The sequence below is a fragment of the Cygnus atratus genome, chromosome 3 (genome assembly GCF_013377495.2).
Source record: "Cygnus atratus isolate AKBS03 ecotype Queensland, Australia chromosome 3, CAtr_DNAZoo_HiC_assembly, whole genome shotgun sequence".
Lineage (NCBI taxonomy): Eukaryota > Metazoa > Chordata > Aves > Anseriformes > Anatidae > Cygnus > Cygnus atratus.
In genome coordinates, this window is record NC_066364.1 from 6,275,827 (window position 1) to 6,416,200 (window position 140,374).

The 140,374-nt window shown below is 44.8% G+C and overlaps 9 protein-coding genes across 12 annotated transcripts; 6 read left to right on the forward strand and 3 right to left on the reverse strand.

Moving 5' to 3' along the window:
* Positions 1-661: 661 nt before the first annotated feature.
* On the forward strand, positions 662-9,263 carry SLC25A27 (solute carrier family 25 member 27). The gene is made up of 9 exons (XM_035560144.2): positions 662-1,248; positions 2,639-2,830; positions 3,576-3,660; positions 4,194-4,316; positions 5,020-5,132; positions 6,150-6,234; positions 6,900-6,992; positions 7,326-7,428; positions 8,014-9,263. Exons 1-9 carry the CDS (start codon positions 1,146-1,148, stop codon positions 8,083-8,085), a joined length of 969 nt encoding a protein of 322 aa, XP_035416037.1. The 5' UTR covers positions 662-1,145; the 3' UTR covers positions 8,086-9,263.
* Positions 9,264-10,615: 1,352 nt separating this feature from the next.
* Positions 10,616-20,484, forward strand: TDRD6 (tudor domain containing 6). The gene is made up of 5 exons (XM_035560176.1): positions 10,616-17,319; positions 17,755-17,866; positions 19,016-19,105; positions 19,884-19,941; positions 20,471-20,484. Exons 1-5 carry the CDS (start codon positions 10,616-10,618, stop codon positions 20,482-20,484), a joined length of 6,978 nt encoding a protein of 2,325 aa, XP_035416069.1.
* Positions 20,485-22,182: 1,698 nt separating this feature from the next.
* PLA2G7 (phospholipase A2 group VII) lies at positions 22,183-36,624 on the reverse strand. Of its 3 annotated transcripts, XM_035560139.1 has the most exons (12): positions 36,265-36,624; positions 34,166-34,534; positions 30,491-30,615; positions 28,761-28,911; positions 28,100-28,193; positions 27,469-27,537; positions 26,931-27,078; positions 25,556-25,669; positions 25,277-25,368; positions 24,662-24,835; positions 23,874-24,022; positions 22,183-23,509 (listed from the first exon to the last, which is right to left on the reverse strand). In XM_035560139.1, exons 2-12 carry the CDS (start codon positions 34,218-34,220, stop codon positions 23,406-23,408), a joined length of 1,275 nt encoding a protein of 424 aa, XP_035416032.1. In that variant the 5' UTR covers positions 34,221-34,534; positions 36,265-36,624; the 3' UTR covers positions 22,183-23,405. The 3 variants fall into 3 exon arrangements, with proteins under 3 accessions (XP_035416032.1, XP_050566111.1, XP_050566110.1); XM_050710154.1 differs by lacking the exons at positions 34,166-34,534; positions 36,265-36,624 and adding an exon at positions 31,948-32,141 and having other exon boundaries at positions 22,183-23,133; XM_050710153.1 differs by lacking the exons at positions 34,166-34,534; positions 36,265-36,624 and adding an exon at positions 31,948-32,141.
* On the forward strand, positions 32,178-33,347 carry IMP3 (IMP U3 small nucleolar ribonucleoprotein 3). The gene has a single exon (XM_035560140.2). The coding sequence runs from the start codon at positions 32,234-32,236 to the stop codon at positions 32,786-32,788; it is 555 nt and encodes a 184-aa protein (XP_035416033.1). The 5' UTR covers positions 32,178-32,233; the 3' UTR covers positions 32,789-33,347.
* Positions 36,625-37,729: 1,105 nt separating the features above from the next.
* Positions 37,730-46,844, forward strand: ANKRD66 (ankyrin repeat domain 66). Of its 2 annotated transcripts, none has more exons than XM_035560138.2 (4): positions 37,730-38,509; positions 38,788-39,033; positions 40,625-40,853; positions 45,072-46,844. In XM_035560138.2, the coding sequence occupies exons 2-4, from the start codon at positions 38,895-38,897 to the stop codon at positions 45,250-45,252; spliced, it is 549 nt and encodes a 182-aa protein (XP_035416031.1). In that variant the 5' UTR covers positions 37,730-38,509; positions 38,788-38,894; the 3' UTR covers positions 45,253-46,844. The 2 variants fall into 2 exon arrangements, with proteins under 2 accessions (XP_035416031.1, XP_050566112.1); XM_050710155.1 differs by lacking the exon at positions 45,072-46,844 and adding an exon at positions 43,982-44,131.
* Positions 46,845-48,250: 1,406 nt separating this feature from the next.
* On the reverse strand, positions 48,251-49,147 carry LOC118254699 (taste receptor type 2 member 40-like). Its single transcript, XM_035560175.1, has one exon. The coding sequence runs from the start codon at positions 49,145-49,147 to the stop codon at positions 48,251-48,253; it is 897 nt and encodes a 298-aa protein (XP_035416068.1).
* Positions 49,148-50,974: 1,827 nt separating this feature from the next.
* Positions 50,975-63,566, forward strand: LOC118254698 (meprin A subunit alpha-like). The gene is made up of 13 exons (XM_050709452.1): positions 50,975-51,058; positions 51,114-51,138; positions 51,252-51,305; positions 53,008-53,054; positions 53,140-53,209; positions 54,076-54,193; positions 55,180-55,355; positions 55,562-55,783; positions 56,674-56,820; positions 60,154-60,369; positions 60,686-61,159; positions 61,323-61,496; positions 63,469-63,566. The coding sequence occupies exons 1-13, from the start codon at positions 50,975-50,977 to the stop codon at positions 63,510-63,512; spliced, it is 1,851 nt and encodes a 616-aa protein (XP_050565409.1). The 3' UTR covers positions 63,513-63,566.
* A 3,274-nt stretch (positions 63,567-66,840) lies between these two features.
* Positions 66,841-82,066, forward strand: LOC118254671 (meprin A subunit alpha). Its single transcript, XM_035560137.1, has 14 exons — positions 66,841-66,909; positions 66,995-67,019; positions 67,120-67,167; positions 68,213-68,253; positions 68,364-68,442; positions 68,777-68,894; positions 69,806-69,981; positions 73,677-73,898; positions 74,589-74,738; positions 77,610-77,825; positions 78,742-79,204; positions 80,621-80,787; positions 81,350-81,557; positions 81,919-82,066. Exons 1-14 carry the CDS (start codon positions 66,841-66,843, stop codon positions 82,064-82,066), a joined length of 2,130 nt encoding a protein of 709 aa, XP_035416030.1.
* A 5,256-nt stretch (positions 82,067-87,322) lies between these two features.
* Positions 87,323-110,572, reverse strand: ADGRF5 (adhesion G protein-coupled receptor F5). The gene is made up of 21 exons (XM_035560136.1): positions 110,485-110,572; positions 109,058-109,187; positions 107,226-107,286; positions 106,486-106,656; positions 105,062-105,229; positions 104,022-104,149; positions 103,489-103,547; positions 102,712-102,854; positions 102,002-102,214; positions 99,920-100,153; positions 99,015-99,179; positions 98,677-98,895; positions 98,162-98,380; positions 97,929-98,081; positions 96,179-96,366; positions 94,985-95,158; positions 92,776-94,140; positions 92,158-92,199; positions 91,997-92,056; positions 88,826-88,910; positions 87,323-87,692 (listed from the first exon to the last, which is right to left on the reverse strand). The coding sequence occupies exons 2-21, from the start codon at positions 109,160-109,162 to the stop codon at positions 87,616-87,618; spliced, it is 4,029 nt and encodes a 1,342-aa protein (XP_035416029.1). The 5' UTR covers positions 109,163-109,187; positions 110,485-110,572; the 3' UTR covers positions 87,323-87,615.
* Positions 110,573-140,374: the final 29,802 nt, after the last annotated feature.

Genomic DNA, 140,374 nt, shown 5'->3' on the forward strand with positions numbered 1-140,374 from the left:
AAGGACGAGGAGCCATGGTTGGAAGTTGGAACCTGGCAAATTCTGGTTGAATATAAGGACAAAATGTCCACAAAGTGGTTAAGCACTGGAGCAGGCTGTGGCTCTGAAATCCCCATGATATTGGATATTTTACCTGCAATGCTCCCTTCATTTGTCTGAGTTATTGTGACCTGGAATGTGTACTGAAATGTTAGTTAGGGCTGGGGGGTGGTTCTCGGATGATTTCTGTGTCCTAAAAACCCTCAAATCCTCAGTGTGAGGATTAGTGATCAACGGCTAATGATTAACTCAGTGATTCAGCTGTGCTTTAATGGTACATGAAGAGCTTCTCTTGAGCAGCCCATGCCTTATTTATTTACTAATTTTCAGGATGAGAACAAAATGTGCCTACGTTAATTTAAGAGAAATTCAGAATGGCACACAATCACCGGGGCTTCAGTGCTCATCCAGGAAAAGCTTGAAATTTCTGACATGCAGGGGTTTGGCAGAGACCAGCTCCTGCCCACCCAGGTTTGTGTGCCCCTTGCTCAAATTGTACAGCTCTGTGCCGAGCCCCCATGAACAATTTCCCCAGGGAACTGCTGACAGTGCTAGAGTAGAGAGCCCGTTCTTCAGCTCAGCGTGTATGTGGCTGCTGCTAATTTCACTTCCATTAAACCAGATCTGGATCAATTAAATCTGTCTGAAAGAAGGCGGCTACGGTGCCTGCGCAGCCATTTGGCACCGGGATGCTCTTTGGGGACGCTGTCGGTGACGAAGATGGTGCAAACTGAAACACCCCACAAAGCAAACAGCCCCACAGCTGCTCTCATAATCTCGACGCCTCGTTAATGATTTATTTATTTTTTAACACGAAGGCAAGTGTCAAAATTGAGCGCTCCCAGTCTGCTGGCAGGGGGCAGTGCCGCTGCCAGACTACATTTCCCAGGAGCCCGCTGTCTCCCGTGTCGCTCACCGAGGACCTTGCAGCTCTCCGGAGGAATTTGGGCTGCTGCAGTTGCGAGCGCTGGCACTGTAGAAACATGACCTTCAGAAATTTGTCTCCTAACCAACCCAGAGCACAGCTGAGCTAGCGTGGCCAGGGCCGCTCCTCTTTCAGAGCCGCGCAGGGTGGCTGCTTAGCCTTGCCGCATGTCACACGCTACATGGTACCTGCAGAAGACGAGAAGAGCTTACCTCTTCCAGAGAGATGGCCCCGGGCCAGCAAATTCGCTCTGTCAGCCTGTGCGGCCGCTGTGGCAGAACTAGGTACAAATCACCGTGGTTTTGCTGGAGGGAAGGGGATCAAAAATTGATTTTGGGGGGCAGGGAGAACTTCAGTCCCCGGATTCCTCACTGCTCGGCATTTGTTCTGCCATTTCCGCTCCAGCAAATCTGCTCCTTCCACTCTGCTCGCTCTCCCTTTCCCATAATTTAGGCTTTGCAAGTGTTTTACGCCGCCTGAGCTATCTGTGGGGTTGTTCGCATGGAAATCTTCGCCTCTGAGACCAAAGGGCTGCAGTCAATTAGCACAGCACAGTTGGGACTATCCTGACCTTTGCACTTGCTTGTTTTCTGGAGCAACACTAGAGGCAGTCTTTTGCCTAAGGTAGTAGCAAGGTGCTGGCTTCTGCAGGAATTTGCTTTTCTAGTTAATGTTGGTTAATCGAAGAAAAACTGAATTTCATGTTTCTGGCTACGGTAGAGTTGTCTGTAAAAACGGAGGGTCGCAAAACTGCTTGGTGAAAGGCAGGAAAGAAACACCCTGGCATCTGCAGGGCATCGCTCTGTCCTCAGTAACTTACTCGTAGTATTTCTCAGCGTATGGTATAGGACTGCTACAAACTCTTACGTGCAAACCTGTGGCAGTGTGCTAATGATTTGTGATGTCTGTCTTTGCTGGTCTTTAAGCGTGAGCGCCATGTTACCGTGCCCCATTGCCCAGAGAGCCACTGCTGGCCTGCATGCAGAGGGACACCTTCACACCAGCCATGTAACGACTGCTCAGGATTTTGAAATTAGGGGCAGCAAAAATGCACCCCCAGTGTTTCAGAAGCAGCGCTGGGTAGGTGAGATGGAGGTGGGCCGCCTTTCCTGGCCATCCCTTATTCCTGTGAGAGAACTAACAACCTAAACTCTCTGTGTCTGCACCAGCAAAGCAGCTCTGGTGTGCTTTAGGGCGGCTTGTAGGGATAGATGCTCACCTGCAAGGATGTCTGCGTTACACCACGGCCAGCGTTGTGCTGTTCCTGGTTCTGGGTCATGTGCTGCCACCATGCTGGGCAGAGCTGGAGAGGCCAGACACCCAGTAAGGGATCCGACTGATTTTTATTCAGGAGGAGTAACTGGAACAGAGCTTTTACTTTTACCCCAGAGTCTCTTGGAAAGTATGTGCATGGCATGACATCTTCAAAAAGAAGTAGGGGAGGAAGACTTGGGGCTTGATGCATGTTTGCGTCTCATGCCCAAAGCCACATTGAACAGAGCTGGGTGTGAATCACCTCCTGCTCCCCACAAGTACCCCCGCCCTGCTGCAGGTCGCTGCACTTTGCTCACACCTTGCTGCCTGCCTTGGGATTCGGGTGTAGATGTCACCGGTGCAGTATGTCCCTCCACAGCTGAACCCAAATTCATGTTTGTCCTCTCTCCTTCTCTTCAGTGACGTTCCCCCTGGATCTCACGAAAACTCGACTGCAAGTCCAAGGTGAAGCTGCCGCGCGTGGCAGCGGAGCTGCTGCCAGGCAGGCTGTCCCGTACCGCGGCATGCTGCGGACGGCGGCTGGCGTGGTGCAGGAGGAAGGCTTACTGAAGCTCTGGCAAGGAGCCACTCCGGCCGTCTACCGGCACATAGGTGATTATCGGCAAGTTCGGGTCCTGCTTTCAGTGGCCAGCGGCCTTGGGCCACGAGCTTCCCCTATCTTGTCGCACTTTAAATGTAGCTGCGAGGATTTCTTCAGCCTGCTTTGCAATCCCACTTTGAAATATATGGGATTCCAGCTCAGTCCCCACTCTTCCCTCTCTTCGTGGCCTTTTTCTGGCCTCTAGGAAAACAAAATATAATCTCCCTGACATTTTTGCAGGAAGGTCTTCAGTGCTCACAGGCACTCACGGTCCCCAGAACAATAAATATATTTTATCCAAGGGAAGTGGGGACAGACTGGGAAAAAAATATGAGGTTGCTAACGCCAGGATGAAGAAACATGGTAATGGTCTGGCCACAGGTAACAGTTTGACGTGTTTTACTTGCAAAGCCAGTGACAGCAACAAACCTCAAAAGCACTCATGGCAGTTTCCGTGCTTGGCAGCCAGCTGAGAGGGGAGCAGTGCAGTAGGGTCTGCTCGGTGTGCTGCCACGAGCCATGCTGCCTCTTGGGACATTTATGGCTCAACCAAAGAGTGTAAAAATTCCTGGCTATAGCATTTGTACCAGCCAACTCCCTTGCTTTCCCTGTTTTGACCATGAACGTGAGAGCAGTGACCATGTGGCCCAGGCAAGCTCCACAATGTTTTACAACAAAGCCCCTCAGCTTTCTCTCACGGGGTGACCTCCAGAAACGGCAGACCTAAGACTTACCTCCTGCTTTTGTATTCCACAGTGTATTCTGGTGTTCGGATGGTTGCATATGAACATCTGCGTGACTCTGTGCTTGGCAGGGCTGAGGACGAAAGCTTTCCTTTCTGGTAATGTCACGCATGTATGCTTGTGCCTGTTTGGGGATTGTCCTTTACTCTGGATGGCCCTAGAAAGCTGTCTTCTCTTTATGGCTCGCCCACCTAAAGAGGGTAAAGATAAAGTAGGAATTTAAGCATCTGCATGGACTGCCTGGTGCTACAGGAAAGGGTTTTATGTATTGGCAAGCAGTTCCGAGTTTCAGATCGACATTCAGTTGTTATAATATATACAGCAACCTCTCTTGTATCTTGCCATTCTGCCTTTAAACCTTAAGTGAGGAGCATGATGTAACCCGGAGAGGAAGCAGAGCATCTTGGTGGCAGACTCTCAATTTTTATATTAACTTGAAATTAACCGAACTATTCCTGACTACATTAACTACCTGCATTTGCCACAATTATCATCTTAACTTCGGCTGCCAGGATAAGAAAGAGCCATTCACATTTATCTCACTTGGGCCGTGCTGCCGAACTCTTTAGCACTGCGATTTGTGAAGCTCCTCAGCGTATTCTGCAGCGTGTTTGATTTCCCTGTGCGGCAGGAAAGCTGTTGTTGGAGGCATGTCTGCGGGTGCCATCGGACAGTTTTTTGCCAGCCCAACTGATCTGGTGAAGGTGCAGATGCAGATGGAAGGAAAAAGGAAGCTGGAAGGAAAGCCGTTACGGTCAGTTCTTCTCCAGACTGGCATTTATCCTGCCCGTGGTTACTCTTTGGCTGAGGGCATGGTTCTCTGCTTTCTGCCACCCCCTTCCCCAGCTGCTCTGGTCCCTGTTGGAGGAAGAGGCATGCGATGGCTCTGGGCAGAAGAGGGGGGCGGATCTGAGATTTCCCCCTTATACTTGCCTTCCCGATTTTAGTGTGTAAGTCCTGGAGACCACAAACCCTTGCCTATCGGAGGTGTGCAGCATTTCCACACCAGCACACCACCAGGGAGGGGGAAGGATGCTTTCTGAAGGGAAGCTGGAAGAAAGGACAGGGAAATGGCTCAGCTGGGATTCACTGGCGCAGGGAAAGGCTTGGCTACCTACAAACAGCAGGGCTTGAGACCCTCCTTGCAGATACCAGGACACGCTGCCCTTTAGGTCCAAAACGACTGGCATTGTTAGGTTTCTTACACATTTAGTATTGCAACGCACCTGTGGAATCAGAGGGTCGCCTATCATTAGTGACCAGACTGCTGCTTACCAGGGAAACTAACGATTGCTAAGATGTCGTGGTATGAAAGTCAAAGATTAAAGGGATCCAGAGACCAGATCCTCGCAGGTATAAACTGCCACTCTTAAGTGAGGACCTGGCTCAGCAAAGCTCTGGAATACGCGAAGATGTCTCTGTAGCTGGGTTCTCTCTCAATTAAACATTGATTTCAGATTTCGAGGAGTGCACCACGCATTTATGAAGATCCTGTCCGAAGGAGGAATTCGAGGACTTTGGGCTGGATGGGTGCCAAATGTCCAGAGAGCTGCTCTGGTAAACATGGGAGGTAAATTGAATTAGTTGATCTGCAGTGCTTAAGGCCGCATTTAAGCTTTAAATATTAAGTCTTTGGGACTGAAAGGCACCGCCTGTGGCTTCCAACCATAAACGCTGGCTCTGTTCTTGGCATATCCTGCTGCGCTACCTTGGCTATTTTTTTCATTTTGCATGTTTTAATCTTCTTTGGCATGCTGGGTACTACTTCCTAGGTCAGCCGGCACGGGATTACATTAGCAGCATGACCAAAAAATGTCTTTGGAGTTAGAAAACTGGAGGTGGTGTAAACTACGCCTTGCTAAGCAGCAGGACTGATAATCTGGATGGTTTGCAGGAAGAGTTATTAAATATATAATAAATATCATTAAGGTATACCTCTCCATACGTGATGCAACAAGTAGTCTCAGCACGTAAACTTTAACGAGCAAACTCTTTTACAAGTGAAAAATATTCACTGGGTCCCTTTGGGCTGTAAAGCACTGCTGAGAGCTGGGAGGGTCATCCTGGTGAGGGCACTGGAAACGCAACGCACATCTACCATCAACTTTCAGGTCACTGCCCTTCATTCACACACCCAGATGCTATAACTCTGATCTGTTTTCAGAAGATCGTGATATAAATTCTGTAGATTTAGTGGATTAGATCTAATATTTACTATCTTTGTACATTTTTAACATTTTTGTGGCACTCGCACAGAGGTGGCAGAGGAAGAACACTCCTTACCATGGCATTTTGGGCCTTGCTTAATGAATTATTCTGCACAATTTTCCATTTGGGATCCATGCTGCCATTTGTAGGGTAGAACAGGGAAGAAGGCAGTGGGAGGGAGCAGGTACTCACACGTCTAACGAAGGGAGCTACGTGCCACAACTCGCATCAGAAACTGGGGGCAGGGTGCTAGCTGTGCCAATGGGAGGAGCAGCACTGGAAATTTAGGTCTTGCCAAATCTCCATCCTTTGTCAGTAATAAACAGCACAAACACCATTTGCTTCTGATGCTTTTTTTTCCTCATTATTCTCTTTACAGATCTGACCACTTATGACTTGGTGAAGCACTTCTTGCTTCTGAACACGCCACTCACAGACAACAGTCTCACTCACAGCGTTGCCAGGTGCCCTGCTCCTTTTTTACCCCTTTTCCACTGTGGGGCTTTCCCAGCCTGGCCGTCTGGACCTGCATGACCCCCGTGTGCTAGCAGAAGCCCCTAGTCTTTAGCTGTGATATCGATGATAAAACTATCCTTATACTGGTAGTGGTTTGGGTTTTTTTCACCTGAGAGAACATCACTGCACAGAAGTCACAAAACAAAGGATGCAACCATTGCTAGGAAACTGCACTCACCAGAAGAGCCTTACCAGTACATCTGAACACCTGTGAGAGCACACAAATTTTCACCTTTCTGCAATTGCTACTATTTTATCTAATCTATTTTAACGTTAACAAACAGTAAGAACAAGTGATATAACCTCTGCAGAACAACCTCTTTTATTCCCTTGAATTCTGAAGAGATCTGCTTTACATAAGCTATAACATAAATCAATTATTATGGGTCCTTTACCCCTGCCTCAGGACTACATACAGAGGCGAGGGCAGCTGGCACTGAGAGGACATTTGAGATGAAGCAGTACTAGCAAGCCTTCTCCTAAACAAGTTTATGTTAATTTATGAGGTATTACTCATGATTTTATGAATACCTGTTTTCACTTATCTTTAGTATTGGAACTTAACTTGAGATAAATTGTAGGTTTTTTGCTAAGTACCTGTTGTTATTGATAGTGGCTGTTCTGGCTTGGTGGCCGCTGTCCTGGGAACTCCTGCTGATGTGGTCAAAACCCGGATAATGAACCAGCCGAGAGACAAGCAGGGAAGGTACGGACACTTCAGGGACTTCTCCGTAGGACAGTGAGACCCTGAGTCTCTCTGATTTCACTGGGAGTTGGTCCAGGTGCTAAGTCTTGCTCTTCATCTTGTTACCATTTTAGTATTTCAGTTTTGTGTGTCTCAGGGGTTTTCCTGGGATGACCACATAGCCATATCAAGTTACTTCAGTGGAATTCAGAGCAATTAAGACTCCAGTGAGCTTACAAAAGAATAATGGTACCAATTTAGCTGATACCGGTTATTTATCATTTGGGATGGGATTTATTTATTTTTGATTTGTGTATTTGTAATCCTAACTGTTCGTTTTCTGCACGTTGCTAGAGGTCTGCTGTATAAGTCTTCCACGGACTGCTTGATTCAAACGGTACAAGGTGAAGGGTTTATGTCTCTATACAAAGGCTTTATACCAACCTGGATGCGAATGGTAAATGCCTTTTAACTGTCTTTAGTAAAAGTTGAAAGATGTGGCGTTAAAATGAAGGGAGTGTTTTGCTCTATCAACATTTCAGAGTTATTTGGGTGTCTCTATTTAACTGCAGTTACATAGCTGCTAATGGATGAAACAACTGCATGCAGCGTCACTTCCTAGGCACAAAAGGCTTTTGCCCAACACCGGTATATTGCTCTAAAAAAGCAGACAGCAGAGAATCTCAGCTACATGGGTGCAAGTTTCCTATTTTATGCAAGGAGAACCATGTAATTATCTGATTAACGTTTTAGAACAAGAGAAGCCTTTACAAAAAATTAAGAAGCGTTCAGCCTCAAGTAGTTCCCAAGCATGAAACATTTCACGTTAAACATTTACAGGCTGGCAAGCTTGCAAAAAAGGGTTTTCGGTGTCTTGTGAAGGACTGTGTAGCCCTATCGATATGCAACATGAAAGTTTTTATGACAGACATGAGATTAAGCTTGGGAATAGCATTTCTAAGGAGACAAAAACAGTTTAATGTAATGGGATTATTTGATCAGTTCTGTTTCAAGCTTCTAACTTCTGTGCTTGCTTTCACAGGCTCCTTGGTCACTGGTATTCTGGCTTACATATGAACAAATCAGAAGGATCTGTGGAGTTAGTTCTTTTTAAAATCATAAACCACATTAATATCCACAAAACGAAGAATAGGAAAGCTGTATTTTCATTCCACAAGGCATTCCTACCCCACAAAGAACTAATTCATTTAGGAGAGTGGAGTAGGATCGCATGTATAGATTGCTGCCCTAAATCCAGTCCTTCCTGGCTAGGACTGGCCATGACTTAAGCATGCTAGCTGCTTGGCAGACCGCTGTATGAAGGTTAAGTTATCCGCAAGAAAAAAATGCCACAATAAGACTTCAACTGGCAGCCAGCATCAGCTTTTTGGACGAGTGAACAAAGGTTAAAAAAAAAATCTAACAAGTAGAATATTGTATGTTTTGTAATAGTGATGATTCCTGTAATTAAGGACAAAAGCAGATTGAACAATGCAGCACTGAACATGTGGCTTACCAGCCTATAAAATTACTTAGGAATTTTTGTTATTATTAATTTGTTTTCACATAGAAAAAGAACTACCTCTTTAGTATAATGCCTCAGCAAACCAAGTGCAGGGTGCTAGGTACTGAAACAGATTGAAACAGTTCACCTAACTTTCAATCTGCTTTGCACAAAAAGCAGACGGGGCTGTGCTCCTTGTGGTTTCCTGAATCTGTCTGACCTCTACACTCAACCACCTGAGTAACATCCACGAGTGAAATTCAGTCCCTGAAATCAAAAAGCCTAGGAAAGCCTAAGAAATCAAAAGCCTAGTTCACTCTGTCCTACTTGAGGGGCTCACAATAGGCGTGTTGTCCACAGGACAAGTTGCACTACTTGTCCTTTCAGAGTCCCAGCACTGACAGGGCAGACTGGGTCACTAAAGTACCACTTTTCCATGGAAATATACACTCTGCCCTTTTTAAATCTAGGCAGAAATATAATGTTCCCTTAAAAAAAACGGATATTTGAATATATATATTTTTTTTAATCTAAAGCTTTCCACATTTTATAGGAAAGAGGACTACTTCTGTTTGTCACTAGGCTTTGTCTATGAGGAGGCAAAAATGCACTCTAGTAGAAATCATAACATAGACAGAACAAAGCTGGCTTTGATTTAACAACACCAAACAATGAAACGACACTACAAAATTTGTTCTCCAAGTAAATACTCAAGATTTCTTCCAGACTAAACTTTGCAACCAGTACCTCCCAGGTGCCAATTTCTGATTAAAAACAATCTGAGTGTCTTCTTGGCTTCACTTGTACTTTTTGCTTATATTGTAGGTTTGTTGTGGCTGCATGTGGTTGGGTGTGTGACTCTAAGGTGGGAACAAATGCTGTGTAGATACTTATCTCACCACTATTAGGTGATCAGTTTTTTGTTCAGATATATTATCTTTTTTAGTTATCAGGCTTAGAAGGTAGCCTGAGTTCCTTCCTTCTTACACATCATCACCAGCAACTATAAACCAGCAGGCAAAGCTGCTTTTTCAGTCACATCCATACGGTCCTGCCTACAATCCTGTTACTCAGATAGACTTGATGCTGGATATGCAGAAGTGCCTCATCTATTGAGGTAAAAAAAGTAATTTTAGAAGTCTTTTAGTGAGGAGTTGTTTTAACTCTTAATAAAGCTATTTTGAGCAGGAAACACTAAAGAGATTCATAACGCTGCCAATGCCTAATGTTTTGTATTAAAATAACTAAATTTGAATAGCAAAAGCTGCTACTTACTGCATCACTTCTTAATGTGTGGCAATTCAAAATTTTTCAAGCAGAAGCTTCTACTGTGTGAAGCACACGGCCACGTTTATTGGACTTACCAGTTTCAGAAGCTGTCAGCCCGAGGAGGGCACCACGGCTTTCGGGCTTGGCTCTCCTGTGTTATAACAGACAAACACAGCACCTACATTTGCTGCTTCACGAAGCCCTTAGAGGCGGCTCGGCCCCTGTCAGAGGCGGCTCGGCCCCTGTCAGAGGCGGCTCGGCCCCTGTCAGAGGCGGCTCGGCCCCTGTCAGAGGCGGCTCGGCCCCTGTCAGAGGCGGCCCCGGCCGCGCTACAAAATGGCGGCCGCCGCTGAGGCGCTGAAGGCGCCCGAGAGCCCTCCCGAGCCCTCCCGCCCCGCCCTCACACCGCCGCCCCCTCGCCAGCCAATAGCCGCCGAGCATTGCACCTAGGTCCCGCCCCCGGCGCTCGCTCCACCCAATGGAGGCGAAGCTCCACCCGGCGCCGTGCCGCTGCCACACAGCCGGCATGGAGCGGTCCACTCTCAGCGAGGGTGGCAACAGGGGTCTCCGCGCTGAGTCCTGCTGACAACTTTCTCCCTCGTAGTGCCTCCAAGCATCCTCCATTTAACACAGACAGCCCTCTATATTGGCTTACTCCCTTTTATCTTGCTTTCATTATCCTACTCCCATCCCTCTTGCTTTCGTCGCCCCCCAGGATAACAAAAATGGACTCGACCACCCCGGCCGGGCAGCCGCACCTGGCCGTTTAACGCCTCGCGGGTCACGTGGGCGGCGCGCGCTGTATGAGGGGGCGAGGCAGGGGGGTGCGCCGCCATTTTGCGTCGTGTGGGGCCGGCGGCTGAGGGGCGCCATGGGGCTCGCGTCCGGGGCCCCCGAGCCCGGCACTGCTGTCACCCTGCGGGTCTGTGCCGTGGGTACGTGCCCCGACGTGCCCGTAGTGCAGCTCTGGGGGTTGCTGGGCCAGCGCGGTGCTGAATATATCCGCCTCCGCAGCGAGATCCAAGCAGCGGCCGGGCCACGCCTGGTGAATGCACCAGGCCCTGTGGGGCAGGTGGCTGGTGAGGCTGAGCTGCATGCTGGAGACCTGGGCCTGGTGGAGCTGGCCGGGCTCTGGTACCGCTGCTGTGTGGTGAGTCGCCGTGGCTGGGACTACCGTGTGTTCCTGCTCGATGAGGGCTGCACAGTGGTTGTGTCTCCCTACTACCTGGCACAGGGCTGTAAGGAGCATTTCTGCCTTCCGCCTGAGGTGCTGGGCTGTGTTGTGGCTGATCTGATGCCGGCTGGAGGCCCTGTGGCGGCCGCCTGTGGGGATGCGCCTGTCTCCACTTGGACAGCAGAAGCTATGGAGTTCCTCAGTCACCTGCATGGCAAGGAGGTGTCGGGTGTGGTGCGGGAGGTGATGGTGCCACAGCATCTCACCGTGCTGGAGCTGCCCCAGCTGGTGGCCCAGATGCATCACCTGGGCCTGGCCAGGCAGGTTACTCCTGGTTGGTTCTGCCAGGTGCTCAAGGACTGTCTAACTCATGAGCAGTTAACAGACCAGCTCAAACCGCAGTCTTCTGCGCGTTCCCTCACAACTTCCACCATGCCACAGCTTCTCCAAGTTTTCCACTTATATCAGCCAGCGTCACCTGCCTTGGACTACTTCTACCCACAGCTTCAGCTGGGTGTGACAGAGCCCGTCATAGTGACCCACGTCTCCGACCCTCACCACGTCTACTGCCAGTTGCAGAGCTTGTCGAAGGAGATCCATCGGCTTTCTGATACCATGCGCCACATTTATGACAGGTGGGAGCAAGATTTACAACCCAAAGTGGGCTCACCCTGTGCTGCGCGTGGTGTGGGGGGCTGCTGGTACCGAGCGCTCCTGCTGGAGGTCACCTCTGGGGAGCAGGACCAGCAAGTGGCTCACGTGTTCTTTGTGGACTATGGCAGGAAGGAGACTGTGATGGGAGCTAGCCTGCGCCACCTGCCCCTCGAGTGTTTTCGCATGCCTGTGGTGACTTACCCGTGTGCTCTTCAGGGTGTCTCGGATGGGGGTTGTGGCTGGTCCCTGTCGCAGATCAATGAGCTGAAAGCGTTGGTGCTGGGCAAAGGAGTGCGAGCTCGCATCGAAGCCTTTAACTCCTTTGAGCATCTCTATAATGTGAGCCTGTATGGGGAAGGTGGCATCAACTTGAACCACGTCTTTGGGGTGCAAGCTCGCTGCCTGGTCAGCAGCCACGTGCAGGTCAGCCAGACTGAGGCGGGGGAGCAGCTGGAGGTGGAAGAATCCGCAGCTGGAGAACTGGAACTGCCACCGGGAGCCCCTCCTGTTGCTTTAACGCCCAGAGATCTGGCCTCTGCTCCTTCAGTTGGCGTGCACCTGAAGCTGGGTGTGTTCCACGATGTGCAGGTCTCCCATCTCCGAGACCCGTCCGAGTTCTGGCTGCAGCTCCACGAGCATCACCAGCTCTTCAGGCAGCTGATGCAGAGCATGTGGAATTTTTACTCCAATGCCACGCAGCTGGGTGATGTCGTATGGGACCTACAGCCTGGATCCCTTTGTTGTGCCAGTGGAAAAGAGGGTGCCTTTTATCGAGCAGTAATCACCAGGGTTCTGGACAGTGGTGTAGAAATACACCTGATGGACAGAGGCAATACTGAAACTGTAGACCGGGATAAGGTAAAGGAGCTCCTTCCTCAGTTCAGGGAGCTGCCGGCTTTAGCTCTGAAGTGTTGTTTGGCAGATGTCTCCCCTCTGAGGGGGACTTGGAGTGAAGACTCTGTGTCTGCCTTCAGAGAGATTGTACTGAACAAGGGACTGAAGGTTCATTTTCGCAGTGCACGGGGTGACAAATACGTGGTTGAAATTCTTGACCAGTCCCAACTGGGAGAGAAAAATGTGGGTAAACTCATGGCTCAGGGGGGGTATGCTGAGCACCAGGGGTGTGAAATGCCTGAGACTCCTCAAAAATCATCTGATAAGGCTGCGAGGCAGGCCTCTCCTGCAGCGGGTGCTGGGGAAGAAAAACAAATGAATACAGCTAAAAAGCTCAGAGAAGAACCTGGTCTAAAGAAAAATGATATTGCACTTAGTCCTGCAGCTGTGATGGTCAAGGAGAGCCCTGTTGCAACCACTCACAGTTCTAAAAGTACTGAATCTCTTCCTGCTCAGGTGTATGAGGGCAAGGAAAACCTGCCCATCTCTCACAGGCAGAGTTACCTGGAAATGAGGCCGACTTTCTCTTACGGGGGTCAATTGGAAGTGGGAAGTACAGTTAGTGTGGTTGTATCGTGTGTTGAAAGTCCTGGTTATTTTTGGTGTCAGTTAAGTAGAAATTCTGATGACTTCACTGTATTAGTGGCTGAAATTCAGGAGTACTGTGAAAATTCATCCCACCCCGATACTTGGCCGAATTCTGTATGCTTAGCCCAGTACTCAGAGGATGAAAAATGGTACAGGGCTCTGATTGTCAGCGAAGTTACTTCTGCAGAAAAAGTAGAAGTCATATATGTTGACTATGGCAACAGAGAGTGGGTGTCTCTAACGAGTCTCCGCTCAATTCCTGAACACTTCCTCCAGTTAAAGGCTCAGGCTTTCAGGTGCAGCCTGTACAACTTAATCCAGCCTAATGGTCAGGACCCGTTTGTTTGGGATGAAGCAGCAGTTCTGGCCTTTCGGGAGTTTGTTGATGCCTCATCGTGTCACTTTGAGCTGAGGTGCACAATATTTGCCTTGGCTTCTGTTAATAATAAGGAGCTCTTTAATGTTGTAGATTTAATGACACCTTTCCAGAGTGCTTGCCAGTTTCTGACAGCCAGAGGTGTGGCCAGACCTCTGTCACCTCAAAAACCTCTGGCATCCTGTGTTCAGCTCCATTCATTCTATTTTTCCACGCACGATATCAAAATTGGGAGTGAGGAAGAGGTTTTTGTTACTCACGTTGATGATCCGTGGACGTTTTACTGCCAACTTGAACGATGTGCAGATGTCTTAGCACAGCTTACCGATAACATCGGGCACCTCAGTGAAACAATGACCAGCTTAGAAACTTTGCCAAAGTCTGGAGGCTTGTGTCTGGCAAGGTACACCGATGGTAGCTGGTACAGGGGGGTAGTTACAACCACGAAACCGAACAAGGAAGTCTTTTTTGTGGATTTTGGTAACACAGAGACAATGGAGAAAGATAATCTGCTTCCTATACCAAGTGATGCTTATGATATTTTGCTTTTGCCAATGCAGGCCATAAAGTGTTCCTTATCTGACATAGCCAACGTTCCCAAAGAAGCTACAGCGTGGTTTAAGCAAGCTGTCCTGGAAAGGCAATTAAAAGCAATAGTTGTAGCGAAGGAATCCGATGGTAAACTGCTGATTGAGTTGTTTGATGGTAATACTCAGATTAATGCAAAACTGAAGGAGGGGTTAAGATTAAGAAATAAGGCAGGACTGAGTAGACAAGTAGAAAATGAAACTTTGTGCTCTAAAGGTACAGATGTGGAAAAGAGGAATGGGCCTGCCGAGTCTTCTCTGAATACAGGTAGGCCTCTTGAAAGAAAAAAATGCAGATCTGAAGCCTGGGGAGGAGAGGAGAGTAGCAAAATGCACGTCAAGCCAGAAGGTGTAAGCCTTCGCCAGCCTTCTGCGAAGAGAAGACTGGCAGATGAATTACTGGAAGCTGATGAGAAGTTGAGCAGTAGTGAAGGTGCTTTGTTAGATAGAGTGGGGGAGGAAAAGCAGTCTGTGCCGTCTGTCGAGGTGGATGCCCAGTCGGATAATAAGTCTGGAACCGAAGGCAGATGTGTACGAGTTAGAAATGTATCTGACCTACCCCAGCAGAGCATAACGCCAGCTCATAAAGTGTTAACGTATGTTTCTCACGTAAATGATCCTTCAGATTTTTATGTTCAACTCGCAAGCGATGAGGCTCAGCTAAACAGCGTTTCAGAGCGCTTAAACAATGAAACGCCAGCAAAGCACCCTTGTGGGCGACCCTTGCAAACCGGAGACTTGATCAGTGCTGTTTATTCCGAGGACACCCTGTGGTATAGAGCTGTAGTAAAAGGGAAGACTTCCGACAATTCGATCAGCATACAGTATATTGATTATGGTAATACCGCAGTGATCAGCGGTGATCAAGCGCACAGGCTCCCTGAAGACTTAGCTTCGGTTCCAGCAATGGCCATTCACTGCTCTCTAGGTGGACTTAAATGCAACAAAAGTACAGGCTGGACAGAGAAGGCGATCGAGTACTTCACCAAGAGAACAAGTGAAGTGCTGCTCACGTGCAAATTTGTAGAGAAGGCTGAGGATAAATGGGCAGTTACTCTCAGTGATGATCAAGGTATAATAACAGTCCATTTAGTTGATGAAAACCTTGCAAGAAGGGAAGGGTCTTACTCAACTGGAATACTTGATGGAAGAGAGAATGGTGATGTGATAAATACGTGCCAGCCTTTGCCTTCTCAGGCACAGAATGAAATTTCCAGTGTAAGTGATAGTAAATCATTTATCTGGAAGTTTCCCGAGGCAGGTCAGACCGTACAAATTTATGTCACGGTGGTAAAAGGTCCAGAATATTTTTGGTGTTGCAGTGCTGATACAGAGAGCATAAACTACGTAGAGGAAAAAATAAAGGAAGCTGAAAACCTTGGGCTAAGCTCTCTGAACAATTGCATTAAAAGTGGTGATATTTGTCTAGCAAAGTACAGCCAGGATGGGAAGTTCTACAGGGCCAAAGTCACCGGTGTAACAGATGGCAACGTAGTTGTTAGACATGTGGATTATGGAAGTGAGGAGACTGTTGGCTTGGAGATGCTCAGGCAAATTCCATGTGAATTGCTCAAAGTACCCAATCAAGCGTTTGCTTGCTGCCTGTCAGGTTTCAATTCCTCAGAGGGCTCATGGCTTAGTGAAGCAAAAGAGAAGTTTTATGATATGACTGTAGAAGTGCTACTAGAAGCTGAAGTAGTAGAAACTCAGGAGGATAAAGCTTTTGAAGTCCCTCTGTCTGTTGTCAAGCTGGAAGCATCTGGGAAGAGTATTAATGAAGAGATGAAAGCTTTCTGGAAGGCTACTGTAGGAAGTGATCACAAAGCTGTCCCAAACCTGGAGAGCCCCTTACAGAGAAGCAGCTGTTCAAGCAGCGATACGGGTCCGTGCCTCAAAAGAGAAACTACTGTTGTTTGTGGACTAGCTCAGGAAGGAAGTGAAAGTGCTTCACTTCATTCTGAATGTTTCTTGGATGTCACTTCTGGGAGTTCAAACGCTGTAGGAGCAAACACGTCGGTGGGAGCTGTTGAGTATGTGCCTGGGAAGGCTGACAATGGACCTGAAACAGCTGAGACTCAAAGCAGCTTTGACAAAGAGGTCCCTCTGCTTGAAGAAGAGCCCGCTGTCGAAGCATTACCAGAAGCAGCGAGAAGCTGCAGTCTTCATGTTTTGGGGAGTGGGATGAAACCTGCGCTGCAGGAGCTGCCTGGAGCGCCACTCCTACAGGACGCTGAGCTGAAAGCAGAGCAGGCAGGTGGTGCTTCCCCAGGCAGCCTTTTCCTAGGGGGCAAACAAAAAGAGCTGCTGAGATGGCCACTGCTCCAGGTACAGCCTCCTGCAGGTGATGACACAGAGGCGTTGATGGAACTGGATCAGTTACAAATGCACTCTTACGATGATTTAAGAGAGTTCCTACTGGAACTGGATGCACTTTCAGTGTACTCCTCAGCTGATGAAGAAATGAAGGAAGCACTGGAAAGAGAGTCACCTGAAATGCAGACTGCTGCTGGCACTGAAGCAAGAGAGAAAGCGTTGGATCGGGACGCATTTGAGCTGCCACTCTTGCACGAGGAGATGGAGGAGTTGGCAGTTCTGAAATCACTTGAAATTTTACCCTCGCTTACCGAGAGGGACAACCTGGTGCCTTCGGTTAGCGATGGAGGGAAGGCAGAGCTGTTTCCATCTGACGTTCAGCTTGCTTTGGCAGAGAACGCAAAGGCACTGGAACTGGATTTGTCAGAGGTTCGTAAAGCAGAAGCTTTGCAAGAAGGTTGGATAGAAGTGGAGCCTCCCCTAATGCTGCCTCTGTCTGATGGTAGGCCTGAGAAACAGCTGGACCTAAAGACCCATGACATGCTGTCGATGCTAGGCGCCGAGATTGAGCAGCTGCTGGAGCTGGTGCTGCCTGATGTGCAGCCTTCTCAGGAGGATGGAGACGAGGACTCTTTAGAGCTGGAACACACTGCCCTGCAAAGTTCTGCAAATAGCGGGAGTCAATTTTCATTTCTCACAAAAGACTTAACAAGCCAGAGGCCTGTTTGCACCATAAAATCATGGGACTGCAAAGTTGAGAAACATAAGGAGTGGCAAAAGAAGAAAGATGACCGTTATGTGGAAGAATGGATGAGAAAGGACTTGGATGACCGTTACGTGGAAGAATGGATGAAAAAAGACTTGGCTGAATCGTTTAGAGAAAGTGGAAGGGCACTTACACACGTGCAGTCTTCAGGCTGTAAACATATGGATGAAGAAACGGGAAAAACGCAAAATGCTAACTTGGCTGGTTGCAGTGCAGGTAAAGTGTCTGATTTTTAACATGCTAAGTAATCAAAGTGTTCATTTAAACGTAATGTTAATGAATTAGATGAATGTTCATTCATTTAAATGTAAGAATAACTTGTAGAAAGCAATTTTTATTCCCTAATAAGCTTTTTAAGGCTTACTTCTGGTGTTAACCTGAGTATGCATTGATGGGTTATGGAAATTAGAATATGTGTAGTACTGTGGCAAACGTGACAGTAACAGCAAGTAATCTGAGAGGTTAATGGTTTTATGATTGGAAATCTCATTCTAAACGTGAATGCATTTTCAAGATTGTTTAGGATGACAGATTTTATTAATTAAAAGTAGTTTGGAGGAGTACAGGGGGATTTGGGAACGGAGTTGAGCCTTTTGGCTTTTTTGGTTTGTGTTTTCCTCCTCCTTCATTGATATGTCAACCTTTTTGTAGAATGCAGCGAATATATTTGTAACCTAAAAGGCTTTGCCGTTGGTTCAAAATGCGTGGTGTGGACGTCCCTCAAATGGTGTGAGGCTCGCATTTTGGAGGTATCTGAAAAAGGTACCAGGGTAAGTACGATTGAGTGCTCTTTCTCTATTTGTAAAACCTGGTCCTCTTTTTGTCTTCTCCCAAATTTAGAATATTTTGCGGAAAAAAAGACTTAGTATTGTGAGGTCTGATTCTGGACTTCTGGACTAGATGGAACTAGCTGTCTCATAGTGAGTGGATGCTAGATGTCAGTGCTTGATACTGCTTTTGCATCTCATTCTCCTGAATAGTCTGGGAGGACTGGTAGGTCTGGCTCCAGTTTGAGACAATACTTGTGGTGTTAAGCAAGTTACTGTTTTGCCATGGAGCTGTATTTACCATTAATGCCCACGAGCCTTGGCATCTTTTTGCTGATGTTTTAGGGAGTTACTGCTAAAAACAGTAGCAACTTGGAAAGGAACTTGACTTGTATATTATAGATAACGTACAGCTGTTCTTACATCAGTGAAACAAGTCTTTACTGAATTTGTGGCTGGTGGAAGTTAATTTAAACACTGGATTACAACACGTTGGGCTGCCTTGTGCTGCTGCTGTTCTTTTAAGATGGAATAAATGAGTATATGAGTAATGCTTCTTCCTCAGGTTTGGGGTGTGTGTGAAAGTGTGTGTGTATATATGTATATATATATACACACACACACATTATAAAGATAATAAAACGGGCCTTTAAGTTGTAATTTAAGATTGCAAATCCGGAAGATCATTTCATGAAAGTAAATCCTTAGAAGATCAAATGCCTGAGATTATGGAGGCCAGTCTTCTGTTTGCAGATTTCTTCTGTTATCTAAAGCTAGTTCAGCTGCATTCAGGAGATGAGTGTCAGGTATGGAGTGATACACCAATTCATCAGTTTCCTTCCCCTTCTAATTTAGTGGGTGTCTTCCAGCCTTTCCCTCTCGCAATACTTGGGTTAGAATCCCAGGAGAGGCTTAAGCTAGGGTGCTGTAGAAAGAACTACACGTGAAATACTTAAATGCAGCGATTCTTTGCCTTAGATTCAGTAGTGATGCTCAGGTTTACTAGCAGTCAATTTCTTCTTCCTTAGAAGATCCACGCTGAAAGCTTTCTCAGAGGTAGGGGTGAACCCTCAGCGTGGTTTTTTTTTTTCTGTTACTGTGTGTTCTTGGAGTATCGGCGGTGCTAGATAGGAGTTGGCTCTGTCCACACAGGTATTGAATCTCTCTACTGGCAGTGAGGAGATCGTGGATCCGGAGAACGTCTGGAACGTTATTCCTGACCGGGCTGGCAGATCACCCATGGTACAGTGCTCTGTGGGACTGGGGAAAACTGCACATTTCTAGAAGGGGCGTTCTGAGTTGTCGTTCTTGCTGTGTCACCACGAGGATAGAAAGGCAAAACAGCATTAACCTAAGTCTGCATTTGTGCTAACTGCTAGCAGCACAGTGTTTTTTAAGACATCATATTGTCCTTTCTTCTCTAATAGATGATTTAAATCTCTATGGAGACAATAGAAATTTAAATCTATTCTATGATTTATGCAGTCTGTTTATGTAAACTATTAGCCATTTGGCCTGAGGACAGTGAATTTGGTCTGGTGATAGCTTAATTAAAAAAAAAAAGCTTGAATGAAGAAATGTTACTAGAAGACTATTGTAAATCAGGAACATTAGAATAGTGCTGGTGACACGCAGCTTTGGCACATCATGCAGCTGGCAAATTGTGGAACATACTTGTATTACTAAGTAATTAGGCAATGATAGGAAGCTTTTCAACAGTATTCTTCATGAAGCACCAACCAGTGAGAAATTCATGTTTAGAACTCAGAATTAAGTCCGTCAGTCATGCTACTGATGATGGCTGGAGAATTAATTTCCAGTTCATTATTCATAACACAGTTTTTGTATCAAAAAAGGTGGAAGATATCTTGACTGATTCATGTGGGGCGGGGGGTAGAAGCAGTGCTGGAGAGTCCAGCAGTGCTGGTGTGAAAAGTTAGTCTAATATTTAAAGAAACACCGCAATGGAAAATATTTTGGCAATGGTGCCAGCTTCCGAACAGAATCCTCTTCTCTTCAGGCAATTAACCATGCAGCAGAAAACACGCTTCCCTCACCAGAGGAATCCTTACTTCAAGGTAAGATTACCTTAATTAAGCCTCCCAAAGAGGTTGTCTGATCAGGGTTTGGATGTATTCTAATTTCCTACTAAATGCTTTATTTTAGAAGATACAGCTGAAATACTTTTTTTTTTTAAATCCAGGCATTTCCTTTAACACTGTTGTAGAATTCCTCATAGTGCAAATGATGAAAGCTGCTGATGTCTCAATTAGAAATCAATTTAGTACTTATTCAACCTACTGGATTGAGCCTCTTGGGCAAACTGGGGTGGAATATCTACCTATGGTAAAGATTATGGTAGAATTTTAGGTGTTGGCCATCAGCATGTTGCTTTTTCTCACATTTCTGAGGCAAGCTGAGGGACTGTTGGTCAGACTACTAAGAACTGTAGTTTGGGACTTGAATGTTCCAATCCCTGAGTAGATCTTGGTCTCTGGTTAAGAGAACTTGATTAAACTGGTGAACCTACACATCCTTTCTCAGTTGCATCACCTAGATGCAGGCTTATTCTTCTCTTGCTGTTTCTGGTTTTGATATTGATTGCAGTTTTTGCAACTTGATTTAAATCGTTTTCCTCCCTGGCTGCTAATTACTGAAGTCCAAATTTGACCTCAGTGTTCTTGCATACTTTGGTCTCAAGTCTGTACACCCTCTTAGCAACAGCTGAGTGAACACGAGCAAAGGCCATGCAGATCTACAGGATGCAAAAACTCCCACTGAGGCTTATGATGAGCCCGCTGAGGGATGGAGTGGCTCTGAACTCACAAGTGAGATCTGGGAGCACTGCTTGCCTCATCTGCTTGGACAGTTCAGGTGTTTGAACTGTCTTGTCATTTCACAGTAACTTCTAAAGAGTAGCCTTTTAATAGGGTCCAGTATGTTGATAGTGTTTGTCTGAAGGCTTTTATAGAGCTGTGACTTCAGATATTAATGCATTTATGTGTTTATAGAAATATCTCGATGGGTCTGATCTGGTTTTTCCTTTATAGGAGAGCAAACCAGTTGCAGTTCAGCTAAATCTGAAAAATCTGGAGATCCTTATTTTCTCTAGCATTCCTGAAAGAATGACGTGTTCTCCACGTGAAGCTTCAAGCAAGTACCTGTGTACACACCATTGCCATGAAAATGGGTTTTCATGGGAACAAGACTACAAGCAGAACACTGAGTGTTTCTTCTGCCTAACTGAGTAAATGCCTTACTGCCATACTTCCCTGTCGAAGAATTAGTGGTTGCTGGCAGGCTGCTGTCTGCTTGGCATCTTAAAGCTGTGCTTTCTTTAATTAAACAAGAATGTGCCTCTTGACAGGCATTCATTACTGAATGCTTTTGTGTCCTAACTTATGCCTGGATGTCAGTGGGTGGTTCTTGAACAAAGGCTTCTTGTGAGTTACTGCTGTATAGGCTACTGTGGCGCACAACTCTGCTCTCTGGTGTTTTTTTTTCAAAAAGTTGCATTCTTGGTTTCTTTTGTTGTTTATTTTCTTTTAGAAAAGTTAAGGGTATTTACGGGGAGGGGGTTGGGGAAGTTTTTCTGCTCTAGAGAAACAGTTGCGTAGCATTGGAAGTCTTGTATTTGGTGCTGTTACAAAGCAATGGAAGAAGCTGGAATAAAGCTGACTGACACTGGGGCATGCTCTACAGGGTTTTGTTAAATTTTTTGGCTTTCTTTCCCTATGCATTTGCCCAAATGCAGTGTAACACGTACAGTGTACCACATACTGTCACAGGTGCTGTATGTCTGCAGCTGTACTGCAGGGGATGTGGCTATGCACACCCTGCAGTTACTGCTTTTCTGTTTTGATCCTGAGGAGTTCTCTAGAGCACTGTGAGCCATGCCGAATGCTTTGTAACACTAGAAACGCTACACAGTTGTGTACAAAACCGAACTTGGGTTTGAGATGTAGCCTTTAACAGCAGTAATGAAAGCTGAAGCCTTTCCTCTCAATATGAAGCAGACCTAGCAGTGTGGTTGTGCTGCTGCATGTGTGGTGTGCTCCCAGCTGCAGCTTACCACACAACTTATGCTCTTCATGTGTTGAAAAGGAGGCGCTCTTTTTCCTATTCCTGTTCCATGCTTCTGTACAGTGTAGGTTCTTTTGAGGCCGGGAGTTTTTCACAGTGCCATGGCAAATTACAAACACAAGGTCTCATGTTGTAACTGTCTTGCTGAGCATTACAATGGATCCTGCGCATTAGTGCTCACTCAGTAAGAGAAACACTTGCATATTGATCCCCTTAGCAGAGACAAGACACGGTGGTAGGCTGTAAAGAATTTAATTAAATTCTGAACAACAGGCCTTAGCTGTCATTGCAATCTCATGTTAAGATCACAGATTATATAAATACTTAATTACAGTTAAAACACAACTGGAGCAAGCAACACAGTTGTTTGTAACCTTATTTTGAAACAAATAGGCTACAGTTAGTAGTCCCCCTCTTGCAAGGCTTATTCACTTAGAAGTTGTTCTTCCTTGTGGCAACTTGAGAGTTCTGCTCTAAAAATCAGAGCTGCCTGCAGCCGCCCACACAGCCAGCTGTTTCTGCTAACACAGACAGCAATGCTAGAACCTGAACAAAGATGACTAGCTGGAGAGTATTACAACTGTACAGGACGACATGATCAAAAAATGCTTGCATGCCCCTCTTTAAAGGGAGCAGCTAGAACTGACACATCTATTCCACAGGTTCATCTACAGCGGTGGTACCGAGTGACAGTGGTAATAGAGATACTAGTGGTAACGTAGAGAATAACACGAGACCCTACTTAAAGCTTTGCCTAGGGGGGTTACACTTACTACAGTGAGTGACCATTTCAGCAGCTTTTTGAATGGAAACCTCCTCTGAGTGTGGCAGCATGAACAGATCTTAAAAATGTAAGTGGGATAAGTTCATATGAAAAATCGTGTGTCAGAACAAACTCCTTGCTTTGCTGTTACCTTAAACTATTTCCTGTTGCTTTTACTGTAGCTCTTCTTTTAAGTAGATAGTTCTGAAGAGCTTCTTCCTGGTACCTCTCTAACTAGAAGGAACAGAAATCTGCCCCAACTCCCAGCTGTTCCCAGAGCACAGCTGAAATAATTAAGTTTAATAAATTAGTTTCTTCTTACACTGGAAAAAAAAGGCTTGCTGGATGCAAACTGACTTAAAGCTTGGTAAGCAGAACTTTAGTTGAATTCCTGGTAGTTTAATTTATCTCTGCAAAGTTGATTCTAGGTCAGAAACAGAATATTTAAATTACTATCAAGTGATTTCCTGCCCCCCTCCCCCCCCACTGCCTATAAAGCAGAAATTACCCTGTTATGGTATTATTTCTGAGAATCCCACTAACTCATCTGAACTTAACTTTTCTACGTTTTGATATTTTTTTTTTGTTCTGCACCCCAAAAGCTGTGTCGGAGGCCAGTGCTATCACATCTGAGCACTATCTGGCCAACGTTAGTGTCCTGGTTCCTGTGGTATTTACAGTACTTCCTCGCATTCCTTATTCGCCTTGAGATGGAGATAGGTCAATGTTGGTACCAGAAATAACATTGGGTCCTATGCCATCCACGAGGGAATCCCACTTATCAAAATCTTTCTTAAGACCTATAAAACGGGGGAAAGAAAACCCAAATGGTAATGAGTTACATTGTCAGATTTCTGTAAAATGATACCAAATAATTCAATAGGATACATGAATCAACTTGGCAAAGTAGGGGATGCGGTTTTGCCCGCTCCTAGTTTTTACATACTAGCACAAGTGTACTGAAACTCAGATGTTCTTCCTCTGAGTTGCTTAAATTATAAAAGTAACTTTCTCTAGAGTTTTGTTACAGGCTGATGCATTTTTTTTCTGCTTAGATTTTTCTGAGACTTACTTTAGATCTTGTAGTAAACAGTGGTTATAAAAAAAAAGTTATAGGAGTTACATGTTGATTGATGTCATGCTTTGACATAAACAGATACTTACTCAAATGTTTCTGCAGGAAGGCTAGTGAAGCGTGGTTGCTTATATCAATAGCTTCATTTGGATCTATTTCTCCTTTTAATTTGAAAAACTTTCCAATGATTTCTCCGCTCACAAAGGTAAAGTCAGGAAAGCTCTGATGCACTGACCCTCTGCAAATATAGAATTGATCGACAGGCTCATAAGAACGTAGCTGACTGATTAGAAGATGACAAAGGCTTCTTGAATGCCAGACACATCTTACACTATTTTATCGAGCAACTGTTAGTCTCGTGAGCATGCAAGGTTAGTAGTAAATTCTGCCCTAACCACAGAAGGGAGGAAGTTTTGTTTGTGCTTAGTCTATATAACCACAACAGTGAGAAGGAGTAGGCCTGGCAAAACCTTGAGATCACCAGGTTGTCTCTCTGCTCTGAGCACAGGTGTGTTATACCGGTGTCTGCTCCCCTGTGCACGGTGCTTTTACTAGGGAAGTGTACAACTGCACCCAGAGGGCTACTTAAAATGTCCAAATGCAGATGTGTGAGGCCCAGAGCAAAACTTGTGCCTGGCAGAGGAACGCACGCCTTGCGGTGTCTTAATGTTACTGCCTGCGCTGAGAAAGGTCTCCATCTCCCCTGTAGCAGACATATTGTTATCTAATTTAAATGTGCAGTGAAAGCCTAGGCCCTGAGGAAGTAGTGACTGTCTGTCCTACAGCTACCTGTAACTGAACAGCTCTGACAGGAGAATAAGTTCTGTAAACAAAGATTCATCCTTGACCACAGAAATGGTGGATCCCTGGCACTTACTTGATGGTGATCATTTTCTTGTTTGAGTCATTGGAGCTAAGCTTCTTCATCTTTAAGATATTATCAGCCCACTGGAATTTTTCCGAATTGATAAAAAGCAGCGGTTGCTGGACACTGTTTTGGTAAGTGTCATCGCCCACTGGCAGCATCCACGCATCGAGGGCAATGCCACACCTGCCGAAAACAACATCTAGATATTGTCACAGGTAGAGAGCTTTGTGCGGACGTTTTTAGCATGCTTTGATTTGCAGCAGACATGAGGAAACTGATGATACTGAACAGGTAAACACATTAATGAATCACTTTGTAGCGATAATGCTTTCTACTCTGGGGGAAGAGGATTAATCCACTATTCCATTTGTTGGTCTCCTCTGCCAGGTGCAGCTGAGCACAGGAGCTTCTGCAAGGTGGTCCCACAGTGTCACGGTAAAATACAATACAACTATCGTGTTCCTCTGCATCCCCAAAGCTGAAAGAAGCATGAGTTCAAGAAGATGAGACATGCCAAACAGTTTTTCTTCAAGAGCTAATTTGTAGCTGAGGGATCTTAGGTAAGGCTCCCTGCTCCAGGCTTGTCCAGTGCCAAATGTTCCTTTCTTTGTTTGACATACATACCTGAATCTAATTTCTTTGCTGAGACTCTCAATAACTGTAGCACCACCAAAAGAGTGTCCCATCACAGCTATTCTGCTAGTATCAACAGAATCCTGTTAAAAAAAATCCAGGTGCTGTAAGAGACTTTCTTTCCCCATTTTTTTTTTCTTTTCAAATAATAGTTTTTGATCTACTGTGTGATCTTCAGAATAGTCTACAGGAAGCAGTTAAGTAATGGAAGAGGAAACCCGGAAGCTTTATTAGGTGTTTAACAGAATGAAGTCACCAACTTTCACTCACCTTTAGGTGATTCCAGTCAAAGTTTGAATTCAGTACGTTCATTACTTCCTCTCCTGAATTGATTTTTAGAATGAGGTTGAGGGCTTTGATGCACTCCTGTGCTCTCTGCTGCACCTGGGAGACAGAAAAGATGGGGCAGAAGTGGGATGAATTATCAGACAACTGCTAGGTTTGCTGGCTCTTTGTACACAAAATTTAGTCTTTTTTTTTTTTTTAGTATATGGGACTGGTACAAAAAGCACTATTCTGAACTGTAGAACGGATCCTGTAAAACAAAACCCTGAGAAGTTTTGATCAAATCTGAATTTTGGGGGCCCCAAAATGTTGCAGCTCTTGTGTAGATCCTCCACGTGCCCCATCTGCACAATAGCTCTGGAAGCATCTTTGTGCTGGATGTACCCAAAGCAAGAAACTGCCTAGAAGCCCTTCCTATTTTAAATGCATACACATTACTGAAAAATGTAACAAAGCTGTTGCAAATACAGGTTTTCAGTGTGAGAAGTGTTCTGGATTTTGATATTTTTAGTAAAAAAAAAAAAAAAATTCAAAAAAAAACCAGAGAGCAACAGCATCATTGGGAGCAATTGAGTGTAGCCAGCCAGCAAGATGTCTGTGCGTTATGAATTTCAAGTAAATCTCAATCTCCTGGCTTCTCTACTAGCGAAACGTACAGGCAACAGCTCCTGCAGCTTATTTGCAAGCTCAGACGTTGTGTAGTTGGACTCACAAGTAGGATGTCGTATGCACACAGGAAAGGACACTCATACTGCTGTCTGTGTGGCCCAGCAAGATAAACACTTCCATGTTTGAGTCTGCACAGGGTGGAAGAAAACACTCCCATGTTTTAAAGGTCAGGTCTGTGCTTGGAGGAGCTTATCGCCACGACCACACCACATCTAGGACGGATGCTGCTTGTAATCAGGAAGTCTGCACTGCTTACACTGCTGTAATCCATGTCAAAGTGTGTCAGAGGTGGTGGAGCAAACATCCCCCTTAGGGCAGTCACGATTCGTCTTGCTGGTAGCAGTAAACAAAAGCTACAGCAAGCCTAAGGCCACACAAACAAACAACGCTTAAAGACAGGGCTGGGCAGCAAAACTGGAGACAGAGGAGAAACAGAAAGTAGAGGAGAAACAGGTGAAAGAGCTGACTAAGAATGACAGCAACCTCATGGGAAAGCTGTGTTAAGGAAGTAGTTTATGCTATGAAGAAAGCTGCTGTTGGTGTTTCCATCTTCAGGAATATAGGACTTCAGGCTATTTTGTACACTGAGCCACGGCAGAAGACTGCAGGCGTGGCCAAAGTGAAAGTGTCTGCAAGTGTCAGTCCTAAACACACACAGTCTCATTCCTAGCATGCAGCCCCAGGAGGGTACCTGCTTGTGACGCAAACAACGTTCTTCCTCTCCTGATTTTAGTTTCCTGTAGTAAATCCACTCCTTCTCCATGTTTGATGTAGACTCTTCCTCTGTTTTAGAACCAGACTTTTTTTTACAGTAATACGTTGCTGAAGCTGATTCATCTCTGTAATATCAACAGAAGGTTATTTCTGAGGTTGTATTCCATTTCTTTAGGATGAAGTCAAAAGAAGTTGTAGTTTTCACTTGTTTCAAGAAACCCACGCTCCCAACCAGTGCTGCCCCACCAAAACTCCCTCCACCGTTATATTTGCCAGGTTCTAACAATAAATGAGAAAAACAGCATGCTTGGAGAATGACAAATGACACGTGCCACAGGACTTTTCATTAAAGGGCTTCAAATTTACCTCCCTTTGGTTAGCTAGGAAGCGAGCTAGGGAAGGGGTTGGGGCTGAATATGGGATATTAGTTACTCCTTTAAAAAAATCTTTACAAGTAACTATTTATTATGAGAAAGTTTCTTTCCATCAAACAGAAGAGCACACAATATACCCACCTGTGCTCCACAGCAGCCACTATAAAGCCTTGAGAAGCCATCTCTATGCAAATAGCAGAATAGATTGTCCTGCAATCAAGACCACACTGGTGATACACACGCACACATAATTTCAGTTGCATTGCTCCTTAAACACTGACTGCACCCCGTCTGTGCTAGCCCCCATTCTGTATTTCTCCTCCCTGCTTTAATTTGCTAACGAGCAGAGCAAGCTGTTGTGTGCCAGTCACCCGAGGGTGCTTTTTGTTGCACTACAGCCCGTTACTGTTTCGGTACCTATTCAGCAGAGAGAAAATGTTAATAATTTTTAAAAAGTAGCACATGGGACACTTTGCATCTTCAAAGAGCTGTCCAAAGATTAACTACCTAGTCCTCACAACATACTTATGCACGGGTAAATACCTGCACCCCTAAAATATAACTGGCAAACACAGGTAAAGAAACCAACCCTGCCTTTATTTACTGGCATTGATTTCAGTGGAAGCATGCTGATACCCAGCAGCCTGTTCCTCAAATCTTTTTTGACTCCACAGGGATCTCACCCCCTACTGAAAATCTGTTCAGAACCATTCTTAGAGACTGTTGTCTCCACGGATGACAAAAATAGTTTGTCAACAAACTGCAGAATTACCGAAAAGCTCCAAGTCCATGGGAAAAAACGAGGAGTGGGTATTTTTCTCCTGGCTTAAAATCAGCATTTGGTTTTGCAGGACAGGTCACTGAACCTACATAAAAATGGAAGCGTGTGTCATTATCACTTAAATGAGAGACGGCACTTGTTCCTGTGGGAGAGATCCCGAGAGCCTGGTGATTTCAGAGCGGTCATCTAAAGATTAAGGTACCAAATCTTAAAATGCAGAAGATAAATGAAGACATGATTCTGCAAACGCTTTCTACAAAAAGATGTTTTCCTTCTCCTGTCCGTAGCCTAGCACAAGGCCAACCCTTTACACCCTACAAGAACACATTTCTAGGAGCAGCCAGGCATCCAAGTTCTGTTCGTATTCAGAGTTTAGCATCTACCTGACCTTTGTATGTCTGCAAAGTTCCCCTTGTGATTTGAATCCTGACATAGAGGCAGCTTCCCCACACCAACCCAGACACACCCATGTACAGCGGTCACGGACTGCGGTCCTGTGAGAACCGGGTCGCGTCCAGCATTGAGCCTCGCCACCCAAACCCTTCCCAAACACACGCTCCTCTGTGGGAGAAGCTAATTTTCAATCAGGAACACGCTGCTCACATACAGAGCTCATGCCCTTGTCAAGAAAAAAAGCCCAAACCAGTCTCACCAACATAGTATTGGAAAAGCCTTTCTCCTACAACCCGGTACATGTTAAGGAAGTCAGAAAGTCCCTGGTAGTACTCTTTATCTGGAATCCACGGTGCCTCTTCGTTATCTGTGGCGTCGCATGAAGGATAATACAGGCGTAAGAAGCTTCCCTGCGATTAAAAAAAATGATATTTATTAATACGTGACAAAAAAGAAGGAAGATAAAAACAGTTATGTCAAGGGCTTCAGCTGCAAGAAAAACAGCTCGAGAATTTGGAGAATCTCATGAGAAAATTATTATTCAGTACAGGCTGAGCTTTGATGTCACTGTCCTGTGTCACTGTCATTTTGTCCCTGCAATGACTTGAAGCAGTATGACAGCTGGCATCCTGGCAGTGATGCTCCCACCAGTGTCTCGTGGAGCTGCTACCGAGCCCATTCACCTTGCTATGCTGGGGGAAAGGTAACCGACCCTCTTAGAAGTACAGTTTTCCACTGGGTCAGGTCAGATTTTCCCCCGAGACCGGTATCTGGAGGTGTGGCCCAGCAGATGAGGTTTGGGCACTCAGGGGCACGGCCTCAACGTGGCCATCGTGCTCCCGGCTAACCCAAGCAAACGGCTGCCTGCCATCAGCAAAGCACCCGGACAGCAGCGCAGCAAAGGAGTGCAGTAACTACTGTTCCTCCTCCAGTATCTCCTCACCAGGATGTTCACAGGCCTGTTAGGTCCATCTTTCTAACCAATTTTACTACTTCTGTTCCATCTGCCTCCATTTCTTACCACTGCCTTGGGTCTCCTCTTGCCATTTGTACACCAAGTCTGTGGGGGAGCCACACGGGCTCCCTGTCCTCCCCTTGCCAATATTTTTCCTACACAGCAGTCTACCAAAAATCTCTTAAAGATCTCCCAGCAGACGAAGTGTGTGCAACACACTGCTTGAACGCACCGCCCGGCTCCTGATGTGCCTTTATTTAAATACGTTCCGTCTAAAACTGCAGGCAAGGTGCATGAGCCAGGGAGAGCAGCGTGAACATGAGCTTTGGAATAAAGTCTGATAAATTCATGCTTAGAGGAGCAGTTTCATACACAGCGTGCACCAAAAGCTTGTTTAATGAATCTTGCTTCCATTTACTCATCAAGCTTAAATCAACCTTTGACACAACGAGCACTAAGGAGGACACCACCGAGCCTCCATCCAGGCTGGTAATTACATTAATTCAATCCCAGAATAGTCCCGCTGAATTTCTCCAGGTGACAGTTTACCAGGAAAGGAAAGAGGTTCATTACCTATCCCTGAGAGAACTGTCATTATGCAGATTGCTCATCCACGAAAAACACAGGGGCTGATTGCAAAGAGAAGCTAATCACTTTTTGGTGCTAATAGAGAGGACTCAGCAGAGCCGAGGAAAACCTACAAATAACCACTGCAAACGGATCACATATTCCACCTAGCTGCTCTGAAGAGCAAAACCACAGTGCAAATGCATGAGCAGTCCCACAAAAAAAAACTCAAAACCAAGAGGATTTGAAAGAGAAACTTGTAGGCGAGCCCACCAGGTGGCTGCTATTCACTGCTCCCTCCTTCCCATCGTGGTGTCTCTCTCCTCTAACATCCTGGAGGCACTCAAGTGTGCCCCGCACGCATCCTGCACCTCTGTGCACATCTTCGGTCTGGTCCCCCCATAAAACCAGAGTCGTGAGGCTGGCTCTGAGCCTTAAATCTGAAGGAGGGTGAACCCAGTGCTTACCTCAGCTGCGTTTTCTGTCATCAGGTCCGTGCAGCCCACGGAGTGCGGCCCCTTCCCTTCGGGGATCCTGTAAAACTTCTCAGCGCTGTTGCTGCCCATTTCCTTTGGCGCTTTGGCCGACAGGCCTGGGGAGAAAAAAAAGAAAAAAAACACAAATCAGAAGAATTTGGGGGCCTTTGTGGGGTCTGTGCTCATTGTGATGTTCGTGAGCAGATACACCCTGAGAGAGAAAACAAATACAGCGCGTTAAAGGTCCAGGACTGCTCAAACTGAGGATTAGGCCCATAAGAGCAGCTGCTATTGAGGATCTGAGCTCCGAAACCCCAAGACACTGATCTGACACCTTCGGTGTGGTGGTGGTGGTGCTGGTGGTGGCAGGCCCCAGGCAGGGTGACACCCAGCAGCGGAGAGGCCGCAGGGCACCCCGAGGAGGCGGCGCAGGGCCCAGGAGGGGGCCCAGGCCCTGGATCAGTGGGTTCCCTGCGCCGAGACCCGCTCCCGGTGCGGAAAGCAGGAGGGGAAGTTTGGGGTTTTTGCAGCTCCCTGTAAACAAGCCCGGTCTGCATGGCTGGGGCAGGGGGCTGAGGCCCTCCCTGCGCCCAGGTAGTGGGGAACGGGGCGGCTGTGGGGTGCGGGGGCTGCGGGGGGCAACGGGTGCGCTGCCCCTGCCCGGGGGGCCGGGCTGCATCCCACCTGCAGGTTAGGGAAATGACATAAAGCGTGCCTGTTGGAAAATTAAACAAGGTGAAAAATAAAATAAAAATGAATAGAAATATAAAATAAAATAAAATAAAATAAAATAAAATAAAATAAAATAAAATTAAGATCAGGAATAAACTTCAAAATAAAAATAAACTTTAAAACAAAACTTCAAAATAAAACTTCAAAATAAACCTAAAATAAAACTTCAAAATAAGCTCAAAGTAAATAAACCTCAAAATAAGCTTAAATTATTAGTATAATAATAATAACATTAATACTATACATACTGTTATATTAATATTACAGATGATAATATTATAATGTATTTTATTAATGTAAATAAAAATAAGCTTACAAACAAAACTTCAAAATAAAAATAAATTTTAAAAATGACCCTTCAAAATAAAATAAAACCTCAAAATATGCTTAAAAACAAGATATAAAAATAAGAACAAATTTAAAAATAAAACCTCAAAACAAGCTTAAAAACAAGACTTGAAAATAAGAATAAATTTTAAAATAAAAGCTCAGATTATGCTTACAAATAAGACTTAAAAATAAGAAAAAATTTTAAAATAAAACCTGAAAATAGGCTTAAGAATAAGACTTAAAAATAACAACAAATTTTAAAATAAAACTTCGAAATAAACTTAAAATTTGAACTTGAAGGTGGGACTTCAAAACAAAAATAAGAATGAACTTAGGAATAAAACCAAACTAAAAACCGAAGGTAAGGATGCAATTAAAGCACGCACAAACCACCGAATTCCCAACCATCAGCCCCGGGCCAACGCCGACGAGCCGAGAAGAGACGGATCGAGGCGAACCGGATCGGGCCGAACCGGATCGGGCCGAACCGGATCGAGGCGAGCCGGATCGGGCCCAGCCGAGCCGAGCCCAGGCGGGCCGGGCCCAGCCCCGCCGGTCCCCGTCCCGGTGCCCGCCCCCGTCCCCGCCCCTCCGCCCGCTCCTCCCCGGAAGGGGCCGCGGTGGCTCCGGCGCCCCGCTCCGTCCTCCCCTGTGCCCGCCCGCCCCGCGGCCATGGTGCGGCAGCTGCGCTACCCGGAGCGGAAGCTGCTGCGGCGGCTGTCGCTGGTGAGCTGGGAGGCGGCGGGCGGCCTGGCCGAGGTGCGGGCGCTGCGGCGCTACCGCCTGGGCCGCCGGGAGGACTGGGCTCGCTACAAGGCGCTGGCCCGGGCCGTGCGGGGCCTGGCCCGCCGCCTCCGCGACCTGGGGCCGCCCAGCGCCGCCTTCCGAGCCCGCTGCACCGCCGCCCTGCTGGGCAAGCTGTACGGCCTGGGGGTGCTGGGCTCCCGGCGCTCGCTGGCCCTCTGCGAGAAGGTGTCGGCCGCCTCCTTCTGCCGCCGCCGCCTGCCCTGCGTGCTGCTGAAGCTGCGCATGGCGCAGGACCTGCGGCACGCCGTCACCTTCGTGGAGCAGGGCCACGTGCGCGTGGGGCCCGACGTGGTGACCGACCCCGCGCTGCTGGTGCCGCGCGCCGTCGAGGACTTCGTCACCTGGGCCGACGGCTCGCGCCTGCGCCAGAAGGTCCTCGACTACAACCAGGAGCGGGACGACTTCGACCTGGCCGCGTAGGGACGCGTGGGTCGGGGAGCGTCCTCTGGCCTGCTGGCTTCAGGGGTGAACGCCGACTGCCACAGCGCCAAAATCAATGGCACCGGGGGCAGACGTTGACCACCAAAGGACCAAAATCTGCCAAAACATTCCCAGGAGGAGACGCACTCACTATCGGCACAGCTCCTGCTTTTACCATCGACGTCCCCTCCTCTTAACACCACACCACATGGGCAGACATCACCACAAAGTGATCAGACCGCTCCGAAAACACCTGGCCCTGTGCACCCCACAAGGGCAGATTTCTCCAAGCCTGGCACTGCCATTTCAAGGCCTCGGATGCCCAGCAGCAGCTGCCGGAGGACGCTTTCATTAAGCCTGGCCATTTGGGGACAGAGCGCCGATGCCACCCCACTTGGTGACCTGGCCACCACTTTCCCAAAGCAGCCTCGTCCTGGGAGGTTCTGCTTTCACCCAGCGCAACTCGGGGGTTCGCGGTCAGCAAAGAGGCCGAAGAGTGAATTTCTGGAACTGTAAAAGTTGTAGCCCCAAATGGAATAAATACATTAGTAAAAGCTAACGTTGGTTTGGTGTAAAGTTGGAAGAGGAAGCCTGACTCACAGGGCTGGGGGCTCTGGCTGGGGAGGGCTGGGGCAAAAGCAAACCTGAGCGGTTCTAGGGCCATCAGGAGCTTCATTCCCCTTTGAAAAAAAAGAGCAGAAAAGCAAAAATAAATCAGGTTGGTTTACGGCATTGAAGAAATTCATGTGCTATCTTGCACACTCTAGTTCCCTGAGTCTTCCTGCTGATTTTAAAATGTTCCAGTGAGCCCCACTTGTCATCTTGCAGAACTTTTTTTATGTAACTTTTATGTAACTTTCCTTTTTTTTTTTTTTCCCCCAGCTACGGGCTATTACAGAGTTATAAAGTGCTCTTTCTAGAAGTGCTTTCTTTGCTGTTACCCTGGGCGACCAAAGGATTTGGCAGCAGAACAGGAGCGGAGCTGTGGGAGCCGTGGCTGCTCTGGGTCTGGCCGCGCTGGTGTGGCTGCCCTGAGCAGGAGGGGCGTTGGGTGAGCGGTGTCTGGGGGCTGAGGCAGGACCAGAAACCCTCTTATGAGGGTTTATTAGAAAGCAAGCTAAATGTTAACATCTGTACCAGCGTCACAAGCCAAATGTATTTAATGGTGTTAGCTTTTAGAGCAATAATAGGTGCCAAGGAAGGGGCACATCTCCCTAAAAGAGATGGGATTTCCCCACTACACTTGATTATATGAACAACTCCAATTTATGCTTACATTTATTTTGGTAAAACCTTACCTGTAACACCTGAAGAAGTCTTTCTCAGGGCACACACTTTGCTCAGGTAAGAAATACAAATGGAGAAGACGTTCCTTACCTGAAGCACGACTTTTCGTGAACACCTTTCCAGCCCTCGTCCACAGCGAAGTCATCGTGTCTTGGGAAATTCAGGAGGTGCCCAAGCCGGGTGTGGGTAAAAACAGGGTTTGCTCCACTTTACTCTTCCAGGAGAGTTTCAGGAAGGGGGCAGTGATGTGTGCTGCCGTCCAGGAGCCTGAGCAGGGCGTTTTGCTGCTTGGATGCTGAGCTGCTTTGTCCGCCCCTCGAAGGAAGAGCAGTAAAGGAAATCTCGGGTCTCGAGCACAGAGGCGGTCGGGCTGGTAACCTCAGCAGCGTTTCCTCACCGCCCTGCTCCTTTGGCCCCAAAACAGCTTCACGCTGTTTGCTTGTGCACCTCCGGTGTCTTCTACAGCAGGAGAGAGACAACACACGGGAGCATAAGTTGATAAATGGTGGCTAATTGCTTTGGGGCTAATTGGCCCCTACAAAGCCATGCTGTGGGGCAGGAGCATCCAACGCTCCTGCTCTCTTCCCACGGCCTCGGAAACGAAATTTTTGTGGTCCTTTTAGGAAACGTCTCAGAGCAGGCAGTGGTCAGGGAGGTTTTACCAGTGCCGCTGGCTTCGGGCTTTTGTTTTCTGCCTTTTTTTTTTTTTCCCCCTGGCCTTGGCCCGTTCTCTATTTGGAGGCTGCCAAGGGGAGGAGGAACTGAGGCCGGGGAATGTGTGGGAGCGTGGAAGAAGGAGTCCTTCACACTGCTGCCTTTTGTGTCGCGGGGACTAAATGGCCGAGGCCGTCATTGAAAGGCAAATGTGCTGATCTCAGCTGCTTTTTCCAGTAAACAGGACATCTTGGTGTGGTTTATTTGGATGATGCCCCCCTCAGTAACCAGCAATATCCCATTGCCGTGAGCACAGAGAGCACCGCGGGCTGGGGAAGGACGGTGTAACCCCATGGCCAAGTGCCACACGAGCTATTCCCCACTGGCTGCAGGTGTCACTGATTTTTAGGTACGTCCTCTGCTAATTTGGCACTGAGAATGAACCAAAAGCAATGCTCGTCACTGAGGGATGGGATTACCTCTTAATCCATGCCCCCAAAACTAAACCAGAATGTGAATTTTCACTGGGGCTGGAGAAAAAACACCCCAAAGCAGTATGACAGTGTTAACCTGAGGACCCCAGTTCTGGCCCCTGCTCTTAAATGCCCTGCTTTAGTCATTGAAGTGATTTTTCTTTGCTTCAAATAGGGGGGGAAACACCAACAATGACACCAGAGATGGAGATTTGAGCGTCTCCAGCTCACTCCGAGAGCTGCGCATCGGAGGGTGATGCCGTGTGTCCCCAGCACGACGTCCCAACAGCTGCTGGCTGCTCTCACCCACATCCCCAGTTGGTCGGTGTAAACCCAGGCAGCATTTTACCCTTGGTTTCTGCCCCAAAATCCTTCCCCCAAGCTCAGCCCCATCACAGGCTGGAGGCGTTGTGCCGCCGGGTAAGGTCCAGGCTGGCTACGGGGCAGGTCCTGCTGTGACTAATGCCTGAGGCCACCACGTACTCACCTGCAGGGTCAAAGCCCACCGGGGGAAGCCATGTCCCAAAAACACCCTCTCCTCTCCCCGACAGCCCTGGTTGGAGCCAGGACGAGGGCTCGGCATGGCAGACAGGTGATGGGGTGAGGAGGGTGCTGGCACCGGGCTCCCCGAAGAACTCGGGTCAGGGAGGACCTCTGGAGGACATCTACCCCAAACCCTGCCCTGAGCAGGGTGGCTCAGTGCCTCGTCTCAGTTTTGCCTATCTTAATGCTGGATCACTCCCTGGAAGCCCGGAGCAGCGTTTAATCACTGCAATGTTTTTTTTTTTTTTTCCTTTTCCCTCCAGTCTGTGCTTCCCCTGCTGCAGCCCAGTGCTGCTACTCCCCACCCCGACACCCCTTAATGCCAGCAGGGCACGCACCCTCTCCCCTTCCAGTCACCCTGCAGGGACACGCAGGGATTTGGGGTCAGATAAGAGGAAGACCGCGAGCCCTCGTCCGGCGCAGAACTCCTTAAAATCCCCCTGGCAGCCCCGTCGCTCCTCCCTGCGCTCTTCCCAGGCTCTTTTTTCCCCCTTCCCCAGTGCCTGGCGCTCCCCGTACCTGGTGTGCGGTGTCCCGGCCACCCCCTGCTCCTGTCCCTGGCTCGGGAAGGAGCTCGATGTCTCCTTTGGCTGCCCGTGGCCCTGCAGAGCGAGGCTGCCGGCGGCTGATCCCACAGAAGGACGTCTCCCAGAGCGGCTGCCTGGCTCTTCCTGAAGGGGAGGGACCAAACTTTGCCTTAGTTTCCAGATGGGACAATCTTTCTGGGAGAGACCTTTCCCCAGGCCTTGCCGACGAGTCTCCTGCAATGAGCCATCCCACCTCCACCCCTCCCAAAAAAAATAAAATGCCACGCTGGCAAGAGGACCCCGCGGCTGTTTGGATGCTGGGCGTCCCCTCTGCGTGTCGGGGATGAGTTTTAGCAGGGGCTGGGCACAGCATCCGGACCCCCTGTGACATCCCCGGAAGGATGGGGAAGGTCGGAGCGGCTCCGTTTGGCTCAAGGGCCCTGCACTAAAATCTGAATCTGATCTTAAAATCACGTAAGAAGGGGGACAGCAACGCTCTGAGGAAGCGAGTCCCGCTTCTGGGTGCTGCTGCTGGAGTGGTTTAAGGTGGATTTTGAGCTCAGGTCCCTACTGATGGAGCAGATCTGCCCCCATCCCTCTTTACATAGTCCCAGTGTTTGCCCCCTCGATGGTGCCAGCTTGGCACAGGTGTATGAGCGTGGTCTGCAGGCTGGGAACTCAGCCTAACCCTAATCCTAAACTAACCCTAACCTTAAACCCAGCAGCGATAATAAAAGGTCAGCTTTCAGAGGGATCAACGGCCCCACGAGCCTTAAGGCTAGCAAAGGGAGAGATGGAGGGTAGGTAAAATTCAGATCGGCCTAAATTGCTTAGGAAACTGAACACACGGACTGTCTCTTTGGAGAGCTGCTGAGCTCGTGGGATGGGCTCATTGGGTTTAGTTCCTCACCCTTCGTGTGTGTTTGTGTGAGTGTGACCTGAAGTTAGCAGAGCAGAAGGGAGCTCGAAGTTTCAGTTATGTTTTGTTGAATTTTGTTGGCATTTCCTTGGAAAGGAACAAGAAAGGTATGTGAAAATATGCATTTTTTTTTAATCTGTATTTTTGTCCAATGTTAATTTCAGCGAAGAGCTGGATGCACACTTTAGTATCGTTTTCAGTGTAGGTTTAATGGCAATGAGAGGTGTCGGAGGACTGATCTGAAGACTTCTGATTAATCATGGAACAGGTTTTTCAAGGCAAGTGAGAGGCAAGGAGAAGGAGGTGAATGAGTGATTGAAGCTACAGATATGTTCGAGCCAACATTACTTCTGCAACCCACTGAGGAGCACCAAAACCCATAATATTTTTTATTGTGTTCACTTGTCCCCCTGTCATGTATGGGTCCTCCTCTTGGATCTCCTCTGACCTTCATATTTCTTCTTTTCCTTCCTTCTTTCCTTCCTTCCTTCCTTCCTTCCTTCCTTCCTTCCTTCCTTCCTTCCTTCCTTCTTTCTCTCCTTCTTTCTCTCTTTCTCTCTTTTTACTACTTACTTACTTACTTCTTTTCCTTTTTTAACAGGAAAGCTGGATAGAGACGGTGGTGTGTCTCTCCATCCCGGCATGTGTTTGGGATGTATATGGGAACCAGGAGCAGGGAAGCAGCCCCATCTACCTCTGGCTCCCAGGATGCAGCCCCTAGGATTGGGAACCTCCCTGGCATCAGCCTCTGCACACTCTGATGTTAGTCCTTTATAACGTGCTCAGCATGGAAATTACACTCTCCCAAGCTGCAAGCTGTGAATGTTGCTCCATGAAGTAAATGTCAGTGAAGCAGAAACTGGATAAAGTCCTAAAACTCTTCCAAGTTTCTGAAGGAGACTGGACTAATTGGCTCAAGACTAGCTGTTGATATGGGAATATAAAAGCTTTGCCCCTGTTGATTTGGCCAGACTGGAGAAAATATGGCAGCATTTCCATCACCAGGATGATGGGATCCTGTAGGGATCTTTGCAAGCTGCTTCAGTGCCCTGCCAGCAAAGCAGGTCTCCCCTTTTCATTGAAGCCCGTAGCCTTGTAGGAGCTGAAGATCTGCTTGCATGTCTTCATCCGGATCTGTTTTATGGGATTGGAAAGTGCAAATCACAGCTATGGAGACAAGCGTTTTAAGCAACATGGCACAGCTAGGCTATTTGCACAAAAGAGCACGGAAGATACTCACCAGACTTTTCCTTCCTTACACTAAAATGCTGCCAATAACGAATCTGCAGCACTGGCAAGGGAGGAGCCAGTTTCCAGGGTAAGTGCGTGACAACAGATCGATGGCAATGTTTGGCCTGAGCTGGCTGCTCTTTAGCAACACTCTTGAGAAGTGCAACGTGGTTTTGCCTACGAGTCCTTTACATGAAGGGCTGCACTTTGCTCCAGATTTCCACGACTGTAAACTAAACGTCACCATCAGTCTGTGATCGCTGGTTTGATAATAAATACTTTTTTCTTCCTCTCTCATTTCTCTCTGTTTTTTTTTTTTTTGAATAAGTCCTGGTTTCTCACGGTGCATGTCTCTTTTCAATCCAGACACTGCCCGACCTGGTAAAACTGCTTTAAATGAGAGGAGCTGATGCATCAATGAACATGCACTAAATGACGTTGCCCTTTACCAGTTTTTTTCTGACGCGTGCAGCATGACAGAGCTCCACGAAGCCGTGGCTGTGGGGGACTATGACCTGGTGAAAGAGCTTTTGAGGAAGGGGCGCTGCGACCCAAATCACAAGGACGTGGACTGGAACGACAGGACCCCACTGCACTGGGCTGCTGCGAAAGGTAAGGGCGCCCCTGCTCTGTCACCTCTGCAAACCGTGTCCTAAAAGGCATCACAATTGTAGTTGTCTTGCTATGACAGCAATTAATACAGCTGATTGTCACAGTTTGTATTGATCCCTTTGTCCTTAATGAGGAAAAAGAGAAAGGCAATATCATTTTAAATGGGAAATGTGCCCACAAGATAATATATGGGATTACCATCAAAGAGATCTTTGATTTTTTTTCTGTCACTTGTGAAAACTGTGGATTTGGTACATGTACAATTCCACAACATGTGTATAAATGTACATACAGGATGTCCGCTTGTCTCTCAGAATAATTTTCTAGGAGGTAGCCTCATACGGTGCAGAGATGTTGTGTCTCGTGCACATGCACAAATGAGCAGAAAGTGAAACCCACTGTGTTTATAACAGTTATTTATCAAAACAAATAGAACAAACTAATTACAGTTGCCCTCCCATTCTCCCATCCGTTTAATCAAATGGCCAACACAGGACCAGAGCTGTTAAAGTCAAATATCACTTCGCAGCCCTGCAAAGGAAAGATGAGAACGCAACAACACAGTTACTGTGTAATTGTACACAGCATAAAATGTGTGGTGCAGCATTTGCTATATGCTGGGATCTCAGATCATGACACCTGCCTTTGCTCAGAAATCAGTTTGCTGCTTTACAGCTGATACCAAGTTTTACACCTGATGGATTTCTCATTTGGGCAACAGAATAGGGAACCGAGCGATTTTCCCAAAGCTGTTTCATGTGTATATAAATTTACATAACCGTTATATATGAAACATTAATGTGACTGAAATGTAAACTGCCAAAGCATGAAATCAGGGAACGAGGACTTATAAATGGTGTGATGGCCTTTTGATAAATCCAATACAACAAGCAGTGAAATCTGTGGCCCCAAGGAAACCACATGTACACAGTGGTGGGTTACTGTGGAATGATGGTGAGATGCTGGCGTGGCCTGCATGCAACAGGGAACAGCCTCACTCAGCAAAGGCCATGCTTAGTCGGGTAGAAATAACTTTATTTTTGTTTCTTTAGGCAATTCCACAAGTTAGAAAAATGTGACGTTGAATGAAAACAGGTTATTTCTCTATCTCATATCAAACTTTTGTTTTATTAAAGCTGTTCACAACTTTTTGATGTTAAATATTATTTTGGATTGAGCTAAAAAAAATAAAATAAAAAAATGAAATAGTAAACTGACAGTTACTCAAGGATTACTTACAATTACAGAATCATCTAGGTTGGAAAAGACCTCTAAGACCATCGAGTCCAACCGTTAACCTAGCACCGCCAAGCCTACCATTTGAGATGTTCTACTCCAAAAGTAGCAGGAAGCTTTTTGATTTTATTGCTGTTCGTTTTGTAAAATACTTCTGGAAGCAGTCTACTTTGGGAAAAAAAAAAAATCAGCATTTTCCAATGAATATCATTTATTCGATAAATAAAATGGCCAGGCCACGGGTAAAACATGACTGGAAGGATTCATGACCAAGTGTGTGGTGACTGTCTCCTTCAGCCTGAAGGCATAAAGCCTCGTTTTGGAGTTTTTCTCCCCATTTTTCTCTCCATGCCAGGGCAATCAGAGATGGTTAAGCTCCTCGTGGCTCACGGCGCCCGGCCCTGCCTGAGGAGTGACGCGGGCTGGACCCCGGCTCACTTTGCGGCTGAGTCAGGCAGACTGGGCACGCTTCGCACACTTCACTCCCTGCACGCGGCCATGGACGTGACAGACCTCTTTGGCGACACTCCCAGGAGGCTCGCGGAAATCTATGGACACAAGGAGTGTGCCAAGTTCTTAGAAACGTGAGTAGTGGTAGCTGTTCCCAGCATGGTAGATGACGATGATCCTGAGTACCATATGTAGGGCCGGAATGAATATGAGTTCATTATTCATCTTTCTGCCTAAACCTGTCAAAGCTGTTGAGAATTAGGTTGAAAATGAGGAGACATTTCTTCTCAGAAAGAGCAGTCAGGCACTGGGACGGGTTGCCCAGGGAGGTGGTGGAGTCACCGTCCCTGGGGGTGTTCAAGGAAAGGTTGGACGTGGTGCTTAGGGACATGGTTCAGTGGGTGATGTTGGTGGTAGGGGGGTGGTTGGAGCAGATGATCTTGGAGGGCTTTTCCAACCCTAATGATTCTGTGATCCTATGGTTCTCTGAATGCATAGTAGATAAGCAAATACAGGTATTTGTCACGGGGAAGCCATTGTGAAGTCTTTTCTTATTGCACTGCCTTCTATGGTTTGCCTTGGTATGTTTTCAAAAACGTTACAATTTCATGACACCATTGTTTTTGTAAGGATATTACAAAGTGATTATTGAGCAATGGAAGTGAAAGGAAGAACTAACAATGCCACGAGTATTAACCTCTTAGAGTGGTGAATGCTGACTGCACAGGTTAAATTGTGTAAGAACAGCCCTTTACCAGGTAATGATAGTGTATATACAAGATTTGTGGTAAAAACTGACACACTTTTTTTTCTTTTTACGTAACTATTGAAAATTATACCATTTGATCTGTTAGTAGGGTGGCTGGATGTGTTACTTTCTAATTTTGGAAAAGTTTGATTGTCTTAACCCTTAAGTAAGATTGTCTTAACCCTTACAGTTATCATTGTGGCATCATATACAATTAGTATTAAGCTTTTAATAGTTCAAAACAACCAGTTGTGTTTTTCAGCTGACATATCCCCATTGATCTGGCTCAAAATTATTTCCATCTGTGTGAATCTGTATTGAAATAGATCTCAAGCCTCAGTCTTGGCATATGTAACTTCAGCTAATGGAACAAGTCTGTTTGTTTGTTTGCTTTGGTTTTGTTTTTCTGATGAGCTCGATTTCAGAGCCTTTTACAGGACTCCACAACATGCCCAGCAGGGGCCCCTGGGCAAGAAATACCATTTGTTTCCCTGAGAATGCCAAGGCTGAGAGCACCCAAAGGCTTTTTCCTCCCCTGAGGTTTTCTCTGATTTTGCAAAACTATCATGCAAACAACTTTCTAGGAGAGCCACGCGTTTATGTTTCCAAGCTCTGGTTACTCTGGAAGCGGATGCAACCTTTGCATGTTACCTGCCCACCCCACATCCATCCTAATGCTTTCATCTTAATGAGGATTTTCTCTTTATACTATTCTTGGGTCTTTGCTTGTGTAGTTTCTGTATCCGAACAGGTAAATACTTTCTTCCCTAGAGAGTGAAAGGTCTGCAGACTTGTTCCCCTCAATGAATCATTTATAGCAATTGACTCCCAATTCAGCTGCTGTCGTGTTTACACTAACCTCGCCACGAACTCCTGTTTATTGAGTTCTGCCAAGGGTGTAGAATTTGCTCCACACTTGGCTGTGCCCCAGAGCCACGGTGGTGAGGTGACAGCAAAGGGGGGTGTTGCCTGGATCACACCGATGGGCAATGCCCACAGCAGGCAGAGGTGTCCTCATGGCTGGGATGGGTGGTGGAGGCAGCTGGAAGAATGATTGACAGGATGATTGATGGGATGATTGACAGGATGATTGATGGGATGGTTGACAGGAAGGTTGATAGGATGATTGACATCCAGTCTGAGGCACCAGATGAGCAGAGAGGCGACAGCCTAAGGCGACTCACGTAGCTGGTGGATGGTTTTCTGAGATGAATGACTAATTTAGGGTGGAAAAAGTGAATAGTTGTCTTTCAGAGCCACGTGCTGGTCTGACTCGCCCTGTGGCCATGTACAGCTCAGCCAGGAGCGTGGCTAGCGGGAGGAAAGGGTGTGAGTGCTCATGGTGCTGAGCTACAGCAAAGCTGCAAAAGGTTTGGTGACCAGGGTGACAGGCTGTGGTCATGACACAGGGGAGGTGACAGTGCAGTGAAGCGAGATGGACCCAGTGTCTGTCCCTTGGGGGACTCAGGCAACCAGACCAAGCAGGGCTGCAAATCTCCCACCATGGAGACCTCAGAGAGGTGCAGGATTAAGGGCTGTGACAACTTACAAACCAGAAACACTCTTTGAATGCCCGTGCCTTGGACAGTTTGTAATGTACAGTCACCGCACAGCAAAAACGCAGCCTGCGGGCAGCCAGAGCAGCCAAAACTTTGTCAACGGAGTTTGGGAGCCATTTTTATAAGTCCAACCTCTATAATTTACAGCTGTTGTGGAAGTGTTCACCCTCATGCAACAGTTTCACCTCCTCACATCGGCAGATGGAGTTAACTAGCATGAATTACTGGTATTTGTAGTGTAATCACAATTACCTTCTGCTTCTGCAGATGTGCAGAAGATCCCAGTGGTTATGTCCATCTCCAGGCATTGCTAAGGCTCTGGCAGGAGCTGGGCAGTACTGGTCTGGCTGCAAACACAAAATAAAAGTTTTCAGCTAATGCTGTGCAGCACAGAGTAGATCTGTCCTCTGGTCACCCTGTTGGCTGCATTGTGATGTAAATGTGAGGAGTATTTTGTTACACAGCATCACTGTCAGCCTTGAATATTTGCCTGTCATGCAAAAAGGTACCAAGAAAGTAAAAGAGATTTTTAAAATAACAGCCTGAGGGGCTGTGCGAAATGCAGGGCTGGAGTGCATATCTAAACAGTGAGAGGAGCATCCAAATCCTTCCTAAATCCCTTTTCATCCTTCCCTGCCACCACCACCATGCACCTTGCACGCTGTGTGCCTGCCCATGGTGCTGCTGGCTGCATGAACACACACTTCTACATGTGGCCAGAATGACTGCTCCGTGCTGAGGGCTGTTTGCATCCACATGTAAATATTACATGTATCAACACGTTAATGTTATTAACACATAAATATTAGGAATATTCTGCTAGAGAGTATCTGCACCACTCGCTGAGGTTTGCATGGACATGCAAAGCACTGAAACCAGCCTTCAAATGCAGAGCTGCCTCTGAATAACAAACATGTAATTTGCATCAGGTTTATTAATTTTTTGTGCACCACAGCTTTACCTTGGATGCTTTCGGAGCTGCTGGGAGCAGCACCAGGGCAGCACGGAGACCTGTGGCCCACACCTGCTGCCATCCTGCCCACAAAGAGCCAAGAGTCCAAACTGCAGCAGAGGCTCCCTCTGGATGAACCCAGGGCACATATAGATACGTATATATATATATGTATGCACAAACCTATGTACTAAACCCACGCTGTGCAGCGCATCTCTGTGCAGAGCCGCTGGCTTTGCTCTGTGCTCTCAGCTGGGACACCCCTGCACAGATGTGAGGGTGCTGCTGTATGGCAGGAAAAGATTTTTTTTGCAGATATTTGGTGATATTTTTGTCAGGGCTCCATAAGCAGTTACAAAACCAGAACTCTGCAGGGAGACAAAATGGTTTGCCCTCTCCAAGACAGGCCTTACAGCTATATTTAGTGTTCTTTGTGGCCTCACCTCGACTATTGCGTGCAGTTCTGGGCTTCACAAGATAAAAAGGTTATTAATGTCCTTGAATGCATCCAGAGGAGGGCAATGAAGCTGGTAAAAGGGCTGGAAGGCATGTCCTGTGAGGAGAGGCTGAGGACACGTGGGTTGTCCAGTCTGGAGCAGAGGAGGCTGAGAGGCGGCCTCAGTGCTCTCTGCAGCCTCCTGAGGAGGGGAATGGAGAGGGAGGTGCTGTCCTATGCCCCCTGGCTGGGCATCAGGAAAAATTTCTTTCCTGTGAGGGAGGTCAAAGACTGGAACAGGCTTCCTAGAGAGGTGGTTGATGCCCCATGGCTGTCAGTGCTCAAAAGGCATTTGGACAATGCCCTCAGTAGTAGGCTTTAACTTTTGAGCAGCCCTGAAGTGGTCAGGCAGCTGGACTTGATGGTCTGTGTAGGCCCCTGCCACCAGAACTACTCTGTTCTTACACCTGGGTGAGGTGTCAGGGTGTGGGTGATGGTGGCGGGGCTGCAGGGGCTCTCTGAGGAGAGGCCGGGGCTGCCCCATGAGGACACAGATGGGTCCAGCCAGCCCCAGTGGCACACAGGGCCCAGCTGAGCCCCTCAGTGAGGCTGGTGGGGCCTCTGGGGAAACAGATAAACTCTTGCTTTCTTCCCCAGAGCAGAGGTGGAGAGCAGAAACTATCGCAGGACAGCTGCAACGAAAGGAATCCCCTTGGACCAGAGAGATGAAGACTGGGAACTCAAGAAAGAAGAGTTTGAGAGAAACTCATCATGTGCTCGGCAGAACTACACAACCTCTGCTCAAAAGAAGAATCGAAAGAAAATGGGGAAGCAGTAGTGTGCCCTGCCTACTTGGTGCCAGTGAGAACTTGCAGTGCAGAGCAAAGACACTGGCAGACCTCAGATGCTTCTGCAGGGTGAAATATGGATGAACAACAGAAGCAGTTGGCCACAAGAATGCATCTTTATGATGTACTGTAAATTTTGTCATTCTTAGGGAGTAGGTAGGAGTGCTTCTGTCCATCTCTGTGTCTATATATATCAGACCTCATATATCAGAAAACTGCAGAAGGTATTTAAGTATACTAATACTGTAATTCACTGAAATAGATATATACTTATAGAAATGACAGCAGCTACCCATATTGCTTGGGAGGGAAATCTTTTTGTTCCTATTTGACTGAGGAAATCACCTGAGACTGTACTTCTGCTCACAGTAGTGATGTCCATGCCCTTTGCTTGTTTGCTTCTGGTCCTGAGTCAGACGGGGGGTCTTTAGGGGCTTGTAGCCTCTGGTGGTGCCTCTCTCTTTTCTTTGGCAGTGGGACATAGTTGCGTCTTCTGGTTGCAGGGGACTCTGATGTTGACCTTTCACTGGACACGAGTCTAACAGCCTATATCTACCATTCTTAGTCCCGCAGAAGGGAATACATGCTCCCTCGTTACTGGTTTCAGACATTTGTGACTGCCAAGACAGTTAGAGCACTGCCTTATTTTTAGCAGTGCCCCCAGCAGTACCCCCAGCCATTTTTATATCTGTGTTCACAGGAATCCATGGAACCACTCCTGAGCTATCCCTCTTTCATCCCTTACCCTTATCAAAAAATGGTAAAAGCATTTTTTAACTATTTCACTTCTCGATTGCAAAAAAATACTTGGAATTTGATCCAAGGCAGTTTTTCATGCCAGCACTGGGCAGCCATTCATACCGACCTCTGACACCTATGTGTCTGCTTTCCCTCCCCTTATGGGACTTTCAGAGATGGAAAAAGGTATCTTCAGTGTGGTTTTGCATTTTTCTCTGTGTGAAAGATGTTATTTTTGCCTGTGGAGCCTTGTGGTATGCAAGCTTTTGAGGGGTGTTGTGACATGGGTTGTAGGGAGTAAGGACAATCTGTGGTCTTTTTGTGAAGGGACTTCATGGTAAAGGATCAACTTTGTGAGCAACATCAGGAAAAGAAGGGAGGTATGGTGATGCCTGTCCTTTAATGGCCTTTAGGTGGGGAGATGTGTCCAGATGGCATTTAAGATCCACCTCTCCTGGGGGATGTGGGTGTTGCAGTTTCTCCTGTTGTGGAACTGGACTCAGTGCTCAGTGGGGTTTGGCATCTGGTCTGAGAAGTGCAATTGCAGCTAAAGGCAAACAGCTAAAGGCAATGTGCTCTGACTGGCTAATTTTGATCAGATGTCTCAGGCCCTTTTTTTCTTTTTAGCAGAACAACATGAATGTATTTTTTTTGCCTTACTAGTACGGGAAAAGCCAGAAAAGAGTGAAAGGTAATGGTTGGTAAAAAACAAAAACGAAAACAAACAAAAAACTTTCTTATTAATCTCTTCCCCTTTCATTGTTGTGGGGATGGAGAGGAAGAGGGAAGGGAATGTTCTTTGCCCATGGAAGAGGCAACCCTTAAAATAAAGAGCTTACAAACCAAGTTTTTTGTCCTTCATTTCAGGTTTTCAAATTAGTGTCTTGAGACCACTCGTGTTCTCTGAGGAGAGCTATCCTTCTGGGCTGATTTCTAATAGAGAGCACATAGAAATCAGTGAGCCCTTCACACTGCTCTCCTACAGGATGAGCGCATCTCCTTTATCTGGGGGAAACGTTCAAGAAGCTTTCTGCTAGTAGGAATACATTAAAGGTTGTCCTAGAAATTACAGCAGAGAGAAAGCTTGATTACTTTTTATTAGGGTGAATCCGTGTCCAGCTGGGATGATGTTACACCTGAGGTATAACACCTGAGGTGTAACATCATGAAAAACGTTCTGCTTGTGCTGGACCTATTTCATGTTCAGCTAATCTGCTGTGGTGGGTTGGCCTGCACTGGCTAGCAGACCCCGTTCAGCTCCTCTCCCAGTCCCACTTCTCAGCAGGCTGGGGGAAGAAAATGAGATGGAAAAGCTCATGGATGGAGATAATGGCAGGGAGATCACTTACCAACTGCCATCAAGGACAAAAAAAAAACAACTTTGACCTTGGGAAAATTAACTTAATTTATTAAAAATAGAACAGGATAGTGAGAAACAGACAAAACCAAAACAACTTCCCCCACATCGCCCTTTTTCCCAGGCTCAACTTCACTCCTTCAGTCCCAACTCTTCAGCCCCCTCCCCTCCGAGTGGCACAGGGGATGGTGCCTGGAGGGTGTGCTTGGCCCATAACAGATTGTCTCTGCCACTTCTTCCTCCTCACAGCCCTCCAGGGGCTGCAGCGTGGAGATCTGCTCCGATGTGGTCCTTTACAGGCTGCAGGGGAACTTCTGCCCCATGCCTGGAGCACCTCCTGCCCTCCTGCTGCACTGACCTGGGGTCCCAGGGCTGCTCCTCTCTCATCGCTCCTCACCTCTCACTGCCACTGTTTTTCCCTCGCAGCTCTGATAAGTAAGAGTGATTTACATATTCACACACAGTGCATGATAGTAGTACAACTGATAATATGACAAAGTGCACAGCCACGGCAGAAATGATTTGTAAAACAAAATAGATATGAATATGTTTAGCTAAGTAGTTTCAGTCAGCAAATATGGAAGCATTTTTAGGTACACAGTACTCTTATACTGTTATCCCCCTTTCACAGCTAGCCCATAGACCAGATTTAAATTATTTTATTGACAGTAATTTAACTTGAAGAATTATTTAAATCAAATGATAATAATAATTTATTTAACTCATAATGATTTAATTCAAAGAATTGTAATTAAGTGTTCTTAATGTAGATAGAGAAGAGAACACATCTACATCACCTGCACTGGCTGGAGAACTGCATTAAAGACTGAGTGACTTGTTTTTAAGAAGAAAATGTCAGAATTTTTCATGGGCTTTGTCTCTTATTACACTTCCTACCTTATGCAAAGCTTGCACTTCACACAGGGCAGAATCCTCAGCACTGTCTTTTCCAGTTTGGGGCTGCTGAAAATCAGAATAAGGGAATGAAAAGCCGGAAAAGCATACTGGAGTACTAAAAAGAGATACGTCACAGGATTTCTCTCCCGACTAGTATAAATCATTGTCATGATCAAACATACAAAGTTGATGCCGTAGATGAAGAAGAAGGACAGAAGAGATTTCATGGCTTTGATGTGGGCATCCATGCTGAGATTCTTTGCTGAGCTTGTCTGCATATTGCGTTTGTGTCTCCAGAGAGAAAAGAGGAGGAGAAGGGCAGAGAAGATGACTATCATGAATGCTATGGAAAACCCAAAGCCGCAGATATAAAAAAGAGAGGAATATTGTTTGTTCGTTTTCTCATTCAGTTTCCTGGAATATCCTAGGGAGGTGGAATTGAGGTTGCAACAGCTCACTTCATTGGTAATGTCAAAGACAGGGCTACACATGACCAGGGACAAAATCATAGAACCCACCAGCAGCCACGGCACAATCCTGTCAATTTTTACTTTCAGGTAGATGAAAAAGACGTGTCTGAAATTCGCGATTTTTACACAATAAAAAACATACAGGCAGGTAGAAACCCACAAGCTGGAAGAATTTGAAAAGCACAGAAGAGGTGCAAATATTTGGGTTACCCCGCTGATATAAATTTGCCAGTGAAATATCGTTGAAGTAATGGTATATGCCCATGTCACACACAAAAACCAAAACCTGGAACATCCCAGAAAGAGCAAGATCTTCTCATTGGAGTTAAAGCTTTTCTTTTTAACCCAGGTAACACAAAACACAGCCACAATGAAAGCATTGATCCACATGCCAGAAAAGGTCTGAAGTGTGATGATGACCATAACGGCGGTATCGTATGAGGTGGCATTAAATTGCTGCTGAGAGTGGGAAGCTTCCATCCTGCACGACGGGTGGTGGACACGTAGGCTGCTGTGCCGATGCTCAGCACAGGATGGCAGATGCTGTTCCCTGAGCGTCACGTATGGGAACAGAAGTTTTATAGAGCTGGCGGCGGGGGCAGACCTTGGTGCTGCTCCCATTCAGAGCAGCGCAGGTGCAGGAATGTAAATGTGGCAGGTATTCCCTTACCTGGCATCAGTGCCAGTCTTCAATATTTGAATTTCAGCCCAGAGGAGCTGTGTTTGGTGACAAAAACAATGTAGGTGCAGTTCTGCAGTTTTACTCTCCGAGGGCACCGAAATCCATCTTCATTTTCCCAGTGGTAACGCTTTAATCATAAGTGAACAGACACGTGGTAGGGGGAAGGCAGTTCAGGATAAGCAGTAATTTCTTTTAAAGGCTTAAACTGAAGCATACGAAGGAAAGGAGCAAACATAAGCATGAGTCCTTGTGCCAGGGTTCAGAACCCATATGCCAAATACAGTCTCTGCTAGCAATGTGAGGAATTTAGGGGATGGGACCATGCTGTGCTCCCTCCACCCTGAACTTCTCTCAAGATTCCAAATGACTTTAGGTCCTGAAAACCTGTTTTGTTTTGTTTTGCTTTGTTTTGCTTTACTTTGTTTTCTAACAAGCAAGTTGTGGAAAGCTCTGTAGAGCACAGACTTCCTATAGACTTTGGGTGTGTAAAGAGTCTTCCCCATTGAGACCACAGTAACCAACCAGATCGTGGCTGATGCTGTGATGTAAGTAGAAAAAAGTTAATCTCAACAAATAGCTACAAGGAATAAACCACCAGCATCTTCTCTTTTCAGAGTGAAGCACCTGTCTTCTGGGGGATATAAATGCAAACACAGCTCACGGAGTGTCACTATCACATGTTCCTATTTGCATTTTTTTCACTAAGATCTAGCTACAGTATTAACCTGTTGAAATGTTTTTGCACAAGTAAATCCATATCCTGTCCTGCTTCACCCTGGCCTGTGAGACTTGTGTCCACAGGGAAAGCCCTGGGGGGGGATTCCCACGCAAAACACTCGGAGCACATGGCTTCATAGGCACGTCAATGGGACCATGCCAGGACCCCTCATTGCACCCCTGTCCTGAGGGACAAACCCTTTGAGGTCTCCTGAAGAAACCCAAACTAGCATGCTTTGTTTGAACCTTATGGCTGATGTTCTGTTGATTACAAAAATAACACAATTTTTTAAATTAAAGATGATGTTTTACCCCAAAAATCACATATATAAAAGCTAAGGGTTTATGTGTTTGCATCAAGATGTTTCCAGGAATAGAAAAAAAAAACCACCACCAACTAAACCTTTTTGTTAAGATGAATTATTCGTTCAAACTGCAAACCTTAAGCCTCTTTGTCTTGAAGAGGGTGTTGCTTCCGTTCTCAGCAGCTTTGTTGGCCTCGTGTAAGGATGGGGCCGGGACGGTTTGTAAAGCAGAAAAAAAAAAAAAAAAGTGAGATTGTCTCTGAAGAAGTCAGAAATACTAAAAAGTTTGATATCTCCTGAATGCCACAAGGGTTAATGTGCCAAGACTAATTATTATGGGTAGGCAGATTGCTTATCAGTTTTTGCTTATGGCTATATATAAGATTAAAATCTGCTCTTCCTTTCAAAGTTCAACTTTTCTGATGGCTTATGCTTATCATTTTTTGATGGCTTATCAGTTCTTCTGAAGGTTAATCCCCCACAGGACACTATATCTACATCAGCAGGTAGCACAAGATAGTCTTCCGAAATGGATCCCTGGAGGATATGTTGTTTCACAGCACTGGCTACCTGCTCCTTTGCCTTTATGGTATTCCCGTCTTCTCCTCCGTTTTCTGGCTCGTGATCAGGGTGAGATTTCACTGCATTTGTCTGTGATTTTGAAACTGTGCTTTCTGTGTTTCAGATCCAAAACTCTGTTGATGACAGAGGTAAGGACGCAATGTTTTTATGTTAGTGGAAGATTATCAGTCATCAAGTGGGGAATTGCACCAATTCATGTCATTTAGTGACTAATTTAGGGATTATTTTTTTTTTTTGACAGTGTATGCTGTTGATGGAAGGCAGCTTAGAAAGGACATCCCAGAAATAAACTCAGGTAAGTCAGGACAGTAAGTAAGCAGAATGCTGAGTTATTACAGAGATCTGAGCTAGCCTTTGGGCGACTGCAAGTCTGGCAGACGTCAGGGGTCTGAAAGATCCCTCCTATGTGAGCAAAGTCCCCAAGATGTAAGTACTGCAGGATGATTAAAAATGTGTGGGATGACCCCTAGCTGTTTCTAGGGGGAAAGAAGGAGACCTCCCTTGTGGAGTCTGGTAACAGCTGGAGAAGACGGCAAGGCAGGAGCAGGGCATGGGGCAGAGGACAGAAAGGTCCATAAGTTTCCTATTGGAAAGGGAAGATGGAAAGGCCAGGAAATTTCCATAAGGCTAATTTTGTAGGAAGCCCAATACCTTACTCTTAAATTTGGAAACATACTCAACGGCTCTTGGGCAAGGCTCAGTAACCTCTGTGCTGGACCAAACCTGCATCAACCCCTGCACTCTTCTGCCATACCACCACCAGAGAAACCTTGGCAGTGGCTCTAATTCGACTTCTGTTTTGTTGATGTGCATTCATCTTAAGTGAGCTGCTGGGTTTCACATCACCAGTGGCCAAGATACGAATCTTAAGTACCTTCAGCCCTGCCACAGGGCTTCAGCAGTGTTTCCTTGAGAGAGTTTTCATTTCCTGGCATGGACTCTTATCTGCTTTATGCTCTGGCATAGGTTTCCTCTGATTTTGCTGACAGAACAGAGCACATGGTGCTAGATTATTATTTTTCTTCTCTTTGTATATATGTGAGGAGAATAAGATATTTCTATAACAAAAGGTTATAGAAATAGGTTATAGATGAACTGTCTGTGCTGGGATTGTGCCTATACAAGGGCATTAAATAATTTTACATTAGTGGGACCATACAGTGGCTGGGGCTTGGACTCAGATTTGGACAGGGAATTTGGCACCTTAAAAAAATGAAAGTATGAAATAAGAGTCTCAAGTGCTGTGCTTTTAAAGCATGGTAGATGTGGATCAGCTGCTTAAATCACAGGTGTCTGTTGCCAGCTCAAATCCATCTCCTGTGGCACCTGTAGAAGGGGAAGAAGTCCCCCAGACTCCGTATCTACCAGCTTATGTGGATATCTTGGATACCCTGGTGTGTCTTAAATGGCACCAGACACCTATGGTTAGGCAACTGGGTGGCTGCAGGTGTATCTGAGACATACAGCACATACATAGGGTAGGCATTTAGATTGAATTGCTTGAATCTGAGCTTAGTTCAGGCTCAGGGGTTTGAAAAATAGGGATGAACCCCTTCCCTCTCCAGAATCCTTGTCTTTCTCCTTTGATCTTATGAGCATCCCAGATGATTAGTCTAGGTTAGCCATAGGGCTATCAGATGCCTAACTTCTGGACAAATCCCATTTTACCTAAATATCCACAATGCTCTGAAGCCCATGGTGGGTTCAGGATACAAGTCTAGGAAAAAGAGCAAAGTCTCCTCGGGGCAGGTATTATAAAATGGTTATGGAAATCTTCGTTCAACCCCAAATCCTCCTTTGTTGCAGGTGGCGGACTGGCATGCTGTAGGGTGTTGATGGCTATTTGTTGCCTGTTGCTGGGCGGTTGCTGTTTACGGAGAGATGGGTTGGTTGTTGAGGCAGCCTCATGATAAATTGTGTGGTCTTTGAAAAAAACCCACCGTACTGCAGTTCTTGATGTGTTGCTCTGACCTAAATGGTTGTTTATCTCCTTTCAGAAACAGGAAGGCAGCTTTTTGAGGGTGATATTATCTTACCGGTAAGTGTTGCTCGTCTAAACTAACACTACTAAGAGTGTGAGCTGGGCTAAAATGTTAACACCAGTATGTTAATATCATCCACAGCTGGAGAGGAACGCTCTAAGAAACAACTCCTACAGATGGAAATTTCCCATCCCCTACATCCTGGCTGACAGCCTGGGTAATAAGTCTTTTTATTGTAGTAGTGCTGTATGGCTTCCATTATATGTACTCTGGTTTTGTACAGCTCTCTGGGCTGCTTTTGTTTCATTTGCTATTGAGTTATGCCCTGTTAATGCTATGTTACTCTTGGCCAGACTGAGTGATGCAACTCTGCTCCAGCACATCTTGTTGTCAATGTGACAGTCCCAGTAATGAGCCTGATGCTAACTGAGCAGCTCATTTAACTAATGTCAGTGTATCTGGCTGGGGTCTCCAGATAACGGAGTCAGGAAATCCTAATCTCAAGAACATGTGTGTTGATCTACTGCACCCTTCATGGCTTATCTCTTTGTAGCAGTCTCAGCTCCAGTCACAGTCCAGGGAAATGCAGATATTTTATAAATGAAAACACTCAGAGCATTCTCCCTTCTTGTTTTCATCTAATTTTAGGTATTATTTAAAAGTTTGAGCAATTCAGGTATAAAACAAATAGTAAAACAGTATTAAAATCCTATGGATCTCTCCTGTGTTTACCAGTCCCAAGTTCAAAGTTTACAATACTCGACAGCTCAGATAATACAATGATGTGCACTAAAAGTACCTAGAAAAACCCAAGCAATGTCTCAGATGTCCAAAAGCCTGCTTGTTTTTTGTTTGTTTGTTTGTTTTTTGTTTGTTTGTTTTCAAGCTTGATCAGTTTATCTAATAAAGATAATAAAATTATTATCTTTCCCTATAGGATCTGACAAAATCTCTGATCCAAGTAGATATTTTTATACATGTTTAGATTTCTAATGCATGCTTGTTCATATTTAGAATTACAGCTACTTATTCTTTTATAAAATAAGTACAACCGCTACTGCTATCCTCTGTTGTATCTTTCAGATCTGAATGCTAAAGGTGTTGTCCTGCAGGCATTTGACATGTTCAGGCTGAAATCCTGCATTGATTTCAAGCCCTACGAAGGGGAGCAGACTTACCTGAAATTTGAGAAGCTGGATGGGTAATTTTGTATTAACAGCCTGGCTTGTACCACCTTGTTGGATCTGATTTTCTTCCAATAATGAGACTTTCCTTTCATTCTGGCTGTTACACAGGGCATAAATACCTGAGCCATATTTCAGGCCCAGAGCTTATTTGTGTTATGCTGGAGCCAATGCAGACAGACTAACCACGCAAAGGTGCTATCTGCATTTGATGTTCTCTTAATATAATATTTTATTATATATATATATATATATTATATAAATATGTATATTATAATATGTAGTAATATACTATAATATTATTGTATATATAGTATATATTATGATTATTATATAATATACATCATATAATACTATGTTATAAGTAATATATAAAGTATATATTAATTATATGTAATATAAATATAATATATATATTAATATAACATTTTATAATAATTTATTTCCATTCATATCCTGGCTACTGAATTGAACCCCTTTCTTGGCATTCTTTCAGGGAAAACAATCAACTTCCTCCTGGTGTTTGTTAGGGGCAGGGGATGTCACCAGTGTCTTAGCATCAGCACGGGACGTGCTCCTTGCTTTTAGGGGCTGAACTGGGGGGGTACCTGACCAAACGTTGAACCCAGCACCTCCCACACTCTGCAGCTCACCGCGGGCTGCCTTGGCACTTGGCGGGGAGGAGGCGACTCTTCCAAGCCATAAACCCTCTTGCCTAAAATAGAAGTCTAAAATAGGTCTGATGACTTATATCCCAAATGCCTGTAACCGTCCAGGGACTGTAAAGGTGCCAGGGAAGCTAACTCAGCAGCAGCTGCCAGCGCTGTGAGTGTCTGAAATTAGGTGGGGGACCTCCCTGCTCGCTGAGTAGGACCATCAGGAAGCTGGGGACAACAGCTACTGTTTAGAAATCCCATGCAGATTAACAGCTCTATTCAACATAAATACAAATCATAGAAGGTATTATGAAAATGGGTGCAATATCTCAGTCTTTGCCTTACAGGTGCTGGTCTTATGTGGGGGATCTTCAGAGGGGCCAGACGGTGTCTATAGGAGAGGGGTGTGACTATAAAGCTACAGTGGAACACGAGGTCCTGCATGCCTTGGGATTCTACCACGAGCAATCCCGGACGGATCGTGACGACTATGTGCAGATATGGTGGGATGAAATTATTGAAGGTACAAAGCAGGTCTGACACGCTCGAGAATTATCTGTAGAAGCATGCCCCTTTTTCACCATGCTAAAATGTCTCTGGTTGAGAATGACTGCCTAGTTGTTGACAACTGGACCATTATTTAGCCATGGGTAAAACATTTTGAAATGGTGTTATGTGGTAAGTTTTATTTCTGGTCTTGCCTAATCATGTGCATATGTTTTTGTCTAGGTTTTGCATATGCCTTTGACAAACACGATGATAGTTTCCTTGATGATCTCAATACCCCGTATGATTATGAGTCAGTCCTGCACTATGGACCATATTCTTTCAACATCAACAGCAATGTCCCTTCCATTACAACAAAAATTCCTGAATTTAATGAGATTATTGGGCAGAGGTTGGACTTGAGTAGGATTGACTTACTGAAGCTGAATCGCATGTACAACTGCAGTAAGTTCATCTTCTCACGCATATACTTGAAAACCCTTTCTCAAGCTTCATGATAACGTGGATGGAGTCACATGAGAGGAGCAAGAACACTTCACTCTTGGGATCCTTTTACAGTGCTAAAAGAAACTATAGCTCTTATGCAGCAGTGAGCTCCATGGTGGCTGGATTCCCATGTCATTACAGAACACCATTGGAGTGAATCAAGAGTCTTTTAATAGCTTTTGTTCACCCAGGCTTTTCCATAAGATTACCTGTAATAGTAACTGTTTCCGTCATGGATGACGATCTCATGTTGTTGATGATAAAATCTTCAAGCAATGAGAGTCCAAAACTAGGGCTTCTGAAGTCAGAGTACTTCAGTTTCCTTTTTCTGCCTATGTGATGTTCGATAAGACAACTGGGGTCAGGAGCATGAATTGGGATAATCACTTTTCCAGCTTCACTGGCAAAGCATGAAAGTAAACATTCCAGATTTTGTATGGTACTGACTTACTGTTAACATATACCTGAACATTTCCACTAGCTTCAGCAGAACTACTTCTGATTTACACCCTGAAGTGAGAAATGGGCCACAGAACCTAGTCCCAACAGGCTTAGAGAAAATGATGAATATCTGAAAGGGAGAACTGGCATGCAGAGGCCAAGGTGGTTCATGCACGGAAATATCCAGCTTAGAGTGGGAAAAAGAGATAATATGCTTCTTTTAGGGGAAAAAATAATTTATGTGTGGTAACAGAGTGGTAGATGTGAAAGTCTGTGTAGTTTTCAGTTGTATTAAGAACGTATTTCATGAATTTAAGTGCAGCACGTAAGCACACTGGAATGGGGCTAACAGGGCAAGGCTTTTTTGATATTAATGAACAAAACATATTTTACTCTGTTCTTGGCAGCTTCGAGCCTCACCTTCTTGGACCAGTGCTCCTTTGAATACATCAATATCTGTGGGATGGTGCAAAGTGGACAAGATGATGCTGATTGGGACCACACATTGGGCAAATCAGGAGAAGAAGACCATACTTTGGTGGGAAACTGTGCAGGTAACAGATGTATTTTTTAGACTGTCATTAGAATTCACCATGCTTTTATAAGATGTGAAAATGTAAGATGTGAAAATAAGATGTGAGATGGACAGAGGTAATTAAGTCTTTAGAAATACCCTACTATTAATGTTAACCAATATATTCATGATGCTAAACATGACTCTCGAATTTTCAAATGGAAAGACTAATCATTTTCATATGAAATCTTTAACCCTTCCTTAAATCTCTTCTCTATATCATAACTTCATGAAGAAATGACAGTTTGAGATTTATCTGCCGCAAGTTGGTAGCAGTTCCATTGAAATTCAGGGAGCTCCACCCATTTCCCACAGCTGACTTTGTTGAAACTCCACCCAATTAAGTCAGATGAGACTCTCCTCCTTTTATGCATACATTACAGTATTTTGAGTTGGTTTTTATTTTTTAACTGAAGCTAAGAAACACTTCCCCTTTGTACAGGAGTTCACTTCAGGCATCTTTGCAGAAGTCCATGCACAGGCAAATATCACAAAACACAGATCTTGTTTAAAAACAAATTCCAATATTGAAACCATCCATGGGACCATCAAAACAGGGAGATGAGTTTCAGCAGTGTGTCACGGTGCAGGAAAAAACACCCCCAGGAGAATTCTTCGAGGGAGGCGTGCTGCGTGATGCACAGCCACATCAGGAAGGTGGAGCTGCTGCTCGCTCCAAGCCTGTTCAAGCTGCACCATGTAGGGAGGCTGAAGAATTACCTGAGAAATAACCCAGCAGTGATTACCCCTCTTCCAAGGACAGTGTTGTACGGGGTCCTTTCGATCAGGGCTTTGGCTCTGATGCACCCATTTAAACATATATTGAACAAATACAAGTGTATTGAGCTCTGCAGTGTTTTGCTTGCTGTCAGGATACAGGAATTGTGCAGGGTTCTGTTGTTTTCAAAGGCAGTGGGGGAAAAATTAGACACTGCAGGGGTGTGCCGCACAGACAGTCACAGAATCACAGAATCACAGAATCGTCTAGGTTGGCAGAGTCCTCCAAGATCATCTAGTCCAACCTCTGTCCTAACGCTAACAAGACCTCCACTAAACCATATCACTAAGGGCTACATCTAAACGTCTTTTAAAGACCTCCAGGGATGGTGACTCAACCACCTCCCTGGGCAGCCCATTCCAATGCCTAACAACCCTTTCAGTAAAGAAGTTCTTCCTAATATCCAACCTAAACCTCCCCTGGCACAACTTTAGCCCCTTCCCCCTCATCCTGTCACCAGGCACGTGGGAGAACAGACCAACCCCCACCTCGCTACAGCCTCCTTTAAGGTACCTGTAGAGAGCGATGAGGTCTCCCCTGAGCCTCCTCTTCTCCAGGCTGAACAACCCCAGCTCCCTCAGCCGCTCCTCGTAAGACTTGTTCTCCAGACCCCTCACCAGCTTTTTTGCCCTTCTCTGGACTCTCTCGAGCACCTCCATGTCCTTCTTGTAGCGAGGGGCCCAAAACTGAACACAGTATTCGAGGTGCGGCCTCACCAGAGCCGAGTACAGCGGGACAATCACCTCCCTAGACCTGCTGGCCACACTGCTTCTCATATAAGCCAGGATGCTGTTGGCCTTCTTGGCCACCAGAGCACACTGCTGGGTCCCCAAATCCTCTAGCAAAAAAGCTTCTTATGAAAGTCACAGGCATGAGCCTAGCCTGTCTGGGTACAAGCGGTCAGTTAGGCACATCTTCTTCCCAAAATGCAAGTTGTGGTTGCTCACAAAAGTCCCTCATGGTGCAAGAGAGGAAAAAAAATACTGAAAAGAAGTGAAAGTCATTTCTGTGGGACTTGTTCCAAGGGAGGAGACAGCAAAAGATGGCTCTGGGAGGTCACGGATCATGTTTGTTGCCAAATGCTGTGTTTGGCTACAGCCTGTAGATTCTGTGGCTATAGGAAATTTGCTCAGTGAGAGGGAGAGCAGGCAGGTAGCAGGCTGGGCAAGGGGATGTGGCTGCTCTCGGCTCACATGTGGGTTTGTATCAGCCTGGGCAAGAGGGCAGATGTGCAGCCAGTGTAAGGCAGAATGCAAAAACCAGCACTTGGAAGACCCACCGTGCAAAATGAATCGGAGGCTGGCTTGCTGGCAAGGAAAGAGAAATTTCTTCTTTCTGGAGAAACGAGTCTGGCTGGCTGTTGCTCGCTGGGCTGCTGCTTGCGGTTTGCTGACAGCGTGTGGGCTCTGGCTGTGTGATGGTGCATGTGGCAGAGGAGCTGACAGCGGCTTCCTGCCGCTCGTGGCTGCTGACAGATAGCTAACTGCTCGGCTTCGAGCAGGGGGAGGGAAAAAGAAAGAAGGTTTAGAGCCAAAGCAGTCTGCCTCACAAGTTTCCCGAGAATAAACGGGTCAGTAGTTGGTTGGAAATGGGGAGCTTGCTTGGGAATTTGTAAGGGAACTGAGTGCAGAAGGCCAGCAGTGATGGTGGGAGCAGATCCAGGTGCGGGCACACAGCTGGGATCAGCACTGGAGCTCGCAGCAGCATCAGGCAGCAATTCCAGAGCCTTCTCCATGTGGTCCCTGCTGCTTGCATCGCTCGGCTCCTGAACAGAAAACTGCAAACCCATAGATGCAGCCCCAGTGTACTTGGAAATGCCCAGAGAGATGCAGCTGGAAAATGCATCCCCTGTAGGGAGGGGATGTGTTGAGGCTGTTAGGTGAAGCTGATGGCCAGCGTTGCTCAGGCATCTTCAAGAAGCTGATTAAAATTGGAATTTATAGATCAGGACTGATCCAGAGGCAGCCAAGCTTTGTAACCAGACAGATCAATGAGTTGGACAAGGTACCACAGATAGAACTGCAGACCAAATATGAAAGAAAGGAAATAAATATTATCAGTTCTTTACCCACAGAAGAAAGCAGATAAGGCTTTAGATGCTTTTATGGGGGAGTCTGATCTGTCAATAGAGGGCTAACCAGGCACGGTTTCCAGGAAAGCCTCAGACTGAAGCCCTTGTCCTGACAGGACCCTTCCAATGCATTCCTAGTTTGTCTTCCAAAAAATCCCTGGCCGAGTGCATTCACTTACATTTGCACGTTGACAGGAGTGGCGTGTGTATGCTTAGTACTTCATTTCTAAAGAACAGAACCAAACGTGCACCCTATCTAATCAACCGAACTAGTTTGCAAGTCATATTTCAATGCATTTTCATTTCAATACTGATTTGCAATGTAGGGAAAATTCTTTTCTATTGATTTTTTTTTCCTTTGAAAATAACTTGCGATTGGAAACTGCACTAAAGTTTATTTAACAGTCATTTAATTACTGAATGGATCAAAATGTTTCATCACAACACTTTTTTGTGCTTAACAGATAGAGGATATTTCATGCGCTTCGATACAAAACCGGGACATGCTGGTCAGGCAGCTCTTCTGGAATCTCGCATCCTTTATCCTAGGAGGAAAGAGAAATGCCTTCAGTTTTTCTACAGGTTAAACGGAAGTCCACAAGATAAACTAGTAATCTGGGTTAAGAAAGATGATGGAACTGGAAGTGTTAGGAGGATGGAAAAGCTGCACACTATTACAGGTAAGTGAAAATGTTTTTTCATATCTGAAGTGCTGGCAAACATTGAGGCAAGACAACACTGGCATGGCTTATCATATGAAAGTGCCCAGTGTAAATCCAACCTTTATTTGCTTCAATTGAGTAACTCCAGATTTAGTGCCCATGAGAACAAAATGTGGCCCAGAGGCAGAGTCCTTAAGACAATTCCTGCATTAGCGTGGGTGCCAGGCATCACTCACTATCCAAACAGATCATGGGGAGCTTGAGGAAGACACAGTTTGATTTAGGGCCATGTCCTGGACTTTCCTTTCTCACATATTTTTATTTTACCCTCCAGCCGATGGAGAACATCACTGGAAATTGGCCAACATTCCCTTCAGTGTCCAAACCAAATTCCGCTACGGTTTTCAGGGCATCAGAGGAGATCCAGCCACGTCTGCAGGCGGGATTGCCATCGATGACACCAGCCTGACGGAGACAAACTGCCCCACCAACATCTGGCACATCAGGAACTTCACATCCCTTTTCAACAGGACATCAAAAGGCGATTACATCGCGAGCCCCGTGTTTTACAGTTCGGAAGGCTATGCTTTTGCTTTGCAGCTGTATCCTCATGGGAGAAATTCATCGCCCTACGTGAACTACATGGGGATCACTTTCCACCTCTGCAGCAGTCAGAATGACGGCCTTCTGGAATGGCCGGCCGGCCACAGACAGGTCATCTTGTCTGTTCTGGATCAAGACCCTGATGTAATTCACAGGATGTCCCTCAGCCTTAGCTTTACTACAGACCCAAAGCAGCTAGTGTACGGTAAGTCAGAGTGCTTCAGGGAGAAACATGCAAATGCAGAGGTTTTGTCAAGCTGGAGGAAAGTGTTGAAAGCTGAGAGACTGAGATAGATTTGTCCTGCATGTGACACTACTGCTTTTACTGGAGATTGGTTTTTAATTACTTGTATATTTTTGCATAACAGGCAGAAATGACACCCTGCAGTGGGACAAACCATCTATCACGGGAAGTTTCTCTTCTGCCTGCAACTGTTACATGAGCCCAGGTGTTGGCTGGAATACATTCCTGACACACAGGGAGTTGCACTGGAAAAAATTCCTCAAAAATGATGATCTTTTCATTTTTGCTGATTTTGAAGGTACAGTATCATATTATTAGAATCCCGACTGGAACAGAGTAAGTAAATACTCTTCTGTTTATAAGGAAAGCATAAAAGATGAGGGTGATAGGCAAACCTCTAGAACCATCTATTTTAGGAACATGACTTTTAAATGCCTAGTGATTTGAGATGCCTGGATTTTTGAAAACCCAGTACAAACCCCTTTCGATAATTTTGATTCTCTTATCCCGGAAGATCAGATTTTCAGGTCAGATTATACTTCCATGTCTTGAAGATCGGCCTTCTTAATGGTGTTGCTATTTGCAACCACTCCCATATCACTTTCTACTTAAGAAAATCATGGTTTGAAAATGAAGTGGTTCTTTTTGGACCATGAAAAATTATCAGAAAGAGTTTTTGATCCAAAGCTTTTCTCCCAAGGATCTATTTTTTGCCACGAATGTGTGTAACTGCTCTGCTCTGCCAAAGGAGGTGGGAAGCCTCTGGTGCAGGCAGCAGCCTGGTGGGCAGGTACCCCCCTGAGAAGGCCAAAGGGACGGTGCATGCCCATCCTCTGTGACACAGCCACACCTCAGACAGCTGTGTTCATCTTGCCTCACTCTAGGTGTCTAAAATGAACTTTCTGGACTCTCTGGTGGGTCATTTGAGAGTAACGGGTACTTCTGGAGAGCAGTTAACCCATCCAAAGATAGTTGTGATTAACTACTCTCCTGATCCGTTGTTCTCCACTGGATACAAAGGGATCCATCACTGACATCACTCTTCTGATGTGAGTTTCCTTCAGAAAATATCAGTGTCTGGAAAGTGGGAACAGTGTATAAGTAAACAATCATTAAACCAGATCTGACCCTATTACACTGGTTGTAGCACTTGTCTTGGATAGGAGAAGACAGCTGGGAGTGTGCTGTGATGATCCAGAATCGCTCCAGGTGGCCAAAGGCTGTGAAAACCAGGCTTTGAACTTTTCTGGCAGGAGGATTTCTCCCTGGCTCTTCACAAAAAAAAAAAAAAAAACCCTATGCAAAGTTCTTGTTTTCATTCCAGCACAGAATGGAAACACTTTTGAAACTGCAAGAGCTTTGGCAGAATGGGAAAGCTGCTTTCCGTGAATCTTTAACCAGGAACATGTGTTGCCTAATAAAAACGCTGAGGGCAGGCTACAGAAGCAGCATACAGCAGCATGCAGGATGGTCCAGCCTTCCTGCAGGTTATGTAGGGCATTCAGCAACTCTTCCAAGTCCCTGTTAGCAACAACAACAAAAAAGCAGCCGAGGCCTCATTGTATTTTCCCTGACAGTGTTTTGTACCAGGAGCAAATCACTGAGGGTTGTTCAGTCCCACTGTGTGATAGGGGTGCCAGTGTGCCTGAAAGCATTTGCAGCTGCTAGGTGAAATTGTAGTTAAGAAATTGAAAGCTTTGTTAGAAGACTGTGTTTAGGCTCCAATTACAAACTTGTTCAGAATAATTTATAGACATTAAAACTATTATGCTCCGGTCTAAGCGTGCAGTCTCTGCTTTTCAACATTTGTTTTGACACCAGGGGGCCTAAAAGCTCAGGGGCAGTGTTACATTGCCCTCTGATGAAAGTTGGAGGTAGTCTCTGTATAACCATTGAGGGTCTACCCCATGCCTCCCAATTCACAGCAGGCCTTTCTCCCTCTCCTCAGCTCCCAGCCCTGTTTCACATCACCTCTGGCCCAAGCCCTTTACCCTATCACCCCAGTCTCCTCCAGGTCACCAGTCTCAGGATCCCCTTGAGAAGGGCATGGACTAGAGCTCCACGCACGCCTGCTGCTCTCTGCCACTCCAGTTTCCTCTCCCAGCTGCCTCGCTTGGTGCTGCTGTAGCCTCTGGAGCTATTTGGATGAATTATTGTTGCTTCTTTACTTGGCCCTCAAAGTAGCCTGGAAGTCAGCCCAACACAGCTGATAGAACTGTACTATATACACCATGCACTGAATTCATACCTTTCTTTGTCTTTTTCTGCAGATCTCACTCCTCTGATTACAACTGAAGTTCCAGTCCGTCCTTGAAGTGCTCTCAGCCTCTTCACTACAAGTACAAGCAGTCATTCATGACAGATAAAATATATTACTTCACCAAACACATATATTCTGTGGCTTCTGTATTTTAAGACTTTGAATTATTCATCCCTGCTAGTTTTAAGACCCACACACTCCCCGCAGATTAATTTGGCCCAAGCAGAAAATTGCTTCTCAATTATATCCAGTCTTTTTTCTTCCTAGGTTTCATTCTGTCTGTTTATCTTCACTGTTAGCAATGTTTCCGTCCCAGTTCTTGAGTCTGAAGTCTCTCTGTCCAGCCTTGCCTAGCCAAAACCACCAGTGCTTTACTTTCCAAGATCCTGTTCCAGGGTTTTCTTTCACTCCCCATGGCCATTATGACTTCCTCAGGTCCAGCTTTTGATAATGCTCACTCATAAGAATTAAGCTTGTTTGTTTACTGCTTAAAGAACAGCATGCTTCCCTACCTTCATCTGTGTCTGGACCCAATTCAACATTATTGAGAAGTTTTCATGAAAGCAGAATGGGAATTTGGTTGGATCTGGGGGTGCATTTGGGGATGCATATGTTGTGCATACAAGATTATATTGCATTAGTATAACCTCAGATGTCTGCATAACCATCGTCCTCTACAAACTGAAGAACATGCCTGTAGAATTGCTTATCTTTAGACATACTCCTTAGTTTCTTGGATGGAGTTGAAGTTAAGGAGACTCAAATCTGATTGTTCTTCAGCCTACTTTGATTTTGCTTCAGGTTTTTGTTCTTTTCTTATGCCTTGCCGCATATCTACAAATCACAGCCATTGTGCTCTCTTCTGACTCTCTTTGCTTGTCTGTGAAAAGTATTTACATGATATATCTTGGGACATGCTTCTCATTTACTAGCCACGTGCCCTGTTTTGCTTAGGTATCAGAGTTCTTTCAAATAAGAGTTCGTAAAAGCAAGTATTGAAGAAGAGCCATGTACCTTAGGTGAAAGGTCAGCCATATCCTGGGCTGAACCAAAAGCAGCGTGGCCAGCAGGGCGAGGGAGCAGATTCTCTCTGCTCTGCTCTCGTGAGATCCCACCTGGAGCCCTGCACTGAGCTTTGGGGCCCCCAGCACGAGAAGGACATGGACCTATTGGAGCGGGTCCAGAGGAAGGCCACAAGGATGATCAGAGGCTGGAGCACCTCCCTTGTGAAGACAGGCTGAGGGAGTTGGGGTTGTTCAGCCTGGGGAAGAGAAGGCTTTGGGGATATCTTACAGTGGCCTTCCAGTGCCTAAAGGGGGCTGCAGGAAAGCTGGGGAGGGACTCTGTCAGGGGGTGCAGTGATAGGACAAGGGGGAATGGCTTTAAACAGAAAGACGGTAGGTTTAGATTAGATATATAAAAGAAATTCTTTACCGTGAGGGTGGTGAGGCACTGGAACAGGTTGCCCACAGAAGCTGGGCAGCTGAGCTCCACCACAACTGCTCTCTTGCTCCCCTTCCTCAAAGGGAAAGGGGAGAAAATACAATGGAAAGGGCTCAAGGTTTGAGATAAGGACAGGGAGATTACTCACCAATTACCGACACAGGCAAAACAGACTCAGCACAGGGAGATTAATGAAATTTATGACCTATTACTAACAAGCTAGAGCAGTGAGAAACAACAACAAAAAACAAACCAAAAACACCTTCTTCCTATCCACCCTTTTCCACCTCCTCCCCCTGAGCAGCGCAGGAGAACAGGGAATGGGGGCTGCAGTCAGTCCCTGACGCTTCGTCTCCGCCGCTCCTTCAGGGTCCCTCTCTGCCCCTGCTCCCCGTGGGGTCCCTCCCACGGGATGCCGTCCTTCCCGAACTGAGCCTGCAGGGGCTGCCCACAGGCAGCAGCTCTTCAAGAACTGCTCCCACACGGCTCCGTACCATGGGGTCCATCCCCCAGGAGCAAACTGCTCCAGCACGGGTCCCCCACGGGCGGCAGCTCCCCCCAGACCCCCTGCTCCTGCATGGGCTCCTCTCCACAGGCTGCAGCTCCGGCCCGGGGCCTGCTCCTGCGGGGGCTTCTCCATGGGCCGCAGCCTCCTCCAGGCCACATCCACCTGCTCCAGCGGGGGCTCCTCCATGGGCTGCAGCATGGAGATCTGCTCCATGTGGGACCCCTGGGCTGCAGGGGGACAGCCTGCTCCACCAGGGGCCTCTGCACAGGCCACAGGGGAACTTGTGCTGCGTGCCTGGAGCACCTCCTGTCCTCCTTCTGCACTGACCTGGGGGCTGCAGGGCTGCTTCTCACTCCTCACTCTCACAGCTGCTGTGGTGCAGCAGTTTTGTTTTTCCCTTTCTTAAATCTGCTCTCACAGAGGCTCAAACAACATCGCTCCCTGGCTCGGCTCTGGCCAGCAGCGGGTCCCTTTGGATCCATCTGAAACTGTCCCTTATCTAATGTGGGGCAGCTTCTGGATTCTTCCCACAGAGGCCACTGCTGCAGCCCCCCTGCTACCAAAACCTTGCCATGTAAACCCAATACAAAGGGGAAATAATAATGCAGCGCCTATGTGAGGTCTGCAACTTTCTGGAGCCTTTCTCAGTTAGCCCGTAAGTCCTCCCTGACCTGTGTCCCCTCAGGAATACAGCAAAATGTGAGACAAAAGTTTTCCCTCTCTGAAACACCCTAGAAAAGAAAGGAGCGTCAAGCTTGAGTACCAGGAATCTACTGATTTACGTGAAGGTGTTGCATTTGAAATCTTGACCTTGTACATGCAGTTTCTAGTTTAGAAATCCACGCTCTGATATTTTGTTTTTAGTCTCAAATGTGATTTGAAGCTCTGGAGGGCAGGGTTAGCATGTTTTGCGCTGGGCCATCAGTCCTGGGATTGGATCAGCCATGGGAAAATGCTGTCAGGGTGTACATAATGATATCTCTTCTATCTCTAATCTTTACAATGTCATGTTAATTATTAATTTATTCTAATATCACCAGAGTGCAATAAACTCAATAATTCTCCTTAAGCACATGGCTTTGATTCCAGTGCTGCTGAGATCGTAATGCTGACAGATAACAAAACACAGTGGAAGGAGTCAGGGACTTGGGCCAGATCGAGGTCTTCTCATACAAAGTCTGTGTGAGGCTTTCACCACCTGCACTTAACACAAGAAGTTATCACATTCCTCTCTAACAGTCCTCCCAAGTGGACTTGGGTAAATGATAGCCACAATGTCATCACATGCCATTCGGAGGGAAATCTTGCTTTTATAACGTTACAAAGGTGGGAAGTTCAATGCTGGTTGGCTGATGTTCTGTGGGAAGCTCAGCAGCATGCCTTATATATTGCAAGAGATGAGGGGGACCAGCTTCTATTTCCGTTGCAAAAATGGGCTCCAGCAGCTTTGTGCTCTGCCTAGCACTTCTATTATCTTATGCATATGGTACTCCAGTCTCTGTAAGTAGAAACTTGATTTCTACAGGCTCCTGTCAGTCCAGAGACATCCCATACCTTATACTGGCTGTATTTTATTCTCTTTCAGGTCGGGCATCTCTCTGGTGAAGCTGGTAAGTGCTCTGTGAGTTGTTTTGAGTTTTGAAGCATTTTCTTTTGCCTGCTGTGTACCACCACATCTGAACACGTGTTTTGTCTGTCTTGCAGCTGAAGATGCTGATGCTGGTGAGATAATCAAAGACATTCCAGACATAAACTTAGGTAAGTTCATGTCTAAATTCTCCTCCAGTCCTGAACCTACCAGTACCTTCTCCTTGGTTACCAATGGTGTGGATGGGAATGGCACCAAGCTGCTCCAGGGGAGGGTCAGACTAGGTATTAGGAAAAAATTCTTTATTGTGAGGGTGGTCGAAGACTGGAACAGGCTTCCTAGAGAGGTGGTTGGTGCCCCGTGGCTGCCAGTGTTCAATAGGCATTTGGAAAATGCCCTTAATAACAGACTTTAAATTTTGGTTACCTGTGAGGTGGTCAGGTAGTTGGACTTGATGACCTTTGAAAGTCCCTTCCAACTGAACTACTCCTATTCTATTCTGTTCTGTTCTGTTCTGTTCTGTTCTATATTGTGAGCAAAATGCTGAAGTTTCAGGTCTCTCGTGGGTGAAATTATGGTTTAGACAGACCGCAACTCTATATAAGCAAACAATGTAGACGCCTTTTACTTCTGAAGTTTGGACAGACCCCTGGTGTTAAGAAAGTAACACATTTTATGAATTGAAAGGTTCCGGAGTTCCCCCCATCTATATATGTTTTTTGTAAAGATCTACAAACTAGACAATAGCTTTGATAATTTCTTGAGCATCTATATAAGAGGCAAGGAAATCAAAAGGAAAAGACCCAACACGTTGTACAATCTTCCTCTATTTTTTTAATGTCCTGTAGTGCAAATTTCCATATATCCTTCTTCGATGGTGCACTGTACAATGTTTTTCCTGATGCATTCCTCAATATTACTATATTATTTAGAGAATTGTCTCATTGTGTGACTGTTGCCACTGCCTAGCAGCAAGCAAGAGGTTATAAAACTAGACACAGATAATCAATGTCACCAGATTTCTGCCATCAAAAATGCAGATATTTCTGGGTAGTGAATATTGAGTAGAAGCTAAGGCTAGACCTTCTTTATTTTCTGTAAGTGTCTGAGGACATAACTTTGTACGAGTAGTCTCGCTATGGCTTTTGAGTTAAAATATTTATTTGATGTATTTTGTATCACATTTACATTACCTTTCTTTAAATTTCTTTTCAGCTGCTGGACTGGACCTCTTTCAGGGTGATATCTTGCTCCCTGTAAGTAATTAAAAACTTTATAGCTAGCATTTGCCCTAACTGTATTTTTGGGACAAATCAGCCCATCTCTCCACAGCAGCTGCATCACCAGCTGTTAATTCCCTTTTCAGAAAAATCAGCGAAATGCCCTAAGAAATGAGAGCTACAGATGGAAGTTCCCCATTCCCTATATTCTGGGTGATAACCTAGGTAATGCAGATATTTTATTCAAATTTTAATTCAACTCCAATCCTTGTTTGCGCTGGAGTCACCATGATAAAAATTTTCCTTTTTTTTTTTTTTTTTCAAACCTGGTTCTGTCACATTAAAATTCACTAATAACCAGATTGTTCCTTTACATCAAAACCATTTTTTTTTTCACCTACAGCTATCATAACAAAACATAATTTAATCAAATTCAATCACTTTTCTTTTTAATCATTTTTCTTTCTGGTCCCATGCACAAATCTGTGTGTATTACCTCTCCGGGGTGAATGATCTGCAGTATCTTAGAGGTGCTTTGTTGTTGACATCTGTTTTCCAGATCTGAATGCCAAAGGAGTTATTCTGCAGGCATTTGAGATGTTCCGTCTTAAGTCTTGCATTGATTTCAAGCCATATGAAGGAGAGAGAACCTACATATTCTTTAGGAAAGAAAGCGGGTAAGGTTATAGCAATTTCGGTGTAGTTCTGCTGTGTAGAATCAGCTGGAAATTCATTTAATCTGACTTCAGCAGTCTGAAAGTTTAGTCTAAGTTTGTTGTCAGTAGAGAAAAAGAGGCCACTACAAAAGCAACCCACCTTAGATTCATCTTGGAAGCAGCTGCCTCCCTCTGCTGACTGCAGAGGACATTCGTATGAGGAACTTGAAATGGACGTTTAATGTTTGGATGGCTACTCTTTGATTCTCATTATTGCTGGGCTTTCTTCAACTGCTCCCACTTTCCAACCTAGGGTTGTTTTATATTTCCATGATGGATGAAGTGACCCCAATGTACAGCCTCTTAATTTACCGAGAATGTGAATAGCCAGAATTTAGGTTTTGAAAAATTTGAAAGAAAGGTTAAAAAAAAAAAAAGTGTGGAAAGACAGTTTATTGTGCTATTGCTATTATTTCCCATACCTAAACGTACTTTTAAAGAGCATCTAGAAAAGGACAAAAATCTCATTATAGCAGCTGTGAATATTTCATGTTCTCCCAGAACTTCATAAAGCATGTAGACACTGATATTTCTGCCCTCAGCTCTACCTTAAGATTCAGATATATGTCCTAAAAAAATGTAAACCATGATTTTTGACAAGTTGTTGCTGAAGAGCCTGGTACCAGAAACTCCTCAGCAGCAGCTATTGAAGACACCACAGGCTCAAGCTCTTTGTTTTCAGTACCAACTGAGTATGGTTTTTAGAGCTTAGTTTGCCTTCAGGGTAGAGTACCTATAGATATTTAGATACTTGGTCAGTACTTAAAAAAAGTTTTTATAGCACTATAGTATAGTTTGTATTTAAAGTGAGCAGACTGAGGACTTAAATGCAAAGAAATAAACTCTATCTGACAGTAAGATCTCTCTCTTAGGTGTTGGTCCATGGTGGGGGACCTGCAGACTGGACAGAACCTCTCTATTGGGGCAGGGTGTGACTACAAAGCAATTGTAGAACATGAGATCCTGCACGCTTTGGGATTTTACCACGAGCAGTCAAGGATGGACCGAGATGACTACGTGACAATCTGGTGGGATGAAATTATTGCAGGTTGGTTTTGAACTTCAAGTTAGATTTTCTGAAGTGCAGACTTACCAGTATCTATATTCCCCTGACAGATTTTAAACCTTGCTTAAAGGTATGACTTAGAGACACTGGGCCACCCTGGAGGCCCCTGTAAATCAGTCTCTACCTAGATTTTGATACAGCTTCCCTGGTGAAAGACCAGAGACTATCTAAGGCTGTAGGAGAGAGAATCTGCTTGGAAATCAGAAACCTATTACCCCTTGGCTCCACAACTGGTCTGCTCCCTGATTTTGAGCACATCACTTCCCCTCCCTAAGAATCTATTTTCTCTTGCCACATAATTGCAAATTGTAAGCTTACTGGGGGGGTGTCTTGGGACCCCAACATGTTCCGAGTTTTGAGGTGGCTCTCTAATGAAGGGTTCTCCAAAATCTGAAAAGGTTTTATACTCGGAGATTCAGATTTTCCAGGGACTGGAAAGATCTACTTCGTACATAAAGAAGCCTCAAAGTGATCAGATCAGATAGGACACATAAAATAGGGCTCTACCTTGCTCTCCACTGTCCAGTGTCTCTTGCAGGTACTTGCTTTCAGGTTTAACTCCATCAGATTCAGTGGGTTTCTGAGTTTCAGCAAACACTCCATAGTCCCCCTAGGCAGTCTCTGCTTCTGTCTTCTGTGAGGGCTGGTTCTGTACTACTTTATGATCACCTATTTTTCTGAAGAAGAGTGAGTGGAAGTCTATAGCAAGTTCCAAAAGGCATGCTAGCAAAGACACCAAGTATAAGCTCTCCTCTTGTTCCCAGTGGTGATGCTTTGAGATGCCAGTGCAGCAAAGTTGCCCTGCCATCGCTCATGCTCTATGTGGAAGCCAGATCGCTTCAGTCTCCAGGGTAATACATTCAACATCTTTGCATATAAGTCAAAAATACATGCAAAAGACTTTTCAGAAAGTAACAGGATTCAGGGAACATCATGTTATCTTTTGGATAGATAAAAACTGCTGGTACAAGCAGTCTCTACTGACCTCTAAGTGCAGCGTCTGATATTTTAAATTGCTCCCAGCTGAATGGCCATGTGCATTCCTACTTGTCTCTGCCCTCTACGTGTTGTCTCTTGCAGTGGCTGAGCAGGAGATGAAATGTGTCTGTTGATCTTGCAGACCATGATTTTTATTGCTATCACCAGCCCTGAAAACAAATCACCTTATTAGTAATTAGGTCTCAGCTTGAGTCAAGGTGATGAAGTTGATGATGATAGTAATAGTATCTAGATTCTGACTTTTATGGAGTGCATCCTCAGCAAGTTTGCTGACAACACAAAGCTCGGGGGAGTGGCTGATACCCCAGAGGGCTGTGCTGCCATTCAGAGGGACCTCGACAGGCTGGAGGGATGGGCTGACCTCGTGAAGTTCAACAAGGGCAAGTGCAGGGTCCTGCACCTAGGGAGAAATAACCCCAAGCAACAGCGCAGGCTGGGGGCTGGCCTGCTGGAGAGCAGCTCTGCAGAGAGGGACCTAGGGGTCCTGGTGGACAGCAGGCTGAACATGAGCCAGCAGTGTGCCCTTGTGGCCAAGAAGGCCAATGGGATCCTGGGATTCATGCGGAGGAGTGTTGCCAGCAGGTCGAGGGAGGTGATCCTACCCCCTCTACTCAGCCCTCGTAAGCTGGAGTATTGTGTCCAGTTCTGGGCTCCCCAGTACAAGAGGGATATGGAGCTTCTGGAGCGAGTCCAGAGGAAGGCTACAAAGATGAATAGAGAGATTATCTGTGGTGTATTAAGTGGCCACAAATGTGGAACAACAGAAAAACAATACAGATTATGTTTTTTTATTCTGAATGGAGCTCTGGAGCTGGGCTGATAACATTACAGTCAGTTCCTATATATTGTGTACGTTTCTATCCGTACTCGAAGCTTTAATTTTCCAGTTAGGCAAATTTCTTAAGTAGAAAACTTCTACTGAAGCCATTTGAACGAACTAAAGGATTAGAGACAGAATAGAAAGGTTAATTTGCTGACCCTGTGTTGGATTTAGCCATGTTATATGTCAGAAACATGAACACTATGCTAGCTTGTAACTAGGACCATCACATATACCTTCCACCTTGGACAGGGACTGCCCTAAAAGTCAAACAGGCATTTTTTGCCAAAATATATATTTTGGGCCATACTCCATCTGACCGCTTGTAGGTGGCTGCATCAGTATGAGTTCGTATGAATTCCTCTGTGTTGTTGGGGTCAGCACAGACAGGATTTACCATGTTACAGAGGAAGGCATAAAATTCTACGACGTAAAAAAAAATTCTATCAAGTCCTGATTTGTGCAGTGCCCTTCAGTCTGGGGTTTTGGTTTAGTTCACCTCAACTTGCAGTACTATCTGCTTCTCTAAAGGGAAATAAGGCTGATATGATTGTGCCGTGTATATGTGTGTGTCCATCTATTCCTGCATTAGTGATCTGTAAACCCAAATTTAATAGCATGGTAACAGTTTTGGCCATAATGCATTTTCACAGACTTCAATGCAGATAGCTGTTGGCTAGAGAAGAGAGCCCCTGTTCAGGTTGCTATTGATAGAAAAGCTAAGAAACCTATAAGATTTCAGAGAAAACACACAGGAGAGCCTAAGAAATGAGATTGCCTCCTCACTGTATAGTTTATATCTTCTAAAAACAAATAGAAGTTACCCTTTGCCTGGTAATGATCTGAAAAACATTATTACACATGCCTGTGTACTGCCAAGGTTTTGTCTCTGGCTATAAAAAGCGATAACATGCAATTATCAAGATTCTCACTATTTTTGATTAAAGGTGCAGTTCAGATACATGCAAGAAAATAAATTCAAGCCCTTATACAATCTCAAGCCTTGGACTGAAGACCTTTGTGCCCAGAAAGCAGCTGCAGGGAAGGGCAGCCGTTACACAGAGAAGCTGTAATTATCCACTGAGTGCAGTCATGTGCTGTTTCTTCTTAGAGGCAGAATGCCAGATATTTTGAAAACATTATTTGTGATTGGAAATGCTGGGAATATCTCTTGATTTACTTCCGTGCCAAAGTATGTGAAATGGCTCCCTCTTCCTGTCCCATCTGACACCTTCATAATGAAAAACTTTCTCTAAGAACAAATGATTTCACCAAGAGACTTTGAGACACATGTTTCCAGAGCAATATAATACCAGAGCAATATAATCAATCTAGGGTAAATCAAACTATTTTTTTCACAGATTCCTAATGTGCCCTTTGCTACAAAGGAGACCAGAGTCTGGGGGCAATCCAGGACTTCCATACCTGGCTCCTTAGGAAGTGAAAATCTCCAGGACTTCTCCTTGTTCTTATGTGATCTAATATTCTGGGAAACTTTTGCATCAATATTCACAGGCTCTGGAATGAAGTACATTAATCCTTAAGTTTAGTTCTTCAGGATGCTTACCATTAGACCATCTAATCTGATCTCCTTTATATCATTCTTTACAGCTCATTGATATTTGACTTTGAAGCTACTGAAGTCATATGAGGGTGCAAAACCGCAATCTAAAGACAATGCTTTGTTGTCAAAATTACTTCATAAACCAGTCTTGCTACATTTGAGTATTTTATCCTAAAGTAATTGCTATCAGGTAGATCAATTCTGCCTCATAAAACTGCATTCAAGGGGCCATGCTAAAACCATTTCCTTTCCAATTGATCTGTGAGTTGAAAAACTTTTCTGTTCTTTTACCAGACAAAGAACACAACTTTCTGAAGTACGATGACAGCTTCATCACTGACCTGAACACCCCCTATGACTATGAATCAGTGATGCACTATGCACCATTTTCCTTTAACAAAAATGACAGTATCCCCACAATCACAGCGAAGATACCAGCATTTAATGACATAATTGGACAACGTCTAGATTTCAGTGCCATCGACCTGGAAAGACTTAATCGCATGTATAACTGCAGTAAGTCATAATTTAACCATGAAAAATTATTTGTTTATACTTCTCAGATGCTCTTGAAGCAGTACTGAAGAGGGCCTGTGGTGCAGAGACCCAAACTGTTTACTCCCTCTTCGTCCCTCTCTTTGGCTCTGCTAACTGCCCACTTTCATAAAGTCCAGTTACTCAACAAATGTCAGGCCATTCACATCTTTTCTTCCATGTTGCTCCTAGGGGCTCAGACGTGGTTATTTGCTGGTATGTGAGCAGTTTCGTTATGCCTCTGCTATGACATGAAGGCAACTGTACTTTGTCCTCTTTTACTGATGTTCAGTCTTAATTAGATTATTTTGCACCTGGGATTGGCTGATTCTAGAGTCTGACACTCCATCAGCTGGTTGCTGATCTGGTTGAAGATGTTATCACCAGGTGTGACTGTTAGCAACAAGTTATTGTCCCTGTGGATCTGCCATTAGAAGCATCCACGTGCAGGCAAACTCAGCTGAACCTGCCTAAGGTGGCTGGCTGGACTTTGCTTCAAGTGGATTCTCGTCAAGCAGATTGTGATTGCTGGGGTTTAGGCCTTCACTACATGATGTCTATTCTAGGATAAATAAACCAAAACAAACTCTAAAATTAGAGCAGAAATACTCCATTTTTGTTCTAAATGATATAATACTTTGGAGATAACCATGGGTGCATTTTTTTTTGCAGCTTCAACTCACACTCTTTTGGATCAGTGTTCTTTTGAGCTTGAAAATATCTGTGGCATGATTCAGGGCACCAGAGATGACCTAGACTGGGTCCATCAACAGAGCAGTGCTTCAGGGCAGGAAGACCACACACTTTCTGGGCGCTGTAGAGGTAAAGTAACAAACACTTTCCTATGGACAAACGCTTAGCTGTAGCAATGGTCTCTTGTGCATGTCTGTGCTGGGCTATGTGCTTTAAATACAGCATCTTTAACAACTTCTCTTCATTGTGGTCAACCCTTCAGAAAACTCAGCACTGGCTACTCTGAAAACATATTATTAAATGATCATATTTGTAGACTACACAGAAAATGTCCTACTTTTTATATTTCATGCTAAGCAAAGCACCCTCTTTCTTTGCACTTGTCTTGGCACTGTGGGTCTGAGCTAGGTTGCACTAGCGCACCCGTTCAGCTGTTAAAGCATAGTGGAGTGTTCTCCACACCAGCAGTATAAAAGGGGACAAAGAACAACCCTAACTGGAGGATTTTTGATATAACCTGGAAAAGGATTTACTGCAGCTTCCAAAGTCTGAGTAAGAGTTATGTTGCTCCAAGATAAGAATGGAATAGCACTCATAAGCTACTCATAAACATGTCTGGAAAGTGAATGATAAGTTAAGCTTGAGGAATGCTGGTTCTGAAGAAGGAAGAAAGTTACAAAGCTTTTTTATGATAGGAGTCTAGGGATAATTTTGTTTTTAACATGCTATTTTTGCCATTTTTCACAGGAAAAAATCCCAAGCAGAGTGGAGTGAGCCCCAGTGAGGGTTACAGGTTGCTAGCTTACAAATGAGAATAAAGATTAAGTCCCAACAGGCAGTTCTGAAAAGCAAGAGACTGATTTGTTATTATTTAGACATGGAAAACTACAACAGACTTTAAAAAAAAAAAAAAAGTGACTTTGGTAAATTTTGCCTAAGTTCAGGGTGAAGGAATCCTGGCCTAAAGCACATTCAGTTGTGCTTTTTTACTCTTCAAAAAAGGCAAAGCTTGACTTGCTGTAAACAGGAGCAGACTGTTCCCCTAAAGTGACCTTGCCACTGAAGAGAACAGATCCCTAACCACTTGTAATGCTGGTGGTTGTCAGTCAGGTCTGAGAATGCAATATAACTCAAGAAAACCATCAGACAGTGACTATAAGTACATGCTTCTAACCCTCATCTGTCTTTTTTCATTCTTTCTCTCCTTTATTTTTTTTCCCCATTGTGTAATTGAAAAAGAAGAATTTAGCTGCGTTATTGTTGGGTAAAACCAGTGTGTCCAAAGTAAGCACTTAACTTGCACTTATGCTTTAGCATCTTGTGACTTTGTGCAAAATAAGTACTGATGTTTCCTGACGAGTTAATGGAGAGTGTTAGGTGTCTCTAAGGATCTCCAGAGTGCCAAAATGAACTGCTTGAGTAGGGAGTGCCTCTCCTTTCAGAGGCCTTCAAAGGCTGTTTGACTCCATCAGGAATTTAGACGCTTTTGGAGAATTGCTTCTGCAGCCATCTCGAGTGGGACCTAATTTTGTTTTCCTAACACAGATGGATTGTATTTTGCCCAAACAGTTTGACTTCTTGCTTCTTTGACTTCTTGCTAAACCGAAGGAGGGAAACTACAGCCTAAAACGTAGGGAGGAACTGGCAGCCTGGCTCTGGATTTGATCCATGTATCCTGTTGCTGAAGTCTGCCGAGGCCATATCCTAACTGCCATAGATACTTTCTGTTGCTTTTATTTCACTTTCTTATCGAGAAGGAGGTAGAGTCTGGATCATCTGGGGCTTTGATACCACAATAAGCTCAACAACAAAGTCAGGCATCTGAATAAGGCTCACAGTCCTGTTTCCCACTTGGAGCAGCAGCGATCGTACTTCAATTTAACATAAATTTAACTTACAGCAAATTGTCATATGTGTGCATAAAGCAATTCAGTACCTTTGGCAAAGTTTCTGTGGGTATGATTTCAAAACACTGTTACCATGTCCTAACGGTAAAGGAAAATTTTGCCTTGACATGGTTAGAGCAAATGCAATAGACAGAACAGCTCTAGTAGCTCCACTGACCATGGAGGTGGCCGTACTGTGTTTATGCAGCTGCAAGGTTTGACCAATGATACCCCAATTGTTAGCTAAAACCACAAGAGTCCAAGGAACCTGCCCCCAGCAGAGGAGGCTTTCCCATAGCAGCTGAAAGAATTTCACTTGTTAATCTAATCGCAGACTGTAATGGGTAACTGAAGAGCAATGCAATACAGATAAGATGTGACAAGTTCATGTGATACCAAGATGTGCGTGCAGATGCTTACTTCCTGGTACACATAAGGAGAAAAGTAGATACTTCAAATCTAAAGATAACTTTAGAGAAACTTGCCAGGAAATTTAACTAGAGGGACAGAAATTCTTTCTTGTCCAATTTGCCCAATCTGAGAAGCTGAGTTTTCAAATGTCTTTGGACAAGTTACTTATAGACCTTATCTCTGCTCAAGGTCAAGAAAGTGCTAGTTCAGTGCCCAAACCTTTTTTGTTATCTTTGTCACTGATAAGAAATTATTTTACTCTTTGTAAGGTAATAAAGTATATGATCTCCAAGATCTCATCTTTGGATTATCTTTGATATAAATCAAGTAAAAGATGTCTGCTAGTTACTTGCTGTCAGCACTGAATCTTCTGTCTCGTCTCTGACATTCCTGAGGCATCCAACTTCCAGCTAGGCCAACTAATGCAAAACTGGCAGTAGCTTCTGGCAATGAGTTCCATGTATATGCTAAACTACTAGCCCTACTAGTCCTAAACTACTTTGTACCCCAGTCTACATGGTTATTATGCACTGTTTCCTCTATACACTGTCGTGAATGGTTATTATGCATTGTGTCCTCTACTATTTATGTTAGCTACTACACTTATGCCTACTGAAAGAGTGGAGTTGAAATGATAAATATATACCATGCGGCTAGCAGGAAAGGTGGAAAGAGATGATGACACTCTACACTTTTTTCACAGATGCTGGCTACTTCATGTACTTCGACACCAGCTCTGGAAATGCAGAGGAGGCGGCAGTCCTAGAGTCTCGAATCCTTTATCCCAAGAGAACTCAGCAGTGCCTCCAGTTCTTCTATAAGATCACAGGAAGCCCTTCTGACAAGCTGATCATCTGGCTTAAGGAAGATGATGGGACTGGAAATGTTCGCAAGATGAGGAAAATTGAAACCTTTCAGGGTAATTCTAGAAATATGAGGAATATATAGAACTTTTGGGAAAGAAAAGTTGGCTTAGAAATCAAAACATTTTTCCTAAGCTACCAGGAGAGTATGCTGCAGTCCAGATAAGGATTTTGGTATTATGCAGTATTTATTATTCACATTTAGCAGTGAAACCATGGGTTGTGATTATATAATTTAAGTGTTCCACAGCAGAAGTCATGATGTTCCTAATCTAACAATGTTATGTTAAGCTCAGTGAATGGGAAGGACCCCAAACTGCTGGAGATCATTGGCTAGATCTCCATTGGCTATAGTAAGATCTGACAGTGAGCTGCTCATCTTTAGACATTAGGAATACCTGTGCTCATCTTTAGATATAAGAAACCCCAGCCCGAATTTTTATACGTCTGTAAATAGAAAAATATGTGTAACTTTGGAAATGTGAACGAGTTCCCACTTTGGGTGATTTTGCAAAATAGAACAAACTCAGCCAATGCATCACTAAGCATTTATGCTGTCAAAACCCAAGACCTGTGATCAGCCGCCTTTATCAGGCTACTGCATTTTGCAGGGAAGGACAAGTCCATGAAAAAGTGACCCATAAGAGTTAATTTTAACATGTTGGTTCACTGACACCCATCCACTTCTTATGTCTCGGTATTTAGCATGCTGCTCATTATACTAAAGACTGTCATTCACTAATGTTTGAAGAGTTCCTAATACAATGTGTCCAAAGCAATTTGATGATAATGCGACGTAAGCATAATATAATCATAATACCCACTTAAGACTTCCATCCTTGATGGCTCTGTGAGAGGTCCAGTTGTCTAAAAATGCAGCTGGAATAGCTAACTAGGAATAAGCTGCTTCAGAATATCAGCTAATATCACTAATCATGCTGATGTCAATGTTTTGCTTTCCTTTCACAAAAGCGGATAATGACCATAACTGGAAAATTGCCCACGTAACCCTCAACACTCAGAAGAAGTTCCGATACCTCTTCCAAGGACTAAAGGGCAACCCCAGCTCTTCATCTGGTGGGATCATTATCGACGATGTCACACTGACAGAGACCCCCTGTCCCACAGCTGTGTGGGTCATTCGGAATTTCAGTCAAATCCTTGAAAACGCACCAAGTGATGTTATTCAAAGCCCCCGCTTTTACAGCCCTGAGGGTTATGCTTATGGCATAAGTTTGTACCCCCAATCCAAAACCAGTGGCTACTCTCGCATTGCCTTTCATTTGTGCAGTGGAGAGAATGATGCCGTTCTAGAGTGGCCAGCTCTGAACCGCCAAGCCATGCTCACAGTGCTGGACCAGGACCCTGACATCTTGAAAAGGATGTCTGCAAGCAGAAGTTTCACCACAAATAAAGACCAGGTTATGTCAGGTAAGTGTTATTTGCCTGGAGGAATAGTGGAAATGAAAGCTAAAGAATCTGAGTCACAGGACAGTGCAGGAGTCAGAGTTGGGCAACTTTGGCTTCATTTTCCAGTTTGGGGCATTTTCCTGTTTATGACTCAGAGTTCCTATCTGCAAAAGATCATCAGACGTAAAAAATTATGCATAGACGGTTGTTGTTGCTATGAACAATCACTGGGATATCAGAGTTTGACTCTAAATAAAATCATAGAATCATAGAACCATTTGAGTTGGAAGGGACCTTGAAGCCCATCCTGTCCCAACCCCTGCCACGGGCAGGGACACTTCCCACCAGCCCAGGCTGCCCAAATCCCATCCAGCCTGGCCTTGGGCACTGCCAGGGACGGGGCATCCACAGCTTCTCTGGGCAGCCTGCTTCAGTGCCTCATCATCTTCATTGTAAAGAATTCTTCCTAGTATTTAATCAAAATCCCCCTTTTTTAGTTTAAAACCATTACCCCTTGTAACAGACTTGTAGAGAGTTTTCCTGTGCCAAGGAGCTGGCAATTCCCATTCTACTTGTGATTTGTCACCACAGGACAACGTAATGCCAATAGAGGGCTTTATTCCATTGCATCCAACAATAATTTAAGCTACAACTACATTTTTGGGGCTTGATTAACTTGAACATACAAGTCTGAATACACAAGGTCCACACTGTAGCTGTATTTAAGGAACAAAATACCTGACAACACCTGTGAGATCAGTCTGCAGCATCTGAAACCAATTTTTCTTGGCTTGATGCAGACTGAAGACTCTGTCAGACATGGGCTACTTTTTAGCTCCAGGTTTATATAGCTTGTTGCATCATAGTTCTGTGTCTAGCCCTGGGACACCTCATGCATATGATCATTCAAAGAAATAAGAACGGGACAATATTGAATTTGCTACAATATGAAACACCAGAGATTAGTCTCCATCCCTCTTCACGTTTTTCAGTGGAAATTTGGTACATGTTTTTTCAGCAGGAGGTTTTAAATGTTGGGTATGAATATGTTTAACAGAACCACAGCAATGAACAAAATCTGACAGGCCCTAAACCATAGGTACTTAAAAGATGATGAGGGGGTGTCCTTATGCAGGAGGGAGCTCTTAGCTGGTGAGAGCAAGGAGGTAATTTGTGTTTGGTCAATCCTCAGTTAAAGGGGAGTTGTGAATTTAAATGCCCTCACATAGATTTAGAGACCTCACGCAGACTATTTCTAAGCATCTGCTGGCATCATTTGTCAGTCCCCTGTGATTTGTTTGAGAATCTGAGCCCTGAACTTGATTTTGCAGCATAAGTCCTGTTTAACATTGTAATGCAGAAAAAAAAAAGTTATCATAGCTCTAGGCTGCAGAACTTCGCAGTTCTTATTTGCTACTCATATTCTCTTTGCAGATGGTAGCGGAACCTTAATATGGGAGAAACCATCTATAACTGGAAAATTTGATGCCTCATGCAATTGTTATAGAACTGTAGACTGGGGGTGGACCAACTTCATCTCCCACAGCCAGATGAGGCGTAGAAGCTTTCTGAAAAATGATGACCTGATTATTTTTGCAGAATTTCATGGTAACGACCATTTTCCTGATTCTCCTTGCAAATGCAAATTGTTGATCCTTTCTATCCCTTTTCATTCATTCACATTACTATCGCCACCTGTCCCTGAGCCATCTTCTCTTCTAATGGGGATCAACTTTGAAAAGCATTTTTGTGTCTTAGTTTCAAGTGGGTGATGTTGGCTGAAGTGTTTGAGCTCAGAGGAATCTAAATGGCATGGATTTATTGAAGGTTCATTTCTCAGCACCCTAACCAGTAACTATGTTCTTTTCTAAGCTTTGAACCATACTAAAAGGCTGTTCCTGTTGTGTTTATTTTCAAACAGAACAGCCACACTTGGCAGAATTTTCCAAAGCACAGACTGTTACTGATTTACCTGACTAGTTGCCATAATTTTAGTATTATTTTCTACCTTGTGCTTTAAATATACAGAACTTACCATGGTATGGCAGGAGCTCAGTAAAGAACAAATGGACAAGCAGTACTCTCCAGTCTAGCCTCTCGGATGAAGAATGTTATGTATAATAATAGTCACTGTTATCTGATGTCTTTCACCTCTTTCCATTTTTTAAAGATCTAACTCACCTCAGTAATACTGAAGTCCCTGTTCAATCTGAACAATCTGCCATCATGGAAAGCTTCCCTTTTGAAAGGCAGAAGAGAGCTCTCCAGGATATGGAGCCCGTTCAAGACTGGCTGCCTTACCCGCAAGACCCGTGTGATCCAAACCCTTGCCAGAATGATGGAGTCTGTGTGAATGTGAAAGGGAGACCAAGCTGCAGGTATCACAGAACTCCTCCTTGGTTGCCCTGACTTACCTCTGAACCAAATGGTGCAGCTACTAAGTATTCAGAGCTACAGATCTCAAAGATCTGTGTCACTGTTTTCAAAGAACAGTGGGAACAAAACATTTGATTGCAGAGACTAGTTTCTGTTAGCAACCAAAGGGGAAACCCAAAGGAATCTCCTTCTGTGGTGCTTTTAGAGGATGTCCATAGCCGCCAAACAAGGTGGGGATGTTGTGATGCGAACCCATCTAATGGGAACTGCCAATCCAGAAGAGTGAGCGTGGAGATCTCAAGGGGGGCCTACAGGGCAGGACAAAACTCCTAATCCACATAAATCTGTGCTTTATTTTCCCAGGTGCCCATCAGGACAAACCTTCTTCTTTACAGGTGAGAGGTGTCAGTCAATGCAGGTCCATGGGAACATCCTGGGAATGACAGTTGGTGGAATTGCTGGAACCATTGTCTTAACTATCGTCCTCATTTCCATGATGGCTAGAAGATAAAGATCTGCAGAGAGATAAATCTAAGTCTGGTGTTTTTCCATAGTTCATCAAACATCAGTTTTCAATGAAAAATGATGAATACAACTTGAAGACCAGCCAGCATACAGATGTTGAAATGCTCTGTCAGCATTTTGTCAGCTGTTTACTTCATGAGACTTGGCAGTTAAAGATCATGTTGAACTGTTGTCTAATAAAATTTCACACACTGAATCTCTTGTGTATTCTTTGTTTGCTTTGTTTCTTCATTCAGTTGTGACTGGTAGTGCTGACAGTCCATGCCTTTACTCTTAACCTCAGTTCAAACTTAAATCATTGGAAGAACTTCCCTAAACACTAGGAACAGTCACATATAAGCAAATATATAAAGATTCTAGAAATGTTTCTTTAAAAGCTATCCAAGATATCTAAAGGGTAAAAAATTCATAGGTAAATCAGTACATCAACACTCATTTGCCATGAAGCTATGCTGATTTACAAAAGCTGAGTAGCTATTGTATAAAATTCATGGTAAATTGCTATTACACATTTTTGGCTAGTGCTCTACCAGGGAAATGATTTCATATTAAAGCTAGTTGTCTTTCTAGAAAATCTTGCCACATAAGGTTTTCAATTGTTCAAGTGTAAGTCTATTCTCTGGTCATAATCTTAAAGTTATTTTAAACATCTATCAAATTCCCATGCAGGCACTGGATGAAACTGGAGCACAGCAGCAATTATCATAGGACAGGATCTATTTTGGTTACCACTAAATTCACAACCCTCTAGAAATCATTGCCTCACAAGTCAAGGAGAAGGGTTGGGTGTATGAATATGAAGACTGGGTCTGTGACACTGGAGATTTCTGGATAACGTGTTAACACCTTACTGCAGATGGCAGGAAGCCAGTGATCCAGTATGTCCCAAGATCTCTGCTTTGCAGGACTCTTAACAGTTTCTGCACTTGAAACTTTATTACCCAGGTTTCCTCAAAAAACAGAACAAAAGGTGTTCAGAGTAGAAATGGTAAATAATCACAGAGGATGAAGCCACCCTTTTATTTATCAGATACCTATCATAAGGGATGGCAGCTAATGGAAAAATACACTCTTGTGGCAGTAGGTTGTAAGCAGGGAGCTGGTTGCTGCTTGTATTTACACTTGGCTTTGTCCTGATGCTCACACCAGTCCTGTGGGGAAGGACAAACCATCCAAATCATTGTGTATTTAATTAAGGCATTATTATATATAAGGCGTAAGATTATCAATCTGGGGATTTCAGAGTTAACCATTTTTAATGCAGGCTTGCAGTTCATATGCTTGGTTTCTGCTGCTTCTCAGTTGATCCAGGAAAGCAGCACAGGGATGGGTGAAAGCACCATGGTCAAAAGCAAAGTGCAGCTTTCTGGAACTCCTGGAGTTCGAGTGCAAATGCTGCACTTAGTCCATAGGATACAAACTTTACAAAAAGCAAGCTGCCAAGTGCAATTGTTTCAGGTAGTTCCTCTCCCCAGTGTGCCTGCATTGCAATTAACTCATATACCTTCTGTCCCTGTTGTCAGCATTGTTGCTCGCCACCACTTGTCAACCAGGAAGAGGAGAGAAAGGCACGGCTCAGACCTCCTGAGCAGGGAAGCAAGCAGGTGTAGCTTTGCCAATTCCCAGCCCCAAGCTTAAGATGTCCCCTCATGAAGGGATGTCATGGCAATTACACTCAAGCAGAGGAGCTTGTCCTATCTCTTGTGGTGGTTTTTATTTTTGTTTGTGTGTGTGTGTATCTGTGTGTTTTTTAAATCAGCAATGGCATCACGTGTGGATCTGAACCTGCCTCATTCACTTAGCCAGGGCAGGACAAGATCTGCAGCCCTGGCCCTGTTGGGTAAGAGGGTGAGGAGAAATGCATGGTGATGGCTGGGGGCACCCTGCTTGTCTGAATTTGGGGACCAAAAAGTGACATGGGGGCAAAAACGTGTGAGACATCTCAAGGGGAGCACAGGCTGACACAGGCCACGCCACTTCTTGACTGCTTTTCTGTCACACCATGCAGGGCCTAGGGACGCCATGACAGGCTGCCGCCGCCCTCCTGCCTCAGGGGTCGGCAGTTGGCAGTGTGAGGAGAAGCAGCGCCATAGTGGCACAGGCCGTGGGCTCTGTGGGTCCGCCACAAACTGACGTGCTCCGATTTGCACTGTACCTTGTCCCTCAGAGGGAAAAAATAAAAATAAAAAATCCAGGAAGAGGCTGTGGAGGGATTAGCAGCACTTATCCCAAAGAAAAAGCTGAATTTAACTTGGAGAGGGCGTAATTTAGAAGTAATGATTCTAAAGTTTGTGTAGAGAGTATCATATTCCATACCATGGTTTTCTAACAGGAAAGTACTCAAGGAATTACATAGTCCAGGGGTGAATCTGCCTATCAACACCATGGCTTTTCAACAGCATTGAATCCTGTTAGGTGTTGAGAACCAAAAGCCTCAAGGAAGCTCTCATTGTAAGTTTACAAGCTGTGATGGTTGGGTAGATCTTGCTGGAGGTGCCACTGAGGTGGGATGGGCAGAGCAGGACCATTAGTTGTTCTGCTCTTCGGCTCTGCCCACCCACTGCACACCCAGTTTCCTACCAGCTGCTGGCCAGCATGATGGGCAAGCACAGCTGTTTCCTGAACGTGTTTCCTGGGGCAGTGTAAGAAGTAAATGTGCTGGCCAGACCACTGAGCCACGACAGCACCAGAGATCACAGCATTGACTTCATGGTCCAATAAAAAATAAATAATTTATCATAACTGCACACCTAATAACTATATATAACTAGTATATAGTTATATATAATAACTAATAACTAATAACTATATGTATAATAACTGTTCTGGGCAGGTGATGGAGAAATGGCATGGGCTGCCCAGAGAGGTTGTGTAGTCTCTTCCCTGGAGATCTTCAAAAGCCACCTGGTTGCCGCGCTGGGCAACCTGCTCTGGGTGTCCCAGTTTGAGCAGCGTGTTGGACCAGATGACCTTCAGCAGTCTCTTTCAGCCGTAACCATTCTGTGATTCTGTGAAGGTTCATAAAGTCTTTAAGGAATGAAGGGTGAAGTCTGAGCTTGAGGCATAAGAGTTGTTCAACAAATGTCACAGGCCAAAAACTCTTAAGTAGAGAATGTGGGAGTAGGCAGGTCTATTCCTCAGAAACCTGTATGTCACAATTCCATCCTTTACTATTTTTCCTGAGTTGGAATAAATCAGAGGAAGGTGCCAAGGCGGTGACTGTTCCTCATCCATTGCAAGAAAAGGTAGGGGAGAGATCCCATATTCTGGAGATGAGATGACCCTGGTAGGTTTTTGTTACAGAGCACTTTATCTTAGTGCCTTGTGGTTAAGCAGGAGGAGGTAAGAGTGATGGCAACTATCAGAAAACAAGTGCCATGGCAGCCCTCACTTCAGAAGAGGCTGTGTACGGAGAGGGTTGAGCTTTGATCAGGACAAAGGGGAGTCAGGATGAAGGATGGGGCTGGCTGACCAAAAATAGCCATCTGACCAAAATACCAGATTCCTGAGGTGCGCAAGCTGTTGGTGAACCCACCTTGTCCTTGCCAGACATCTGGTTCTTGCTGCTGAGAGTGGGTAGGAGGGGGATAGTGTGATTGCTGCCGTGTGTTTGCCTTTATTCCTCCATTCAGCACTCACTTCCAGTCTTTATTTCCTCCCCATTTCCCTTGATCCACGCATAGATACAAGTGAAACCTTGGCCCCTCGTCTTTAAGACTGGCACAGATAATTTAGCCATTTCTCTTTCACAAACTGTTGTGGTTTTTGTAACACTGGCAAGGACCTTACCTTTGAAAGACGCCATTTCATTGCCACACAGCTCAGCATCACATCCTGATTTTTCATTCACATACAGTCTAGACCCAGGCTTGACTAATTTGGGATATGTGATGAAATCTCAGGGGTGAAACATCAGCAGAAATAAGGTGTGGTGGGACTGTACTGTCTACAGGGACTTGTATTTTGCAATTTATGAGAAGCTGATTGACTCACTGAGAGGGGATGGCTTCTGCAGCAGATCAGCACTGTACAAGCTACTTCCAGAGTGGCTTAGACCGAATGGCTGTCCAAAGGCAAATTTTGCTTGGAAAAACGTGCAGAGGTCTGACTTTCAAGTTTCCATTGGCCATACATTTCAAAGAGATTCTGGATTTTCAAATATCTTTTAGTCTCTAACTACGTTCTAGTTTTAGTGTTAATAACTAACATCTTCAAATGAAAAACTGCTTTTGGTATAAGTAATACACTTGACTGATGCTTGTTTGCTGTCTTCATTCCTCACCACCTGCCTGTAGCAGCCCATAACACGTCTGTAACAGTAGGCAACAAGTTTCCCATCCTGATCAATTCCAATGGCCTGGGAATGAGTTCACCACCAGTAAACATGGGCCTGGTTCCCCATGAGCCAAATAGGTCATATGGGGCTGTACCACCTGACTGTCATACTTGATATAGGCCTCACATTTATGTCTTTATGACTCTGTCGTATTTTACAGTAACTTTTGTGATATTTGTGTGTACTACAAATACTTTGCAGGCTATTTTATAGTCCTCGACTTGAAATAAGAGTCCTGCCTTTAAAGGCGTACAGGCTTGTAAATAACTGATTCCACAAATGTAGTATTAAAGCAATAATTTATATAAAACCTTTCATTCTACATGGCACATGCTGGTTTATATTCATTGCAGAATTGGCTCTGAGCCCTCCGAGTGTGATTCTCCTCTGGAAGGAGACCCAAAAGTACAGACTTTATAAAAGAGACTCCTTGCATACATAACACTTAATAATTGCATCACCCTCTGTGGCAGAGGGCAGCAACCCTCTCTTTCTTACCACATCACATCTAGGGAAAGACAATTATAGTTACAGATATAAAGCTTTCTTTTCTTTAAAAAGTGCCACATAGAACTTTGAGCACATTCCATCTGAAAGAAAATCACACAGGAATCATCACAGTCTTCATTTTTTATGAGTCAGAAGTGAAGATCTGAAATAGGCCTTCTCAGTTTTGAATCTTTGGCTCCAGGAAATCTTAAATAGAAATCAGAGAGCATTATACCCAATAGCTTTCCAGACCGTAATAGGAGGGTAGCTGAGAAGCTATGGGGTACTTGTTTATCTACGCAGGGTTTTGGAATCATTCAGAGATTTGGTAGGAGAAATGCAAAAACCACTGGACAACGGCTGTGTGTAGCACTGCGATTCATGGCTCAGTACTGCACAGTGCTAAGCACCCTCTTCAAGGCCAAGGATTCTTCAATGTCTTTACCAGCACTTGAAGGCCTTCTAATCCTTCCAAGCTTCAAACGTCTCGTCATTTCTTCTGGTATTGGCAGTCGCTGTAAAATTCCACCTCAGAAAGCTTCCCTGCCTTACATGTTAACTGGAAAGGATTATTCCAGAAGAATGCACCAAGGCACAGTATAGTCAATGGGAAGCAGTCCACTGCTTGACAACTCACAGACGCTTTTTGTGTGTGTCTTGGAAAGGGCAGAGTTCCTTTCACAGTTAAATGGTTTAGCATTTGCAGTGCCTCAGTTAAGCAAAGAATATGACTTGGAAGTGTTTTCAGAAGAGCTGGATGGCTCTGAAGAAGATACTGTGTATTTTCCTGCAAAACAAAGCATAGTGATTAGACAGAAGGACAGACAGTGTGAGATATGTTGGCACTGCAGAGTGAGGACAGTTAGACCTTTCCTGATGACCCAGCATACTGGCTTCTATTTCTGGATTACGGCAATGCTGGTGACCACAGAAGTCAGTGTGCTTGGTGACACATCCACAATATGGCAGCCTGAACATCGTGCCACAGAGCAGTAAAATTACTACTGCTCACACAAGTGGAGGGACTTAGTGGTCCTCCTTAAGCACTGGGGTACATCTAGAACGTATGTTCCCGAAATGAATCCCATCTCCCTCCCTCCTGCAACCACAAGGCTCTAAAGTAAGACCCAGGTGCAGAGAGCCCTGAAGGAGAGCATGAAAGAGAGGTCATGGCACAGTGCTAATAATACAGGAGCTGTAGGTGGCAGCAGCATGGGAGACAGCTGTAGACACGTCATTTTTGTGGTGGGAGGCTTCTGTATCTGGTTAGTGTGAGGATGTCAGTTTACTGCACTGTAGCAGAGTTGGAGATTAACTTCTTGTTCCTGTATCTGGCTATTACCAGACCCTTAAAAAACAGCTGCTTGTTTACATTAACTTCCTTTAAATCCCACTTTAACCGAATGTCACCATCTCCTCTGAGCAATGGTTGGATTCAAAGGTCACCCATTCAGGAATAAAGTTATGTACATTTTCAGCAATTCTTCTTGCAAAATAAAATCATAACTGAAATGGTGACATCCATAGAATGGCTGCCGGGGAACCTTCGAAGAGATAAAATTCCAAGGTCCAAGGTGGTGAGGAGTACATGAACACTTAGCTGAGGAGCACTGCATCGTGATATAATTACGCTAAAATTATATAATATATATATATATTTAGAACTGGTGAAACATGCCACCATCTAATTCATGTTTTTGTGTTAGACAGTTATGCTGCTAGCATTACGCTACAATCATGAGCAATTATGCTAGTGATTCCAATGACTTGTGTTATTACAGTTCCTTTGTACTAGAAGATGAAATACCATCTACGGATGGGTGGATGGATTGATAGATATTGGGACTGACAGACCCAGGGAGTAGGAACTCAGGCAAAACCTTATTAGTAGTTCAGTAGGAGAGATCTATTATCGCATACCTGTTTTGCCACATAAGTTGTTGAAGGTTCTTGAAAGTGGGTAGCCCATAGAGAACATTGGTGTCACCAAGATCAGGGAGGTTGACTGTGAGAAAGAAATTGTGTTTGTTTTTTTTTTTTTGTTAAAAGCCTAGAACATTCTTTGTAGCTGTAATGAGGGAAGAACAAGGCCACAATTAAAAGCCGTTCAGTAGTACAGGCAGGGGACAGGTTAGATGTCTGTTTTGCATTGAGTTCACCCATTTGCATGTTTATGATGGCAGTGAAGGAGATTTATAGGAACTTTAAAAAAATAAACAACACAAAAAGTAACAGGCTGTCTTTAACAGTTGGCCAGGGAACATGGCTTAAGCTCCAGAGTCTGTCCATGTCAAACAGTACAGCGTTCCGGTCCCTTACCCTAGGGAGTATATACATTAAGGTAGCCAGTAAAGCTAAGATTTATGTACTTGGGGATGGCCATTGAAAGCTGCTGAGATAATCAAAGGCAAATTTAACTCTGCACACTAGAGGGCGTTGGAATACAGCTCTGTACAGTCCAGTTGTGAAGGAAGAAAGTGAGATTTTACTGCTGAAAGCAGTTTCTTTTTCGGATCTTGCATAGTTTGAGAATTTAATGGCGTTCCTGCAAGAGGTTATGTTAAAAAAAAAAAAAAAAGTACAGAAAACATGTCTTTCTCTGTTCAGTCTGACTGTTTATGGTGGGGGAAATTAGGCAATTTTGTGCCTTGTCACCTACATAATAAAATGGTAGAGAAAGAAGGTAAATTAATCACATCTAAAACATTTGATCAAAGACTTTGATCGTGTTTTATTTATTCCTTTTCAGCAGAACTGCCAAGGGAATAGGCCAACTCCCACTGCCTGGGGCAGCTTCTACAGTGTCAGCTTGAGGTGGAAGTGTCTGCCCTGAGAGATTTCGTTTCAAAGGAATTCAGAGCTGAGGTTTAACAACTTAAGGCTTAACAACTTGTTCTTTCTACTTTATTCTGCTGGATATGTCCATTAGGGAATGAAGCAACTGCCATCCTTCATGACAGTTATACAAGTTATTCCTTCTTTCCTACCAGCTTCCTACAAAAAAGGAAGTTTTCCCACAGCTGGAACAGCACCACATCCAGCAGATGTCATTTTCAAGGCAGAGACAAGGAGTAACACCTTAAAAATGCATTAGGAGATGCTCCTATCTGTGAATTCCCTGAGATAATCCTGCAGAAAACACTGGAATACTTGGAGTACTAGTTTAAAAAAAGCTAGGTGGATTATTCTGGGGATCCTAAATGAAAAAAATGTTGGGTAGAAACTGCATCTTTCATGTCTTATCATGACATGACAAGATGCCTTGATGTGCCAGATGTCGTGGCAGTATGATATTCTCAGTTTATGCCTGAGAAATTACATTCTCCCATAAGGAGAGCAACCGATTCCAAGATTTCTCCTAGCTGCCTATAGAATAACCCATCCATGCTGTTGTCCTAGGTGGGCAGTCAATAGTAGACACCCACAAAGACGTCTGATTTGCTATCCATCCCCTTAATCCTCACCCATAGGCTCTCTACTCCATCACTACTAACTGCAAGAACTGTACAATCTAATTTCTCCCTTACATGCAATGCAACACCACCTCGCCTGCCCTGCTTAACCCTCCTGAAGAGCTGATAGCCCTCCATCTCAGCACTCCATTTGTGGGACTCATTCCACCAAGTCTCACTAATACTGATGATATTATAGCTCTGGGAAAGGACCAAAGCTTACAGTTTGTCCCATTCGTTCCTCATACTGCGCGTGTTGGTATACAAACGTTTCAGATGTAGATGTTCACATTTGCCTTGCCACCCTCCGATGGTGCCGTACCATCCCTTGGCTTAACCTGTTTCTAATCGTATCCTCTTCCCCACTGATCCTCGTTTAAAGCTTTTTCAATCTGTCTTGCCAGGTTGTGAGACAAGAAATTTTTTCGCCATCGAGACAGTTGGATCCCATCAGGCTGCAGCAGACCTCTTGTCTTAAAGACTCTTCCATGGTTATAAAACCCAAAACTCTGTCAGAGGCACCAGTCCTGGAGCCATCGAAGACCTGGACTCACCTGTTTCTTTCCATATCTCTCCCCATTACTGGAAGGATTGAGGAAAACACAATCTGTGATCCTGAGTCCTTTAGCTATCTTCCCATCTTTTGATAGACCTCAGACTTCTTGATGTGACATCATTGATATGCACACGACAGAGCAGGAGTGGGTAATAATCTGAAGGCTGCTTACTCAGCAGGCATTTTCCAGAGGCACTGTGCAAACCTTTCTTTTGTTTTAAAGATAGGGGTGGAACTGGTCTCCCCATTCAATATGAATGCCTATCCTGAGCAGAGGCATTTCCAGTCCCTCCATTCGAGCTCTGTTTCTATGCAGGGAGGAATGTGAGAGACAGTGGTCCAGAGAAAGTATCTGCAGAGACTAGAGCAGCCGTACAGGAGCTTTCCATTCCCTATTTGCAACACTACTTCTCTTTTTTAGCCAGTGAATGTTTTGGATTAAATGCAAAAATTTGCTGGGTTTGGGACCCAAGTCTTTCCTCTTCTAGGAGAGTGTCCAGGCCACTTGGTTACAGAACCGTGTTCATTTCTGTGCAATTTTAGCTCATTGAAATCTGATTGTTTGTTGCACATAGACGCAATTTTGACAAAAGATTGTTTCTTTCTCCCATTTTTTGTCCTCAGCATAAAGTGTGGGTTTACCTATCACCTCTTTTAGAAGTTCAGGTGGCAACATCTGCATCCGTTCCTACTTATAGCTGAAGGGCACCTGCCTCAAGAAGTTCCTTTTGTGTTTATCTTAGGTTGTGAATAAATAATGATGCCACTGAATTTTCCTGTTTTATAACTTAAAGTTTTAGTACATTTTGTGGTTTATTTCTTATGGAATTCAGTATGTTTTTATATACTGCTCTATCTCAAATCTCCACCAAGCTCCTTCTAATTTTTGATCAATTATTATAGGTGAAATAAAGAACTTTGAAAATAGGGTTATATTCATATTTGTGTTGTTAATTTCTTCTCTTTCTCTGACCAATTCTAGTAAATTCAGAACATAAAGTGTATTAGACTTAAAAGACACTTGGAGAATGTTAGACTATTCAACAGTAATGTTGAAATATGCTCTTAGGTCAAGCATCTAACCTTTGTTTGCTGTGAACTCCATCTGGACAGAGAATTCCTCTTCAGCAGGGCTTCTGTTATCTATTTGTTCAAGACAGAAAAATTAATTAGTAAATACAGCAATTGTGTTCAAATTCCAACAATATCTGTCACACAATATAAAAAATAGTTTGAATTCTTACCTTCTTGTCCCAGAGGGTCCCAAACACCAAAATGAAAAATCCCTGGGAGACAGAAAATTACATGTTTAACACCAGCCTTTCAATTGCAGTATCACAAACATTGTCCATACTGTCTATTTAAACTCTGAACTCCGACTGAAAATCCTCAACCATGGATTTTAGTCAGTTCCTCTCTTTCATATTAGTACTGCTCAGCTGGTTCTGTTGATTTACAGGCAGTTTATACTCCCTCATTACTTGAACCTGCAAGAGCATGATGTGATGCCTCCAGTTGCACTGTAAATGAGAGCAGACATGCTGAAGCTTGCCCGCTTGAAAATAAGAGGGCTATTTTCCTAATCTTCAGGATAGAAGTTCTCCCCAGAGCTACTGCCAAAATTAGAAGTTATGTCTATGCCAGATTTATCTATAAGGCACGTCTGTTAAGGCAACTTAGAATAAGAGATGCTTCTGAATTCCTGCAATGGGTTTCCCAAGAGCCCTTTGGAATTAAGGACATACAAGGCAAACTTGAGCTTTCCCAAACTGTTTTTATTTCTCATAACACAGCACTGCAAGAATGTCACTGCATGTTAAATGGTCACAGACGAAACAAAACCATGCGTATGTGTAACTCACCTGCAAAGCATTGAGCAGAGCAAAGAGGATGTGGAAAGCTTCGTGGCTGTTTTTGATGATGGTGGCAATACCAAATCCCCAGGTGAGGCCTAACAGCGGTGTCAAGATGGCCAGACTTTTGCCGATTTGAAACAAAGTCTTTCTCTCCTGCTTATTGGTCTTGTCCCCAATGTTTGGCCTCAGTATTTTTATTATAACAACTCCGGTGATGAACAAATTCATGGCCACAATAGCCAGGGCAGGTATGATAAAGGCTAAGACAGCTTTGCTGTCATACCAGTTGAGCCAGCAGAGATTCTTTCTGGTGTAATTGTTCTGTGGCAGTGTGACAGCAATTGTAATAACTGCAAAGACAAAGGGGCACCCATATCCCAGACAGAATGCCACTACTTTCTGGATGGTCTTACTTGTGTTATGGAAGATGAAGACCAATCTGTAGAAAAGAATGAGGCCAAGGCTGAGCATCCAGAATAAGCCACACAGGTAGAATAGATGGATGAAGAAGGTGGCCACAATACAAATCTCTCTTTCTTTCTGTGTGTTTTGCTCCCTGATGGAAGCACTGACAATGAACCAAATGTCAGCAACTAGGAGTGACGTAGCTATGTTGAGTATACAGATGTGGCGCATGTAGGATGTTGTGTTGTTTGTTATATTTTTCCAAACTAAGGATTCAATTATAATGCAGACCACTAAACTCACGATTGAAATGGCCAGGCCAATGTGGGTAATATAATCTGCAACAAGACTGGCAGGCAGTTTTAAAGGTGACATCAAAATGGAGAATGATGTCAAGTGATTGCAGGAGCAAGTGATGTTGCCTTTTTCCTCTGTCAGTATGCAACCATAATCATCCCACTTTCCTCTGTTTTCATTGAGGCTGAAGTTCCAAAAGACACATTTCGGCATCGTTAGAGACGGGTTTGCTTTTTGAAAGGTCATATTAATATAGAAATTCTGTGGTCTCTTGCAGCTCAGAGTTGTTATTACCACTAAGCTATTCACGTATGTGCTATGATTCTTAGGCAAAATCTGTCCAATTGCTGAGCAGGCCACACTGACAATGGTCGAATTTGGGGGTAGAGTCATAGGTTTCTCAATTAGCACATTAGCACTGAGGTTTCCTACTTGGTTGAAGTCCTTATTATAGTATGCGTGCCTGTTTTCTGTGACAACCATACCTTGTAGCTCAAGGGTTTTAGTGCTGACATTAGGAAAGGTATTATTAACTGGCTGGAGATTCTCAGAAAATCTTTCTACTGAATTCAGTAAAAGAGAACTGCTGGGTGCGTTCTCATTATTCAGGTCTGCCCAAAGTTCCATTTTGGAACCATTAACAATATTGTCCACTGTAGAGAAGAAGGCCTGTAAAAACAGAAGAAAAATGTTGTAACTGAAATCCCATACAAATTGTTACTTCTGATGATTTCTGCATCATTCTAGAATTGCCTTTTGAAATGGCCAAACATTTTCTTCTTTTGCTCAGTCCATATGAAACCTTTAGTTATTAATCCTCTGCATATCCTGCTTTCAAGTCAAGGCTTCCAAAGTAGATTTTGCTTGGCTTGGCTTTTCTTTACATATCAATATTTTTTCTTTTCCAGCCTTTTTGCTAGGCCTCAACCTTTGTGCTATTTTTGATTTTTCTCTCTGTCTCATTTATTGTTCTTCAGCTAGAAAACATCAAGTCCCTTTGTACATTTCTGCTCTCAGAAGAGCAGTGCTGTTCCTCTATACCTGACAACCAAGGCTTCCAAGCAGTCCTACAATATGTTTTGCCATTCATTTGTTGTAACATCCAACTGATATTCCTTGCTTCATCATGGCACCTGGAATTTACTCTCCCTATCTGTATTTCAACCCTTCAATTTTTTCTGCTCCTGCTTCTGCTCCGTCATTCCTTGGCCTTTCCTCTAACTTTGAATACTAGAGACATTTAAGGGTGCCTAGAACATTTCTAGTTGCTAAGCGTACAGCACTCTCTCTTTCATGCATTAGCTCCTAGTCTTCATCACTGTGACTCTTCATAAACTCGTCTGTATCTTTGCTGTCATTTCATCTTTGAGGTTGTTTCACCTCCTTCCCTCAATTCCCTCCTGTTCCTGAAACTAACTAACTGTGAAAGTTCTTCAGGGAGAATATCACCTTCTTTGACAAAAGAGACTGAAGGGCTTGATAAGTATTGGTAAGCCTTAAAATAAAACCTTACCTTGATAATGGACTTGCTTGCATCTGCTGGGATGGCAGAGATGTTATGCAGGATGTTAACAATTGCAGCTAGGTTTGCAGAAGAATTGACATTTTGTTGGAGTTCTGTCTCGTTCAGGAGTTGCTGAAGAAAGATGGGTAGGTCTGTTTTTGCCACAGGACTGTTGACCAAGGACTGGAACAGAAGATAACAGTGCATCATATGTATGCAATTTGCCTGGAGCTTGATCCTCCTTCATAATGGCTACACCTATACTAATAAAATAAACAGAACCAGAGTCATTCTAGCCATACTGTTAAACTCTGTTACGGTATCCTAACTGCCTAGTGAGCATGATCTCTTGTCTGTGCTAACTCCCAGACTGCTCCTGGAAATTTCTGGGACAAAATAGTTGGCGTGGACCCAAGCCCTGTGAGGGAATAATCTAGCAGGTTGAGAAAATACGTTATTATTGAGTCACTGTACCTCTGCTTGGGACCTTGCTCTAATTTACTAAAAAGAATGATAAAAGTTCTTATCTAACCTCACTGAGAGAAGGGTGACTCTGGATGATCTGTAGAAGCAAAGAGCACTATGATAGGACACCTAGCCTGAAAACCAGGACCCAGCACCTATCTGAGAAGTGTGGTGGCTGAGGGGCTGTGGCCTAGCAGGAGGTGTCCCTGCCCATGTCTGGGGGTTGGAATTAGATGATCTTTAAGGTCCCTTCCAATCCAAACCATTCTGCGATTCTGTGATTCTATGATGTGCTAAACTGGGACTGGGCTGGGGATGGGGCAGCAGCCCACAGTTGCCCGTACGGCCTCATTGTTAGTGTGCTCTGTGGCAATTTTTGGGTTTGTGCCCACCAGCGTCCACCGTGGCCGTGCCTGAACATGGGTCAGGGAACAGCCAAGGCCAGGGAGTGCTACCGCAGGACGCTGTGGATAAGACCACCTTGTCTGAGGATCGTGTTCATGTGTATGGCTGTTGGCCATGCAGTGCCACATGTCTGCTGGGACGGAGAAAGGGGCCTGGCCTGTGTAGATTTAGCCAATCATTCTTTATACTTTCTAAAATACAGTTTTAATTAAATACTTGTATTTTGAATACTTCCGGCATTTAATACTTCCGGCAGGTTAAGTAATAACAAAAACTATCTGCTCTCTAGAGCTAACCCCTCTCCCCAGCCTCAGAAAAACTCATACACGTTACCTCCGCTCTAATCAGCAGGCTGTTTATTTGTTCAGACACGCAGTTATTCCTTTCCAGCTTCCATGATTTTTTGTAGCACTTGTAAATTTCATTGCCTCGGATAAAAGTATTATTTAACAAAGGGCATGGCTTTATTAATGTGTCCTCTTCCTCTCCAAAAACATTGTTTTCTGAGCAGGAAGTTTTGTCTTCTGTATCAAGAAAAAGACACTGAGAAGCATGGAGATGAATAATTTACCTCTCATCAGACCTGTGACCTATTGAAGTTCAAAATTCTTTGTATTAGTTAGGATTTCAGCTTGCTCTCTTCGTTAATTATGACCTTACGTTGGGTATATGTCTTGGAAAGTTGTTTTTTTTTCCCCCCAAAACTTCCAAGACTTTACTGCTCTCTGTAATAAGAATAATACAGAAATATTAATTTATATCTTCAAATATTCTTCCAAGGCCTAAGCAGAATCTTTTTTGAGAGTTAGGAAACTTTTATTGGGATCTTGTACACCGGTTCCTCATTTATAGGTACCTTAGTGCTTGCTGATTCTGTCTGGGACTAGTGACAAGATGCTTCAGACTCAAAAGCTTTTACAACTCAAATAAAAGCAGGAGGCAAAACCTGGTGAAAAGAACACCAGATTTTAAATTCTCAAGCCAGGTTTTTGGATTCATGAAATGAAAAAGAAAATTAGATAAAGCCCCTTGTTTTTGAGTACTGAATCCAATCACCAGACCAATGCCTAAAGTTTTAGGATTTGTCCATTAGATTACATTGCGTGACAGGGTTGGAGTTGGGACTATATTGACCACTTTGTAAATGCTCTGCACATCTGTGACCATCTCTAGCCTGAGGGTGAGTTTATTCTGTTAAGGGACTCCATTCGTTCTGCTGTAGCACGAACTAGAAATTCATTAAAGCTTTGATAGTGTGGCCTTAGCACATTTTTGATGAACAATGTGTCTGCTAATTGGCTTTGACTGGGCACAGTAGCTGCCAATGAAAGCAAATAGAGCGTCTACATATTTATTGCCTAAGAGAGTGAAATCCAGCCAGATATGGTGATTCAACGTTGGGCACCACTACTGTAGAAGAAATAAAATTTCTGTAGTATGGGGGTGTCTAACATTTCTTTCTTACCAATTAATGATAAGGAGCTGAAATAGCCAAACTCTGGCCAGAACAAAGCATCAAAATTGGATTTAGCCATGTTCAATTCTAATCATGCAGTACTTCCCGCAGAGCTGACTCGGAAGCTTGGTGTGCCCTGGTCTCTGCAATACCTCATGGAGGCTGTCATTCTTGTGCTAAAGCAGATATGCTGTCCCCCAAGCTGACCTCCTGAGTTAAATGACTTCTTCCTGAGGCAATGTGATCTTTTACCCTTGCTCAATCACTGGTGCTGGTTGGGAGCTGCATGACCGTACTGCAACACAGAAGATGAAGCTTGGTGGTGCAGGCTACATCAGAGGGAGGTAGGGACAGAAGATGGCTGAACTATAACTGCCTGGGAACATGCTGGGACCATTGTCAAATAAGTGAAGACAAAACATTTTGGATTTTTTAGCTTTTAAAATGCCAGCAAAATTTGTATTTTCCTCTACATTCCAAAATTTCCTGTCAAAAAGGAGAAAAAAATTCTTGGCTAACAAAAACTGTTCCTGTTAGGTGTCACCAGTGGTAAAACTCATGGCATCTGGTTTAACAAAGATACCAGGATTTCCTTTTACCAGCTTTAAACAGTGACTTTTTTCTTACCAGGTATCAGCTTCAGTTGTATGTTTTCACTCTTGACCTCCTGTTTCATGCTGTTAACAAACCTGTAATATACCTTTAGATTTTCTCGTTTTGTGCATTCTGTTTCGTTGTGATTGTACGAGTAGCACAAGAAATTTCCATGTTCTTTCTTTTCTGCATGGAAAGTTTAAGACAGGTTAACACAGATTTTAGGCCAATCAGCTAGTGATTCTGCAAGCTTATCTTATTCTTACCAGTTTCAAATTCTTCTTCGCGAGCCACAAATGTAACGTTATAATCTTCTATGGTGTTAGCGCTTATGCAGCAGTTGAAGTGTTGTACAATTTTGCACCTTATAGATGTTTTAATGGGGTCTAACCAGATGTTCTGCTTCAGAGGCAAGGGAATAACATTGACAGTCACATTGGCAGAAGTGTTCGAAGACTTCTTGGAGAAAGTGCAGATGTAGGTGCCTGAAAGCAGTGACACAAAAAATATTTCCCAGTCAACAGAAGTGCTCCTCAGCTTTTGCGTGATCCTGAGCCCTGTTAATGAACACGTACAGCGCTGGCAGCATTGTCTTGCTGTCCTCCAGCAGCTTTAATTTTAACTCTTTTACATTTATATATATATATACATGTATATATATATATATATTTAATTACCCATGGTCAGGCATCTTAGTGATTTGCTGGGCTAGAGATACTGTAAATGGTCTGGTGCAGAGATTTTGTTGCCTTTGTAGCCAATACAAACCATGTTCACTCACCATTCCAGTCCTGAGTGGCAAGATTCACTGAGAGCACAGATGTGGCTATGGATTTGTTGGTTCTGATGCACGAAGCGCATTCTACTGTTTGTATTTTATCTCCAGACTGGATTTCCCAAATAATGCTGTCATAATTGCTCACATCACCTTTGCACGTTAGGTTGAATTCCTTTCCCTCAGAAACTGATGTGTTTACACTCGAAGATATTATTACATAGTCTGAGACAACACAAGATAAATGCCATGTTACTGAGGGTCGCTTGTTACAATCATTTGTTTGCAAATGGCATGTGCCACACAGGCCACCGATGGTCTCTTACATGCTACCTGACTTTTACCTGTTCGTAAGTATGTCACTCTGATGTTTTGACTGGTCCTGGCACCATGTCCACTCAGGAACTCACACGTATATGTCATCACTGTACCCAACTTCTCAGGTGGGCATAGTGATTCAGTGATGTTGAGCTCATATTCAGTGCAGTTATTTTTGGCAGTGGAGACTCCTGGAGACAAATAAATGTTCTTTGAAGGGCTGTGGATGTCCAAGGACACCTAGGCTCTGAAAATCACAAGCAGTCACACTAGCTAAGGAAAACCTTGTAGGTTTGTATGCAGCCTTTCACAGTGTGGAACTTTTAACTCATCAGTGCTGAAGTCCACTCACATCCTTTACTCTGGCAACACTCACCATGGTCTCCAAAGGCCTGAAGCCTTGCTCTCAGCACTGTGCTGGGCACCTACACCAAAAGTTATCTAACCAAGAGCCACAACATTGCTAGGAAACCTCAGGATAAGCCAAAATTAAGGCTATTCTGGTTCAGCCTGGCCTCATTATCTGCGACATCTAGGAAATACGGTAAGTAAATCAGGAAGAAAGTTACTTTGGGAAAGCCTAACCACAGGGAATCAAGGGCAAAACAGCTCCTTACAGCAGGCAAGGATTTCACCACTGTCTTTGAAAGCACAGCTGACGGAGAATGCAGAAGTAAGCATTTTGGAAAAAGTCAGTGTGATGCTGGCCTAGGCAGCTGTTTCCAACCAAGATGGCACAGTTATGAGCATCAATGTCTGCGCACTGCATGGAGACACCCAGAATCCCACTGCTTGTTACCTGGCACCCACTTTGGAGCATACCCTGTATTCATGTTGGACTTGGCCTTTGGGGTACCTGCTGCCAGCAGGGGGAGTTCTCTGAAGAACAAACAAACCTAGCAGGTGAAAGACAGTATTTTGTTAATCTTACCTGTAGCAACGCTTGTTCCATTTAACTTCCAGTCACTCCTAATTGATGTTGAGTATATGTGTAAACAACAGAACAGCAAGGTACTTCTTGCTTGAATGTCAGGACTGTTGCAGCTAATTTTTGTGTCGTTTGAGTATGAAGTGATGCTTAGTGAAGATACTGTGATGTCTTGCGTGTCTTTGTATATCAGCTTGTAATGGTCACTGATGTTTGAGAAAACACACGTATAGGAACCTGTAAAGCATAGACAATATTTTAGCATTGAGAACACATTTTGCCGTTGTTTCCGCTACATTTGGAGTTATGAACTGAGAGCTACTTTACATCTAGTTTTCACGTGTCCCAGCTCTGCAGTGGCTCTTCCCTTTGCTTATCAAAATGTGCCCTGAGGTCATCTACAATCTCTCTATAGGAGGTTCTCTGCAGTCTCCTGGTGCCAAATGTATTCAGACTAGGCAGCTTCAGTATCGATGGGCACTTGAGAAGAGAACAGGGCTCTGGGACTGAGGTCCTTAAAATCTAGCTGAGCTGGTGCTTGGTGATCTGAGTATTGCCCAGAGTCCAGGTATCAGCAATACGTCATATGTAAGAACACAGATTGACTGCAAAATGTTCCTACACAGAATGGGCGAGATTTTGGTGCCCAAGGTGGACTCTACAGCATCTGGTAATCTGAGCGTGGGCATCTATGCTTCTCAGAAGGTATTGCCAAATAGAGCTGACTATTTATTGGCCACTTTGGACCAGACTAGACTAGAATGGAATAGTTCTTGTGGCAGGGGCCTACAAAGATCATCAAGTCCAGCTGCCTGACCACTTCAGGGCTGCCCAAGTTAAAACCTATTACTGATGGTGTTGTCTAAATGCCTGTTGAGCACTGACAGCCATGGGGCATCAACCACCTGTTGACCACAAAGCCTGAACCACAAAGCCTGTTCCAGTCTTTGACCTCCCTCACAGGAAAGAAATTTTTCTTAAATCCCAGCCAGGGAGCAGAGGCTGGCACCTCCCTCTCCATTCCCCTCCTCAGGAGGCTGCAGAGAGCACTGAGGCCGCCTCTCAGCCTCCTCTTCTCCAGACTGGACAAGCCACATGCCCTCAGCCTTTCCTCACAGGACATGCCTTCCAGCCCTTTTACCAGCTTCATTGCCCTCCTCTGGATGCATTCAAGGACCTTAACATCCTTTTTATGTTGTGGAGCCCAGAACTGCATGCAGTAGTCAAGGTGAGGCTGCACCAATGCTAAATATAATGGGAGAATCACCTCTTTCTTAGGCACTTGTCTCCTGGATGCATCCAGGCTTCCTTTTGAAGTGGGCTATCACAGCCCCAGATTTCCTCTGTATTTTAGGTACATGGGTACCCCTTCCCATTGGGATAGCCTACTGAGTAGACCACTTTAATAGGAATGGAGGCGCCAAGGTTCAGGGCGTCCTTAGCCCAAGGCCATTTGGAGCCCACAGCTCCTATCTCCCGTATGTGTGCCCAAAGATGTGGCCAAAGGCTACCCTTTCTGAAGTTGAAAGTAGAATTTATGACCCAAAAAGATGAACTGAGTGGGAGCTTGAGTCAAATCTCTGATAATACATGAAAATTTCTCCAGCAACTATCCCTAGCACAATGCCACCAACTTAACCTTTTTTTTTTTTTTTGATTTTCAAAAAGCTCTAAACATGGACACATGAAAACCTGTAACTCCAAACTCATATTAGTTAGCTTATGTTTGCAAAGAGGATGAGGACCTTCAAGGAATAAATTCAACCACAACCTCAGTTACCACATGCAAAGGAGGAGAAGGCTTCACATCTGTGTAACCACTCCTGTGATATGACAGTGAAGCCTGACACTGGGAATATCCAGGCCTATACAGTCACTTCAGCCTTTTTACACCTTACTGGCATTGCCAGTCAGTAGGTAGTTAGTTACGGAAAACCAACCAAAACTCAAAACAGGAAAATTATGAGGGACAGTGTATTTTTCATGTTTACTCTAGGGAAATGCAGTAACTGCATTCATCTGTTTTTTGTAGAATTAGCCGCACTAGAGATCTGCATTTGCTGTTTTAATGATAGAAAATCATACCAGAATCCTCCGTTGTAATGTTGGTAATCTTAAGAGTTGATCTTGATATTCCAGTTGTAAATTCTTTCTTCAGGAAATGCCGGGAGCTTTGTGAGATGGTCTGATTGAAGTGATACCAGCTCGCATTCCCAGACTCCGCATTTATCTCACACATCAGTGTTACTGTATCCCCTTCAAAAATGTCCGCAGGACTTACAGTGGAGTTTGTCTGATCTGTGAAGACAAAGAGCAATGTTCTGCATTATTGTCATGTCAACATCTATATGGTGTCTTTCATCTTGTGGGAATCCTAGGTGCTTTGCAACTAATACACACTCAGCATCAGTTGCAGGGCACCATCTCTGATACTAGATATGACATTTTCCCACAACGTATTCTTCTACTGTCTTTGTCAGCCAAAGACCCCAGAAGATTTTATGCAGACAGCCAGAAATGTTATCACCACTTCTGCTTTTTGTGTAGAAAAACTGGGAGGAGAAGCAAACAGGTTAAAGTAGCCCTCTGAGTAGTCCTTGTAGTGTGTGCAAGGCCATCTCATGGAAGTCCAAAGCTTTGGTGGCACAGGAGGAAAAGAAACAGACAGAGAAGTATGTAGTTTTTGAAGGTCCGGTATTGAAAAATCAGCAATATAAGGTGGTTACATGGTTTAGGCTAGCAATACCACAAAAAAAAAAGGTTGAAAGGAAATACTGAGAGAGCTTTAAACTTACTAGTTATTTCTGTTGTGAAGGAGCTGGGTATTAGATGGTACAATGGATCTAGAAATTTTGGTATAAGTTTGTTGGAATTGTCTATCTCACTGAAGGTCACTGCTCTTGCTTTTACTTCGTAGTTCACAGAGACACTTCCAGGCCTGAACAAATAGCAGAATGAGAGAAGCAGCATAAATTATCAGCCTTGCATACTAGTGTATTTCCATGTTGTGAGACCCATCTTGCATGGCTTGGAAGGTGTGAAACCCATGAAGGCTCCTATTATGACTCGGGATTTGCTCTGGCATACAAGAAGGTTGACAGCTTTTCCCAAAGCACAAACACATTTATGTGACATCTCCTTGGTCTGCTGTCCTAATTTAAACTGGAAAACCTAAAAGGCATTTAAATTTGTGTGGACCTAAGTAATATCTCTTTTATCCAGGTCCAATCCGGAATCAACTTACTAATTCATTTTCCTGATGGTTTGGGAGATGCTGATAGGTTTATTTGAACACTTTCCCCCTTTTGGGTGGAATTCAAAGAGGATTTGACCCATCTTGAGAATTACTATGTTTCTTGGACTTTTGCACAATATTGAATTTTACCCACAGTCCTGTTTTCATGCTAGTAGTTGGGCTTTCCTGTGCAGGTATTACACTACCATTTAATATGTGCATACTGCGCATGGGTTCTAATCGAAGTGAATGTAGCTTTTGCTGACCTGTATCTCCTCATGGAGATCAGACAGAAAGATTTTTATCTTCCAGAAAAAAAATTAAATTGCTTACTTACATGAAACCAGTTACTGTTACTGATAGAAAGCCTGATAAGCATGCGTAGCTCTGAAGAAACTGTAAAGAAAAACATATTATATGGCATGAGCCCTCAGTATATCACTCTAGCATGCTTAAAATAGGGAGCTCTCCTTTCAACATTGATATGAGGAATAGCATACAGAATATCTGACAGGATGGGCCTGGTGCTCTTCCTACTGTCACTGGGATAAATTTGTGTTGATGGTTTCATTCTGTATGCACTTGTGTGGATTTAACCAGGGACCAATAATGTGATTTTTTTTTCATGCTTTTGATGCAAATGGTTTCTAAATACTTCTCTGTCCTCCTGCATATTAAAATGAGAGGAAATTTTGTCATTGCTTTTCAGGGGAGGTGAGCTTTGGCCCCTGTTGTAGCTACCGGTCCCGCTTACTTCACAGCGCTGCACTGAGGCAGTGATAGTTACAAATAAGATGCTAAGACTTAGGGTAAATACTGTATTTCTTAGAGGACTTTGTACCCTCATGGATGGAAAACTAAAGTCATTACCGCTTTTTCAAAGTCATCTTTGTATTTTTTGTATAATTCTGAAGAAGAATTCCTGAGATTTTCAGAAAAGACTTTGTCAAGTGTGACTGACATATGAATATCAACAGGCTCTCCCGTACGATGTGGGTCTGTAAGGAAAAGCGTAAAAGTAAATGCAGAAAATAATCAAAAGCAACAATTACAAAGTATTTTCTTAGCTTTGTCTTTTAACTGAACCCTAAGCCTAAATCTTACTGCTTGCCAAGACTTGTCTGTATGATAGGAAATTTAAGATTATCTTAACTTTCTGTATCTAATTTAGATGTTTGGAATCTGCTGAATATCTAGAGTCCCTCTCCAGTTAATGCAAAGCTGTAGACTCACTTAGTCTGTAGCCTGTCACCAGAAGGTGATATATTCAAAAGGTGATAGTTTTCCTACAGTGATTGAATCACTACATTGCTCCAGTTATAGAAGGAGTTTATATGAATGACTTTGACTAGATACTTAACTTATACATAGCAAAGATTACATTTTGATGAGTCTCCTCCTGTGCTTCACTGAAATTAATGGAAAAAATCCTTGATGACTGTGGGAAGGTGATATTCTGAGTGAAGATCCATGAACAGGAAGAAGTGAAAATAAAATGCTTAGAAAGCTACTGCAACTTTCTAAGCTGGGTCTGCTTAAGGACATGCCCATACCATGCAGTGGAGGAAGATATATGACACACTTTGGTCACATTTGTGAATTCCTCTGTTGAAAATCTGAGGAGGTGAAACTGTCTTTGCTCAGTGGAAACTGAAGTTCCCCAAGAGGCATGTGAAGGATTGCAGGAGCTGGGGCTCCAGCATGGCACTAAGCATCTGCAAGTACTTGCATCAGGATGGCCCCACATCACAGAGAGAAGTGAGATCCAGAGCATCTCTACAGACTTTCCACATGCATAGGCAGTGCGTTAGCCAGATGAGGTGCTGCTTTATCACACCTTTAACACTATACCAGCTTCTAAGCACCACATGGGTTGTACAATGCTGAGGTTCAGCATTATTTCTCCTTACCTCCAATGTAAGGCTCAGGCTCACAGTGGATCCTGTAGAAGGGCATATCCTTGATATAGCCACAGGACTGTTTGGATGGTAGGGTGACAGGAGGGCAGGCTTTCGAGTCATTGTACGCTCCATCTTCACAATAACAACAGCTCACGTTCTCACCACTGGGCGGACAAACTAGTGTCAGACAGAGAAATACTGTAAGAGTGGTAAATGTATCGACATGTAATGGCATAAGGCATTGCATGATATGTATTTACCCTGCTGTATCTTTATGCTAGTGGTCTCAAATAAATGTTGCCTTTCTTGTGAGTTCAATTGAATGATGTAAGGATGATGATCTGAGGCCTTGCAAATCTTACTGCAACAATCTTAGCTGACTAACCAGAAATGGGAACCAGACCGGTCCAACAATGAGTCTGATAAATTATTTTTAAGTAATTGAATAGAAGTGTGAGACTTGATCCAAAAAATTGAGCTGGCATATTGTCCAAGGTCCTATGATAATCTTAAGACTGGATACTTCTATAGTACCTGGACTTAAAGCAAATGTATAGACATTTAAATCTAATTTAAATCATTTAAAACATCCTTCAAATCTATGTAATGCTTGTCCATAGGCCCGGTGGCTAGTGAGATGCTGTGTCATTCTGACTGTATCCTGACAGATGCTGCATAAGAGAGGGCAACATTATTGCCAAAGCAGAGCAAGTTATTAACAAAGCGATTTTCACACATCGCATGCGACCCTCAAGCTTTGAAAGATCAGTTTTTCTGTTGCTTTGAGAACGCTTCCTTTCACTGCTTCTTGTGTCAGTGAAAAGAAGGTACAAAACCTCCTCCTTTGATGTTGTAAATGCTTGGTGTGTTCATATATCCTCTGCTGTATTAGTCACTTGGACATGACGCTTCACAGCCACAAATCAGGTAATAAAACCTGTCTGATATTTTGCCCTGTAAGAATACATTTAGTGAGTTATATCTGTAAAAGACTGCGGCTCACACAGCCTGCCTCTAGCAGGGTCAGAGGAGCCTCTTACAGTGATTTACACTCCGAATGCCAGTCAGAGGGAAGTAAACAGTCTGATAACCTTTGTCACAGCTTCCTGAAACTTGAAAGTAACTCAGACTGCTTGTTATACAAACTGGAGCAGAATTCTTTGGCTCAGGCTTCCTTTGGCTCTGTCCCTTCCTTAGCAAAAGAAAAGCATTCAGGGCTAATCCTAATGCCAACATTATGTAAAGAGGAGTGGTGGGATGCAGATAACAAAACATAGTGTCGTGTGCTAGAGTTTTGGGCTCACTGGGTGTTTCAGTGGGCAACAGAGACAGTTTTGCTGGTTTCTAAGTGTGATAGATATTAAAACTGGGAGAGACCACATGCTGGCAAACAAGCATGTCAGCCAGAATAGAAAAATAAACTACCAACCCACCTGCGGTAACGTTGATGCTTGAAATGCTCATTTCTAGACCTGAAATATTTGTTGAAATTTGAAGATTATGGCATTTGTAATACTGTGCGACTAGCGAGAAGAAATCTGGATTCATAAGAATTATTTCAATGTCAACGGTGTACTCCAGAGGCGGATGGTAGAAAAACAGCACTGAAAGAGAAATAGCATGAGACTGCAAAGCTGTGCGTGAGGGCAAATTATAAATCAGTGGCTTCTAGTTTGGCATTTAGACTCTTTGCTGCAATAGTAGCATAGTGTGGCATTCTGTTTGGGGAAACTTCCTACTCAGCATATATCCTGCATGAGTTTTATCTCCTGCTTGTCTGACAAAAGTCAGATTTCTTTGATCTCACAGCAATACGAAGCCAATATAAATGGTATAATATATACAGAGAAAAGCTGTCTCATCCCTCCTCTCCCTTGAGTCAGCAGGCAGATAGGTTGTCAACGATGAACTGAAGCCACACAGGATTATCTTGTGACCTGTCCTGCTAAGAGGCTTTATTTTTTTTTTTTTTTTTTTCTACACCTTGAATTTCATCTTGCATAGAACCTGGGCTCATTTATTTCAAGCTATGACCAGACAGAATTTTCCACTTCTTTTGTTTGTGTCTTTACTACCTCCCCTTACTGCATACAGTTCAGCACCTGTCCCCAGTAGTGATTTCACCCTTGGCTTACCAGAAACATACTCCATTACCACACCTATATGCACATACCATTTGGCTTCTGCCTTTGCAGCTCTGAGTGGACACTTTCCCCTCCCAGCTCACTGTCAATCTGTGGAAAAAACAGAGTGAAGCTCTGTGAAAAAAAAATAATATATATATATATGTGTATATATATATATATATATATAAAGCTGAAGTGAAGCTTTAGCATTTAGAAATGTCCCTGCTCCAGCTCAGGTGTCAGGTCAAAAAGTCATGGGTAACACAGTTGAATAGGGACGTGGTGACACAATTTCAGTATGACTGGGTTCATGCAGGGTGCGGCCAAGCGAGATGCAGACCTACTTATTTTTTTAATCTTGCCTTAAAAATACATTGGCACTGCTGTTATCAAGAAAAGCTAAAGAACGAGCCAAGATGTACGCAGGAAATTTGCAGCTTTCTCAGTTTCTTAAGCCCTACTGAAATCTTTATTTACAGAAAGGGTGAATAGCTTGGCAGTTCTTGAGTCATCCTTTCACATCAAGGAACCATCTGGTGTGTGATTAGAGCTGGGCTGCGTATCGCGGTTGTGCTGGCAGTGAATATCCCAAGGTGTGCTGGCAGTTTTGTGATGCCAGAGGCATTGCCTTTCACCACAGTCAGACCTTACAGAAAGCCCACTGCAATCTGTGTCTTCCTCCATGTTTGGGCTCAGTGGTTTCCCTTTTTAATTACTCTCCCAAACAACTGCAGGGCTGTTAGGCACCCTGCTGTTAGATACTTCACATATTTCACACCAGTAAATAATGACTCATTTGCAGGGTGTAGCACGGCTCAATGATGCTAAAAAATAATAAGGTGTTGCTCTTTATTTATGTTGCTCATAAAAATGCCCAAGTGCTCTGAGCTGGAAACAGTTAGAAGAAACAGAGCAAACAAGATACTTGGTCACTATTAATCCGCCGTAGGGCAGACAGGGCTTCTGCAACAAGCTTTGTCTTGTTTTGCCAAGGGAGGGGATAGTAGCAATATAAAGAGCTTCCACGTTCATCTTCACCTCTCTTTGCCTTTTCTCAACTTGCTCAAAAAAGCAGGTTGAATTCTGGTCAGTCCATCAGAGCTAATGTCCCTATGATGTTAGAGGCTGAACACTAAAGTTAGAATCTGTTTTGGCTTGATAGGATTTAGAATGTAGAAGACAAAGCATTTTCTGTTGTAATAACAATTATCATTGATCAAGAGTTGATGATTTTTAGACTAGTTTTCTTCAACAGACTATATTAACTCCCATTTGGTCAATCCCTTTGTTTTCTGTTCCTCTTTTGCCCTCTATATTAGGGACTCTGTGCAGAATCTGTTACCGCACGTGTACACAGGACAAAGCACAAAACAGATTTCCATATTTCAGGTAATTGATGGGGCAAAAGAGGTATGTGAGGAAGACTATGGAAAATCTGGGAAACTGAAGTGAAGCCTGAGAAGTGCAACATCTAAATACAAGTCGTGCCACTTACCTGTAAGAACCTCTGTGCCTGAACTAGTTGTGTCAACATGATGCTTCCAGGCTGCCTAGAACCCTATCCAGGAGCAGCACCCACATTGCTGGTACCTAGGCTTAGCCCAGGGGGCAGAAATCTAAATCCCTTGTACACCAACACAAGAGAGAGACCAGAAGTGTTGCTCAGATCTTTCGGGGGCAGCTTTAAGACTGGAAAGCAAGAAGAGCCCAGTTCCTGGATTTTCCATCCATTTTACACACTGGAGAGGTTCCCTGGGTTCAGTTTCCCCACCTGACCTTGTAATGACTTCCTTTAAGGTTTTGTGGGTGTGAAGGAGAATGATGGCAGCTACAAGCAGAAACCAAATGAAAACCGATGGGCCTGGGGTAGGATACTCACTACATATTGGGTGATTGGGTCAAAGTTTGAGGCCTGTGATGTATGGCAACATGCTGTGACCAGTAGAAACAGGCAGTGGAGAGCTGCAGTAAGCAGGGATGGCATTTTGTCATCAACTTTGCTGTACAGCCTGGGAGGAAAACAAAGCAAAAGAATCAGGGGATTTTCAGCTGACTCACACAGGAGAAGTACCAGCATGCTCTACAAAAAATGGTATTTTGGGGCTTTTTCAGCACACTGCCTGCTTACTCCATCTAAGACAGAGCACAGAATAAGATCTGTAATCGTTTTGCTGCCGCTGTCACTAGACTATTGCTCTCATATATCTTTTTGTTTGTTTGTTTGTTTGTTTGTTTCTTGTCACCTATACTTACTCAAAATGCAGAGAGAAAGAAATGGCTTGGAAAAAGCAGAGTCTTAACCAAATTCCTCACAGGGACAAGTGAAGTGTTAGAAATTCATCTGCCCCGAGACAACCTGACTTTGGCTCTTCAAATATTTCTCTCAGTGGTACCTGGCAAACTCACAGCCAGAACATGAAGGAATATCCAGTACGGTTGCTGTATGTGAGGGTCTGCCTGTTGCAGGGGAAAAATGCTCCTGGAAAAAGTCCGTGTAACTTGAGTTTTTAGTATACATTTCCATTAATTACACTGATGTTAACAAGTAAATAACATGGAGAACAAGCATACTGTCACACCAGAATACAATGTGGTGCCTGAAATCAGAACCCAGCAAAACAACCTTTTCCAGATCATTAATACCTAAGACAATTTAGTCATGCAGTATATTGGATGATGAAACTTAAAGGGAGAGGCAAAACATGCACAAACCCTTATAGCAGGCACCAACACATTTCCTGTAACTAGAGGGAATAGGGAAAGGGAGCTGAAGAATATTTTTAAAATTGTGTTTTGCTATGAATATGCCCTTTCCGACTCTCCCTGACAAAGCATTTCCCATAGCTCCAGAATTAACAGCCAGTGGGGAGCTGTGGGAAGAGGCAGAACCCAAGCAGACTGAAAATCATTGTAAGAAAGGAAAGCACTGAGGAAAGTCTCTTAAGAGTACTGAATGGCAATGTGAGTGGGTAACATTAACTTGATTAATAACACTACCTTGATTAATATCATGAGCTTTTGTAAAATTATGTGGTTTTTGATGTTGTTTTGTTTTGTTTTTGTATTGAAAAGGCTGTTCACATAAACCAGCTAGGGTCTCAGGATTTAAAAGATGGTGAAGCCAGGTGAAAGCAGAAAAATCAACACCTCCCGAGCTGATTATAAACATTGGCAGTGGCTGCCTACTGCTGCCACATCACATATCAGAGCTGGTGCTCCCAAGTAGAAGGGTGCTTCACTGTGATTTTCCTTCTCAGAAGACTCCATGACATACAATCATAATATGAACATGATCCGCAGTCTCACCTTGTGAATGAATAGAGGACAGCAATGATCCCAGCAATATACTTGACGTCACTGACCTGGGTTTCCTGCAGGCATTTGATGGAGTTTCTCACTGAAGAAGGTTCTTAGAGAGATTCATCTGCAGTGAGACTTCCCCTGGTTAAAAGAGAGGAGACAAAAATTAGGAAGAAAGGATTTGCTTTCCCAATAGAGAGAATGCCAGAGCTCCACAGGCAGGTGTGTGTAAGCCTGTGTCTTACCCTCTGTTTTCAATTGACATGGAAAAGGCAGCAATTATTGATACAACACTGTGATACAATTGATACAATCACTTTAAGTGATGAGACAAACATAAGCAAAGTCTGCCCATGAAGATCTGCATGGGGACCTCAGGGTACAGAGTGACTGCGTCGTATAATGGGGAGGTGAAATTCAGCACTGGTAAGTGTAAGGTAGAAAGAAATGATCCTGACATTATGTATTCTGTCATGGTCTCTGAACTGACTACTACCACTAAAGAATGGGGTCTGAGGAAACAGCAGAAAACCATGCTAGACATTTGAGCTGACCCAGAGCAGCTGCTCTTATATAGAAATAACCAGAAAGTGAGACATCTCACTGGTCCAGAATATCTCCTCCTTGCCAAATCCATAAAAAACCATTGTCACATGCTTTTTTTTTTTTTTCTCCAATGGATGAATGTCTATCAGAACTGGAAAAAAAAGGGGGGGGAAAAATAGGTGTCTCCTCGGTTTCCTGAGCAACTCCATCAGTACATCCAGAATTCTACAAAAGAGGCTATTTTGCAATTTTGAAGACAGCATCCACTGGTGACAACATCAAGACTTCCATGCCTCTAGCTGACCTCAAGACCAAGATGGAAACATTGCCAAGCTATCAGCTGTGACACAAGTCCTTGAGATTATGACATGACTTTATAATAGAAACACTAACAAAACCAAGGTTTCCAATACTTTTGTATATGCAGCATACACTCACAGCATAAGGTACATTAGCTTAATGAGTACAATGAAATTGTACTTCAGTGATAACTGGTCGATAAAACAGACAATAACAAGGAAAAAAAGGTAATTAAAAACAAAGTTTATGAGGAGGTTAAACAGCATCTGCTACTGTTTTGCATGCATCTTTCCACAGTTTGCAAACTTGCATTCCTATTCAAATGTTGCGGGTCAGCCTCTATTTTAGAATGCACCCTTTGTGCAACCATGTAGGTGAGACTAAGTACCCTATTAATTGTATGCACAATAAACTATATATATGGAAACTTATGTAAATAAGAACCATGCTGCTATTCAAGCTTCAATCACCAGTTAAAAGTCCAAAAATCCCAAACCAATGGCTAGAAAGCCAGAAAACTATCAAAGAAATATCTAATTGCAAATGGGGAAAAATAGTAATGCCCTTCTCGTGTAATGTGGCTGTCACCATTGTTCATTTAATTTCTTGCTGAAAAAGGAATTGGTATAAATTGTCAGTGAGCAATTTCTCTATTATCTATATATTATAGTTAGAAAAACAGAAGCTATGTGGACAGGTTCACCATTAGGCATACAAGCTATGTCCTGGAAGGCAACAAGTGTCTTCAGTTCAAAAAGCCCTGGTGAGTTAAAGCAGCCCAGGTTTGCTACCAAATTCCTTCTTTTCTGTAGCATTCAGGCTGAAAAATGTTGTCTAAAGCCAGCTCTAAAATGCAGAAGATTCCTAGAGGTGACCAGCAAAGTCTCCCTTCAACCAGGACACAGGTGATCTGCATGACCTCCTTTTTACTTCTCTAACTTTCTGTGTTTCATAAACATTGCAGAATAATTACACCCTCTCTTGCAAATCCACCCAGCACAACAGTTACCATCCCAAATATCTTAGAAAATAAAGATGATAGACAGCAATACAGTAGGGTTTACCTTTATAGGTGATTCAAAGCAGTCTTCTAATTAGATCCATCTTAAACATCCTCATCTTGCTGCTACAGCCCAGATTATTTTGACCTCCCTCAAAGGGAAACTGAGACACAGGAACAAGTATAATTACCTGAACTTGTTACTGCCACCCAGAAAGCATGTTGCCTCTAGAGCCTGGGCTTGATTTTCAAGTGTGAGGCTGACCAGAGGTTCTGCTGATGAAAAACCACAAGGCATTTCAAGAGGAGAAATTTCCTGGTACCATTCATAATGTAGCATGCATTATTTCCCCCTGCACTGATCTCAGTCCGTCAGCATCTTATCTGCAGATTACTTTGTCAAGGGGACTAACTTGTTCCATGGCTGTTACTAACCTGCTTTGTTCTAAGAAAAAAAGAGGGTGTTGATGACCAAAAGCAGTAAAAACATGCTTTGCAGCTGTGGCAAAGTGTTTGTGGACTTTGATTTGAACAACATAGAACAAAACTAAAGTTTTTCCCTGCCCGAGCTGGCAGCATGCTCCCTGTGTCAGGCTGGACCTGGCAGGCACTAGGGATGTGCACTGATGCCCTCGGAGAAGCTGCACGATTACAACTACTATGGATGGTGGGGAAGAAGCAGGAGATTCCCAGAAACCAGGGGAAACTCTGCAGTGTTATCTACGTTGCTACCTTGAAGACAATCGAGATCCAGGAACTCCCTGCACAAAGAGGGGACGTCAGTCCAACCGTGTGTTGTGGGGAACTTTTTTAGCAAGTGGTTTATTCAGCAGCAAAGTCCATGGAGAGGTTTCCTGTTCCCCCAACGCTGGAAATGTTCCCTGTGGAGGTCTTGACTTCTCGTAAGAAGCCCAGGAGAAACAATAGCCACATGGGGGAGGCAGATGTGCCCCAGGATCTCCAGGGTCATGCAGCAGCTGAAGGCCATGCAGGATGTATTTGGGCATCCCAAAAGTGCGTAAGTCTCCAAGGAAGGCAACTAAGTCAAGCCATAAAGGCCTCTCATGGCCACAACATATAAGGGAAATGCAAGCAAAACAAGTCGGTAAGGTGCCTGTTGAGGTGCCATCCCTTTTCCACTTCTACATTTCTTCCCAAACTAAGGGGTTGTGGCATGAGGGCTGGTCCAACAGCTGCAAGAGGGTTAAGTTGCTTACTGAAACTGGCTGTTTCAGGGGAACAGGAGGGATGGCTGTAACTGCAGCATGGGCATAGTTTGAGTTGCCCTTGGTGGTAACCAAGAAGCAAAGTGGGTTTAGTAAAGTTTGCCCTGCAGCCAGTTTATGGAAGGTTCTGAGGCTATCATGGTATGTGGCTGCAAATTCCCTCTGACAAGTGACACTGATCTGGTTTAATCCCCACCCAAACTGGTTCAGGAATCTGAACAAACTGAAAACAGAGGCCACATCTACACCGCTAGATGCAACCACCTCTGTCTCTTCAGAGGGGTTTTATTGCTGACTACGTGCTTGTGTTTTCCAGGCCCCTATCTGAGCTGATTTAACTCCCTAGCCCTGCAGAAATGCAAACCAGAAACAAGGCGTCTACCTTGCTTTCATCTGGGTGAGATTAATCGGCTCAGAGAAGGGCCCAGTGAGTGCCAGAGCAAGAAGAGGAGCAGCTCATGTGGCCCCAAGCAGAGGAGAGGGAAGGAAGGAAGAGAGGTGGGCATGAGAGACCAGGAGGGTGAGATGGGGACCTCGTCCCTTCTGCACTGACAAGCGGTTCAGCATGAGTCCACAGCCTGTCCCTACAAAAACAGCTGTGTAGTTTTCATCCAGTGCTGCTCACTTGGCTGTCCCCTTACAGGCTTAGTTAGGCAGCAGTGCCGGCACAGGGGATGGGGTGAAGAGGAGGGCAGGCTTACCTTAGACACAGCTGTGGTGGAGCCACACCTTCCACATTACCAACCCTAGACCAGAAAAATGATCTGATTTAACCCTCTTTCCTCTTTTAATTTTTTTAAAATTTATTATTATTATTTTTTGCTACTGTGGCTTTCAAACAATTTTAACCACCAGCACCTTGTGTCGTAGGAATGGGTAGTAGTCAGCAAGGGGAAATGATTCCTCAAGATAGGGTTTCTGCTCAGAACACAGTGTATCATCAAATTGCAGCTTAAGAGGTATGAGAAATCTTGGTTCATTTTACAGGAGAGTGTGAAAACTGCACCATGTCAGAACACGAGCTACGTAACCAACATGGTATGTGAGCGCAGAGGGATACCCTAATCATCTTGCTATTTTTTTATTGATTTTTTCTTCTGTACTCATTCATCATATCCTGTCATGTCACCAGGAACTGTTAACTTCCTGGGGTTAAAAGTTTTGAAGTCTCAACCCCGGAGCACTTGTATTTTAAATATCTGAGGCTGCACTTTGAGAAAAGCAAGCAAAGGGTGAGTTAGAGGATACCTGTTCTGAAGGAGTAGCACTCATCGAAAACAAGGCAGAGCTGAGATGATGTTGTAATTTACTGGGAATGTGCTGTTACAAAGGCACGTGAATACATTTCACCTGATGTGAACAAAATAGACCAGGGTAGTGTTCCCACATAGGTACCTGAGAGATACTGTTCAAAGCAAAAGTAACCGTGGAAACAACTTAGAAATTAATTTAACAAGACACAGCCCTCTTGACTCACCCATCTTTATTCTGCTCCTGTCATGGCTATTGACACTTCAGTAAGTCTCATGTCTAGAGTCTAACCAGCATCTCAGCAATTTGTGTAATCAAATCCCATTGCCACTTGGATCCTGAACTCACAAAAGGATGGCAAAGCCTCGCAGAAGCTGGATGCAACGCTGCAGGTTCTCACAGTATTCACCATTCTTATTATTCTTGGGTCTGAATTTTGCATGGTTAAAAACGTGTTTTACAAATAGAGAGACAGGGTGAATCCTAGTCATAATGCAATTATTGGACAGATTACTTTGAGACAAAAGGTTTTAGGGTGAATCTAGCAATGCCTGGGACTTCATTTCTTATCTCTCTCATGTAACTTTATACGGTTTTTCCCACCTCAGTATTTCAGAAAGGGATCTGGATGGGGTCCTAGCAAATTGCTACTTAAATCTACTCAGTGTGATGTTGAAAGTAAGTGTAATCTCATTCCGAAGTTTATTAATGAGTATTTTTACTTTAAGATCTAGAAGGTAATGAGATTGCAACTACTTGGTGCTGTTGATGCCTTGGCTGTAGTGCTGTGTCTGGATGTTGCTGTATTGGAGAGCATTCCAAGGAGATCCATGTGAATGCTAAGATACAAGTGGACCACGACCTATAAGGACAGGTGGAAGGTTGTTTGGCTTAGAGAAGATTCAGTTGAGGACACAATAACAGTATGTAACTTGGTAAGGGATTTACATAAATGCTCACAGTGTCGGCTAGGTGGAGGGTGACATGAAATCACACAGTCTGAAGCAAAGGCAAATATGTTGGTGGTTATGGAAAATGTGTGGCTGAAAGGCTCAAAGCACTGCATTGGGCTACCCAGGGCAGCTGCAAATTTCTCTTCACTGGAGGTTTTTAAGAACAGGCAAAGAATTGCTGACATGGGAGAGAGCCCTTTATTCTACCTCCAACTGAGTTTGTGGGATGGGGCATAAGGTAGATGGCTTATTTACCTTCTTCTAATGACCTCTTTTTGTTTCTCTGTAATGATTTAATTTCTGTGTGATGATTGAGGTTTAAGTCAGCACTAATTTCATGTTGAAAGAGATCCAGAGGAGACATGCTGTTCCTGATCAGGGTTCTCAGAGCAGTGTTTGGGCTCTGCTACTTCCATCTTAGGCACGTTCAGAACTTCCCTTCTGGATCACTCCAACACAATATTCCCCTCAGTTCAAACACAGAGGTGCTGAACTGTATCTACATCCTTATCAAGGTTTTTTTCCCATATGATATTTCCACAGAACTCTTATTCATTCCCTTGTCTACATTAGGTCACTTTTGCTATCCTTGTTTACAAAACATAAACTTTTCCTTCTTGACCTACAACTTTAAATTTCTCTGTTCCACTGTAAGCCTTCCTATGTGTTACTTATGACCCTTTTACATACTCAGACAGCCTACATGGAAAATGAAAATTAATTTGGTCCCAGCATTCAGCAGAACAGGCTCAAATCATACTGTGACCAAGCAGGACTTCCTGCAAGAAGAAAACATCCCAAGACTCAAGTTTGTAAGGCACAGTAGCTGGAATAGGACCCATTCAGCCAGATAGCTGACAGCACAGAAAACACTGCCTAGCTGAAAGGCTGAAGTACCACATCCTTCAGGCAGTCCTAATGCTCTGAGAACAGCAGACAGAGCTTTTCACGGGCACTTCCACACAGACTGAAGAGTACCAACCAGCCTCTTCCTTGCCCTCTTGGAACAGTTAGCAGTTGGACTTACTGCTCATCAGTGCAGAACAGCAATCTGCTGGATCAGTGTGGGTTTTCTGACATGAATAAGCACTATCTGCAATAGTTATTGGCTAAATATTAGCTCAGGGAAGGAGGAAGGTGAGACGCGGTCTGCCACATTTGACAAGACATTAACCCTGTGGTGGGTGCTGGTTAGCTGACCTGCCTGGGACATTGCCCCACTAATGGTGGACCTCTGGCCTTCCTCTCCCGTGAGGCTAGGTAACAAACCTCACCTGTACTTGCAGCCATTTCATGGTATTGGGATAGGGAAAGCTTGCTGAGGACTACCCTTTCTTCAGAGCAGATACCTCCATCTTCAGCAGGAAGATGGTGCCCACATAGCTCATGGCTTCTGTGGTGTGCATGGCTCAGAGGCACCTGGGTAGTACCTGAGGCAGGAGCAGCGTATCCTTGACATGGACTCTTGCAGCAGGGTTCAGTTGTTTTTATGGATCCGTGCAGCAGGGTTCAGTGGTTTTTATGGATCCTTGCAGCAGGGTTCAGTGGTTTTTATGGACCCTTGCAGCAGGGTTCAGTGGTTCAGGTCTGGTGGTTAAACGGCTTCTGTAGACACTCAGCCCTGTGTCTCATTGCTTGGTGTCGTGAGCTGAGGTTTCCTCTATTCACTCAACAAGGCCCCACTTATTCCACCTTTTGTCCCACTCCCAGATGTCCACCCTCTTCTCTCTAACAGGCAGGCACTTTTGGTAGCCTCCCTCAGCCTTCCCAGCCATGTCTCCTTCAGAGCAACATTTCCCATTTGATACTGGAGTTAGCATTGAGATTTCCCAGTTCTAGGTGTATCTGAAGCACGGTGTCCAGTTCTGGGCTCCCCAGTACATGAGAGACATGGGCATACGAAGATGATTAAGGGGCTGGAGCATCTGTCGTACCAGGGGATGATGAGAGAGCTGGGACTTTTCAGCCCGGAGAAGAGAAGGCTTGGGGGGAGCTAGACAATGTGTATAAATAAATAACTGATGGGGAGGAATGAAGAAGCATGGATCCTGCAATGGCTTCTTTGGCAAGGGTTTATGAAAGCAAAGAAGTGTAAGCTGAAGCGAGCATTTCTGTGTTACAATACACAGAACTATCCATCCTGATGCAGCCATCCAAGATAGTGGTATTTTATTCCTGATGGCTGAAACATTTCTGTATTCTGTGTCTGGGAATGTGGTCCCTCTTGGAGGGAGCTGGTGGCAATCCCAGCAGAAGCACAGGTGAGCACACCTTTTAGGGTCAGGTTTGGTCCTTAATTATCAAGCTGGATGGCGCAAGTTCTCCATGGCCTCACAGCAGTACACATTGGTTTTATATTCCCCAAAAGCTGTCTAGGCTGCAGAGTCTTATGTCATTCTTGCACAGCAGTCATCCCACCTCCTTGGTACTTGCTCTGCTTTTCACCTTTCCAATTACATTATAACTTTTTTTGATCTTAATTAAACTCAGTTGTCTCTGCACCATCATTTTCCTATGGCTTAAATAGCTCTTCCTCCCTCCAGGCATTTCTTATGAAAGGCTTATGATGCCAGGAGATCTGTGGAGATGAAGGACACATGGAGAGAGGAAGCAGGAGATGCTAATGATGAGAAGGCGTGAAGAGAGCAGATACGGGGCTGGCATAAGACAGTCTAGCTGCACGGTTGCCCTGAAGTTTATAGCAGCCAGGCCCTGCTTTACCCTTTTTAAACAGCCACAGGGATTTTTTTTTCTCAGATTTGATCTCTGGGGCTAAAGCCCTTGTTTTCAGTGCGTCTCCAGTTTGCTCGTCCTCAGCCACAACAGAAACTTTCTATTTTATGCCTAAAACTTGACCTTTGGGGAGTGCGTAATAAGTTGGATGATCAGACGATGTTTGTTTCAGACATAAAACACACAATGACTTTAAGAAACACACACCCAGTCACAACAATATTTCATGGGAGAGTTGGCTAAAAGGGAAAAGGGGGGTGGGGGAAGTTGCGCTAACCTTAGATAACACATCTGAATGAAAACAAAACTGAAATAAACAGAAATTAATCAAGGACTCCACATCGAACGGCACAGTGATAAGGACGCAAACAGGCTGTGAGATACTTTCTCTGTGACGTTTGAGGAGCTGTGTTATTCTAGTTTTGTGCCTAGCATGGTGCAGGGGGTTGAGGCAGCTGGTTATGCCAAGGGATGTGTGGGGCTTGAGCAGAGGTACAGTTTTCAGGTGTTGGCAATTTTTGTTTTTGGTGAGTTAGTTATGCACCAACAGACGTCATGGCAGTCGCAAGTGAAGGGATGAATGCTCCATGCGCTTTGATATTTATGGCTGAAAATAGCAGTAGCTGCAACCAAAGTGGAAAAAGCATTTAAATCATCACTTTCCTGGGAAAAGAAAGCCCTGCCCAATTCTTGCCCTATTCCTGGCATTTTTTTTCTTCCCTCTGCTTAGGAGGCTTTGTCCAGCTCCAGCTAAAGGCTTCTGCTTGAACTTTGTGTTGGAGTATTATAGGAGAAACAAAGTAAAAAAAGATAAAAACAACAAAAAGAAAATGTGCAATAATGCAAGTCTGTGTTGTTGTAGCTCTTCGTATGTAGCTGTATGCTGGATGTTCTGAAAGGCGCCTGTCTGGAGGCACTTCTGTGGCTGCGATGGGAGAAGGGATGTAGCCATTAACTTCCCCTTCACCTCCTCATCCTTTTTGGAGCACCTGCAGTTATCAGTGGCAGGCCTATCTCACAGCTAGCTTTAATGAAGCAAGAGATTTGGAGCTCAGCTGTGTGTGGGTATGGGGAATGTGGGAGTATCCATGTACTCACTCCTGTATTTATACAGTAGAAACTGGGGCCTAACTACATCCGTCAAAGTGGAATTTCGATGGCCTTCAATGAGTTTTGGATTAGGTCCCTAAGTCAGGCCAGCCACAGGTTATTTCTATAGAAGTACTAAAGTACCGAAGTACTAGAAAGTCTGATGACTACATGCTTCCTGCTAGTTTTGTTTTATTAACCTCTTGATTTTTTTTTTTCCTGTTATTGCTGCAAGCACAGCCCACTGTGTAGGAAGCTGCTGCAAGCTGTGCAGGTGTCAGCCATTTGGAGTTTATACAGCCCTGCTCTGGACAGCAGGCATTTCCTGCGTAAGGCCTGGCCCGTCACACCTAGCAACTGAAATGTACAAGTACAAAGTAGCATCCACTAATCTCAATTCCAGCCTTATTATTTTTGTACTGGTCTATCTTTTAGAGAGCAAGATAACTCAGAAATGCTAAGTAGTGCTGGTGTTTAAATTCTGTGAAGGCTACACATATCTATGATGTTTTCAGAATCATCCAAGCTCTTTCATCTTGATCAGAGGCTGGAGGACCTCTGCTACAAAGACAGGCTGAGGGGTTTGGGGTTGTTCAGCCTGGAGAAGGGAAGGCCCCAGGGACACCTCACAGCGGCCTTCCAGTGCCTACACCTAAGGGGGCCTAGGGGGGCCTACAGAAAAGCAGGAGAGGGACTCTGTCAGGGGTTGTAGTGGTAGGACAAGGAGTAACGGATTTAAACTGAAAGAGGGTAGGTTTAGATTAGATATAAGGAAGACATTCTTCACTCAGAGGGCGGTGAGGCCCTGGCTCAGTCTGCCCTGAGGAGCTGTGGGTGCACCATCCCTGGCAGTGCCCAAGGCCAGGCTGGATGGGGCTGGGGGCAGCCTGGGCTGGGGGGAGGTGTCCCTGTCATGGCAGGGGGCTGGAACTGGATGGGCTTTAGGGTTCCTTCCAACCCAAACCATTCTGTGATTCTATCCCTGGCGTTAGGTGTGAGAACAAGGCCTAATGTCATCAAAGTAGAATCATGGTGAGTGGCATTTCTCAGGCCCTGGAGTCGTCTTGGGAGAGCTTAAACAAATGCCTGCCATGAAATATAGGGCTGGAGTAGATGACCTCCTGAGGTCTTTTTCTGTCACGTTTTTCTAGTTCAATAGTTCAATAGTTAGCCTGTTCACCGGCATAGTCAATGCCAAGTAGCTTTCTGTCCCAAAACTCACAGGAATGATTTAAAGGACAATGTGGGCCAGGGGCTGTCCCCAGACAGCAGCACAGCCTAGGGTGCCTTGCTTTGGAGGGAGAGGGCATACGGAGATGAACCATGTCCTGACATGATCTGGGAACAACTCCAGTCTCTCATACTGCGCTGTTTTTGTTGCATGTGTTTCTCCTAACTCTAGCAAGGCCTAAGGCAAAATGCGGATATTTTGGGATTAGGAATATTCAGCACCTCTGCCCTCAGTGGGAAGAGGCTGGTGCTTTGCCATATCCCATGGCAAATCTACAGAGGCACCTGTGTTTCTCTTCACTGACCATACAGGCAATCTAAGTCAAAGCACCCTCAAAAGCATCTGCATTTACATTAGGGACAGAGGAACCCTCCATTAACTGCTGTCAGGCGGATTAGGTCTACACCAGGTTTGGTAATGCAGTGCTGAAACAGTGCTGAAGCCACTGTTGCAAGATTCGCTGGAAATAAGACATTCAGGAAGAGAGCAGGAAGCTTTTGGGACAGATTTTTGTTAGTAGCACAAAACATCTTGAGTGTCCTTAGCTAAGGACCTGTGGTTACAAAGGGCAACTGGACTTTTTAAGCTGTGGGCTTGAAACAAGGCAGTGAACGGAAGGAAATGTCCTCAGTCTTGTTTTACAGCTGGACAGACTTAAGGCATGCACAGGTTTATCCAGGATTTCAGCAACTGGGTCAGGAAACCAAGATTTTATAGACCCCATGCAAGAATTTCAAAAATTTCTTCCTCCAGAAGGAAGAGCAAAGCCATCTGGGGATCAGGGCCATGCTGTGAACAGCCTGTCACAAGGCACGTAGGGGTGGCTTTGCAATGAAGATGGTTTTTACACACTCAACCTGACGGTTGTCAAAGGCCAAGTTTGTGGTCACAGGAGCAAGCTGAAGCAGGAACTCTACTACAGCTTTTCCTCTGTACACGAACAATGAAGGGAAGCTCTGCCTTTTTTGAAGAATTTCTGAGAATAGTAAATTGCATACTAGATCACAGCCCTATTATATTTTTGGGGAAGTCATTTGGAAATTAATGTTTCGCATTAAGATTTAAATGGGGAATCCATACAGCCCTGCTACTCGCAGGCATCCTCAGACCCAGCCTGCCACAGCATTTTCTCTCCTGCTGACGTGGGTTTAAGCAGAGCCTGGGCTGACAGCAGCCAACAACGCAGACCTTTGCTGTCCCTGTGCCAAACAAGGATGGTCTGAGCTCTCCCTGCTTCACAGGGCATTTAGAGGGAAGCTGGGGTAGTAATAACCCATCAGTGCCTGAGCTATCAGCTCGATAAAGTGTGAGCTGTGGAAATACCTAAAAGGCAAATGAGGCAAATGAGGAGGAAGGATTTCAATGCCAGAAGCAGTCAATTTTAGGTGACCTTTGAGTTCTTCCTAAAACGAACGTGACGTAAGTCAGCTGACTGAGATCACACAGAGGAGCAAATGTTTTTTTTTTTCCGGGCTGGTAAAAACCTTCTTGCTTATTCAAAAGTGGTCCATCAGAGGGTCCCTGAAAGGTAGGCTAGATGTGCTGCTGTGGGGGGTTGACCCTGGCCTGCAGCTCACTTGCTCCCCACGTGTTAATGGGATGGGGGAGAGAATAGAAAGAGCTAAACTGAGAAAACTCATGGGTTAAGACAAAGACAGACCAGTAAGTGATATAAAGGTGATCAGTCCCCACCTCCCAAAAGCAGACTGATGCCCAGCCAGGCTCCAAGAAATGGCCACTTTGCAATATAACCCTGCCTGCTGGCCCCTGCACACCACCACTGCCATTTTCTTTATCACTTAATATGTCGTTATATGGTATGAAATAGCCTTTTTGCCAATTTGGGGATGCTTTCCCAGCTCTGTGCCCTCCCAGCCTGCAGCTGGGAAAAGTCTCGATGCTGTGCAGCACTGTTGAGCAACAACAGTGCTCCACGCTGCTGCTGTGCACATAACAACAACACAAAAACACCGGTGTGCTATGAGCACTGTTTAGCAACAAATCCAAACTGCAGCACTTTAAGGTGATGAAAAAGGGAAGTTAACTCCTTCCCAGCTAGACTCTGTACACCTTGTGTCTTCCATCTCACCTACTTTCCTAATGCAACATCTCCAGCCCACTGTAGGACCGTGGCCCCGTGCTCCCTACTTTTCTCATCCCAGCCCTCCAGCTTCTGCCTTCACCCAGAGCTGACTCAGCCTGTGGGCAGGATGCTGCCGAGCACAGATAAGGGGGACAAGCTGGTCCGATCCCACACACAGCAGGTGCTGGATCAGATTAGCTGATGGGTGGTAACTGCCCATAGGCAGACGGAGCGATATGCAAGATCATTTGAGAAATAAACTCTCCATAACTGTGTGGTTACTGTGGATCAGCTCATGAATGGCAATTGGACCACTCTTTGAGGTGACCGTCCTAAGAGACTGCTTCATGCAAAACTGCAGGTGGTTTTCTTCTGAAAGGCATTTGGTTTTGCAGTAAGTGATCCCATTCAGCCTTAAAAAGCTGTGATTCTCAAACAGAACAGAGATTTATTACAGCAACAAATCATTTCAGCTGTCATTCATATAGCCCCAAGGCTAATGATGTCCTTACAGATGATGCAATTCACATCCGTACTTTCTTACTGTAATCCCTCATTCCTTCTGGCTAATCAGGAACCACTGCCATGCACAGCAGCATCACGGAGGCCTTCTTGATCAGGGTGAATGGGTTAAAAAAAGGAAATCTAGTAAAGGCTGCGCTGGCCTTTTGTGTTTTAACAATGAGAGGAAGCTCTGCCTAGTTTGAGGAATTTCCCACGTCTCCAATTCAGACTTGGAAAAGTGCTTTATTAAGCCTGTCTAAGAGGTGTTAAAAAAATAAAAATAATCAAGGAGATTAGGACAAAGATATCTTCCTAGAGCCTACGCATGTTCTCTGTTTGTTTGTTTTTTAAACCTGGATCACCGGAGGTAAACTCAGAAGAGAAGTTCTAGGGAAGTCAAATAATGCCAAATGCTCACACCAGGCTCCTGCTGGGCTGGCTGAGCCATTACTGAATTCAGTCAAGTATCATTGCTACCCAGATGCTAGAGATTTGTCCCTAAATGTCTTTGCATAAGATTTTGTTCCACAATTTTGCCAGACATCGCAAAAAGGTTAAGTGACAGAAGTAGATGAGGAATTTTCTGGATGCGAGTAGGATCTGTGGGTTCAGAAATGCAGCTTTCACCACGCAGCAGCAAGTGACCAAGCAGAAATGGAGCCCTAGGCTGTCAGATTCTCAGCATCCTTTCCCTTGCTATTCCCTTGCCTGCTACAATCTTATTGCTTCCCATAAAACTGTCACTGGAAGTGAGAGTTACAGCATTCAAACCAGACCTTTCTCCCCCAGATCTGAAAGCTCCTTAAGCACATCAGTGAGCATCGCTTTCCCACTGATGGGGAGAGGGAGACAAGGTTGCAGAAGGTCGCACTGTGTCTGCCTTTTCACTGAATCCCAATCGCTTAAGGAACTGGTAGGTGCTGCTGCACCAGAGGGGTTTGGATGGAGGAGGACTTTTGGGGTTATAACACATTGATGAGGGTGAAAGCAGCAGAAAGCCCCCCTGCATCCCCCTGGCTCTGAGCACTGGGAACAGCACTTCAGCACCCCAGAATGACACCACAAAATTTGGTTTAGTTTTAGCAGCTCAAAACACAGGTAGAAAAGAATAGAAACAAGATAAATGCACACAGCACACAGCAGTGTCTTGGTCTGTGGCCCTGGGTGCCCCAAATCCCTTCTCCCTGTCAGCGGGCATCATCTGAGACCAAAGGTTGCACTACAAAGAAACAAATCCACCATTTCATACAGCTAACAAAAGTACTGTGCATTGCAAATCCCATCTGCATTTCAAATCCCAGCCACAGCCCACTGCAAGCATAAAAAGAATTCCAAAAAATCTGTTATTGCAGTCGATTTTTGCTGTTATTGTTGTTGGTCTGATTTTGTTGTTGTGTTTTTTTTTTTGTTTGTTTTTTCCTGAAAGCATGTAGCGTGCCATAAATGCAGACCAGATTAGCACAGTATTGCCATGCACATCCCTCTTTACCCTGAGTTTAGTTCAGGTTAGGCACAGTCCCAATTTCCCTAGCCAGGCTAACTGACAGTAGCACTTTATCAGAATCTCGAATGATTTAATTCTTAAACAACGAAGCCAAAAGCATCCTACAGGAACCTATCACCCGATCACCACAAAACAAGAAATGATCTGACCGCAGCTCCCCCAGCAGACACCTGCAGCAGGTTTATCAGGCATGCAAAGAACCTGGCCCTGAGCATCCCGTCAAGCCACCTTCACCAGCCCCACACTGCTGAAGCACACAGGGTGACCCGGTGCATCGCTGCATACCTGCAGGATGAGGAGTGCTGGTCCCGTCCGAGTCCTTTCCACACTTGTCCTCTTCTGCTGGGCAGGAAGCTTCCCATCCAAGTGTCAGCTCCCGCCCCGGTCTCTGCCCTTTGTTTTCCCAGAGCTCAAAACACACCTCGTGTGTGTGCTGTTGGTTGTCAGGTTGGAGGGTTGGTTTGGCTGTTTTCTTTTTTTCGTTTTTACTTTTCTTTTTGCAGCAAATTAGCCTGTGATAAATTCTCAGTGAGCGGGACAGCGAAGCGTGTGGCTGGTGGTGATCTCACCCAGCAAACCCCACAACCTCCCTTTCTTGCGATCAGTGGGACCTGATCCCTTCTCCACTGGCGTGGGGTGGAGTTGCAGCTGAAAAACACGAGCCCGAAAGCACTAAATGGGCAGGGCAGATCTTCCTTCTCCGTTTGTTGTGTCAGGGGACATAGCGGTTCCTGCCAGCCCCAAGCACGGAGATGACCTCTGGCCAGGAAGGAACCTGGGAAATATTTTCTAAGTGATTTCCCGACGCGGGGGGAAAGTGGATGGAAGGGACACTTGGGTGGGGGTACTCGCAGGAGAGCGTAATTTCAAGATGGGCGAATCATTTTGGGAGCCATTAGGGGTTTGGAAGTGAAAAAGATTATATTTTCTTACAGGTGAGACTGTTCTAGGAGCCTCAGTTGCTGCTATACACAGTGATCTGGAGTCCAAGCCCTGTAGGTGTTTTCAGGCTTTCAGCTAAAGTGCCTTTCTTGCCTGCAAGGTGCTGAGATACTCTGTGAATTGGCACGGGAGAGCCTTGCCCCACAGAGCTGGTGTCCAGCTGGCTCCCAGGGGGTATTTTCATGCCCTAACCAAAGGAGTGCTCCCCAGGAAGTTTTAGGATGGAGCCTTGGGGCTCAGACCTGGTGCAGAGGATATGCTGATGAAATGAAGGATGCTGTGACAACTGCGTTGCTTTTGGCTCTCCCAGCTTTGCACCGTCTCTGATATTCTTGGAAGATAACACGCCACAGCACCAGGGCCCCATGTCAACCCATCGGGTGGTCTGGGGCACGTGCCACCCATGCATATTGCTTTCTGGAGGTGTCGACTGCTCCCTCCTGACTGCAGAAGCAGCTGAGGACTGCTGCGCTCCTTAATTGTGTTCAGGGACTGAGTGGGGTGAATCTGGACCACCTCTTCTGAGGACGTCTTGAGATGGAAGACTGAATATAGGACTCCAGTCTCTACAGCTACCAGCACCCTTCTTTCAGCACACAACAAGAATTTATTTCAGCATTTTGTTGTCTCCACTCCAGATTGCTTATTTGTGACTATAAAAGCAAGCATGAACAATAGGACATTTCACTGCCAAATGCACTTCGCTCATGTGCTCAGTGACATCACTTTTTTTTGCATAAAAAGGGAGAAAAAGACATGGAGAGGAAGCCTGGGCTGTGCACCCAACCTTTAAGTGCTTTTCATTAACAAGTGTGTTCCATATTTCCTTATATTAACAGCAGCCTCTGTATGTGCATAAATGCAAGCTCCACCTGGGTTTGGATAATTTGCTTTAGAGACTACGGAAGTCTTGCAGGACCTCAGGAGAGTCTTATTATTTTTTTTTTCCTACCTCCTGTGCTCTTCCATTGCATGGCACAGTTTAATCAGTTGGTACAGCACCGAGCTCTACAGAGCCCTGAAGTTGGCTGGGGCATCTCATGGACAGCTCTAACCACCATAAATCACGAGCTGCCACAGCTCCCTAGGATGACCCAGCAGGTATCCCATGTACCTGTCCTGTCCCCAAGGGGTGCCATGACCGTGAAGTGAGCTGCGGTGCCCTAACATGCACGGGGACAGCAAAGGGCTATTTCGGTTATGCTGGCGATTCTGGCAGAGAGCAAATATTTAACCTTTGCTCATGCTGGGGACAGCAAATCCCGACTCACTTTGCTCTAATCTGCTGCGAAGGAAGGAAGTAATGAAATGTCTTATTATATATCTGACTCGAGAAGTATGTTTAGAGCTGAGAGTGGTGCTGAAGGTGGCAGGGTTTCATACCAAAAGGACTGACGTGCTCTGGTTTGCCCTCGCGTGCAGCCAGTGGTCAGATGAAACTATTTATCTGGGTGAATAAGGCCCCCAAAGAATGCTTTTCTTCCAAAGGAAATAAAACAGAAACTCATCGCAGTGATGGAACATTAATTCGGGTGTCTGGAACACCTCAGATGTGCACTGCCATTGCTCAGCCCAGTGGGTTTCTTTTAGGTTTAAATGACTCAAGTTTGTCTTTAGGCTAATTAACCACACTTGTTTGAGACGCTTCATCACAGAAGAATGACAAGCACAGTAACATGCAATGTAATCATCATGCCGAGAAGGCACAAAATGCTAAATGGCCATTTAATCGCCTACAGAAAAGCACAGAAAGAGCAAATGTGGGAAAATGAAGCTGGACAGATTTAATTGAAAAGCAAAGGCTACATTTTGGATAATCCCAGCAACCAACCGTCCGTGCAAACTGCCATGGGATTCACTAATATTTGACATTTGTGCATCACAGCAGGCTGTCTTTCTGCGTGAGGTGCTTCATTTGTCTTCATTACTGGGCTCAGCACAGATACACACCTCTTTGGCGTAGTTAAAGCAGGATTTACTCTTTGAGCCTTCGGCCTTGCTGGAGCTCTTTAACTATTAAATTAGGGCTGTGGCTTTAACACCGTGTTTTGACTAGGGTTATATAAAGCCTCATGCACTAAAAGCAGTATTGACAATAGGCAAACAAGGGCCTTCGTCGCTGATAGGAAATCCCAGCGCAGAGACAGGGGCCAAATAAGGAACTTCTGCAGGATGATGGAGAACTCATTGAGCACTTGTGAAAACCAATCGAGGAAGTGGAAAACGCCTGGAACTGGTAGCCTTTGTGTTCGTGCGATTGTTGGATTTCCCCCAGCAGAAAGCACACTGTAATTCCTTCAGGGATTTTTTGAGTCCCTACCCACAAAGCGCAACCCACCCATCTCTTTCTGAAACCTCAGGCGACTTCCTTTGGGTTAGCAGGACCCTGTTTGAAATGGACGGTTCCAGAAAATCGCCTATTTTCCCATCCTTTCCCCTGACAATGGACAATGAAGGAAATGTCTTTTAATGGTACAGTTTCAAACAGAAATGGTCACCTGAGGGTTGTGGGTGTGCAGAGCTCTGCAATGCTGTATCCTGCACATCATGGGACTCTAGGACTCCATACAGTGTAGTCTGCTGTGGAATGCTCAATTTTTATTGCAATTATCAGCAAATAAGAGTTGTTAACAGAAGTAATTGTGTCATAACACAGAGAAGCCCAGCAGACAGGAGGATACCTTTGCAGGGATGATGTACAGACCCAGAGCTTTTGCTCCATAAAGAAGGACAAGTAGTAGCTGAAGGTACACAGATGGGACAGGACAAGGACAAAAGTGATGTTAATGTCTTACCTCCTGTGTCAAAAGGGCAAGGTAGGACAACGCTTAGGCTAGACATGATACGTGCAAGAGCAAACACCACTTGCAAGAAGAAGGAGGAAGAAGAATGTTGCCATCAAAGTGGTGCCATCAGCTAGAGCCCAGGTAGGGGTGGAGGAAAGGAGATGTCTCCTAGAGCTTGAAGTGAGCAGAACCTGGAGGATTTAGGCAGAGCCTGAACAGGAACTCATGAAGAGTTAAAGAGCTTGTGGTGCACAGACTTTGGCATGGGGGTGACTGCACGCACGGGAAGAACCCAGCTGGGAGTGCTTCCAGGACCAAGACTTCTTTTTAAGTCTGGCACCGAGTCCATCATGGTTGGGTAGTTGATACATTAGGTTACAATCAAACAAATGGTGTTCTCCTGGGGCAAAGTGAGGGTGTAGGGAAAGAGCTTTTCTCCCTGTCTCATCCCCATGACAGGCACAATAGTGGAGAGAGAGACTATGTGTGTACTGCCTTTTCTTAGGTTCTCATGTCCCTTTCACTTACTATGCTATTTATCTAGTGCTTGATTTATTTACAAGAGAGAGGAAGTCTTACGTATGTAGGTGTTATGATAATAAACTTGTCTAGGAAGACACAGATTTAGAAACCTTGCTCTGACAGCAGATGTCTGGTGTGGTTTAGCCCAGCAGGCAGCTGAGCCCCACACAGCTGCTCGCTCACTTTCCCCAGGTGGGATGGGGGAGAGAATCAAATAGGTAACAGTGCAGGAACTGATGGGCTGAGATAAAGGCATTCACTAGGTAAAGCAAAAGCCACGTGTGCAAGCAAAGCAAAACCAGGAATTTATTCACGACTTCCCGTCGGCAGGCCATTTCCAGGAAAGCAAGGCTCATTATGGTTACTTGGAAAGACAAACTCCATACTGCCAAACATCCCCCTTCCTCCTTCTTTCCCCCAGCTTTTACTGCTGAGCATGACACCACATGGTGTGGGACATCCCTTTGGCCAGCATGGGCCAGCTGTCCTGGCTGTGTCCCCTCCCAGCTCCTGGTGCACCCCCAGCCCCTCGCTGGCAGGGCAGCACGAGGAGCTGAAAGGTCCTTGGCTGTGTGCAAGCACTGCTCTGCAACAACTAAATCGTCGGTGTGTTATTGCCACTATTTTCATCACAAATCCAAAACATAGCACCACAGAGATACTATGGAGAAAACTCTATCCCAGCCAAAAACAGGACAATGTCTCATAGGACCTTAAGGCACAACCGTTGGAGCAGGTCCTCCAAATTATTTCCCATGCTGAATGTCTGACAGAGGAGAAGAGGAAGGGAATGGAAACCTGCCATTTGTAAGAGTTTCCAAGCTGGAAGACTTTGGGTTGTACACACAGTACTGATGCACGTTTAACATGTACCAAAGTACACTTCCGTGGGTTACAACTAAGTTTAGTTCATGGATTTGCATATCTCTTCAAGTGAAAAGAGACCTTTTGACCCTTCCTGAACATGCTTATGCATCGTGCACGTTACTGTCAAAGATCATTCTGCTCGTACAGCTGCTTCCCGGTCACCCTTGTGCCCTAAATGTCCATCAACTCACTGCAACACCCATGTGGCCATGAGACAGCAAAGACCAGGTCCCTCCATGGGAACCACAGAGTCATCACACGGGTGACTAGAGGTAACTGAGTTCAAAGAAAGGCAAATACAAATTAATTCCAGCGTGCAGAGGGCATTCACTCAGAAAGCCATTTCCTCGTTTGCATTGAAAATGATTAGGCAAAACAGAAAACCTCCATACAGAGAAACCTTTACATTCAGTACAGTTCCCTGTGCAAAACACTTTTTCTGTGTGAATTAGATCTTTTTCCTCCTTTACAGACATGAAAGAGATGTCTTCACCATCATCTGCTCCCTCTGACCCAATGGTCTAGTACCAGGACCTATTTTTTTATTAAATCAAACTTTTTCTTTTTTTTTTTTTTTTTTCCTAAGTTGTGTGGCTCTAGGACAAGGAGCGCTCTTCCTACTGCTGCTGAAAAGAAGACAGTGTTGCCTCAAAGGCCTCCTGGCCAGGTATCTGTGGCACTTCTAAAGTTACCAAAAAGAGACTACACCATTTGTTGGGAGAAGCAAACTAATTTGAGGAAATTGTGTGTTGTTTTTTGTTGTAGTTGTTGTTTTTAGCCATCTGACATTTGTGTGTTGCAGCATTTGTTAATTCCTTCCCTAATACCTTTTAGACTGATCACACAGTTTCTCCGAAGGACAGAAATGTTGCCATTTCTCATATTCTCAACAGTAATAAATACCTACACATTTCCCAAATGTCAGAGGCTGAGCAGAGAAGACCCACAGGCCATCCTTAAGGACAGGTATGTTTTCTTCAGCTGCTCAGCAGCTGGAAAAGATGTCCAGCTAGTCAAACACCAGGTACTTAAGGGTTTGGCCAACTATATGGTGAAGCCTTTTGTCAGGCCAACAGCCAAGTTTGAGTTGGGCAACAGATACATGAGTTGACTGATGGTATTAGGAAAGGAGGGAGAGTTTAGAAATGAATTAAAGGGCACTGTGGACTGTTGGAAATACAGGAGAAAGTTGGGAGCAGAGGCATAATTAGGACACAGAATGACCACAGTAGGGTCTAGGGTAGGCATGATGGCTTGAGTGTTGTTACAGTGAGTATTATAGGGAACATGGTTGAACTTGGTGATATAGCAGTAGAAGTTGCTGGATATAAAGAGGGAGAAAACACATTATTTCCATGGTTTGCATGGAAACTTGATCTTTTAACAGTCCAGTGCTAAGCAGGCTGGAGGTTTGTGAAGAATCTCAAACGTTTTTTTCACCCTAAGGACTCTAGAGAAAGAAGCCCAGGCCAGTGTCCTAGGTGTGAGACACGGTGCTGACCAAGCAGCCAGAGCAATGGGGAAAGGCACCCTGGCTCTTGTGGAGGAGGATTTAAGCAAGCTTTTGCCAATGTTACTGGAAGGAGAGAGATGGTTTACTGGAACTACCTACACATGCTGTTTGCTATGTGTCTTCAAGCTATGACTGGAATTCCCACCTCCTAACAGAGGTTTCCTTGCTTGCCCATAGCCCTGTGAAATGGGGCATCCCTATCTGGTATCAGCACTGAGGAAGGGTGCGGTTCCTTTTCTTGGTAGAGTAGAAGGGAATCTTGCACAATCTAGTTGCTTACTGGGGAGATGTTGATAAGCACCACCACCCCTCTCGTCCACCACCCGACAGGAGCTCACACTACCATAGTCTTGTGGTGGTTGGTTAACTTCCTCCAAATGGCTTTGCTTTGTGCCTGATCTACATGGGGCCATAAGAAACCGAATACTCCTGAAAATTGGAGCCACCTGCTGGATATCCCAAATTCTGGATAACATTCTACCCTAAAAGTTCAAGTGCTTTCCTTTGGCATGGAAGCTTGTGGCACAGCTTTTGTTCTACATGCAATAACATGTTCCCAAGGACTGAGCTTCCCAGGAAAGCCAGTGGAAAGGCACATGCTTGGGGGACGCAGGACTTGGCTTACAACTTGCTGAGTGTTTAACGTAGAGGGGAAGGAGACACACACTGCCAGGGTATCTCCAGTGAGACATCTCCAGCTCCTTCTCGCACCTTAGCTGTTTTCCCAGCACTCTGATTCCAGGTAACACAGCTGCACCACTGCAGAGATGACCTTGGACAAGGACAAACAAAACCCAAGGAACAGAGAAAAGAGATCACAGAGCCTGTTGGTGCTCTCAGAGCCATCACACCTGCCCCTAGACATCTGAATATGTAGGGAGTGACTACTGGGAGTATTTAGGTGTGTAGAGATGCAGTTGTATTGCAGAACTCAGATACCTACAACCAACATGACGAGGCAACACTTATGGTCATCAGCTCCTACCATAATACTCTGCCCTCAGTTCAGGTCTGGGCTTGCTGTCACATACAAAGACAACTATTCACCTTGGGGTTCAGATCCAACAGAATTGAGAGTGAGATGCAGGAGAACAGAGTGGCACTTGGGTAAAATATTTTGGGAAATTTTGGGGCGGAGAAGCAGGAAGGACTAACAGAGAAAGACACATCTAAGAAGCCAAAAAAAATTTAACAAGGAAAACACTCACCTCGGTGTCAGAAGCCAAAGGGATAGATTCAAATGCCAAACCTGCAACAGAGTTCCCTGATCCAAGACCACAGTTTGGCTTTTGTTGGACCCTGGGCTTTCTCATTTGCCAACACCAAAACCACCTGTGTGGTATGCAGTTATACTGGTCTGATCCTTTAGGCTAAGCTTGGCATCTCTGCCACCCAAGCATAAATGATGTAGGTGTTGCTGAGTAACAGTGAACTGAACCCGAAAAGGTTTGGGTGAGATGAGCATAGTGGCACTTCTTATTAACATTTCCTGGATGTGCTGAGACTACATACCACTGGTATTTCTGAGGCAAAACAGTTCTGGGTATAAAGTGCTGGGTCGAACAAGAAGTTTTTGCTGGAAAGTCTCCTGCTTTTCAAAGTATGCAAATCCCTAGCCAAAACTTATCACCCACAGGGATATAAGTACTTAATTGCCTTTCAGGTGCCAAGTTTCCTGTCCATTATCCACACCCTTGCTGAAAATGCTGAAAGCCCTGACCAAGCGTTGCCGAAGCCTATAGGTACCTCTACCTGCTCGTTACTTATTTGGGTAGATCCCTGTTCACATTTGCAGGTTTCTGAGAGTTCCTTCCCAAGAAGATTGGCCTGGGCCATGTCCAGACATCATCGATGTACAGAGGCATGGCTGAGGTTTTCAGGCTGTTCCTGGCCAAGTTGAAGCTCTTGGGCTGAGTGTGCATTTTGTGATTTCACTCAGATCTCTCCTCCAGAAATGACTGAAAAGGCTGTGGGATTGTGGCCCACTACAGGAATATCACCTGTGGGACAGATATGGAGAGAAACTCTTGGTGCAGATCCCAGAAGCCTCCCAAGAGAAAAAGGAGAACATGGGGCAAGGTAATACCAAACTATCAGGTTAACACATCCTGAAAGTGCCATTATGGATGAAGTAGGGTTGTCTGTTTATTAACCAGCACGCTTGGACCTTTTATTACTGCAGCACAAATGGGGCTTTTTATTCATGGCTAGAACAAAAATGGAGAAGAAATATCAACAGTGGACTGTGTACATGAAAATAATACCTGATCTTAGGTTAGGTGGAGCATTCAGTATGCTCAGCTGACGTTGGGCATGACTTTGACCTCCTCGCTGGTTTCAGCTGAACAGAAAGGACAGTAAATGCTCAGCTTGCCATTCCTCTCACACCAGTTTTACGCCAACATAGTTTCATCTGCACCAGCCTAATCCCTTAGTTTACAAAATGGATGGAGAAGGGGACCAGACCTGTGGACTGGCAGGGCAGTGTGCAGTGGTGGAGTCTCCTCTGGGACTGTTCCTCCTCAAGCCCCAGAGCATGTTGATCCTTACAGGAGGACTGATGCTCTTCTCCTGTCCAATTTTTGGAGTGTCCAATCTTTCTGAGGGTCTGGAGAATGGAGGCTGAAGCTAGTTGAGACTAGAGGTGGTTGAAAGCTGTTTTTTCCCTCCAGCTGAAAGTCATGACATACTATAAAAATTACATCCTCCGCTGGGACCTCAAAGGCAAATCTCTAAAGGGGTTTCTAAGAGAAGGAAATATAGGAACAAATATTTTAAAATAAACAAAATACAGCATTTTAATTATCTGATAAATGATACTGGGATTGAAACAGAGGGCTAGCCATGCTTATTGGTGGTTTCTCCCACCTTAGCTAGCTGCCAGCCAAACCAGTTAATACTCTGATTTTTACAGAACTTGATCTTTGGAAACAAATTGCCCTGGGCTAAGGGTTTTCATAGGTGTTGCGAGCCTTCCACTGAGATAAGTAGTTCTTGTTGCTTGCTGAGGAGCCCTTGGACACTAGATCCCTGGTGGATGTGGATCACAGGGGTTTAAGATGCCTAGTCTGAGATGCTCCTAGTCTGAGGACTCCCAGTGTGGGAGGACTCTGTTGGGCAGAGCCACCACTGTAGGTGACCGGGGCTCTCAGTCAGGGAGAAAGCCAGCTGGCTTCCAGCACCCATAACCCTGTGGGTGTTCATGCATAGTTTTGTGGAGTCAGACACATCTCCACAGGACTTCCCTTTGTGACAAAACAGCCTTTCCCAGTTAAAAAAGAAAGTAAGTCCATGCAGAAGACCCGGAAACTTTCATTGCTGTCTTTTCTCCTTGTTCCCATCTGCACACAAAGCTGATCCAGAGCAAACTTTCTACCTTTGCGTGGGTCAGTTGTACATTTCCTACAATTATTATTTGCTGGGTATACTTCCTGTTATGAAAGGGAAGTTGGCAAGATAAATTTCTTGTGACTAGTTTACACTTGAAAGCGCTGGCCCTGTCCTCACCCCAGAAAGGAATGTGGGGGGAGATGTGCTGTCACCCCACAGACCTCGGAGGGGTCTCCTGAGGAGTGACATGGTGCTGCTGGAAGTGGGGAAACAGGACGTGGTGCAGGTGGGCTGTGTTGTATGGAGGTGACGTCTCCTATATTATCTCCTTTCCCCAGATCCCCAGCGTAGTACTTGGCTCAGCATGCTGCTGGCTCATCCAAATTCACTGTTATCATGGCCCCAGCATGATGCAGCAGGGGATATCGTGATGTGGCACTGCTGATGTGTGTGGCAGAGGATGCTGGCACATGGACATCACCTCGAGAGGCAAGTGCCTTTCAAGGAGGCTGGTTTGGTGTACTACATGAGCAGCCAGCTTGCCACAGCCCTCCTGCACTTCCCAGCCATGCGGATGGGTTGCTCAAAGCCCATCACTGTCACCTGGGGTGGTTTCATCTGGTGACACCACATGACGAGAGAAATGTGGTCCAGGAGCTCCATTTTTTTTGCCTGCTGTTATGAGACATCTGAGCCAAGCAGAACTGAGGCCCTCTGCTGTCTGCCAGCCCCAGCCCCAGGCATTTCCTTTGCCCAGGCAAAGATGTGGTTTTCAAGCAGAGGGAGCAGTGCAGGATCACTGATTATTCACATCCAGCAGCAAAAACGGAGGTGCCATGGGACAACATGGATCTGTATGCACAGCCACACTGTCCATTTCCATTGGAAAAAAAAAAAAAAGCCACAAAACAGCTCAGATGGGACAGGCGCCATTCCCCATTGCTTTCTGGGAAGAGCTTTTGCTTTCTCCTGCTTCAAAGCTTTAAAGTTGGCCAGATGCTCCCTGTGGAGCGCAGCCCAGCTTTCACATTGGTTCTGCTTAAAAACACACATTGATCTGGCTCAAAACACCAGCAAATCTGACAAGCCCAAGCTGTGCACTTGCGGAGCTGTAGGTTGCCGGTTGTCCGGTTCCGACTACAAAGGATGTTCATCGGGTGTCTCTAAGAGGCCTCAGATGAGCAAACTCTGCTTGCCTTATCTTGGGTAAACAGGTGATAATTCCTGATAAACAGACATGATAGAAGCAGGAAGGAAAACCTGAGGTATGGTTGTCCACCAGGCTTGCTTAGCTGAGAAGGAAAATAAATCTTGGCTTATGATGTGGCTGAGAGAGCCAGGGAAACCTTTCATCCAGCCTGCTCCTTTCAAAGGGAAATGGCTCCAAGAATGCAATATTTATTTAGCATTAAATGAAGTCTGTGCCAAGTGTTGCAAAAGACAGGTTTAGCTTTTGCTGGAGCTTGTCTGTCAACTGGCATTTTAGAATTACTAGAGGAACCCTGACAGTTTTGTACCAGCCTCAAAGTTTGCCCAGGCAACTCCAACCAGCTTTTGGCTTCCTTTCTAATGGGGGAAACTGAGGGATGGAGCTCTAAGCTATCTGCAGCACTGAGTCTTTGGGGGACACAGCTCTTCTGAAGAGCACAATCCCCACTCAGTGCTTCCCGGGCTCCCTCACCAGTTATAAGAATCAATTTTAGCTGGCAAAAAGCTTCAGGAGGACCACACAGCATGCCCTAGCAGCTCGCCTTGTCCCTGGGCTGGCCCCAGCAGAAGCCCTGCAGGGCTGATTCAGCTCGCTGAGCTGGCAGAAAACCTAGCAGCTATTTGTGGGGCTGGTTTGCAGCCAGCACAGCGGGATGAAGCGAAGTGGCACATGGAGGAACTGGCTGAGGACTTGAGAGGACATGGCTGAGAAAGGGAGAGTGAGAGACCATCAGTTCTGTTCAAGCACTCACATCAGGTATAGGAGGTGGAGAAAAGTGAGGCAAACCCAAATCCAAGGCATTTCCCTGCTTGAAAGGTTTCAGCAGAAAATTTGTATTCTCTCTACTGGCCCACCCTTCAAAAAGATTTTATTTAGAGAGGAATTTTTGTCAGTCCTACCAATGAGTCCATGTTTTACACAAACAAGCAGGCACAAGCAAAAGGTTGCCACAGGCACTGTTAGTGTGATCTCAGGCACAGCACCCAATTACCTTCTTAAGAAGTGGAGGACAAATCTATTTAAATCACTGAACTCCTCCCTTTTTGTTCTGTGCATTTCCATTTTTCTCTTTGAGCAAATGAGAATATGCTCTGCCGCCGCTCCAAGGGACTGCTTCCTACTGGAAATGAGTCTTCCTTCAGGAAGGAGCCCCTGACGCTGCTCACTCCCTCTGTGCATGAGCAGGGTTCAGGGAGTTAATGAACACCGTATTTGTTCTTGCTGGGTGATGCTTGCTCCCTGCTGCTCAGAGCTGCTCCTTTTGCCCCATCCCCTTTATTTATTTGCAGCAATAAAGCAGTGGCTCTTGCTGTATCTCAAGGCCCCATCCTGCCCTATGGACATGCTGGGGAATCCCAGTGCAGCTCTTCTGTTCCCCATGTGAGCAAGAACTGGAGTTGTGCTGGTGCTGCAGGTCCATGTACGCGTTCAGGCACAGAGGGACCCCAGGGACAGACAAGGTCCCCATGGGAGCTGTGCGAGCTGGCCTGTGTTTATGCAGCAGCACAGCTGTGCCTTGTGTTTGGGGAGCTGGTTTCTCATTAATTTTCCTAGCAAGGCAGCTTTTTGCATGTCAGAGCTAAAATTCCCCTTGCACTCACAAGGGTGAGTTCTTCCAGGCTTTAGGGTAGCCCTCCTGCCAGCAGTTAATGGGATTTAATAGGTAGCCACAGGAGGTGGGCTCAAATGTGGGGGATCATTAAGAAAACCACCCATCTAGAGTTCCCCTGGCCAGAAACCTTAGGAAATAAAGCAAACTGGGCACTGCTCATCCAGCATGTTGGCAAAGGATGAATCACTTTATTTAACAAAGCATTTTTCAAAGGAAGAGGAGAAAATGTTAACAGGAAGATAATAAGTAACACAGGATACCTAATCACTTCTGCAAAGCTTGATCATAAATGGTGAGTGTCCTTATCTCAGAGTCCCCAGGGAGGCAACTGTGAGATCAAAAGCTCCTGAAGTGAGAAGGTGCATTTCTAGTGTGAAGAACCATGCAGGTCCTGAAGAACTTGTGATATAGCAGCATGTGGTGGCTGGGGCCTTTAGGAAGCTGTGGAGGAAGGACAGATCCAGAGCAGCCAAAATCCGCAAGACCTTCTCATTGTTTGTGGGGTTGTGTGGAGAAAACAACCCCTGGGAGCAGGTACACAGCAGCTCTCCATGGGTGAGGGACGATTCTGCTTCTCTGCTGCCCACCCCAGCTCCAAGCTGGCAGTTGGAATTGGGCTTGGTCCAGCATGTTTGTTCCAGTGTGCTTAAAACAACCCTTGGTATTTATAGCTGATTCAGAGGTTAAAAAAAAAAATATAGCCCAACACCCAGTCAGCTGACTTTGCTCTGAACTACACAAATCAAATCAGCCTCTAATTGAATTCCCCTCTGTTGCAGCAAACCGGGGCTTGAGCACTGGGATTTCCTTTGATTGTTCCCACTGGTGAAGCTTTCATCCAGTTTCACTCATGTCTGGCACTTCTTAATGACTTCATATAGATCTGTACGCAAATCAGCTTAATGAACTGGGGATGCTCTCAGCTGGGCGAGGCGGGCATCAAGTCACCAGTGCAGCATGGCAGCACATTCAGTGTCTGACACCACTGCCTAAGGCAGCACATCACCTAGTTCCAGCATCCACATAGATGTGAGATTTGATGGGTTAGACTGCTCTTTCTGCTGTCCTACAGGGCAGAGCTTTCTTAGCCACTCTTTCCAGAATAATCTACATTTTCCAATTAATAAGCTTCAGGGCAAGGAGCCACATTACCCATGAGAAACGTCTGTTTTACAGGAAGCTTCACAATCATTGTGGGTGCTGAGTTCTTCCAGAAAACATGCATCAGTCAGTGGTGTGAGCCACGGATGGTGAGAAGTGGATAGATACCCCCAGCAGTTCCCCGTAGGGTTGTGAAGCCCTGGGGCAATCCTGGGCAAGTCCACGGTAACTTAATGAGAATCAAATATTGACCCAAATTATGTGTGTGGTTGGCTTTGAAAAACCAGAAAGGTCATTTTTCTTATTTTTTGTTTTTTTTCCAGACTGGAAAGTCCCTGCGTGGCTGGTATCAGCTACCCCTTTCTGGGACAACATCTAGGCATGGTTTATGGTCTAGCATGGCCTGAAGTCTGTTCATCCTGTGCAGCCCAGGTGGGTGGGAGGGTTTGCTCGAGAGCCAAAGCACAGTTCCTGCCTGCTTTTATGTCCTAGGACAAGACGTAGCCCAAGCAGCCGGTACGCGACAGCAGCCTGTTGGCCCGGGGACCTCTGGGTGCTGCCAACTAAAACAAAGGACATCGCAGCAGGGAGAGCAGCTCCCAGTGGCGCGGGACTGCCGGGAGTCGCCAGAGATAAGGCACGGCCAGAGGCCTTCACAGGCACCTCCCTGGCTCTTGCTTCTCTGCTATGAAAACCTCTGGCGCAGGCTGGCTGCCTGAGGCCGGGACTCAGCCCTCAGCAGCAGAGCTGGGGCTCGTAGGCCACAGCCTGTCCCACCGCCCCAGCCATGGAGCAGGACAGGCCTGGGGATGGTGGCCAGGTTCAACCAAGGGTCCAGGTCCTCAGGCAGGTTGTATGGATGTGGCAGGTCCGTGGTCAAAGTAGGAAGTCAGCCAGCAGGTCAGGGTCAGGCCTGGTGAGGGTAACCAGGTTCAGACGCAGCCCGGTGGCCACCAGACAGGACAATATGGTTGAGATAGGTCCTAAGCTGGGCTGGGAAGTAAACCTATGGGTCAGGGCCCAAATCAATGTGTCCATGGTCCAGGGAGGCAGCCCTCAGCTATGCCATCTCCAGTCTGGCCCCAGTCCTGGTCGACAAACCAGGAGGGGATGTGCTCAGGGCCCTGCCAGTACCTAATTTCCAGGTAGGGGTGACACAGCCACAGCAGCATCCTACCATCGCCACAACCAGACTGCGTGTGTCCCTTGGCCACCTACCCATACAGGTAGGTTGTTTGGCCAAAAGCTCGGGCTCAGAGAAAGCCTTTCAGAGCAACGAGCCCTCATTCTCCATGGTACATCTCTCCCCATTTCACCAAAAGCCCCACAGAAACATTTTCCCCTACATCCCTCCCTTTAAGTGGGGACAAGGAGGAGCTTTTTCCTTTATACCATGGCAAAGGACCATATCCGGTCACTTCAGCGGACCTGGCTGTTCTCCACCTTGGGGGCAGCCTGCCACCTTGTGTTGAAAGCTGAGGATTATCTGGTGGTTTTGCTGAGGGCATTCAAAATGCTTTACTTACTGGTTTGTATTTCAGACACCAAGAAGAAATGAAGAAGACCTCAAAGAAGACCTCTGTGAAGAAGACC

Coding starts and splice junctions, on each gene's coding strand:
- LOC118254698 (XM_050709452.1), top strand. CDS start 50,975: ATGTTGTTTCACAGCACTGGCTACCTGCTCCTTTGCCTTTATGGTATT. Junction 51,306..53,007: donor CATCCCAGAAATAAACTCAG/GTAAGTCAGGAC, acceptor ATCTCCTTTCAG/AAACAGGAAGGCAGCTTTTT. Junction 55,356..55,561: donor GTGGGATGAAATTATTGAAG/GTACAAAGCAGG, acceptor GTTTTTGTCTAG/GTTTTGCATATGCCTTTGAC.
- LOC118254671 (XM_035560137.1), top strand. CDS start 66,841: ATGGGCTCCAGCAGCTTTGTGCTCTGCCTAGCACTTCTATTATCTTAT. Junction 67,168..68,212: donor CATTCCAGACATAAACTTAG/GTAAGTTCATGT, acceptor ATTTCTTTTCAG/CTGCTGGACTGGACCTCTTT. Junction 80,788..81,349: donor TATTTTTGCAGAATTTCATG/GTAACGACCATT, acceptor CATTTTTTAAAG/ATCTAACTCACCTCAGTAAT.
- PLA2G7 (XM_035560139.1), bottom strand. CDS start 34,220: ATGACTTCGCTGTGGACGAGGGCTGGAAAGGTGTTCACGAAAAGTCGT. Junction 27,079..27,468: donor GTGGCTGCTGTGGAGCACAG/GTGGGTATATTG, acceptor TTGATATTACAG/AGATGAATCAGCTTCAGCAA. Junction 23,510..23,873: donor CTTCCTGCAGAAACATTTGA/GTAAGTATCTGT, acceptor CCCGTTTTATAG/GTCTTAAGAAAGATTTTGAT.
- ANKRD66 (XM_035560138.2), top strand. CDS start 38,895: ATGACAGAGCTCCACGAAGCCGTGGCTGTGGGGGACTATGACCTGGTG. Junction 39,034..40,624: donor GCACTGGGCTGCTGCGAAAG/GTAAGGGCGCCC, acceptor TCTCCATGCCAG/GGCAATCAGAGATGGTTAAG. Junction 40,854..45,071: donor TGTGCCAAGTTCTTAGAAAC/GTGAGTAGTGGT, acceptor TTTCTTCCCCAG/AGCAGAGGTGGAGAGCAGAA.
- SLC25A27 (XM_035560144.2), top strand. CDS start 1,146: ATGGTACCTGCAGAAGACGAGAAGAGCTTACCTCTTCCAGAGAGATGG. Junction 4,317..5,019: donor CTGGAAGGAAAGCCGTTACG/GTCAGTTCTTCT, acceptor CATTGATTTCAG/ATTTCGAGGAGTGCACCACG. Junction 6,993..7,325: donor CCGAGAGACAAGCAGGGAAG/GTACGGACACTT, acceptor GCACGTTGCTAG/AGGTCTGCTGTATAAGTCTT.
- IMP3 (XM_035560140.2), top strand. CDS start 32,234: ATGGTGCGGCAGCTGCGCTACCCGGAGCGGAAGCTGCTGCGGCGGCTG.
- TDRD6 (XM_035560176.1), top strand. CDS start 10,616: ATGGGGCTCGCGTCCGGGGCCCCCGAGCCCGGCACTGCTGTCACCCTG. Junction 17,320..17,754: donor GGTTGCAGTGCAGGTAAAGT/GTCTGATTTTTA, acceptor TGTAGAATGCAG/CGAATATATTTGTAACCTAA. Junction 17,867..19,015: donor TATCTGAAAAAGGTACCAGG/GTAAGTACGATT, acceptor CTGTCCACACAG/GTATTGAATCTCTCTACTGG.
- LOC118254699 (XM_035560175.1), bottom strand. CDS start 49,147: ATGGTCATCATCACACTTCAGACCTTTTCTGGCATGTGGATCAATGCT.
- ADGRF5 (XM_035560136.1), bottom strand. CDS start 109,162: ATGCCATCCCTGCTTACTGCAGCTCTCCACTGCCTGTTTCTACTGGTC. Junction 103,548..104,021: donor AAGATGACTTTGAAAAAGCG/GTAATGACTTTA, acceptor TTTTCTTTACAG/TTTCTTCAGAGCTACGCATG. Junction 98,082..98,161: donor CGAAGAAGAATTTGAAACTG/GTAAGAATAAGA, acceptor CTTTCCATGCAG/AAAAGAAAGAACATGGAAAT.